The 132,322-nt window shown below is 43.6% G+C and overlaps 2 protein-coding genes and 2 long non-coding RNA genes across 6 annotated transcripts in view; 3 read left to right on the plus strand and 1 right to left on the minus strand.

Moving 5' to 3' along the window:
• The window catches only part of lancl2 (LanC lantibiotic synthetase component C-like 2 (bacterial)), a 35,825-nt gene extending 14,104 nt beyond the window's left edge, over nt 1–21,721 (plus strand). For both annotated transcript variants that reach the window (XM_041967770.1, XM_041967768.1), the window contains 6 exons: nt 707–854; nt 2,397–2,543; nt 3,743–3,925; nt 7,793–7,969; nt 9,516–9,588; nt 20,958–21,721. In XM_041967770.1, coding sequence (XP_041823704.1) covers nt 707–854; nt 2,397–2,543; nt 3,743–3,925; nt 7,793–7,969; nt 9,516–9,588; nt 20,958–21,007 — 778 coding nt within the window. In that variant the 3' untranslated portion in view covers nt 21,008–21,721. The remainder of the gene's footprint in view (nt 1–706; nt 855–2,396; nt 2,544–3,742; nt 3,926–7,792; nt 7,970–9,515; nt 9,589–20,957) is intronic.
• A 19,761-nt stretch (nt 21,722–41,482) lies between these two features.
• Nucleotides 41,483–93,589, minus strand: vopp1 (VOPP1 WW domain binding protein). 2 transcript variants are annotated; one of them, XM_041968483.1, is made up of 5 exons: nt 93,530–93,589; nt 79,911–79,969; nt 63,014–63,091; nt 44,423–44,556; nt 41,483–43,922 (listed from the first exon to the last, which is right to left on the minus strand). In XM_041968483.1, exons 1-5 carry the CDS (start codon nt 93,578–93,580, stop codon nt 43,717–43,719), a joined length of 528 nt encoding a protein of 175 aa, XP_041824417.1. In that variant the 5' UTR covers nt 93,581–93,589; the 3' UTR covers nt 41,483–43,716. The 2 variants fall into 2 exon arrangements, with proteins under 2 accessions (XP_041824417.1, XP_041824418.1); XM_041968484.1 differs by lacking the exons at nt 79,911–79,969; nt 93,530–93,589 and adding an exon at nt 67,402–67,523.
• Nucleotides 51,239–52,475, plus strand: LOC121629017. The gene is made up of 2 exons (XR_006008315.1): nt 51,239–52,256; nt 52,340–52,475. It is a non-coding gene; the product is annotated as an uncharacterized LOC121629017 (long non-coding RNA).
• Nucleotides 79,955–93,614, plus strand: LOC121629018. The gene is made up of 3 exons (XR_006008316.1): nt 79,955–79,971; nt 82,709–82,712; nt 93,536–93,614. It is a non-coding gene; the product is annotated as an uncharacterized LOC121629018 (long non-coding RNA).
• The last annotated feature ends 38,708 nt before the right edge of the window (nt 93,615–132,322 follow it).

The raw sequence follows: 132,322 nt of genomic DNA on the forward strand, positions 1-132,322 counted from the left end.
TTGAACGAGACTTCATCCATTAGGTATCTCCACCATATAAGATCTCTGACTCACGGTGACGAGTGCGTTAGAGAGTATTCTGTAGCCAGATTCCCTTCCAACAAGTAAAATACCTATGTGGCACACTGGCACATTTTGGGTATCAGTGGCCAAATATAGAATCCGCCTGTTTCTATCCACACTAAAACCTTCATAGTCTATGAGCTTTGTTCTGTTCTCAGGTAATTTGGTACAGTTGTAGTCAAGGCGCTGTAATAAAGCCAAGAAGACGTTTCTGATGCACGGTGGCGCCACAAAGCAGCTGAGCTGGAGTTGGTTTAGTGAGGATAGCAGGTAAATAGTAGCAGGAATAACTGGAAATGAGGAAAAAGTGGAAACATGGAAATAGTTTCTGTTGTGTGTTTGTTTCAATAACATATTTTTTCTCCTGAAAGCCAAGACTTGAGAGAACGATGAGATGAGAAAAGGTTTGGTCACTGTTGGTCTGTGTGTTATTTCTACAAAGTTCTGTTAGTAATAAATTCTGCTTTCGTCTTCTGGTCGACCTTTATGCTGCTACATCTATTCATACATTCATTTTACATCATTTTACCTCCCAATCTGACCGCTGAGAAACATCATGTCTGATGCTCATGTTTTTTAGTGTGCATCTTCTTATGTTAATTGTGAATAAAGAAAAATGATGCATGTGTGTTTTCTGCTTCAGGCTTCTCCAGCTGCAGCGCTCAGTTCTGAGTCCGGATGCTGAGATGCCAGATGAGTTGCTGTACGGCCGGGCTGGATACCTGTACGCTCTGCTTTACATCAACAAAGAGATCGCAGCTGATATTGTGGATGAGACCACGATTACAAAGGTGTGAAACCCCCCCACCAAGCTGCTGCTTCGAACTCATCCTCCAGCTACATGGTGGTGGTTGAGATCAAACCACCGGTTAAAAACTGGACACAGATCTCTGTGGAAGGTTTGGTTAACTTGGTAAATCTGTTTTTATTGCTGCTAACACTGCTCGTAACCAGCTGATCCGAACATCAGAGTGACTCTAAGATGGCAGTCAATGCAAGACGGCCCCTTAGTCTCAGAAACAGAAAATCTACAGTGATTTACTTCATCATCAACCCAATTTTCTCTTCCCAGTAGAACATAAAGAGCCCGTCAGATGTTGAAACTGAGGCCAGTTCAGCAGCCAGTGTAAGCGCTTTGAGTGCCGTCAGCAATAAAGCTTGATATAAATGTACTACTATTATTATTATTATTATTATTATTATTATTATTATTTTTATGCATCATTGTGCCCAGCATGTGATCCTGAGAGAGACTTTTGGACTGGTTTGGATCTTCAGGCCACCAACTCCTACATTTTATAATGTAGGAGTTGGTGTGCTAAGTTTTTAGAGGTGGTGTTTAATCTGAAAATTGTCATTTCCTAGTCAGGCTCTGCACCCGTGCTCTGGAGGTCTTTCTCTCACACCTTTTGAACTATCAGTGTACTTGCAGATTGACCATGCAGGGAACTATAAATGTGGGTCACCGTCCCTCTAGACCTCTGTCTGCATTTCTCCATGCGGTGCTCCTTCAGAGGTTTTTCCCAGGGAACCGTGGAACTCCATATGCCTTCACTGCAGAATTAAGTCTTACATAAATGAAATATGACATATAATACATGACAGCATCACACAGTTGCTGCAGGTTTGTCGGCTGCATCCATGATGAGAATCTCCCGTTCCACCACATCCCAAAGCTGCTCTACTGGACTGAGATCTGGTGGCTGTGGAGGCCGTTGGAGTCCAGTGAACTCATGGTCATGTTCTAGAAAGCAGGTGGAGATGATCTGAGCTTTGTGACATGGTGCATTATCCTGCTGGAAGTAGCATCAGAAGATGCTCCACTGTGGTCATAAAGGGATGGACATGGTCAGCAACAATACTCAGGTAGGCTGTGCTGGTTCAACCAGGCCACGTTGGTACTAAGGGGCCCAAAGTGGACCAAGAAAATCTCCCCCCACCATTACACCAGCAGCAGCCTGAAGCATTGATCCAAGGCAGGATGGATCCATGTTTTCATGATGTTTCCAGCAGATTCTGAGCCGAGCATCTGAATGTGGAGCTGAAATGGAGACTCATCAGACCAGCAACGTTTCTCCATCTTCTATTGTCTAGCAACCATGCCACAGTCAAAGCCTCATTCTCATGCTCAGGTTGAACTTCAGATCCATGAATCATTAAAAGGTAGTTTAGTGTTCCTAACAAGAGTTGACTGCTGCCGTTTCTTGCTCATGCTAACTAAACTGGAGAAGCTACTACATAAAAAGGCTCTGCAGTCTTATCAAGGCCCCATTTATTATTTTCAGTTTTTCCACTTCCTGCAGATTCCAGCTGTCATTTCTCTTCTAAACCAGGTTGTGACGTCCATTGTGGAATCCGGGAAAAACATGTCGGCTCAGCAGAAGAAGACGGACCGCTGCCCCCTCCTCTATGAGTGGCACAAGAAGCAGTACATCGGAGCTGCCCACGGCCTGGCTGGCATCTACTGCATGCTGATGCAGGTCAGGCAGATGGTTAACCAGATACCGTGGCATGCAGAAGTCTGGGCACCCCTAGTTAAATAGTCCCCCTGTTAACAGATCAGCAAGTAGAAGATTAAATGAGCCAGAAGCCTTGATGTTAGACTTTTTTATATTTGAAGAAAAATCCATTTTTTAAGTTTAGTGCATACATCTAAATGTGATTATAATAATGCTAATAATTAGACACTCCAGCCCAAAGAAAAAGTTTGGGAACCCTGCATGGTTAGTTCCAGGTAGCACCTGTTATGGCAAGTATCATGACTTGTGCACTTCTTACTTTTTTAGCTAGTCTTTCTGTTCTTATCTGAGGGATTTTCCTCGGTTCTTCCCTGCAAAGGCTCCATCTTGGGTCCAATCCTTTTTATTTTATACATGCAGCCACTAGGCTCCATCCTGAGGAGGCACATTTCTTTCCACGGTTTTCTAATGACCTCTAAATGTATCTCCCCCTCAGGCCTGATCCAGGTTGAATGCTGAGCTTAATCAAATGTCTGCATGCCATTAAAACCGGGATGGGTGTAAATATTTTAGGATTAAATGATAATAAATCAGAGACTGTTTTATGTGGCCATCCCTTTAACTTAGCTGCTGTCAGCACTGTGGGCTCCTTGAATTCCTTTTCAGCTTGGGAAGAACCTCGTCTTCAGGTTATAACGTACCATAATGTTATAATGTACCGTAGATGAGATGGAGAAGAGGCTGGATAGCTCATTTAGCAGAGCATCCGTCTCCCATGCGGGAGACCAGAGCTCAATTCCCCAGCCGACGAGTAACAGCTTGGGTATGACCCTAACGCTGCTGTCTAACCACTGAAAGTCAGCTAAATGACTGTAATGTAATGAGAAGTAAATAGATATGATTAATTAAACAAGTTAATTTAAAACAGCTCAAAATGACTAAAGAGATCTAAATTTGTTTTATGTTTTATAGGTTTCCTAATTGGAAAGTATTTTCTAAATTCTTTTTTTCTTGAATTTATTGGCACATCAGTTTGTTTTTATCAGCGTTATATTTCTGTATTTTTAAACTTGGTAGTTTTGGTCAGAGCTGCAAGAGGACATAAATTTGGAAAAGAACTTCATTAAAGACGATATGTATTTCAGACATGAACGCTGCTCCCTGTACGACCTCACACATCTGAGCAGCAGGAGGTAAATGGATCTTTCTCGTCTCTTCAGCCTGGAGCCAGGGTCCATCCAGACCTGCTGTCCGAGCTGCTGCGTCCCAGCATCGACTACGTCCGCCACAAGAGGTTTCGATCCGGGAACTTCCCGTCATCACTGAGCAACGAGAGCGACCGACTGGTGCACTGGTGCCACGGAGCGCCTGGAGTCGTCCACATGCTCATCATGGCCCATAAGGTGAGAATAATGTCTGCATCCTGGACACAAGTGTGCCCCTGTGGCACGACTCTGAACTGCAGCCTCAGCAGATACAGTAGTGATGTGGTAGGTTGAATGTTGCTGTGGCTGGCTGAATGCCAGGCTCATCGGCCTGCCTGCTGTAGGCTGATTTCTATTTTTCCATTAGGAAGCCACTTGGCAGCTAATGTGCTGCTATTCTGGCTGTTCCTCTCTCTAATGCAGAGTCTGGCTCTGCAAGGAGAAGAAAGCACAGTGGGACACTGCTTATCCCCCTCCTACTGTTCCCACAGCTCAGACAAATAAGTAGATGGAAGATTTCAGGCTGCATTTACTGTAAATTATGGTGAAATGATTTATAATCATCATGATCGCCGTCTGGTTGTTTTTCACCGGTCCTGTCCAGCATGGCGGCAGCAGAATGATGGTCTGGCTGCCGTGTTGTACTGAACTAATTTACTCTGCCAAGAGCAGCCTTTGGATCAGGGGCTCCTCCTGAATCTTAAATGTTTTTCTTCATGTTTATTTTAAAATATGTCTTTGCTTTTAACTGCTGGACCGGAGAAACAGAAGGAAAAAGGTGGATAGAGGAGAAAGAGGAAGAGGAAAGATAGAAAAACGGAGAACAAAACAAAAGGGAGAACACAGGGTGGCGTGGCTCAGTGGGTAGAGCGGTCGTCTTGTAGCCTGAGGGTTGCTGGTTCAATCCTTGGCCTGTTGAGTTCATGTCGAGGTGTTCCTGAGCAAGACACCGAACCCTAAATTGCTCCTGATGGGTCGTGGTTAGTGCTTGCATGGCAGCTTCTGTGAATATGATGTATATTGTAAAGCACTTTGGGTAAAAAGCGCTATATAAATACAGACTTTTACCATTTAAAACAGAACAGCTGCAACCCGAGCTAAAACAGAGAAACTAAAGAGCTGCTGCACCTGGAAAGAAGCAGGAACATCCTGACGGCTTCTAGAGACCAGCAGACCATCTATAGTGTCCCTATAGCATAACTCACACACCAGCAGCTAGTATGTGTATGTGTGTAGGTGTATGAACTAAGCATTAGCGGTGAGTTGTGATGAGGCAGGCTGAGAGGACCCCAGTAATCATTGTCTGTTCAGAGGTCAGGGTGATTGTGATGCTTTTCATTCAGCCTTGGTTGTGCAGCAGGTTTGCTGCAGTCCAGGAAGTAGTTTCACATCTTACCAGGTGTTGTCATGTCTCCAGCTCATCTTACTGCTGTCAGGCCTTTACTAACTAGGTACCTGCTGGAAGCCCAATGCTGGGTAGGCTTCACTTACAGTCCATATAAGTGGACTGTAAGTGATGGGGCTGGATGTAGCTGTGGCCGTAGAAATACAAATAACTGTCACTTCTGTTGGAAAAAAAGTGAATTTAAAGTGACTGAAAGAGACGTGTGAGATTATCCTCACATTCCTGACTGTTCTCCAGCAGAAGAACAATAAACGGGCTTTAACCTCTTCTGGATTACATACCCCCGTACCGGGTTCAGCATGAGATCCTACAGTCCAGCAGATGTTAGCAGACACCAGGAAGCAGCAATGCTAACATGTAGTAGGGCTGATTAATTGGCTGATGTGCTGCATCCTTTACATCTTCCACAGTCGGGGGAGGCAGTGAGGACGAGGAGGTCCCGACCCTGACCAGGGACATGTGGTCCCGAGCTCCGGCCGTCCCCAGCACTAGTGTGTCTGGTGGAAGTGGTCAGGTCCAGCAGCATTAGTGTGGTGGCTGATGAGCTTCAAGAGCTGTGATGTGGAACACAGGGACGGTTGTGTGGACACGGTAAAGATCTTTCTTCTCCTCCCAGACGCTGCATCACATCCTCACAGATACTGGCTCCGAGAAGAGAGGAGGGGGGGGGGGACTGGTTGCTTCCCACCTTGACAAAATGGTGGTGTCAGTTGGTGGCTTAGGCCAGGGGTTCCCAAACTTCTCCATGCCAATGCCCCCAAACAGCATTATCTTCTGGCCGGGGACCCTGAGCCACAGACTATGCTGCAAAATCTGTAAATATCAGCTTTTTCTTACTTTTCTTCATTAATCAATAATTATTTGTTTACCGAACGTCTTTACTGGTCCATATGTTCCCACTGAATAATTAACTTTGAGGAGAAGGAAGTAGGAAACATCAGGCACAGGTTAACATGGAGTTTACTGTCCTGCTCTTCCAAACTGGCCTAGACTCACACACATTGACCAGTCATCTGTTCATGGCTGTCCATGAACGTTAGATTATTCAGCGCAGAGGACGGCGACTATGGTGAAGGAGAGAGGTAATTATTCAGTTATGCTATGATGTTTTTAGCCGTCAGCTACTAGACGTAGCCCAGCCTGACTAAACTTACATCGATCTGATGCGGAGGCTGCCTGCTGTCTGGACACATCCATGGTCTAGATGCTGGTGGGATTCCATTGTTCTGGATTTTAAAACACGGCAGTTTGTTTAAAACCTCTGTGTGTCCCCGGAGTCCTCCCTGTACATCTGTGATCGGACCACAGCCTCCGTTTTAAAGAAGACACATTACTGATGGGTATCCTGGTCCAGCATTGGCATCAGGAGCTACCGGTGGTGAACACAGTCGGTGTGGAAGAGACTGAAGTTGGGTCGGCTTTAATGGAGTGTTTTAACCGTGAGGAGCAATAACTGTCTGACACACCATTTCTGGTTTACCATAAATTGTATTTGATCAGTAAAAACTAACCTAAGTTGCAAAGCAGTTTCCTCTGGCTTCTGGTTTTATTGAAGTTTGGGTTAGACTGAAATAAGTAAGTTTGGTTTTAATTGAGCTCCGAATATATAGATATATATATAGATATATATATATATATTCGGAGCTCAATTAAAACCAAACATATATATATATATATGGTTATATAACCAATAACAGGTTTTATTAGAATTTTTTTGTACTCTCCATTACAGACACCATGCCCCCCATCACTGCACTGCTGTTTTCCTCATGTTTTCAGGCTTTGCAGCAAACGAGAGGTAAACTTTCTCCCTGTCCTCCTGCAGGTTCTCCTCTCTTATCCAGGTGTTCCTATCGATGGTCTGCATCAGATTCCTGTTTACCTGTTTCACAGCCCAAAAAGTAGTCAGTATAAACATCACACAAACAAATGCTGGTGGTAACCACAACACGTAATTTTAGTACATACCAGCTTTAATTAACAACTGCTTCCATGATATTCACATTTCTACCTGGTCTGTTATACCAAGACGAGCATATACTGGGACGCCGGGGGAAGGTGAAGTTTACCCAGCAAGCTTTAGTGTTTCCTCAGTTTCCAGCTACTTTAACTATGTTATAAAACAAAAAAGAATCTTAGTGTGTGTTCACCCCACATAATAAACATAGGAGTTGGCATGCATGGCCAAAAGTTCGGAAAAGTTTCTTTATTTCCAGGACAACACAAGTCAGTGACATGCTTGTTTGGCTATTGTCGGCAACTGAAAGTGGCGTACGCCACGGTTATGACTGTACCACAACTGACGTTGGAGCATCTGCCCACTTCCTTCTTTAACATGATAAAAACAGGCCTACCAGATTGGCTGGTGTGTCCATCAAACTAAAGCCCCGCCCCCTGCTACTGAGCAGCTGTAGGAGGCTGGCTGGTTGAATCCCATCTTATCTGACGGGCTGCTTTCCCACCCTGTTCGTCCCTGTGTGACGGGTCATCCCTCAGCTTGGTTATCCAATGAAGTAGCAACATTCTGGATTAATGAGGCTAATGAAGCCTGGGGATATGGTTTGTCTGTCCCCTGTTGGTTCTACAGCTGAACTACCTTACACTTCAAGATGAAAATGACCTCGTCTGTTTCAAGCATGTCTGTCCATCTGTGTCTGCAGGTGTTTAAAGAGGAGAAGTACTTGAAGGAGGCTGTGGAATGTTCGGAGGTGATCTGGCAGCGGGGTCTGCTCAGAAAAGGCTACGGTATCTGCCACGGCACCGCCGGAAACGGCTATGCGTTCCTGGCCCTGTACAAGCTCACCCAGGAGAAGAAATACCTGTATCGTGCCTGCAAGGTGAACCCAACAACCTTCTAATGGGCTGGACACACGGGAGGCGACATCACTCCTTCTCCATCATTTCCTATGGAACCAGCCAAGCAACAGGCGTCATTCGTGCATGTGAAATGTTGCGCTCGTTCATGTAGACGTTAGGCCTGTCGCGATAAGCAATAAGTCAATTAATTGAACGATAAGAAAATAAGAGCACGATAAGTTTGCCGGCCGCGATAATTTTTGTTAGTCCCCCCTTTACCATAAACTGTGTATGACAATAGGTTTCACTATGGAGTATTTCGACTCAACGCTCTGGTTTGTTGCGGAGTGATCTCTCTGGTGTCATACTTGACTGCAGCATGTTGCAGCACGAGCCGGTAAGCCGCATTTGTTTTACAGGGCTGCCAACACGCAATGGCCGTGAGACTTGCGCATTTAAGTGGCTTCTCACGCTCTCGCGCTAAACCTCCGATTCTCATGCTAAAATATGTAAATAAGTCGAATGGAGAAATAATAGATGCAAGCACCTCCTCTTTTATCATTTCGCTGCTCCCCACATGTAAGCAGAACACACACATTCTAGCTTACGACGTCAGTACAAAGCCCCCACTTCCTGGTCTACCGTAATAACCCCTGTAATCCGCAGGCACATTACGCAAATAGAGTCAGCCTATATACTAGCGTATTTGACAAAATACACATTAAGAGCAATGCCGGCTAATCGAGAGGTTTGGGAGGATTCCCAGTGGGTCGCATTACTTTTGGGCCGGTGTCCCGGCGTATGTGAAAAAGGCGCTTTTATTTATTTAGTTTATTGACCTTTACAAAAGGGGTACTTGCATTATTATGGCATATGTCATTATATTAGTTGAGAATGGTCTCAAAATGACACATTAGCGCTTTGCGCAATATTATCGTTTATCGCGATAATTTCTGAGAAAATTTATCGTACAGCTAAATTTGTTATCGTGACAGGCCTAGTAGACGTGCACACAGAGGTTTGCGACGTGACACAAGAAAATAGAAAAATGTCAAATTTTTGTCGCTGTTGCCTGGCACTACAGCCAATGAGAGCAGTCTGGACGGCACTGTCTGCAAACACTCTGAACATGGAAGAATATTTTAGCTAAATAAAAGGCAGCCGCATGGCGCCAGAGTGAATTAGTCCAAACGTAGGTTCTAGATTGATCTGGATCAGCCTTCAGGTCCATCAAATTATGATATTCACGATGTTGTTCCCTATTTTGTAAACTCGGATGAACCCAGAGTTGTCTCTCATTTATACAGTAAACAGCAAGATTTCTGTCAATTTGTGTAAAATCTTCTGATTCTATCTGTCATACTTTGTTACGTCATGGACTGGTTTAAAATGTCAAAATCCCCACCAATATCATAACTAATCAAATTTCTTAGAGAAGCGATCTTAGAGCGCGATGCACGGTACTGCTGCTGTCGCTGTCGTTGGTCAGCTCCTGTGTGCCGAGCCCATAAGAATGTGTGTTCTGAACATACAATTCATTACTGGATGCAGCGTTAACGACATGATGCTGATAATGTCTTCCTCCAGTTTGCTGAGTGGTGTTTGGACTACGGGACTCACGGCTGTCGCATCCCAGACAGGCCGTACTCTCTTTTTGAAGGTACCACATATTTCTGTATTTACCTTAAAATACGTGACTTTCCTCCAAGAGTCTTCATGCATGGTCTTGGCTCAGATGTGAGGGGTAATGCATCTCCATGCTGAGGGATTTATGTGTTTCCCACACATAGCTGCAGATCCTGGCTGTATCTGAACATGTCAGGAGGTCATGATGCTGCTCACAGATCCTTTCTGAAGATTCGGTGGCAACCACAAGCAGCCACAGACTTTAAGTTTCATCTCATCAGTCCTGTTAAAGTTCAACAGTTTATTTCTCTTATCTGAATGTAAGACTGTGTTTGAGCTCCATCTCCTCCTCCACCAGCAGGAGCGCAGGTGTGTAGCTCTGTGGGGTAAACTGTAATGGATAGCTACCCTTTAGCTGATCTACAAAGCTTTCCAGACATTTCTATCCCGTCCAGGACGTTTACAATCCAGCCACTAAATGTAGTTTTATTCTCAGGTTTATACTGGGATCAAAAGCTGTTACAGACTGGTTTATACTGGGATTAAAAGCTGTTACAGAGTGGTTTATACTGGGATTAAAAGCTGCTACAGACTGGTTTATAATGGGATTAAAAGCTGTTACAGACTGGTTTATACTGGGATTAAAAGCTGCTACAGACTGGTTTATACTGGGATTAAAAGCTGTTACAGACTGGTTTATACTGGGATTAAAAGCTGCTACAGACTGGTTTATACTGGGAATTAAAAGCTGCTACAGACTGGTTTATACTGGGAATTAGAAGCTGCTACAGACTGGTTTATACTGGGATTTAAAGCTGCTACAGACTGGTTTATACTGGGAATTAAAAGCTGCTACAGACTGGTTTATACTGGGATTAAAAGCTGCTACACACTGGTTTATACTGGGATTAAAAGCTGCTACAGACTGGTTTATACTGGGATTAAAAGCTGTTACAGACTGGTTTATACTGGGATTAAAAGCTGCAACAGATTGGTTTATACTGGGATTAAAAGCTGTTACAGACTGGTTTATACTGGGATTAAATGCTGCTACAGACTGGTTTATACTGGGATTAAAAGCTGCTACAGACTGGTTTATACTGGGATTAAAAGCTGCTACAGACTGGTTTATACTGGGATTAAAAGCTGCTACAGACTGGTTTATACTGGGATTAAAAGCTGCTACAGACTGGTTTATACTGAGATTAAAAGCTGCTACAGACTGGTTTATACTGGATTAAAAGCTGCTACAGATTGGATTATACTAGGATTAAAAGCTGCTACAGACTGGTTTATACTGGGATTAAAAGCTGCTACAGACTGGTTTATACTGGGATTAAAAGCTGTTACAGACTGGTTTATACTGGGATTAAAAGCTGCTACAGACTGGTTTATACTGGGATTAAAAGCTGCTACAGACTGGTTTATACTGGGATTAAAAGCTGCTACAGACTGGTTTATACTGGGATTAAAAGCTGCTACAGACTGGTTTATACTGAGATTAAAAGCTGCTACAGACTGGTTTATACTGGGATTAAAAGCTGCTACAGATTGGATTATACTAGGATTAAAAGCAGCTGCAGACTGTTTTATACTGGGATTAAATGCTGCTACACACTGGTTTATACTGGGATTAAAAGCTGCTACAGACTGGTTTATACTGGGATTAAAAGCCGCTACAGATTGGTTTATACTGGGAATCTAAAGCTGTTACAGACTGGTTTATACTGGGATTAAAAGCTGCTACAGACTGGTTTATTCTGGGATTAAATGCTGCTACAGACTGGTTTATACTGGGATTAAAAGCTGCTACAGACTGGTTTATACTGGGATTAAAAGCTGTTACAGACTGGTTTATACTGGGATTAACAGCTGCTACAGACTGGTTTATACTGGGATTAAAAACCGCTACAGACTGGTTTATACTGGGATTAAATGCCGCTACAGACTGGTTTATACTGGGATTAAAAGCTGCTACAGACTGGTTTATACTGGATTAAAAGCTGTTACAGACTGGTTTATACTGCGATCAAAAGCTGTTACAGACTGGTTTTATACTGGGATCAAAACCTGTTACAGACTGGTTTATACTGGGATTAAAAGCTGTTACAGACTGGTTTATACTGGGATAAAAAGCTGCTACAGATTGGTTTATACTGGGATAAAAAGCTGTTACAGACTGGTTTATACTTAGATTAAAAGCTGCTACAGACTGGTTTATACTGGGATTAAAGCAGCTACAGACTGGTTTATACTGGGATTAAATGCAGCTACAGACTGGTTTATACTGGGATTAAAAGCTGTTACAGACTGGTTTATACTAGGATTAAAAGCTGTTTCAGACTGGTTTATACTGGGATTAAAAGCTGCTACAGACTGGTTTATACTGGGATTAAAAGCAGCTATAGACTGGTTTATACTGGGATTAAAAGCTGCTACAGACTGGTTTATATTGGGATTAAAAGGCGTTACAGACTGGTTTATACTGGGATTAAAAGCCGGTACAGACTGGTTTATACTGGGAACTAAAAGCTGTTACAGACTGGTTTATACTGGGATTAAAAGCTGTTACAGACTGGCTTATACCGGGATTAAAAGCTGCTACAGACTGGTTTATACTGGGATTAAAAGCTGCTACAGACTGGTTTATACTGGGATTAAAAGCAGCTACAGACTGGTTTATACTGGGATTAAAAGCAGCTACAGACTGGTTTATACTGGGATTAAAAGCTGTTACAGACTGGTTTATACTAGGATAAAAAGCTGTTTCAGACTGGTTTATACTGGGATTAAAAGCAGCTACAGACTGGTTTATACTGGGATTAAAAGCTGCTACAGACTGGTTTATACTGGGATTAAAAGCTGTTACAGACTTCTTTATACTGGGATTAAAAGCTGTTACAGACTGGTTTATACTGGGATTAAAAGCAGCTACAGACTGGTTTATACTGGGATTAAAAGCTGCTACAGACTGGTTTATACTGGGATAAAAAGCTGTTACAGACTGGTTTATACTGAGATTAAAAGCTGCTACAGACTGGTTTATACTGGGATTAAAAGCAGCTACAGACTGGTTTATACTGGGATTAAATGCAGCTACAGACTGGTTTATACTGGGATTAAAAGCTGTTACAGACTTGTCTATACTAGGATTAAAAGCTGTTTCAGACTGGTTTATACTGGGATTAAAAGCTGTTACAGACTGGTTTATACTGGGATTAAAAGCTGCTACAGATTGGTTTATACTGGGATCAAAAGCTGTTACAGACTGGTTTATACTGGGATTAAAAGCTGCTACAGATTGGTTTATACTGGGATTAAAAGCTGTTACAGACTGGTTTATACTGGGATTAAATGCTGCTACAGACTGGTTTATACTGGGATTAACAGCTGCTACAGACTGGTTTATACTGGGATTAAAAACCGCTACAGACTGGTTTATACTGGGATTAAATGCCGCTACAGACTGGTTTATACTGGGATTAAAAGCTGCTACAGACAGGTTTATACTGGGATTAAAAGCCGCTACAGACTGGTTTATGCTGGAATTAAAAGACGTTACAGACTGGTTTTATACTGGATTAAAAGCTGCTACAGACTGGTTATACTGGATTAAAACTGCTACAGACTGGTTTATACTGGGATTAAAAGCTGCTACAGACTGGTTTATACTGGGATTAAACACTGCTACAGACTGGTTTATACTGGGATTAAAAGCTGCTACAGACTGGTTTATACTGGGATTAAAAGCAGCTACAGACTGGTTTATACTGGGATTAAAAGCTGTTACAGACTGGTTTATACTGGGATTAAAAGCCGCTACAGACTGGTTTATACTGGGATTAAAAGCTGCTACAGACTGGTTTATACTGGGATTAAAAGCTGCTACAGACTGGTTTATACTGGGGTAAAAAAGCTGCTACACACTGGTTTATACAGGGATTAAAAGCTGCTACAGACTGGTTTATACTGGGATTAAAAGCTGTTACTGACTGGTTTATACTGGATTAACAGCTGCTACAGACTGGTTTATACTGGGATTAAAAACCGCTACAGACTGGTTTATACTGGGATTAAATGCCGCTACAGACTGGTTTATACTGGGATTAAAAGCTGCTACAGACTGGTTTATACTGGGATTAAAAGCTGCTACAGACTGGTTTATACTGGGGTAAAAAAGCTGCTACACACTGGTTTATACAGGGATTAAAAGCTGCTACAGACTGGTTTATACTGGGATTAAAAGCTGTTACAGACTGGTTTATACTGGGATTAACAGCTGCTACAGACTGGTTTATACTGGGATTAAAAACCGCTACAGACTGGTTTATACTGGGTTAAATGCCGCTACAGACTGGTTTATACTGGGATTAAAAGCTGCTACAGACAGGTTTATACTGGGATTAAAAGCTGTTACAGACTGGTTTATACTGGGATCAAAAGCTGTTACAGACTGGTTTATACTGGGATTAAAAGCTGTTACAGACTGGTTTATACTGGGATTAAAAGCTGCTACAGACTGGTTTATACTGGGGTAAAAAAGCTGCTACACACTGGTTTATACAGGGATTAAAAGCTGCTGCAGACTGGTTTATACTGGGATTAAAAGCTGTTACAGACTGGTTTATACTGGGATTAACAGCTGCTACAGACTGGTTTATACTGGGATTAAAAACCGCTACAGACTGGTTTATACTGGGATTAAATGCCGCTACAGACTGGTTTATACTGGGATTAAAAGCTGCTACAGACTGGTTTATACTACGATTAAAAGCAGCTACAGACTGGTTTATACTGGGATTAAAAGCTGTTACAGACTGGTTTATACTGGGATTAAAAGCCGCTACAGACTGGTTTATACTGGGATTAAAAGCCGCTACAGACTGGTTTATACTGGGATTAAAAGCCGCTACAGACTGGTTTATACTGGGATTAAAAGCTGCTACAGACAGGTTTACACTGGGATTAAATGCCGCTACAGACAGGTTTATGCTGGAATTAAAAGACGTTACAGACTTGTTTATACTGGGATTGAAAGCTGCTACAGACTGGTTTATACTGGGATTAAAAGCAGCTACAGACTGGTTTATACTGGGATTAAAAGCCGCTACAGATTGGTTTATACTGGGATTAAAAGCTATTACAGACTGGTTTATACTGAGATTAAAAGCTGCTACAGACTGGTTTATACTGGGATTAAAAGCTGCTACATACTGGTTTATACTGGGATTAAAAGGTGTTACAGACTGGTTTATACCGGGATTAAAAGCTGCTACAGACTGGTTTATACTGGGATTAAAAGCTGCTACAGACTGGTTTATACTGGGATTAAAAGCTGTTACAGACTGGTTTATACTGGGATTAAAAGCCGCTACAGACTGGTTTATACTGGGATTAAAAGCCGCTACAGACTGGTTTATACTGGGATTAAAAGCCGCTACAGACTGGTTTATACTGGGATTAAAAGCTGCTACAGACAGGTTTACACTGGGATTAAATACCGCTACAGACAGGTTTATGCTGGAATTAAAAGACGTTACAGACTGGTTTATACTGGGATTGAAAGCTGTTACAGACTGGTTTATACTGGGATTAAAAGCAGCTACAGACTGGTTTATACTGGGATTAAAAGCCGCTACAGATTGGTTTATACTGGGATTGAAAGCTGTTACAGACTGGTTTATACTGGGATTAAATGCTGCTACAGACTGGTTTATAGTGGGATTAAAAGCTGCTACAGACTGGTTTATACTGGGATTAAAAGCTGCTACAGACTGGTTAATACTGGGATTAAAAGCTTCTACAGACTGGTTTATACTGAGATTAAAAGCTGCTACAGACTGGTTTATACTGGATTAAAAGCAGCTACAGACTGGTTTATACTGGGATTAAAAGCTGTTACAGACTGGTTTATACTAGGATAACAAGCTGTTTCAGACTGGTTTATACTGGGATTAAAGCTGTTACAGACTGGTTTATACTGGGATTAAATGCTGCTACAGACTGGTTTATACCGGGATTAAAAGCTGCTACATACTGGTTTATACTGGGATTAAAAGGTGTTACAGACTGGTTTATACTAGGATAAAAAGCTGTTTCAGACTGGTTTATACTGGGATTAAAAGCAGCTACAGACTGGTTTATACTGGGATTAAAAGCTGCTACAGACTGGTTTATACTGGGATTAAAAGCTGTTACAGACTGGTTTATACTGGGATTAAAAGCTGCTACAGACTGGTTTATACTGGGATAAAAAGCTGCTACAGATTGGTTTATACTGGGATAAAAAGCTGTTACAGACTGGTTTATACTGAGATTAAAAGCTGCTACAGACTGGTTTATACTGGGATTAAAAGCAGCTACAGACTGGTTTATACTGGGATTAAATGCAGCTACAGACTGGTTTATACTGGGATTAAAAGCTGTTACAGACTGGTTTATACTGGGATTAAATGCTGCTACAGACTGGTTTATACTGGGATTAAAAGCTGCTACAGACTGGTTTATACTGGGATTAAAAGCTGCTACAGACTGGTTTATACTGGGATTAAAAGCTGCTACAGACTGGTTAATACTGGGATTAAAAGCTTCTACAGACTGGTTTATACTGAGATTAAAAGCTGCTACAGACTGGTTTATACTGGGATTAAAAGCAGCTACAGACTGGTTTATACTGGGATTAAAAGCTGTTACACACTGGTTTATACTAGGATAACAAGCTGTTTCAGACTGGTTTATACTGGGATTAAAAGCTGTTACAGACTGGTTTATACTGGGATTAAATGCTGCTACAGACTGGTTTATACCGGGATTAAAAGCTGCTACATACTGGTTTATACTGGGATTAAAAGGTGTTACAGACTGGTTTATACTGGGATTAAAAGCTGCTACAGACTGGTTTATACTGGGGTAAAAAAGCTGCTACAGACTGGTTTATACAGGGATTAAAAGCTGCTACAGACTGGTTTATACTGGGATTAAAAGCTGTTACAGACTGGTTTATACTGGGATTAACAGCTGCTACAGACTGGTTTATACTGGGATTAAAAACCGCTACAGACTGGTTTATACTGGGATTAAATGCCGCTACAGACTGGTTTATACTGGGATTAAAAGCTGCTACAGACTGGTTTATACTGGGATTAAAAGCTGTTACAGACTGGTTTATACTGCGATCAAAAGCTGTTACAGACTGGTTTATACTGGGATCAAAACCTGTTACAGACTGGTTTATACTGGGATTAAAAGCTGTTACAGACTGGTTTATACTGGGATAAAAAGCTGCTACAGATTGGTTTATACTGGGATAAAAAGCTGTTACAGACTGGTTTATACTTAGATTAAAAGCTGCTACAGACTGGTTTATACTGGGATTAAAAGCAGCTACAGACTGGTTTATACTGGGATTAAATGCAGCTACAGACTGGTTTATACTGGGATTAAAAGCTGTTACAGACTGGTTTATACTAGGATTAAAAGCTGTTTCAGACTGGTTTATACTGGGATTAAAAGCTGCTACAGACTGGTTTATACTGGGATTAAAAGCAGCTATAGACTGGTTTATACTGGATTAAAAGCTGCTACAGACTGGTTTATATTGGGATTAAAAGGCGTTACAGACTGGTTTATACTGGGATTAAAAGCCGGTACAGACTGGTTTATACTGGGAACTAAAAGCTGTTACAGACTGGTTTATACTGGAATTAAAAGCTGTTACAGACTGGCTTATACCGGGATTAAAAGCTGCTACAGACTGGTTTATACTGGGATTAAAAGCTGCTACAGACTGGTTTATACTGGGATTAAAAGCAGCTACAGACTGGTTTATACTGGGATTAAAAGCAGCTACAGACTGGTTTATACTGGGATTAAAAGCTGATACAGACTGGTTTTATACTAGGATAAAAAGCTGTTTCAGACTGGTTTATATTGGGATTAAAAGCAGCTACAGACTGGTTTATACTGGGATTAAAAGCTGCTACAGACTGGTTTATACTGGGATTAAAAGCTGTTACAGACTGGTTTATACTGGGATTAAAAGCTGTTACAGACTGGTTTATACTGGGATTAAAAGCTGCTACAGACTGGTTTATACTGGGATAAAAAGCTGCTACAGATTGGTTTATACTGGGATAAAAAGCTGTTACAGACTGGTTTATACTGAGATTAAAAGCTGCTACAGACTGGTTTATACTGGGATTAAAAGCAGCTACAGACTGTTTTATACTGGGATTAAATGCAGCTACAGACTGGTTTATTACTGGGATTAAAAGCTGTTACAGACTTGTCTATACTAGGATTAAAAGCTGTTTCAGACTGGTTTATACTGGGATTAAAAGCTGTTACAGACTGGTTTATACTGGGATTAAAAGCTGCTACAGATTGGTTTATACTGGGATCAAAAGCTGTTACAGACTGGTTTATACTGGGATTAAAAGCTGCTACAGATTGGTTTATACTGGGATTAAAAGCTGTTACAGACTGGTTTATACTGGGATTAAATGCTGCTACAGACTGGTTTATACTGGGATTAACAGCTGCTACAGACTGGTTTATACTGGGATTAAAAACCGCTACAGACTGGTTTATACTGGGATTAAATGCCGCTACAGACTGGTTTATACTGGGATTAAAAGCTGCTACAGACAGGTTTATACTGGGATTAAAAGCCGCTACAGACTGGTTTATGCTGGAATTAAAAGACGTTACAGACTGGTTTATACTGGGATTAAAAGCTGCTACAGACTGGTTTATACTGGGATTTAAAACTGCTACAGACTGGTTTATACTGGGATTAAAAGCTGCTACAGACTGGTTTATACTGGGATTAAACACTGCTACAGACTGGTTTATACTGGGATTAAAAGCTGCTACAGACTGGTTTATACTGGGATTAAAAGCAGCTACAGACTGGTTTATACTGGGATTAAAAGCTGTTACAGACTGGTTTATACTGGGATTAAAAGCTGCTACAGGACTGGTTTATACTGGGGATTAAAAGCTGCTACAGACTGGTTTATACTGGGATTAAAAGCTGCTACAGACTGGTTTATACTGGGGTAAAAAAGCTGCTACACACTGGTTTATACAGGGATTAAAAGCTGCTACAGACTGGTTTATACTGGGATTAAAAGCTGTTACAGGCTGGTTTATACTGGGATTAACAGCTGCTACAGACTGGTTTATACTGGGATTAAAAACCGCTACAGACTGGTTTATACTGGGATTAAATGCCGCTACAGACTGGTTTATACTGGGATTAAAAGCTGCTACAGACAGGTTTATACTGGGATTAAAAGCTGTTACAGACTGGTTTATACTGGGATCAAAAGCTGTTACAGACTGGTTTATACTGGGATTAAAAGCTGTTACAGACTGGTTTATACTGGGATTAAAAGCTGCTACAGACTGGTTTATACTGGGGTAAAAAAGCTGCTACACACTGGTTTATACAGGGATTAAAAGCTGCTGCAGACTGGTTTATACTGGGATTAAAAGCTGTTACAGACTGGTTTATACTGGGATTAACAGCTGCTACAGACTGGTTTATACTGGGATTAAAAACCGCTACAGACTGGTTCTATACTGGGATTAAATGCCGCTACAGACTGGTTTATACTGGGATTAAAAGCTGCTACAGGACAGGTTTATACTGGGATTAAAAGCCGCTACAGACTGGTTTATGCTGGAATTAAAGACTTTACAGACTGGTTTATACTGGGATTAAAAGCTGCTACAGACTGGTTTATACTGGGATTTAAAACTGCTACAGACTGGTTTATACTGGGATTAAAGCTGCTACAGAACTGGTTTATACTGGGATTTAAACACTGCTACAGACTGGTTTATACTGGGATTAAAAGCTGCTACAGACTGGTTTATACTGGGATTAAAAGCAGCTACAGACTGGTTAATACTGGGATTAAAAGCTGTTACAGACTGGTTTATACTGGGATTAAAAAGCCGCTACAGATTGGTTTATACTGGGATTAAAAGCTGCTACAGACTGGTTTATACTGGGATTAAAAGCTGCTACAGACTGGTTTATACTGGGATTAAAAGCTGCTACAGACTGGTTTATACTGGATTAAAAGCTGTTACAGACTGGTTTATACTGGGATTAAAAGCTGCTACAGACTGGTTTATACTTGGATTAAAAGCTGTTACAGACTGGTTCATACTGGGATTAAAGCTGCTACAGACTGGTTTACACTGGTATTTAAAAGCTGCTACAGACTGGTTTATACTGGGAATTAAAAGCTGCTACAGACTGGTTTATACTGAGATTAAAGCTGCTACAGACTGGTTTATACTGGGATTAAAAGCAGCTACAGACTGGTTTATACTGGATTAAAAGCTGTTACAGACTGGTTTATACTAGGATAACAAGCTGTTTCAGACTGGTTTATACTGGGATTAATAGCTGCTACAGATTGGTTTATACTGGGATTAAAAGCTGTTAGAGACTTGGGTTTATACTGGGATTAAAAAGCAGCTACAGACTGGTTTATACTGGGATTAAAAAGCTGCTACAGACTGTTTATACTGGGAATTAAAAGGTTGCTACAGACTGGTTTATACTGGGAATTAAAAGCTGCTACAAGACTGGTTTATACTGGGATTAAAGCTGTTACAGACTGGTTTATACCGGGATTAAAAGCTGTTACAGACTGGTACATACTGGGATTAAAAGCTGCTACAGACTGGTTTATACTGGGTTTAAAAGCTGATACAGACTGGTTTATACTGGGATTAAACAGCTGCTACAGACTGGTTTGTACTGGGATTAAAAGCTGCTACAGACTGGTTTATACTGGGATTAAAAGCTGCTACAGACTGGTTATACTATGATTAAAAGCTGATACAGACTGGCTTATACTGGGATTAAACGCTGCTACAGACTGGTTTATACTGGGATTAAAAAGCTACTACACACTGGTTTATACTGGGATTAAAAGCTGCTACAGACTGGTTTATACTGGGATTAAAAGCTGCTACAGACTGGTTTATACTGGGATTAAAAGCTGCTACAGACTGATTTATACTGGCATTAAAAGCTGTTACAGACTGGTTTATACTGGGATTAAAAGCTGTTACAGACTGGTTTATACTGGGATTAAAAGCCGTTACAGACTGGTACATACTGGGATTAAAAGCTGCTACAGACTTATTTATACTAGGATTAAAAGCTTCTACAGACTGGTATTTACTGGGATCAGCTTTCAGCTTTAAGTTTGAAGCGACATGTAACAATAGAAAGTTGATTCTTCTTCGGCCATAAACGTCTCGGAGTGTTTGCTCAGTGTTTTCCTTCGCAGCTCCTGATTGTCTGAACTCAGACCAGACCTGGTATCTGCAGACTAGGACCAGCTGTCCCTGGTTAATGAATGTTTCTCTCCACAGGTATGGGCTGGAGCCATCCAATTACCATGTCCAGAGATGGAGACCCCTGATGCCTCCTGCTTCCCTGCCTTTTGAACTTTGAGCTGCCAGGTGTTGTATGTGAGGATGATGACGGAGGAGAGGTGCAGGGAGCAGATGTTTTACTGGGTCACTGGCCTCGGGTGGTCAGGCTGAGGCAGATGACCAGACTGGAGACGAACTGGATGAAAGATCGGGAAGGACGGTGTGATTGGATTCTGACCCACCAGGAGTCTCTGTCCTGCAGGGCAGATATATGGACCCTGCGGTGGTGTCAGCAGGCAGCAAGCAGCCTGAACACTCAGACATTAACATCGTAGCGCTGGGCCAGAAACAGGGTGTGTAAAGGGACGGTGTTTAGGTATCGCTACGCCTCTGCATGCTCCGTCTTATTGACTCTCGGTGCCTGCTTTCCTGTGTTTGTCGTGTTTTTGAGGGTTTCAGTTGTGCAGGTGTTTGTGCTCTCATCTCTAATTTAATGATCTGGTCCTCTTCTTGTCTGATGCATGACGTGAATGATCCAGGTTTTTCCATGGTTTCCACCTGGGAGCCGGGGCTTCCAGGAGACTCGCGTGTTAGGTTTCTGGTTGTGTCTTTAACTTCCCTGCCAGTGGTCTTCGGTTGAATCTAGACTCACGTCACACGGGGACGGCTAATTTCACCTGCAGTGTCACAAGTGTAATGACTCATAATAAAATTCCTCATTTTGCTTTCGCTGTTCTATTAAAATCTAGTTCTGTCTTTCAGCTGAAGGTTAACTTTTGTTTTTTGGAGAGTCAGTGTTTTGGTATAGAAGAGAGACGGGGATCCGAGAACATGTGGACGTGGACGGTGTTGCTACAGGGACGGTGTGTTGCTGAAAAATGTAAACCCTGGCACAACCCATTCTCCAATGCGTGAGCGTGGAATACGATCACATCTCCTGACAGGTCGTTGTAACAAGTTTGAGTCTGTGTGGATCAGCAGAACCTGAAAATAAAATATTAAGCCTCAAAGTGTCTCAGCATCAGTAGCCACATATTCAGGACAGATTTCCAAAAAAAAAACAACAAAATATCTTCTTGATATGCTGTGCACACCAACGCACTCACACAATGATCTGGGATAATTAAATCTGATGACCAGCCAAAGCCCAGACATGACTGAACAGCTCAAATTTAACAGGGCCCAGAATTCATTACACTCAAATTTAGACATCGATGATGGATGCAAGCAGAGATCTGTGTTTGCTCTGGGAGCATCTCATTACACCCTCTGGCTAACCTTGCTATAGAGCAGGTTCAACATACATGCACACGTGCACGGTGGAAGCTGCTTTGGGTGGCTAAAGAACAGGTGGATGTCTCGGACCAGCAGGGGGGCGGTGCCTGGACTCTCCGGCTACATAACTCCTTCCATGCTCTGGCTAATGCACAAGGCCTCCGCTAGATCTGCTGTTTAAACCGTCTGTTCACCTTGGCACCGAATGACGTGTTGATGTGCCTGCAGGTAGGTGACGCCGGTGGCAGGTAAGTGACGCTAATGCTGTAGGGTGACGTAGTTCCGGGGAGACGGCAGATATCAACTAGGCGCTCACAAACATTTATACTTCCATTCTATTGTATTTTGTGCCAGCCTAATCAAAATATTCTCTAAAGTAGGAAAAATAGGTGTCTTTAAAAGGTACACTCTGGAGCACAGCGGGGAGGATTTGGCCAGCCTGACAGATTTTATGGACGTTGTTACGACAGAATCGTCATGGGGAAACCAAAACAACACGTCCACCCCCTCCACCGCATCTAAGTCCAGAGACAGCGAAATGAGGATTCACCTGGAGCTATTTTCACCACCGTGGGGAACGACTCAACAGATGTTCTGATCTCTATAGATAAGAAACTCAGTAGTTTTGATGTGCGTTTGAGCCTTTGGTAGACAATCTCCACAAGATTTCCAGGCGCTACGTGACTCACTAGAATTCAGCCAGAAGCAGGTGGAAACGCTGGCTGTAGAAAATGCTGGTCTCAGAGAGTCCCGGTTAAAATCCCCTCACCGAGGGCTTGACCCCGTCTCTCGGAGGAAAATAGAAGATGAAGGAAACGGTGATCGATCTGCAGGCGCGGAGCATGAGAGAGAACCTGGTATTTGCAGGGATTCCAGAGCAGACGGAGGAGAGACCCGAGACACGGTGAAAAACTTCATCAAAACCCACCTGAAGCTCCTGGAGGAAACGGTGAAAAACATCTCCTTTCACAGAGTCCATCGGCTCGGCGGGAGGAAACCCGGGTCCAGCAGACCAGGACCCATTGTAACGAAGTTCATCAGCTTCAAACAGAAGGAAGCAGGTGAAGAAACCAGGGCCCGCAAACTGAAGAGAACCAACTTCGGAGTAAACGACCAATATCCGAGAGAGATTCTGGACACGACGGAGAGGTCCTGTTTCCCATCAGGAGGAAATCCATCACTGAAGGGCGCTCTGCGCTGTCATCGCGGTGGATAAATTATTTATTAATGGACAGCTGTACCACGACCCGGACATCACTCGTGGCTCTTACTTGACTTGGAATGTGCTTTAATTTTCCTGTTTTCTCACTAGATCATGTTATATCCATTAAACTGCCATAAAAGATAATTTAGTTACCAGTAAATCCACTGCCAGTCTCCACTACACTGCTCTCAGCACAGATGCGTTTTTTAAATTACTTTTTTCATTTGGCACTGTCGCTCTTTTTACTCTTTACACTTCTTCTCTCCGACCCTTTAACGGTTAACAGTAACACTTGTCATTATATTATATACACATCAGCACTTTTCATGATTCACAGGAACACACACAGAACAGCACAAGCGCACACACATCCCTGTCACAACCAGCTGGCAGATACACATGCACGTGGAGAAGCAGTGGGATGCACGCACACACACTTCAGTAATATGCATATAGCCCTCATTTCTGTGGTTGGTTCATGAACGAACTCACATTTGTCACTTGGAATGTGCATGGAGCTGGCACAAGGGAAAAGAGGTTAAAAATCAATCTTCCACAATTAAAACATGAAAATAAAATGGTCTTGGATTCCCCCCCTTTTCAGTCGGCGAACTCCATGAAGCTCTCCAGCATATGCCAACAGTAAAGCTCCAGTTCCAGATGGTTACCCAGCAGAATTCTACAAAGAATTCTGGGACATGCTGGCACCCACATTTCTACAATATGATATTAGAAATAAGGGAAAAACAAAAAATACCTTCAAATATGAACCTAGCCAATATTACTCTACTATTAAAACCAGGTAAAGACCCAACACTTCCATCCAGTTACCGTCCAATTTCATTAATAAATGTAGAATCTCAAATAATTAGCAAAGCTTTGGCCAGAAGAATAGAAAAAATAACTCCTCTAATAATACATCCTGACCAAACAGGCTTTATTAAAGGTAGACATTCCTCTACTAACATGCGTGGATTAATTAACATCATAGATTATTCTACTCTACATAATCTGGAATCCACAGTCATTTCTTTAGATGCAGAAAAAAGCATTTGACCGAGTAAACTGGAAATTTTATTTGCAACGTTAAACAAATTTAGGTTTGGGTCATCTTTCATAGATTGGATTAAAAAATTATTATATAACAACCCAAATGCATGTGTGAAGACCAATGATCAAACTTCTTCAAGCTTTCTTTTTGCAGAGAGGAAACCAGACAGGGCTGCCCGCTTTCTCCATCACTCTTTGCTATTTTTATTGAACCCCTAGCTGCTGCCATAAGACAAAATAAAGAGATTAAAGGAATCCATGCCAAAAATATAGAACACAAGATAAGTCTTTATGCTGATTGATGTATTACTTTTCCTCCAGAGCTCACCGACATCTCTCCCCCAGACAATCACACTTCTTGAACACATTCTCATCAATATCTGACTACTCTATAACTGGTCTAAGAACTATTATTATGCCCATCAACTGTGACCTACAAAACACACCCATATACTACAATACAGTCAGGAAACATTAGATATCTAGGCATAAACATATTTCCCCAGGTTATCAGAACTAACAAAGCTTAAATTATGTCCAGCTACTTAAAGCAATAGAGGATGATCTCTCACGGTGGAGGTGCTTACCCATATCACTCATGGGGAGGGTTGCCCACAGTTAGTAAAATTATGGTTCTATCTACTAAAGTCAACTACCTGTTTTCAATGATATCCCACTAGACCATCCTCCAGCTGGTTTAAGTCACTGGACTCACATATATCTAAATTTTTATGGAAAAACAAGCCACACTTATCAGTCTAAAAATTTTACAACAGACTAAAGATAGAGGTGGATTGGAGGTACCCAACTTTAATCATGTTTTCTTAGCTAACAAGCTGCAGTATATCTCCAAATGGCTTAAACTAGCAGTCTGGATGAATCATGGTTAGATGATAGAGCAAGCATTGTGTGAGGATCTGTTTATCTCTGACCTGCCATTCATCAGCTCAACCATCAAAACACATAAGTGTTTTAGATAGCATCAATATCAGTTCCTCCTTAGTGGCTTGGTGGGAATTTTAAAAATAACCAATCCTCACTTTTCATGTAAGTTTTACATCCCTCTGGAACAACCCTGACAATCCTGCCACAACAAAAAGCTTAACAATTTCACTCAATGGAAAAATAAAGGAATAAAACAGTTAGAACATATAATAGAAAATGGAAACTTCTTCTCATTTAATATTCTCACTTCACAATATGGAAATCAGTAGCAAAAAATGTTTAGAATATCACCAGCTTAACTCTATTATATGTAAAAAATATACCATTAATCAATTAAACTTACAGCTACCTATTAGGGTGGCAGAATTCATGAATCTCAATGCCCCAAAGCTATTATCAAAAACACATAGACTATTATCTAAACTAGAAGACTCAGTCTGTCTTCCAACTTCAAGATGGGAGGGTGACTTATCCAGTAACTTTAATAAAGATAAATGGTCACAAATATGTTTAAACACCTTTAAAATGACTAAGAATTCAAAATATGCAACTAATACAATTCAAAATTCTGCATAGAACTCATTATACAGGACAAAGGATGTTCAGGATGGGTTCTGTCCACAATCAAACATCTGACAAACTGCAATGAAAACACACCAGACAACTATCTCCATGCCTTGTGGTCCTGCACACCTGTCCACAGGTTCTGGCTTCAGGTATGTGGTGGACATGTCAACATGGTTTAAATGTAATATTCCTACAATCCCCGCACTATGTCTACTAGGTGACTTGGGTGACATTAATATGGCAATTAACTCTGCACACATGATACGCACAGCCATTATGCATCACAAAGAAAACTATCCTTGTGAACTGGAAAAACAAAAATAATCTGTGTATTCAGCAGTTTAGGAATCTCTTAGTTGACCACATCAGTAGTGAGACAATGTCTGCCTCCTCAAGGACTATTTAGCTGAATCTCATTCCCTCTGGTCCCCTGTGCTTAGCTCCATCACTTAGTGTAGGTGGAGGACTGTGACCTTGTTGCTTGGGGGGTTGGAAAATGGCCGGGAGTGACTGGTGGTTGCGGGTTCTTTGTGGTCTCCTGTGGTGCGGGGGGCCGGGCTGCTCTGCAATGGGGGTGGCCCTGTGGGGGCCTGCGGTTCGGGTGTCGCCTCGTGGCGGGGGGTGAGGCCACTGGTGACGCCTGGGTCGGTGAGCGTCGGGTCCTGGGCCGGCGGCCGGGGCTATTCCGGGGAATGCTGGGCTGGGGTGCTGGGCTCTGGTGCCTGGGGGTGGTCCTCCCTCCGGGGGTGGTGGGGTCCATATGTGCCGGGGGTCTGGGCCTGCCCGGATGTGCTGCCGTGGTGTGGGTTGGTGCATGCCCTGGTGTCTGGTTGCCACCCTGGGTCCCCAGGGGTTATGGCCTGGGGGCAGGAGGGGTGTACGGTTTGAACTGCTTTGAATGATGTTTGTGTGGGTGTGGGGGTATGTTTGTGTGCGTGCATATGCATGTGTTAGGATGAGTGGGGTGTGTCTGGGGAGTGAGAGTGGAGGGTTGTATGCTGTGTGAGTGTTTATATTGTGTGGGTGGGGCCTGAGGAGGCATGTATGTATTAGGATAAGCGGGAGTGTGCAAGGAAATAGGTGCGTGCCATGTGTTTCTGTGTGTGGTTTGGGCAGGGTTAAGTGCACGTTGTGGAGGGGGGACCTGGGTGGGCCTGGGGGTGGTGTGCCGTGGGTCTGCCGCTGTCCCCATCCTCTCTTCATTCCCCGTTAGGCATGTGGGGGGGTGGGTTTCCTTGTGGGGTCGGTGACTGCTGCACTGGCTGTGGTCCTGAATGGCCCAGTCATGGGGGTGGCGGCCTCTCCTGGCCTGTCTTGCCCTCCTCCTGGGCAGTGGGGGTGCCTAATATGCCACTAGAGGCTCAACATCCAGAGAAGTTTGCTTCCCTCTGGACTTACATCCCCGGAGACCCTCTGATTTCCCCTCTCTCTCTCTGTCTCCACACACACCACACACACGTAGGGAGTTGGGAGGCGTGGAGCCATGCGGGGTGGATGGGGAGGAGACCATTCAGTGGTCTCCTTGGATGCACCCCGTGGCGACTCGCCTCTCAGTTTTAATTGCACCGAGACACCAAAACACAAGAAACACAACACACAAACAACACCTGGGGGCATGTCATGCGGTGCATGTCGGGCCCCCGGCCTCATTGCGGTCCACTGCCCCTCAATTTTAATTGCACACAACACACACTACATAAACAGTCAGGAGCGGGGAGGGAGAGGGTATTGGGGACCTCTCCACACCCCTGTTCCCCCTGGGTGTGGCTGGGGGCGAGCGGGGGGAGGTGGTTGCCCCCGGGCCGGGTCCGATGGCGCCCTGGTTCACGGGGTGTGCGGCTGGAACATCGGGGTGTGTGCTGGCCTACGCCGGGTGGCTGTCTGGGGGGGGGCCTGGTCTTCCTAGGCATGTTGCGGGCCCCTCTGCCTTTGGGGGGTGGGGCAGCTGCCTCTGGGCTCCTGGGGCCCTGGGCCCTTCGCTTGGGCTGCCCTGTGGTGGCCGGTCCCTGGCGGGGCAGGCAGCTGCTGATCTTGGCCCACTGGGACCTGTGCCCCAAGACCGTGGGGGGCTCTTGCTGGGGCCTCTCCTCTGCTGCCCTTCGGGTGGGGCTGGAGTCGTCTTCATGGTGGGGTGGCTTGGGGTTGGTGCTCCGGGGCTGCTGCTGGGGGCCCGGGTCTCTGGGCTGCCCTGGTCTGCCTCTGACCTCCGTAGCAGGCGTGGTCGCATTTGCACGATCTCACTCACCACTCTTCATCACCTGATCACTCCTCTTCCTCATCCTCTGCATGCTGACACAGTCACTGAGTTGTCCAGTGGGTTTTTGTACTAAGAGATAATTCTTTTTTTTTTTTTTTTCCTGTGAGTTAGTATCTGGTCGCTGTTATGTCTTTTTGATTTGGTTATTATTTAAAAAACTCTTAATGACTAGCAGCTCTGTTTTTTCTGTGTGGTTTCTGTTTTTGTTTTGTGTAAAAGTTGTAGGAAACTTTCTGGTGTGTTCATGTACAGGTGTAATTGTTTGTTGTCTGGTGATGGTGTGGATTGAAGGGTCGTTTCCTTCTGTCTGTGATCTTTTTGTCTCCTTTCTTCTTTCCCTTTTGCTGTTTTTGCTATTTTCCATCTTTTTCTGTCCCCTCCGGTCAGGTCCAGCAAGATTACATAGATTCTGTGATTGAAAGTAAATAAATAAATAAATGAATCAGATTATCAAAAGGGGCCTTACCCATAGGCCTCCCCTTGGCAGAGCAAATTTGTTCAGCACGATACAGCAACCAGATTATCATTTTGCTTGCTATGATGCTGGACAGGACAAGTTAAAAAATAAATAAATAAACCCGTCTGTTTACCTTGGCACCGAATGACGTGTTGACTTTTGGATCTGATTTTACTTTATTTTCATTACTGTATTTAAATGTATACACTTTTTAATGCCTTTCATATGCTTTTTAGTTTAATAGTTTGAATGTTATGTTGCACATTGTAGCACTTTGTTCAACTTTGTTGTTTTTAAAGTGTGTTATAAAGTTGCAGTTTTGATGCCCCGGTGCAGCCAGAGGAGGACGTCCAGGGAACCAAGCCCAGCACCGCCTCCACTGGAGCCATACGGAGGAGACGGGAGCTGTTTGCTTATGTTATGTTTAGTAGTCTAGACTTCAAAGTTGTAGAACTGCTCTATTTAATCAGGCTAATGATGTGCACTAAAACGTGCAGTTCTCTTCTGAACATGTGGAAATGCTAGAGGCTACAGTTTCTCAGCTGGAGGCTGGTAAAAAGTGGCTTCATATAACAGAACTTTGAACACAACAATGCTACAGTAGTAGCGGTTTAAAAGTTCCCATCCAAGCTGAAAGCCAGCCGAATACCTGCTGGCTTCCAGCCCAGTTCCATTCCAGTTCCAGCCAGCTGCCTTCCAACTTCCAGCCGCCAGAGAGGCCCCCTCCTTCTCCTGGGAGTGTCGATGTTTTAATCAAACTCCACCCATTCCTTGTAATATAGGGTAGACCCAGAAGATGGCGCTTCTCTCACAGACTTCTCATCGCCCGTAGTCTGTCAGATTTTATCTGAATTTACACTGACCGGCAGAGGCGCCACTCAAAGCACCTCTGATGGCCAGTCACAATTCATAAAAATGCATAAAACTTAATACATAATCATTGTTTGACGTGGAATGTGAAATTGTAACATGCTTGTGCGCTGCCAATTGTTTTATTCAGAAATGAATGCTAGTAGGTTAATAAAACCTTTCAAATACTGGATCACAGCCCTAGCTCTATTCTCAATAGGATGTATTTATCATACTGATTAATCTTTTAATATTAGCATTTTTAACATAGACAAATCAGATTTGGATCAAGCAACACAGAATCTGTTTGAGGTAGCTAGGAAGGGTTATTTTATTCTCATATTATTTATTTCACCTCCATAAGAAGACAGGGCGACAGATAAAAGCCCACGCAGGATCGAGAGAAAATTTCTTCCACTTCAATGTGTCTAATCGCGGGGGGACATCCAACACTCGCTGTGCTGCGACTTCCTGCTCGCCGGGAATCCCGATTACGTCACCCCTCCAGGTGGGCTATTCCCCGACACGCTCTGATTACCATTCCAAAAGGTACTGTATGCAGCCCCCAACTTGAACATGCGCCTTCTTCAACATTCGCACTTGCTCCAGAAAATTACCATCTCTTAGGCTCCTCCACCACCACTTTGACTGTGGATTGATACGTAAATGAGCCGCAATGAGGCAGCTGAACAAGTGACCCAGTTTTGTGATTGTTGCACATTGGGTAAAGAGTGGTCAAACAAGTCCAGTTTGTGTTGTCATGCTACCAGAAATTCAGTAGGCTAGTCGGTCCTAATGCAGTGAATTTCCATGTTAATGTTGCCAAATTCAATAGCATAGCAAGAGATGAAAAAAGAAACAACTATATTTCTTCAACATGTTAACCAAAATATTTACCTCTTAAAGCATAAACCAAGTATTTACAACAAGCAGTGTGCTTTTTAACGTTAACGTGTGCCATAGCCTACTGCACCGCTGTTCCTCCTTCCAAGTCTTCTTTTTTATTATGTTGTTGTTTTATCATCTGAATATACTACAACAACACAAAGAAAATATATGAAAGTTTATTTTACGCTGGTATTTGCGCAGCAGAGTTTTCTGCCGCCGGATTTGTAGTCCAGGAACGGAGAACACAGCTGCTGCCAGGAAAGGTGGATTACATTTTGTTAAAGCACAGCAATCTCCGAGTAGCCTATTATAAATACCCTCTCAGTGGCAAAATAAAACACACTGGTCTGGTTTAGTCTTCACTCTGAAATGGTTCAGTCAGAGGAATATAAAGCTGTTTTAAAAATGTTGAGCAAGCTTAAAATAAACATTCATAGGCTATCTATGTGTTTTAGATTAACACAATGATAAAACAACAATAGGCTATAATAATGGAAAAGAAGCGGTGCAGCATGGCAATGATGCGTTAATGGCTCGGGGTCGCGGGTTAAACATCAGTCTGGTTCGGATTTAAATGGAATAAATACATTGGGTGACGAGTCGGGTTCGGGAGTCATTCTAACGGGTTAGAGCAGGTATGCGTAGCAAAACGGAACCGTGCAGGACTCTGCTCTAAGCAGTTCGAACTTGGTTGACCTGGAACCATTTGACAATAAAATCTGGAGCCATCCTGCAACGCGCTCGCTTAGGCGTCCAGTTAAACCGTGTTTATTCAACCAGTCCCTACTTCATTGCATTCATTCTTTCCTCATAGCCTACGTGCACATTTTTTTCAAGATTGTTTATGTCAGTTTTGTTTTGGAAAATGAAAAAGGAGTCTTTGCGCAGAACTTATAACATTATTCTAATCTTGCCACTTGCCTATTTTATTATTGTGTATTTTTGTAATAACATGTAAATTCACTGCATAGGAACCAACTAGTCTACTGAATTTTGTGTGACAACACTAACAGAACTGTTTTGACAATGCAACAATTACAAAACTGCGGCTCATTTACTTATCAATCCATAGTCAAAGTGGTGGTGGAGGAGCCTTGGAGATGGTAATTTTATGGAGCAAGTGCGAATGTTGAGGAATTTAGCCTTTGTTCAAGTTGTGGGCTGCATATATGCAGCCCACAACTTGGTATACCTTTCAGAATGATAATAAACAGAACAAGACACACCAAACCAGGAGCTAAGACCACGAAGTTCAGCATCATGCTTATCTATCTTTGGCGTTTTTACACCAACATTTTTATACACTGGATAATGATAATAATTATCGATTAAAGTCACGGATAAAACTGCTGTTGTTAAAACACACCCATCTCTTACAAAATCTAAAATGTAAAACAAAAAAACAACAAAAAAAAAATCTGGATCACTGTAGAAATATCTTTATTCATTGCTGATCATCTGGCCATTGAAGCGTTTTTTTTTGGAATTGGGAACAAATATTTTCCACCCTGTTATATTCTGTTCCACTCTGTTATGTTCCATTCCACCCTGTTAGTAAGGTGTTTTTTAATTTTTTTTTTTTTTTTTACTAAAAACATTGAGGACTGTGAACCTTGTTGCACCATATTAGGAAGTGAGGAACATTAAATTGATTTTGCTTTTCTGTTCCCAGGTCAAAAGGAATGTAATTATCTCTCATTTGAAATACTTGATTATGCTTTCCTTCTTGCCTTTGTGGAAACAGAAACGTGATAATCTCTCACTTGAAAGCAAGCTGGGCGTACAATAGTGTGATGACGATGAAAACTCACATGACCAATGCTCAATAAAGGGTACATGAAAATGTGAGAAATGGTCAAAAGCACAAATACCGTTTGTGGTGAGTGAAACTATACAGCACAGTCCCTAGCTCTTTTCAAGCACACTCCTCCCCCCAAGGAGTATGCTTGAACAGCTAACGGCAGGTAATGGCTGTGTTTACAAATGTAAAGGTGCCAATTGTTGGCCATTGAATTGTTAATTTCAAACCGGGCAGCCTTTGGTTGTACTCTGGGCATGGTAGAGGGGTAAGAAATCTCTGGGTTTTCTAGTGTTAAACACTGGAAGCGCCGCCAGCGGTCTTTTGATGACCGCCAGTCATGCTATCATGCTTATAGTGTATTAAAAACTAAACGGCTGAACCTGGTATTTTAGGACTTTTATTATATAGTTGTTGTCTATAGTTTTACCTGCTTACTTGTTTGGAAAAGTAAACACATCAATATTTACGAGCAGTTTAGCACGTCTAAACTTCCACAGAGCCGCTCAGGGAGACTCTTTCTCAGCCAAACTGTCGTATATCACGGCTATGGAGTTGTAATAAATGGCCGCCCTACTCTGCTTCTGATTGGCTGTAAGATCACAAACCCTGTGTGATGATAGGCTGCTGGTTCCTGTCATTCCTACCAGCCTTTGCGCATGTGCCTGCTTCAGACAGCGGGCAGGCAGCTGTCCTACCGCTGAGACACAGTTGTATGACGTTTTATCACGTTTTATCACTAGATCGCTATGAATAAAATCCAGGGACACTTCATTTCACAGTATAAACCATTTATTTACTCATCTACTTAGGATAATAGCACTTTGAGGCCTAATTCAGAATATAGGTTGGGCTGGGTCCGGACTTTTGTGATCCCTGCTTTACACATTATCAGTATTATGTTATTTTTACCTGCCGATATTACGTTATGATTTTGTCAATATTCAGTTATGCAGCAGCTGTATCAACCCCCACTGTGAATAACTTACGTTGCAGTCAAATGACCGCTGGCAGCGCTCCTCGGGATGTTTAGAAAGCTCGCTGCTAGTGACATTCACCACTTAGCCGACTTGAGGAGGTTGTGCTTTGCCTCATAACACCATTAGCTACACATGTTGGCTTTTTTGATACATTTATTTGACGCCATTTTCAAATCAAATCATTTTTTAAATGTTGGCAAAAATGCAACAAATGAGCGACACAGCTCATTATAAACTGTTTAGAGAGCAGCAAGATCAAATCACTGCTCCTCCCCGTGGACAAAAGAGGGATTGCAGCTGTTTTTTTTACTTGGGCTGCTTAGGGGCAGAGCCTCGCTGACGACGTCATTGCGGGGGATTACATTACCCCCACAGACCTGTGAAGGATCGGCCAAGGATCAGTCAAGGACCAGTCAAGGACCAGTCAAGAACCCATCATGGAAACAGGGGAACTTTTAAACCGCTACTACTGTAAGCTAATGCAGGTAAACAGGCGTGGGCAATTATCCAGATTAAAGACCAGTAAAACATTGATCATGGTCATAGGCTACTTATGAGAAATTTATTCATATTTCAGCCAGAGTTATTGACGGCCTCTGATCCTCTTCCATGAAACGTTTTTGTTCCCACCTTTGATTCTGGTTTTTAGGCAGATCAGATAGTTTATTTGCCATTTGTACATGTTTGTACAGGAATTTCTGTGCAGACACACCACTCAGAATTTAAGCTATAAGATAAAAATATACATTAAAACGAGCAGACAATAAAACACTAAAAGGACAGTGAATAATACATAAAATATATACACTTTCTCTGTTGATGTTTCTTCTGGACCTTATTGTACCTCTCATAACGATTACAAGATCCTGGTTGAACAGTCATCTGATAAACTGCTGCTAGCATACTAGTCTCCCGGGATTGTCTGGTTGATTACGGATTGCATTGTAGCATCAACAGCATCTCCCAACAAGATGCTCTGGTAGTTTACAGCACAGCTCCTCGCTCTCAAAAACAGTTTGATGTCACTGGAAACCACTGCCAGTAAACAGCTAGGACTTCTCCAGCGTTCTCGCTATGTCCACAGAGGTTCTCGCCGTGGGTTGGTGAGTAGGAGCTACGTTCCATCATTCTCATTCTCATCATTCTGGTCGGCATCTCGTCCTGTCGCTCAGTGGAGACATCATCAGAGCACTGTAACCACTGTTCTTGATGAAGCTACGCTGGAGCGCCGACGAAAAAGTGGGGAGGAAAACCTGGAGGGTTGGGGGATTTTTAACCCTTGCGTAAAGCACAGAGACAGCTCTGGTCAGTCACAAGTGATCTGCTGATGGCGGCTGACCAGGGGTTCACGTCTGTTCTGGTCTTCCTTGATCTAACGGCAGCTTTTGATACAGTGGACCACCATACACTCCTTCACTCCTGCAGTATACCATCGGTATGACTGGAACTGTCAGACTGGAACTGAGTGGTACCAGTCTTTCCTCACAGGTAAGTCATCCCCGGGTCCTCTATGTGACCCTGGGGGATGCCAGGTTGAGGCCTCACGCTGTCACCTGTGGGGTCCCTCAGGGGTCTGTCCTTGGCCCTACTCTGTTTACCATCTATATGCTTCCCTGGGTCACATCATCAGCAAGCATGGAATTTCTTTCCACTGCTATCCTGATGATACTCCGCTCTACCTGCAGACTGACCCCACCTCACTGACGGCCACATTACCCACTCTCTCTTCCTGCCAGGAGGAGGTAAAGGCACAGATGACAGAAAACTTTTATCAAAAGTATTTCCAAACTCCTATTCCCTTTCTCTCTGATGCTGAAGCTGGTCCACGCCTTCGTCTCCTCCAGGCTGAATAACTGTAATGCCCTCCTTGTTGGGATCCCGGTCAGGAGCTTGCAGAAGCTTCAGTACATCCAGAACTTTTTTTTTCAGAGGCACACTTCAAACGGAGGTGTGTGAAAAATTTCCCATTCTATATAAGAAAGCAAGTGTTTCTACGCATCACACTTTCTTGAAGTGCAGGGCAACACACTCACACAAAAGTCACAGAGAAAAAGAGTATGCCCGCACACAATGAATTTTAATTGCACGCAAAAGTTCTACATTACATCCTACATAGGCCTGTCGATAAGCAATACATCAATCAATTGCATGGTAAGAAAAAATGAGTGTGACAAGTTTGCCGGCAGTGATAGTTTTCATTAGTTGTTTTTTCCATCTTTACCATACACCGTGTATGACAACAGGTTTCACTATGAAGTATCTCGACTGAACGCTCTTGCAGAGTGATCTCTCATGTCATACTTGACAGCAGCATGTTGCAGCATGAGACCGTGGTGAACCACTTAACCTGTGCAAGACAAGCTGGTATGCAGCATTTGTTTTACAGGACTGCCAACTCTCGCCTGTGAGACTCACGCATTTGAGTGGCTTCTTATGGTCTGATTTCTCATGCTGGAATACACATCAAGAGCAATGCCAGCTAATGGAGAGGTTCAGAATGATTCTCAGTGGGCCGCGTTACTTTTGGGCCAGTGTCCCGGTGTACATGTCAAAAAGACGCAGCGTTCACTCACTGCTCGTAGATCAGTCTGACACGCAGTGATGAGGGGAGATATTTCAGCTTCACAAACAGCAACAATGCACAATATGTTATTTCCTAGGTTTTTTTTTTAAATACACAGAACAGAGACTTTATCTTTATTTATTGTTTTTGGTTGTGTTTGGTTTTCATTCATTGTTAATGAGACTGAGTCCATTCTATTTATTGTTTTTGTTTTATTTAAAATTTCTTCCAGTTCCAGAGTAAAATGTTCTTTAGTGACTATTGATGACGTATGTGATTGTTGAAGGGGTGCCCCAATTTGTAGGGGTTCACTGTGTAGACATGGACAAACTGCCTGTCTGCAGAGTGTTTACTGTAAATTGTAAACAAAATGGCTTTAAAACCACAAGAACAACGTCCCTCTCTGTGGGAAGACAGACTCATAATTTTATCTAGTATTTTTCTAAACCTGGGCGATTAAATAGTCGACAGGGGGAGCATGTCTCCTACAATGAACCTGCAACTAGCTTGTTCATTTCTGTCTCACCGGCTGGGGTGCTCCAGGAAATGTTGAAAAAAGCTTAGCTTGTTTAGGCGGGTCAGCTACTTGTTTAGGCGGGTCGGCTGTTTGTTTAGGTGGGTCGGCTGCTTGTTTAGGCGGGTCGGCTGCTTGTTTAGGTGGGTTGGCTGCTTGTTTAGGTGGGTTGGCTGCTTCTTAGGGCCGGTCGGCTGCTTGTTTAGGCGGATCGGCTGCTTGTTAAGGCGGGTCAGTTGCTGAAGGACTACTTCCACTGACCAGCGAGCAGGATCTTTCTCCACAAGTTTGGACTGAAACTGGACTGAACTGAAAATAATGAGAATATCTCCACTGACCAAAAGCCCGTATCTTCGATTCTCCAGCTTAATTTTTTTCTCTTTTGTTGGCACACAATCAGCTACGTCTCTATGGCAACGTGCCCAGGCAAGCACACACAGAGGCAGCAGCATGCGTGTACCACTTTAAACAGATCAGAACTTTACACTTTACACGGCTCGAGTAACGTAGAAAAACACGTAACTGTAGTCCAGTAAAGTCATTTTGTTACCGATATAGTGTTGTGTAATGCACTACTTTACTTTGTTATCCAAAGAAGTAATATCCTTATTGTAACACGTTAATTTATAACGCGTTACTCCCAACACTGGAAATGGCACCACCGTTCACCGCCTCCGGTCCACTGACTCTAACCACCTTTGCCCACCCAGAACCAGACTCAGCACAGTAACGAACAGTTTTTTTTTGGTAGAACGTCTCCTCTCCATGGTTTGCCCTCACTGGGCGGGGCCTCTGGGCCACAAATAATTAAGGGTGTAACATGAACATGAAGATGGATTTCAGCCGCCACATTTATCATTGCCCAATCATTCCTATGCTATCAGATACAAACGTTTCATAAATCTCATGAATCGAAATGTAAGACAATTCCTCCAATCAGATGTGCTCTTATTTTCAAGTTTGTTATATAAATGTGTGCATGGGACAAAGCTGGATGCTGGTGATCTTCTGCATTAAAAGCAGACATGATTCTCTACTGGAAACCACTGCATGGACTCAGGAAGACTTCCAGAAACCACTGTCTGTGAACACAGTTCACCCTGAAATCCACAAATGCAGGTTAAAGCTCCATCATGCAGAAAAGAAGCCAGATGTGAACAGGATCCAGAACCAGCTTCTTCCATCTTCTCTGGACCAAAGCTCATTTAAAATGGTCTGAGGCAAAGTGGAAACCTGGATGAAGATGTGAACTAGTTTGTGGAAAGCATGGACGGCGTGTCCTGCAGACTAAAGAGGAGAGGGAGCATCCAGCTTGTTATCAGTGGACAGGTGAAAAGCTGCATCTCTGATGGGATGGGGCTGCATTAGTGCCTATGACGTGGGCAGCTTCCACATCTGCGAAGCTCCATCAATGCTGAAAAGTACATTGAGGCTTTAGAGCAACATCTGCTCCCATCCAGACAACGTCTCTTTCAGGGAAGGCCAGATTTCAGCAAGACGATGCTGAACCACATCCTGCATCCATCACAGCAGCATGGCTTCACAGGAGAAGAGTCCGGCTGCTGAACCGGCCTGCCTGCAGTCCAGATCTTTCACCAGTACACAACATGTGGAGCATCATGGAAGCAGAAATCCAGCAACCAAGGTCCAGGACTGTAGAGCAGCTAGAATCCTACATCAGACCAGAATGGGACAACATTCCTCTCCTAAAACTCCAGCAACTGGTCTCCTCACTTCCCAGACGTTTCTAGACATGTTAGAAGAAGAGATACTACACCATGCTGAACACCACCCTGGAACTACTTTTTACACCGTGCTGAACACCACCCTGGAACTACTTTTTACACCATGCTGAACACCACCCTGGAACTACTTTTTACACCATGCCGAACATCACCCTGGAACTACTATTTACACCATGCCGAACGTCACCCTGGAACTACTTTTTACACCGTGCCGAACACCACCCTGGAACTACTTTTTACACCATGCCGAACATCACCCTGGAACTACTTTTTACACCGTGCTGAACATCACCCTGGAACTACTTTTTACACCCTGGAACTACTTTTTACACCATGCTGAACACCACCCTGGAGCTACTTTTTACACCGTGCCGAACGTCACCCTGGAACTACTTTTTACACCATGCCGAACGTCACCCTGGACCTACTTTATACACCATGCCAAACGTCACCCTGGAACTACTTTATACACCATGCCGAACATCACCCTGGAACTACTTTTTACACCATGCCGAACGTCACCCTGGAACTACTTTTTACACCGTGCCGAACACCACCCTGGAACTACTTTTTACACCATGCCGAACATCACCCTGGAACTACTTTTTACACCGTGCTGAACGTCACCCTGGAACGACTTTTTACACCCTGGAACTACTTTTTACACCATGCTGAACACCACCCTGGAACTACTTTTTACACCATGCTGAACACCACCCTGGAGCTACTCTTTACACCGTGCCGAACGTCACCCTGGAACTACTTTTTACACCATGCCGAACGTCACCCTGGAACTACTTTATACAACATGCCAAACGTCACCCTGGAACTACTTTATACACCATGCCGAACATCACCCTGGAACTACTTTTTACACCATGCCGAACGTCACCCTGGAACAACTTTTTACACCATGCCGAACATCACCCTGGAACTACTTTTTACACCGTGCCGAACGTCACCCTGGAACTACTTTTTACACCATGCCGAACACCACCCTGGAACTACTTTTTACACCGTGCCGAACACCACCCTGGAACTACTTTTTACACCATGGCGAACATCACCCTGGAACTACTTTTTACACCGTGCTGAACATCACCCTGGAACTACTTTTTACACCCTGGAACTACTTTTTACACCATGCTGAACACCACCCTGGAACTACTTTTTACACCATGCTGAACACCACCCTGGAGCTACTCTTTACACCGTGCCGAACGTCACCCTGGAACTACTTTTTACACCATGCCGAACGTCACCCTGGAACTACTTTTTACAACATGCCAAACGTCACCCTGGAACTACTTTATACACCATGCCGAACATCACCCTGGAACTACTTTTTACACCATGCCAAACGTCACCCTGGAACTACTTTATACACCATGCCGAACATCACCCTCGAACTACTTTTTACACCATGCCGAACGTCACCCTGGAACAACTTTTTACACCATGCCGAACATCACCCTGGAACTACTTTTTACACCATGCCGAACGTCACCCTGGAACTACTTTTTACACCATGCCGAACACCACCCTGGAACTACTTTTTACACCATGCTGAACACCACCCTGGAGCTACTCTTTACACCGTGCCGAACGTCACCCTGGAACTACTTTTTACACCATGCCGAACGTCACCCTGGACCTACTTTATACACCATGCCAAACGTCACCCTGGAACTACTTTATACACCATGCCGAACATCACCCTGGAACTACTTTTTACACCATGCCAAACGTCACCCTGGAACTACTTTATACACCATGCCGAACATCACCCTCGAACTACTTTTTACACCATGCCGAACGTCACCCTGGAACAACTTTTTACACCATGCCGAACATCACCCTGGAACTACTTTTTACACCGTGCCGAACGTCACCCTGGAACTACTTTTTACACCGTGCCGAACGTCACCCTGGAACTACTTTTTACACCATGCCGAACACCACCCTGGAACTACTTTTTACACCGTGCCGAACGTCACCCTGGAACTACTTTATACACCATGCCGAACGTCACCCTGGAACTACTTTTTACACCATGCCGAACATCACCCTGGAACTACTTTTTACACCGTGCTGAACATCACCCTGGAACTACTTTTTACACCGTGTCGAACATCACCCTGGAACTACTTTTTCCAGTCGTGTTGCTGCCATCAGCTCATATTTTCCATCACATGGTGAAATGTCTCAGTTCCATCATCTACTGATCTGCTATTGGGAAGAAAATGAGTTTTTCTTTTGTTTTTAGATAAAAAAAAAACAAAACTAAATATCCTCTAAAACTGAATGTTTACACAGAGTGAATGAGGGCCTGTGATGATGGTGATGATGATTTCTGCTACATGTAGCAGCAGACCGAATGAGTGCAGATGAAACACAAAGGTGTGTGTCTGCATCATTCTCAGATACACCAACAAACTGCATGTTCACATCAACACACGTGTGAACAGAACTCAGAATATGTCTGTAGGAGTCATTTAGGTCCATATTTGGTTCATTTTATGACTTATCTGTGGCTCCAGAACAGCCAGTTATTTTCCAGTCCAGTTTCAGGACAAGAGGAAACCATTCAATGAGTCTGGTTAGACATGATGGTCGGTTAATGCGCTGCACAGCTGCAGAGACTTCGTTTGGCTTAAGAGAAGTTAAATGAGATGTCCAGCTGCATCCTGCAGGTTAAACTAACGGAGCACGTCAATGATCCGAAAACGGAATCTTCAGAGAGCCTGACAGAGGACCGGGTGGACTGACACGGGCCGAAGGGGAAAATCTTCCCAAATACTTAGACATTCCAACAAATGGAAGTCAAACGTGTGAAAAATGAGCTTTCTTTTGCTAAAGAAAAAATCCTGAAGTGGATAAAATGATGTATTTGGATTATTTTTAGTACATTTTTGATGGAATTTAATAAACTCTTAATACGGCCGTTCTTCACTGGTCAAGGTTGAACAAAAGTTAATCAGACAGTGATAAATCCTTCACATCAAAGTGTTTCATCCTAAAATCACAGACAGTAGTATAATGATCTTCATCATCGTCATCACCAGCAGCAGCAGCTTCCAGAGTGGACGAAGATGTCCTCTCCACCAGCCTGAGACTGAACGCTTGATCCTGCAGAAACCAGCCTGCACATGTTTGTCCACCTCAGTGATCCGTTTGCATTGGGTAAGACCAGCGGCGGAGTCAGACTGCTCTTTCAAACCAACAATGAATCATCATGTTTACCTTATTTCTGGAGACGTGATCCTGCTCACCTGCTGTAATGATTTTACCTTCAGCTCTGTGTACTGGTTGAGGAATCTAGATTCCCACCTATAATACGTTCATGTAAGGAAAACCCAGGTCACAGTTTGTAACAAAAGTAAAAAATGTCAGTAAATGAGAGCTTGATGTTAATTTTTGTGGAGTTCTACAGAGTTCTGTTCTTGGTCCTACTTTATTTTTTGTACCTGATGCCTCTTGGTCAGCTGATTCGTGGATTAAAAAATGTGTCCTATCACTTTTATGCTGATGATGTTCAATTGTTCCTGCAATGGCTCAGTTTCACGTTTTATCTTTATGGAATGGATGTCTTGCATCAACAACTGGCTCTTTTCATATTACCTTCAGATATATTCAAGCAACATAAAGTCTGATCACTGCTCCTCATCCATCCATCTTGTTCTCTGGTCTTTCTAAACCAGTTTCTGAAACCTTGGGTTGTGTTTGATCCAGCTGTCTTTGGAGGGTCGTTCCTGAGAGCTGAACAAAGACTATTTTTATCATCTGAGATCTGTCTCTAAAGTTCGCAGAATGTTGTCAGATCGTGAAATGATCATTCATCATCATCATCATCATCTCGTGTTGATAATTGTAATTCTGTTTTCACTAGTGTCAATAAGGCGACTCAGCAGGTTCAGGTCCACCCAAAACATCCACATCACCCCTATTTTATAAGACTTTGTTGGCGTCCAGTCAAATATATAAGTTTTAATTAGTTTTAACTTCCCAGGGGGTGACTCGCTGTGGCCCTGCTCCTCAGGGAGCACCCTTCAGTCTTCAGGCCAGAGCCTCCTGAAGGCCCCAAAGACCAGATTTAAAACCCGGGAGACCTGGCTTTTCAGGCTGTAGTCCCCAGACTCTGGAAGGACTTGCCTCTGTTCCTTTGTGTGGTTGACTGTGGACTCTTTTAAAGCAGCTGAAGACGATTTTATTCAGGAAAGCTTTTGGTTGATGTTGTTATTTTATTTAATTTTTATTCTGTTTTATTGCAGTCGTTTCATGTCCAGCACTGCGTGATTTTTATCTGTGAAAAGCACTTTATAAATAAACTTTACTTTTTTGAAGTTGTGACAAAGCTTCTTGGCCATAAATCTGATATTGTTGTTTATTTCCATTTTAAATGGAGCCACATTTGTAAGGAAAATTTATCTGTGGCATGGGCAGCAGTGCTGAGTATGTGGGTTGTGACCACCAAAACTTACCAAATGTTCCCTGCAAGCAGCTTATTCTGTTGCTGTCTCGTTTAGTTTTGTTTACAGCTCTTGTGGCTGTGCATGTTTCTTCCACATGCTACTGTGTAATTAAGTGAAAACATTAAATTACCAATGTGCCCTGTTTCTTCAGGACAATAATCAGCTGTTTGCAGAGAAAATTAAACTTTTTCGTGAATGTTACCTACATTATCAACCCTGCTGCTCATCCCACAAATACATTTTCCTAATAAATTTTGCTCCATCTGAAATGGAAATAAACTGACTTTTCAACAGCAGGTTTATTGTTACAATAAAGAAAAATTCCACAAAAATTCCAAGTTCACATGAACAAAGAAGGTTCCAGAAAACAAAGTATTCAGGTTTTCCAGTGTGTCACCCCGAACTTTACCAGTGGAGAATGTCACCTGTGCGTGGAGGTGCATGGTCAGCAAACCCAGTTATATTCCTAACAACCGCTCACACTGGGAGAATTTAGAGTGACCAGTTAAGATAGCATGCATGTATCTGGACTGTAGGAGGAAGCCGGAGAGAACCCAAGCATACATGCAAACTCCACACAGAAAGGCCGCTGTTCGAACCCCTCCCTCCCAGCTGAGGCTCGAACCAGGAACCTTCTTGCTGTGGTGTCACAGTGCTGACCACACCACCCACCATGCGACCCTAAAAACCGTTTCCAGGGGGAATGAACCTCGGACTGCTGCTGTGGCCGTTGATACTTTTCGTAATGATGAAAGAAAAGCATCAAGAACTCTTTAATAAAGAGCTGTGTCACACTGAAATGCTGGAACAAATGTGTCTGTCTTTTTATCCTTTTAATTGAAACAGTTTATGAGCAGTTTTCACAGAACGCCAGAGCCAGCATGTTAATATTCCATCAGTGAGTATGGCATCTATTTTCCAGGTTTAACTGTGGCCTCATTAGGAAGGTGGAGAACTCAAAGCCTTCATCCATCCAGGTCCATCCTGACTCGTCCTCTTCTGACCAAATATCCACATACAGTGAGGCCAGTGTGTGTTGGTGGTGGTGTATGAGCGTGAGAAAGTCTGTAACTCTGTTTTCCACTTCTGATATCTATAAGTAGATAGTATTCTGCTGCAAAGACTAGACAAGTGCTCCTCCTCTTCACTTGCTTTGTCACAATGCCCTCCCTCCTCCACTTCCTGGAGGACCTTACTTCTTGTCACTGTTTTGAAATATTTGTTCATATGAAGGTGGTGGGTGGTTGCAGTAGGATGGAGGAGGGGGATAGGAAGCCATCATCATGTGGGTGGAGCCAGGCTGTGCAGGGTAGGCAGGCTGCATCATCGTAACGCCTGGGTTTCCTCCTGTCATCCCGTTGACCCCGAAGCCCTGCATGCCCCCTGGTTGCTGGGAAACTGCAAACACAAAAAGAAAACATGTCAACCGCCTGTCCATCTCAGGTTACAGTGGTCAGGATTGGGAAACTGATTCCTCCTCAAAAAGAGGGGGGAGGAGCTTGGTTCATCCACTATACATATCCTCCATAACCCTGGTCCCGTTGGGATGTCACGCTGGCGGCGCCTGCCACAGCAGACAACCATCTAGCCATCATCCATGTTTTGTTTGTGGCATGAAGCATCTTCAAATTATATTTATTTAATAACGGGTACAAAAAAGTGGAAAAAAAGGTTTTCAGCTAAATTTTACCTGATGTAAAATCAGCCACATGCTAAAAGGTTATTTTTATGAAACTAATGCTTAAAACCTTTCAAATGAGGGGCTGGAAATTAACACAAACTGAGGTGGGAATGAAGAGGATTTAAGGCTTTTCATTTTCAGAAAGTTATGAAAGAATGAAACATTCTGGGGCAGAAAGTGAGGTTAGTAGAGCTGGTCAACCTGAATGGAGCTTTACCCGGACTGGTGGCAGGGTGCCTGGTGAAGGAGACATTAAAGGCCGACTCGTCTCTCAGGGGCGATGGATGCATCCTCCTGCGAATGAAGAAGCCGGCACCACAGCAGAACAACACCCCCATCATTAACAGCACCCTGCGAGAGAAAGAGCATGGATTATGGTGTCTAAAAATGCCTAAAAATAAATTCATACATGCATACAAATAAAAACTGTACAAACATGAATGTTTTCTACACACATTTTTTACCTCTCAAATCTAATGTTTTATGTTAAACAAGCTCCGGTGCAGACATGTTCATAAAGCATCTGCTGCATGGACAAACCTGCAGATCAGGAGTGAACTCTCCAATTCTTCAATAAAAGATTCTTAAATAAATAAATTTAAAAAGATAAATATAAATGCGAGCCGAGTCACTGCAGGTTTCTGAGTCTCTGCAGGTTGCTTAGTCACTGCGGGTTGCCGAGTCGCTGCGGGTTGCCGAGTCTCTGCGGGTTGCTGAGACTCTGCGAGTTGCTGAGACTCTGCAGGTTGTCGAGACTCTGCGGGTTGCCGAGTCGCTTCGGGTTGCCGAGTCTCTTCGGGTTGCTGAGTCTCTGCAGGTTGCCGAGTCTCTTCGGGTTGCTGAGTCTCTGCGGATTGCTGAGTCTCTGCAGGTTGCCGAGTCTCTTTGGGTTGCTGAGTCTCTGGGGGTTGCTGAGACTCTGCAGGTTGCCGAGTCTCTGCAGGTTGCTGAGTCTCTGCAGGTTGCTGAGTCTCTGCAGGTTGCCGACTCTCTTCGGGTTGCTGAGTCTCTGCGGGTTGCTGAGTCTCTGCAGGTTGCCGAGTCTCTTCGGGTTGCTGAGTCTCTGCAGGTTGCTGAGTCTCTGCAGGTTTCCGAGTCTCTGGGGGTTGCTGAGACTCTGCAGGTTGCTGAGTCTCTTTGGGTTGCTGAGTCACTGCAGGTTGCTGAGTCACTGCAGGTTACTGAGTCTCTTCGGGTTGCTGAGTCACTGCAGGTTGCCGAGTCTCTGCAGGTTGCCGAGTCTCTGCAGGTTGCTGAGTCTCTGCAGGTTGCTGAGTCTCTGCAGGTTGCCGACTCTCTTCGGGTTGCTAAATCTCTGTGGGTTGCTGAGTCTCTGCAGGTTGCCGAGTCTCTTCGGGTTGCTGAGTCTCTGCAGGTTGCCGAGTCTCTTCGGGTTGCTGAGTCTCTGCAGGTTGCTGAGTCTCTGCAGGTTTCCGAGTCTCTGGGGGTTGCTGAGACTCTGCAGGTTGCCGAGTCTCTGCAGGTTGCTGAGTCTCTTTGGGTTGCTGAGTCACTGCAGGTTGCTGAGTCACTGCAGGTTGCTGAGTCTCTTCGGGTTGCTGAGTCACTGCAGGTTGCCGAGTCTCTTCGGGTTGCTGAGTCTCTGCAGGTTGCTGAGTCTCTGCAGGTTTCCGAGTCTCTGGGGGTTGCTGAGACTCTGCAGGTTGCCGAGTCTCTTCGGGTTGCTGAGTCTCTGCAGGTTGCTGAGTCTCTGCAGGTTTCCGAGTCTCTGGGGGTTGCTGAGACTCTGCAGGTTGCCGAGTCTCTGCAGGTTGCTGAGTCTCTTTGGGTTGCTGAGTCACTGCAGGTTGCTGAGTCACTGCAGGTTGCTGAGTCTCTTCGGGTTGCTGAGTCACTGCAGGTTGCCGAGTCTCTTCGGGTTGCTGAGTCTCTGCAGGTTGCTGAGTCTCTGCAGGTTTCCGAGTCTCTGGGGGTTGCTGAGACTCTGCAGGTTGCCGAGTCTCTGCAGGTTGCTGAGTCTCTGCAGGTTGCTGAGTCTCTTTGGGTTGCTGAGTCACTGCAGGTTGCTGAGTCACTGCAGGTTGCTGAGTCTCTTCGGGTTGCTGAGTCACTGCAGGTTGCCGAGTCTCTGGGGGTTGCCGAGTCTCTGCAGGTTGCTGAGTCTCTTCGGGTTGCTGAGTCACTGCGGGATGCCGAGTCGCTGCGGGTTGCTGAGTCTCTGCGGGTTGCTGAGTCGCTGCAGGTTGCTGAGTCACTGCGGGTTGCTGAGTCTCTGCAGGTTGCCGAGTCTCTTCAGGTTGCCGAGTCTCTTCAGGTTGCTGCGGGTTGCTGAGTCGCTGCGGGTTGCAGAATCTCTGCAGGTTGCTGAGTCGCTTCGGGTTGTTGAGTCGCTGCGGGGTGCTGAGTCTCTTCGGGTTGTTGAGTCGTTGCGGGGTGCTGAGTTTGCAGTGAAATGGCCTGGTATACTTTCAAGATCTCTTTACTGATAATGGCTTTGTACCATTTAAATTTCTTTCTAAAGATTGTAAGATTGTAAGATTGTAATTGTCACACTACTTCAGATGTCTTCTGGTGCAGAGCTCTTCCTACCAAATATCGCCCAAGATACACGACTTCACCCTCTATATGTCTCCTGTACTCAGTCCTTAACATAAATCAATTTACTAAGGGAGCAATGCCAAAATGTCTGCATTAATTCTGAATAGCTGTCTGTTGTGTACTCAATTACCACTCCACAAAGCCAGAGGGCGCTATGGGCTTGTGTTGTACCTTTGAAGGAGAAGTGCAGAAGAATAAAAGATAACAGTGAAGCTTACGAGGGAGTCTGCTACTTGATCCCACTGCTGCTAACATTCCACTAACTACACAATGATACACAGGGATACAACACTGTCCTCATAAATGGGATGAAGTGGAAGTAGCGTTGGGAGGTGTCACGGCTGGATTCAGCCGTCGGAAGGAGGGAAGCAGGACCCAAATAGCAGACGAGATAATCGTAAATGGCAGAACAGGTTTATTTCACACAAGGGATCTGGATGGTCCGAGCTGGAGAGTGTCCGGGGTTCAGGTTCTCTGGGAGGAGAGGAAAATGGTGAGTGGAGTTCTAAACAACAGAATCCTGTGATGCCAAGCTGGTGAGCGGCTTACGGTATCCAAATGTAAACTGGAATGAAGGAGGAGGTAGGCTGTCACGGCTGGATCCTGAGCTGAAGGGTGGAAGCGCGAGCAGGCAGGTGGCAAGGTTTACAGCTGACGATCGGAGGAGGAGGACTGGAGGTCAGATGACTGGAATGCTGGAGTGTGTCAAGGCTGGAGAAGAGGTGAGAAAGCAACGGTAAGTATACTAGACAGGAACAGTATTATTACTGGTAGCGGCCTGATTTACCACAAGAACAGTGAGATAATCTGGCGAGGTCTGGTTGCTCCTGCAGTCCTCATAAAGGGAGGCTTGATGAGGGTTGATGGAAAGCAGCTGCGGAGGAAAGAGCAGACCGGACTCCGCCCCAGGCTGACTGAAACCTGCACAGCCCCACCTAAAGCTCAGGTAGAGAAGGACATGTTGCAGAACCGTGACAGTACCCCCCCCTCAACGGGAGCCCCCCGGCGCCCCGGAAGAGCCCCCCCCCCCGGGACCGGCGAAAGGCAGTGATGAGAGCAGGGTCCAAGATGAACCGACGGGGCACCCAGGAGCGCTCCACGGGACCATACCCCTCCCAATCGACCAGGTACTGCAGACAGCGCCCGCGGCGCCGGACATCCAGGAGGCGGCGCACAGAAAACACCGGATGCCCATCCACCACCCGGGCGGGCGGAGGGGGACCGGCCGGAGGGCACAAGGGACTAGACAACACAGGCTTGAGCAGGGACACATGAAACGTGGAATGGACACGAAGGGAAGCAGGGAGCCGGAGGCGGACCGAAGAAGGACCAACAACCGCCTCCACCTCATAGGGCCCCAAAAACTTGGGGGCCAGCTTCCTGGAGGTGGCTCTCAGGGGAATATCCTTGGCTGCCAACCAAACCCGCTGTCCAGGAGCGTACCGCGGAGCAGGGACGCGGCGTCGATCAGCCAGACGGCGGTTGCGGTCAGCTGTGCGCAGCAGAGCCATGCGAGTCCGAACCCAAACACGCCGGACCCGTTGGAGATGGTGCTGAACCGAGGGAACCGCGAGCTCCCTCTCCTCCTCGGGAAACAGGGGAGGCTGATAACCCAGGGAGGCCTCGAACGGTGAACAGCCGGTAGCAGAGGAGGTATGGGAGTTGTGAGCGTACTCAATCCATGCCAGATGCTGACTCCAAGCCGAGGGACTGTCGGAGGCCACGCAACGGAGGGCGGCTTCCAGTTCCTGATTAAGCCGCTCCGCCTGACCGTTGGACTGGGGATGATAACCGGAGGACAAGGAGACCTTGGCGCCCAAGCGGAACAGAAAGACTTCCACACCTGCGAGATGAACTGTGGTCCCCGATCCGACACTATGTCCGAGGGTATACCATGCAGGCGAAAGACGTGGTCAGCCAAGAGGTCTGCAGTCTCCGTAGATGATGGGAGCTTAATGAGGGGAATAAAATGAGCTGCTTTAGAAAAGCGATCCACTACAGTGAGAATAACAGTATTACCATGCGATGGAGGCAGACCCGTAACAAAGTCCAGGGCTATGTGGGACCACGGCCGGCCAGGCACTTCCAGAGGCTGTAGGAGACCTGACGGTGGTCGGTTGCCACTCTTATGCCGAGCACAGGTGGCGCAGGCTGACACGTACTCCCTGACGTCAGACCTCAGAGAGGACCACCAAAAGTGGCGCTGCAGCAGGGCGCAGGTCCGATGAACCCCTGGATGACAGGAAAAGCGTGCTGTGTGGGCCCAATGGAGGACTGCCGAACGGGCTGCAGCAGGCACGTATCGGCGGCCCGGGGGTCAGTTGCCAGGATCGGGGTCAGCGACCAACCCCTGAGTGATCTGCTCCTCGATCTGCCAGGAAACCCCGCCCACGTGACAGGCTGAAGGGAGGATCCGATTAGGAGTCTGTGGGTCCTCATCAGACGTGTAGAGACGAGACAAGGCATCAGGCTTGGTGTTGCGGGAACCTGGGCGGTAGGTGACAGAGAAGTTAAACCGTTCAAAAAACAAGGACCAACGAGCCTGACGTGAGTTTAATCTCTTAGCGTGCTGGAGATAGGTGAGGTTTTTATGGTCGGTCCACACAATGAATGGGTGATTGGCTCCCTCTAGCCAGTGTCTCCATTCCTCCAGCGCTAGTTTTATAGCCAGTAGTTCCCGATTACCCACGTCGTAGTTCTGCTCGGCAGCTGACAAACGTCGGGAGAAAAAGGCGCATGGATGCAGCTTACCTTCACCCTCTGATCTCTGAGATAGCACTGCCCCCACCCCGGAGTCGGAGGCATCCACCTCCAGAACGAATTGCCGATCAGGGTCTGGCTGAATGAGGACAGGTGCCGTGGTGAATTTCTCCTTTAGGCACCGAAAGGCTTGGTCAGCAGCAGGGTTCCAGCTAAAGGGAATTTTCACAGAAGTTAGTCTTGTCAGGGGTGAAGCAACTGTGCTGTAGTTGCGAATAAATCTGCGGTAGAAATTGGCAAATCCTAAGAATCTCTGGAGCTGCTTGCGGTTGGTGGGGACCGGCCAATCCTCCACTGCCTTAATCTTGGCTGGATCCGTCTTCACCTGCCCGCCCTGGAAAACATGACCAAGAAAGGTTACAGAAGCAGCGTGGAACTCACACTTCTCTGTCTTAACATACAACCGGTTCTCAAGCAGTCTCTGTAAAACCATCCGAACGTGCAGACTGTGGTCCTCTGGTGTTTTGGAGTAGATCAGGATGTCATCTAGATACACAAAAACGAACTGGTTCAGATAATCTCTCAGTACATCATTGATGAGGGCCTGGAACACCGCCGGAGCATTCGTGAGACCGAATGGCATGACCAGGTATTCAAAATGTCCTAGTGGTGTGTTAAATGCCGTCTTCCATTCGTCGCCCTCACGAATCCGTACTAGGTGATAAGCGTTGCGCAGGTCTAGCTTGGTGAAGATGGTCGCCCCCTGAATGGGCTCGAAGGCAGAGGTGAGGAGCGGCAGCGGATACTTGTTCTTAATCGTGATCTTATTTAGGCCCCGATAGTCGATACACGGTCTGAGACCCTTATCCTTCTTTTCTATAAAAAAGAAACCCGCACCCACCGGTGACGATGAAGACCGAATAAGTCCTGCCGCTTGGGACTCCAGGATGTAGTGCTCCATGGCGGCACGCTCGGGACGGGACATGTTAAACAATTTACTGGTAGGCAGGGGCGCCCCAGGAAGAAGATCTATTGCACAGTCATAAGGGCGGTGAGGAGGAAGGGAAAGGGCCTTGGTTTTACTGAAGACGGAGCTGAGATCGTGGTATTCGGGGGGAACTGAGGACAGATCCACCTCAGGGACGGGGTCCGAGGGAGGCACACAATGAGGCTGAAGGGCGGATCTAAGGCAGTTTAAATGACAAAAGGGACTCCAATTCTCGACTCTACGTTCGGACCACAGGATGTGGGGGTTATGCTGGGCCAACCAGGGAAATCCAAGGATCAGGGGAGCACTGGAAATAGGGAAAAGGAAAAACTCAAGGAGCTCCCTGTGGTTTCCAGACACTATCAGGGAAATAGGTTTGGTCTTATGCGTGATCTTTGTTAAAAGTCCCCCGTCCAGAGCTGTGACTGTAATGGGCGACGGCAGAGACTCCAGAGGAAGAGCGAGTCGGGAGGCGACACCCGGGTCCAGGAGATTTTGTTCAGCCCCAGAGTCGACTAGGGCCGCGAGTTCGTGAGTGGTGTTGCCCGACTGGATCACAACAGGAAGGGTGAGACGTGGAGGAATGAGTTCTTGCGTCCCGCCCACCAGTACTCCCGCCCTTACTGGTGGGCTCTGTCTTTTGGCCGTACTGGGCATGCAGCGATGAAATGGTCCTTGGAGCTGCAATACACACATTCATTTGCCCTTATGCGGCGGAGTCGCTCCTCGGGACTGAGGCGGGCCCATCCGATCTGCATGGGCTCCGGTGGTTCCTCTATTGTGGGTGACTGAACTGTTGATTTAGGTCTGGGAGGAAAAGGAGTTAATTCACCGAGTGAACGCCGGGTGGTTGAGCTGCTGGTGCGGACGTTCCGCTCCCTTCTCCGCTCCGCCATACGGTTGTCTAAGCGGATCACCAGGGTGACAAACTCCTCAAACGAAGATGGTATTTCTCTGGACGCCAGCAGATCCTTCATTTGACTGTTGAGCGCGTTCTGTAGAACGCCGTGAAGAACCGTAGAAGACCAACCCGTCTCAGCTGCTAGAATGCGGAACTCGATCATAAAGTCCGCCGCTGACTGATTCCCCTGTCTGAGGTTTAGAAGCCGCTGTATCGCACTCTCCTCATATTGAGGATGGTCAAAAGCCTTCTTAAAGTCATCCAGAAAGGTGGCAAATGGAAGAGTATCCAGGGAATTAAAACGGAAATAAGCCAGGGCCCATTCTAACGCCCTGTCTCGGAGTAGACCGATTATGTAGGAGATCCTCGAGGCGTCCGAGGAGAAGGAGCGCGGAGAACGAGAAATGGCCAAGTTGCATTGAAGCAGAAAACCACCACACTTCACGGGATCACCTGAAAAATGATCTGGAGTGGGGAATGAGGCGTCCCGAAACACTGGCTCACTAGTGACAGGATGAGGAACTGGAGGATCAGCCGGAGGAGATGTTTCCTGAGGTGGAGCAGAGAGTCGCTTGTGGATGTCCTCCAATAATCCAAAAACCTGACCCAAGCGGAGATTTGTGGTGGCCTGTTGCTCGTCCAGGGAACGTAAAGCCTTCTCGTGCTCACCAAGCATTTGTCCCTGTTTGGACAAAGCCGATTTCCAGGCGTCTGCTGAGTCCATCTTGTTGGCCAGATTATACTGTCACGGCTGGATTCAGCCGTCGGAAGGAGGGAAGCAGGACCCAAATAGCAGACGAGATAATCGTAAATGGCAGAACAGGTTTATTTCACACAAGGGATCTGGATGGTCCGAGCTGGAGAGTGTCCGGGGTTCAGGTTCTCTGGGAGGAGAGGAAAATGGTGAGTGGAGTTCTAAACAACAGAATCCTGTGATGCCAAGCTGGTGAGCGGCTTACGGTATCCAAATGTAAACTGGAATGAAGGAGGAGGTAGGCTGTCACGGCTGGATCCTGAGCTGAAGGGTGGAAGGGCGAGCAGGCAGGTGGCAAGGTTTACAGCTGACGATCGGAGGAGGAGGACTGGAGGTCAGATGACTGGAATGCTGGAGTGTATCAAGGCTGGAGAAGAGGTGAGAAAGCAACGGTAAGTATACTAGACAGGAACAGTATTATTACTGGTAGCGGCCTGATTTACCACAAGAACAGTGAGATAATCTGGCGAGGTCTGGTTGCTCCTGCAGTCCTCATAAAGGGAGGCTTGATGAGGGTTGATGGAAAGCAGCTGCGGAGGAAAGAGCAGACCGGACTCCGCCCCAGGCTGACTGAAACCTGCACAGCCCCACCTAAAGCTCAGGTAGAGAAGGACATGTTGCAGAACCGTGACAGGAGGAAGAAATTGGAGAAATGATACCAGCAGACCCCTAGATGTCATACTGTGATTACATACATTACAGGCGATCCAGTTCCAGGTTTGTACACAGGTTGCATTGTTCTAATGACAGACTGTCTAAATGTTGCTCACATATGGCACCGAACTGTACTGGATGTCAGTATTCTCCTGTCTCTCTGGGACACCTGTTCTGGTCATACTGGAAGGCTGTGATACATGCTGTGTTGCTTTGGTGAAGCAGCAAGTCATCAGCCTGTCCAGGTTTGGTAAAGATTAGCCTGACTGCAACATGAAACACCAAGACTGTCAGAAATAATTTTGAAGCCTACTAATAACATAGAAAAGGTTGAACCAATCAGGATCAAGGTCTGTTATCATCGGAGGTGGGTCCACAAGCTGCAGCCCATAGCTCTGGCTACACTCCGACTGCAGTGGGTGGCTCCCGTCATGTTTATGGTCATCTTGCTATAGTCCAAATCCAACAAGCCCAATGGCTGGGGGAGTGATGGCTCTCAGTTGGGCCACTGGTGAAACATCCGCCTGTGTTGCGCCTTGAACCATCCATCATCCTTCCATCCATCCATCCATCCATCCATCCATCCATCCATCCATCCATCCATCCATCCATCATCCTTCCATCCATCCATCATCCATCCATCCATCCATCCATCCATCCATCTGTCATCCATCCATACATCCATAATTTATCCATCCATCCATCCATCCATCCATCCATCCTTCATCCATCCATACATCCACCCATCCATCCATCCATCAATCCATCCATAATTTATCCATCCATCCATCCATCCATCCATCCATCCATACATCCATAATTTATCCATCCATCCATCCATCCATCCTTCATCCATCCATACATCCACCCATCCATCCATCCATCCATCCATCCATCAATCCATCCATAATTTATCCATCCATCCATTCATCCATCCATTCATCCATCCATCCTTCATCCACAGTCCACATCACTGCAGACACTGCACTGATCTGTCTGTCGATCTCCCGCTCCATCCTTCCCTCACTCGATGCACACTGAAAGTGATGCAAACCTTTTACATTTTTTCCTTTTTATTGTCCCATATGGGGATGTGCTATACTATACTCAGAGTTTAGTTAAACCACTGATCCATTCTCTGCTACTTACACGGGTCCAAGTAATGTCTAAAGAGAATATCTGAATGAATTTGTGTGCTTGGTGAATAATTACAGACAAGAAAACAAGAAGTTTGGTTTGTTTGGTTGCAGGAGAAAGCCTTTTTTCTCTACTTCAGCAAACTTAGGTTTTATGTTTCAGTAGTTTTTACAGATCCTTGTCCAGAAGGAGATGCACTGCTGGATGAGATTCATAGTGACACTGTTTCTAAATTAGCCCAAGCCCCTTCCCCTCCATTGTTTACAGCAGTGTCTGAAGCAGAGGTAGCAGCATCACAGCGTTAGCAGATGGTGCTGCAGAGTCAAGCTGTGTTAGTGAAGACACACTGGCGCCATCTTTTCCCATCTTAAATGCACTGTATCTGTACTGCGTATGTAGGTCATACATACATTATTGAACTTGCTCTGAAAGAAGCCGACTCCGAAAGCATGAATTCCTTTCTGAAATACAAAACAAGCTGGCTGTTTGTTCTCTCTGTACCCTGATGATGGTTAGGGTCAAGTTTGACCTGTTTTGACATTTGACAGCAGTCAACTCACCCTAAATATCATTCTGTCCTGAAATGTGATAAATAAATGTGATCCTAAATTAACATAAAAACATAAAAATAAAAGAAATAAATAACTGTTTATTTTTGTATACATGCTACAAATTTTTTGGACATTGAGGCTGTTTCGTGTCATATTTGACCCGTTTCTGTTTAGATGGACACTCAGAGTAACTGTTTGTGTGCACACAGAGACAAACTTGCTGGTCTTTCATGAGCCACGGTGGTTATCTGATAACACCCAAATATTGAAACAGCAGAGGCGTGATCATATATAGTGCAGGTCATGCAGAGGTCAAACAACGCCATGACAACCAAACACAATATTTGCACTTGCGATGTAATAAAACAATAATAAAACTAACTATTGTGAATCAGTTAAGGTTGGGACCTATAACTACCGGCGTGTCCACTTGGACAATAAACTGGACAATAAACACTGATGAGGTCTACAGGGAGGGTCAGAGTTGCTGGTTCTTCCTTAGGAGGCTCAGATCTTTCAGCGTCTGCAGGAACCTCCTGTAGATGTTTCATCACTCAGTGTTATCCATCCTCATCTTCTGTGGTGTGCTGGGGCAGCAGGCTGAAGGCAGCTGACTCTAACAGACTCAACAAGCTCATCAGGAGAGCTGGATCTGTCCCAGGAGGTGAACAGGAGTATGTGGAGGAGGTGTCTGATAGGAGGATGCTGAGGAAGCCCCTCAGTATCAGAAACATCGTCCCCCCCCATGTCTTGTCAGAGCTCTTTCTTTAGATGGAGGAACCCTTCCAGACCATCTGACTGGCTGAAGAAAGTGCTCTGGAGGGCTGATGCAGTCCAGTGAGATCAGAGAGGGGTTCTGGGGAAGTTCAGAGACTTAAAAACAGAAAAAAGAATCTTTAAATCAATCCTGTACTTTACTGGAAGCCAGCAGAGAAAAGAGAGAACCAGAGCTATGTCCTCACATCTCTTTGTCCCAGTGAGGAGACGGGCAGCTGCATTTTCAACAAGCTGCAGATAGTGAAGCTCCGACTGTTCGATTCCCACATACAGGGAGTTACAGTGCTCCAAGTGAGAGGGAATAAAAGCATGGATTAATTTTCCAAGGTCTCTCTTGCTTAGATAAGGCTTGACTTTGGTAATAAGTCTCAGCTGGAAGAAGCTAGACTTTACCACCGAGCTGATCTGTTGTTCCATCGTCCATAACCACACCAAGATCCTCGCATGGGATCCTCTGTGAGGTCCTAGTGGTCCAAGGGGATTAGCAAGGACCTGAACCAGCTCAGTGCGACCAAACAAGACAACCTCTGTTTTGTTCTCATTAAATTTGAATAAATTAAAGTCCGTCCATGTTTTAATTTCAGTCATGCAATTTAGCAGAGCCTGAAGGGAGTCTTTGGAAGGAGCCTTCAGTGGTCGATACACCTGCTCGTCATCAGCAATGCAAAAGAAAGCAACACAATGCTTCCTATTGGCCCAGGGTAGCATATACAGAGAGAACTAAACTGAGCCTTGCAGGTCAGAGTGCCACTTGGGAAGAAAACTGCTCCATGTGAGGGATCTGTCCGTGAGGCAGGATTCAAACCACTGTCAGACAGTGCCTTTAAAGCCGACAGTGCTCCAGGCGCCATAAAAGTGTTGTATGGTCCGCGGTATTGAACGCTGCTGTCAAGTCCAGGAGAATTTATATGGCACAATTACCAGAATCAAGGTTCAGTAAAAGATCATTAAAACTAAGAGCAGTTTAAGTGCTGTGAAAAGTCTATAACCAGACTGGAACTGTTCAGCTGTTTTTTAGAATTTCTTTGAGTTAAAAAAAACTCTCTAAAACCTTGGAGATAAAAGGGAATTTGGAAAGTGACCTAAATTTAGCTGATGGAACCAACTTTTCTTCTTTAAAAGAGGCTGTACCGGGGTAAGCTTGACAGAGAGTGGGACACATCCAAGACACAGGTTTTTAAACTTGAAAATAACAGAAGACCTCTTTAAACAGACAGGAAGGGACACTATCGGGTGGGCAGGGCGTAGATCTTCAACTATTTCAGTGAGTTGGGAGAAAGAAAGTCGTGGACTGCTGATCTCGCTGAAGTTGACTGAGTTATTGTGAACTCCCTGAAGCATGGTGAGCTGCAGAACAATGATCCATCCATCGTTCTCTGTCTGCTTTAGTCTGCAGGGGTTTTTAACCCATCCCAGGCACTGGGTTCAGATAGAAAGCCCTGATCTAGGATTCTCAGGACAGATATAAACATGCTGCTTCGGGTTAAATCAAATCCATTTTACACATGAAGCGCTTTTCCTGCTAAAGGCGACACAAAGTGCTTTAAATGGTAAAAACAGCTTATCCATATTAAAGTAAAACAAGCCTTTACACATCTTAAACTGCAGCAAAGACTCTGGATTGTCTTTGGATTAAGCGTGTCAGACAGACCCCTGTGCTCTCCTCTCAGTGACTAAGTTTGTAGTCACTATAGCATAAAAACAAGTTTTTTTTATAACTTTACTTCAAATAGTGAGGTGACTGGTTTACAAGATGGACGAGATTAAACTATGAGACGTTAACACCCGGACAGACAGCTGCATCACGGTTTTAACGGAGACCTGGCTTCATGAGAACATCCCGGACTTGGCTGTGGAGCTCGCAGGCCAGACAATATTCCTGGCCGACCACATCAGACTCGGGTACGACGAGAGGAGGAGGTGCGTGCGTCCATATTAATAACAGTTGGTGCAGGTGCTGCTGTAACTAAGAGACACCGCTGTCCAGACCTCGATTTTTTGCTGCTAAAATGCAGACCTTTTTATCTGCCCAGGGACATTACTCTGCTGCTGTGTATATCCACCTTATGTTAGCTAATGCTAACATAGCTATGAGTCAGCTGCATGATAGCATCAGCAAGCTACAGAACAAACACCCAGAGGGCTTCTTCATCGCGGCTGGAGATTTTCACCACACCAAGGAAGGACAGAACACTAGACCAGGTCTACACTAACATTCCTGCAGCCTACACGGCCCCCACCTCTCCTCAGTTCGGACATTCAGATCACCTTTCCCTGTTCCTGACACCAGCCTACAAGCCACTTATCAGCAAGTCTAAGCCACTGTACAAGCCAGAGCACTGCGGGACTGAGGAGGCCCCGTTATCCTTGCAGGACTGTGGACATTGTAACAATCAAAACAGCCTCAGACCTCAACAGAGGGATCAAGGCTGCAAAAACAAAGGACAGAAAGCCGCTCCATGTGGGCAGTGGCACAATACCCTCCACCCTACAGACACTTCTCCCCTAGACCAGCTCAAAGTATTTTCTTCCTGCTTTGACAGGTGGAGGACATGCAGCTGACATCAGAGCATGACCAGCCCCGTACCATCTAACAACATCAGATACTGCAAGTCCTGCATAGCATTGACATCAGCAAAGCACCAGGACCAGATGGAATACCAGGGAAGGTGCTGAAATCATGGGCCCATCAGTACTTACCAACATCATCAATCATTCGCTGCAGCAAGCTAAAGCCCCCACCTGCCTGAAAACTGCTACCATAATCCCTGTGCCCAAATCCTCCGCCATCACAGGACTGACTGATTACCGTCCTGTGGCCCATATTCCACCAAGTATCAACCAACACCAGTTTGCCTAAAGATCCACAGATCTCCCTCACCATCTCCATCGCCCTCCACACTGCTCTCAGCCACATTAAAAGCCCCCAAACTTGCATCAGGATGCTCATTGTTGATTTCAGCTCGGCATTTAACTCCATCAGCCGATCAACAAATTGCAGACACTGTGACTCGGCACCTCCCTCTGTCTGTGTATCAAGGACTTCCTGACTAACTGACACCAGCACGTCAGGATGGGCACCTCCACATCCTCCACCATTGTCCTCAACACTGGTGTCCCTCAGGGCTGTGTTTTGAGTCCAGTCTTGTACACGCTGTACACATGACTGTGTTGCCACCCATGACTCTAAAACACTCAAATTTGCAGATGATACAACCATTGTTGGGCTCATTAGCAACAATGATGAGGCACCACACAGAGAGGAGGTCCAAACACTGGCCGCCTGGTTCAGCGACAACTACCTCAACCTCAACACAAAGAAAACAAAAGAAATCACCATTGACCTCAGGAAGACGAGGACCACATCTCACTCAGGTGTGAGCATTAATGGGGAGGAGGTGGAGTGGGTCACAAACTTCAAGTTTCTTGGACTGTAGATCTCACAGAACCTGGGCTGGACTGTGAACACCACCCACCTTATTAAAAATGCCCAGCAGCGTCTCTTTTCCTGAGAACACTGAGGAGGAACAAACTCCCCCCACTTCTGCTGAAAAACTTTTACCAGTGCACAACAGAGAGTGTCCTGACCAGTGGATGTACAGTGTGGTATGCCAGCTGCACTGCATCCGAGAGAAAACACCTCCAGCAGGTCATCCAGACTGCTCCGTGGATCATTGGGTCCTCACTCCCACGCCTCGCAGAGATCTACTCGAGCCGACTCCTCAGATGGGCCACAAAGATCTGGGGCGACCTCACCCCTCCAGGACACACCCTGGTCAGCATCCTTCCCTCTGGAAAACTCAGAGTCATGAGAGCTTTTTCCCCATGGCTGTGAAGAGACTGCTGCAGGGACCATGACCCCCCATCCCACACCCATATCCACTACTACATCCCAGCCAAACGTGAGCTGCGGCAATATTTTTATCACTAGTTTCAAAATAGACCATTCTTTATGTGTAACATTTTAACTGCACTTAAATATTTATTACTTAGTTTTATTTCTATTTATTAATTTTTACCATTGTAGCTACTATAGAGACAGATGCTGCCAAACAGAATTTCATTGTATTTTTGTACAGTGAAAATAAAGCTTCTTCTAGATCTTACAGGGTGTGCAGAATTATTAGGCAAGTTGTATTTTTGAGCATTAATTTTATTATAGAACAACAACTATGTTCGCAATGAACACAAAAGACTCATAAATATCAAAGCTGAATATTTTTGGAAGTTGGAGTGGGGCTTTTTTAGTTTTAGTATCTTAGGAGGATATCCGTGTGTGCAGGTGACTATTACTGTGCATAATTATTAGGCAACTTAACAAAAACCAAATATATACCCATTTCACTTATTTATTTTCACCAGGGAAACCAATATAACAACTCAAAATTTACAAATATACATTTCTGGCATTCAAAAACAAAACAAAAACAAATCAGTGACCAATATAACCACCTTTCTTTGCGAGGACACTCAAAAGCCTGCCATCCATAGATTCTGTCAGTGTCTTGATCTGTTCACGATCAACATTGCGTGCAGCAGCAACCACAGCCTCCCAGACCCTGTTCAGAGAGGTGTACTGTTTTCCCTCCCTGTAGATCTCACATTTGATGAGGGACCACAGGTTCTCTATGGGGTTAAGATCAGGTGAACAAGGAGGCCATGTCATTATTTTTTCTTCTTTTAGACCTTTTCTGGCCAGCCATGCAGTGGAGTACTTGGATGAGTGTGGTGGAGCATTGTCCTGCATGAAAATCACGTTTTTCTAGAACGATGCTGACTTCTTCCTGTACCACTGCTTGAAGAAGGTGTCTTTCAGAAGCTGGCAGAAGGACTGGGAGTTGAGCTTGACTCCATCCTCAACCCGAAAAGGTCCCACAAGCTCATCTTTGATGATACCAGCCCATTAGTGATGCGCGGGTCGGGTTTTTTTCCGACCCGCGGGTCCCGCTCTTTTAAAAAAATTGGACCGCACCAACCCGCCCCGCACCTCCGCTTCTATTTTTTTAACCCGACCCGACCCGCCCCATTAAAACACATGTTATGATATTGACGAATGCTTTTATTTAGTCTGAGAAAAGTGCATATGGTCTCCTAAATTGGCATTGGAACCTGGCAACACAAAATGTATTTTCATTTGAACGTTAAGCCTATAAACATAAATAGGCAAATAAATAAAGTGTTTTAAAGCGTTTAAGTGTTATAAAGCACATAGCCAATGCTGCTGCTGTTGTCTGCACTGATTACCTCGTTGAACCTGTCCCAAACCTGTGATTTAGCCATTTGATCCTCTTTATTCTTTTTAAGGACGTAAACTCCTGAACGAATGTTATTGAACACTTCATCTTCCATCTTTTGTTGCTTGTCTGCATGGCGCTTTCTGCACGTAGTCTGCGTAGCCTACTACGCGCCTACGTGGACATTACGTTACAAAACGTGACCTGTGTTTAAATAACTGATAAATATTTTGTCTTACATATTATAGTAACAAAATGTAGACACTGATTAAGGTCTTTATTTTCAGTTTGACAAAAAATAAAATGAATAGATAGAACTAGATATTTCAGAATAGTAAACCACACCAACCCGCCCCGCAGTGAAGCGAAAATTCTTTGACCCGCCCAAACCCGACCCGCGGAGGCAGCCCGCGCATCACTACAGCCCATACCAGTATCCCACCTCCACCTTGCTGGCGTCTGAGTCGGAGTGGAGCTCTCTGCCCTGTACTGATCCAGCCACGGGCCCATCCATCTGGCCCATCAAGACTCACTCTCATTTCATCAGTCCATAAAACCTTAGAAAAATCAGTCTTATGATATTTCTTGGCCCAGTCTTGACGTTTTATCTTGTGTGTCTTGTTCAGTGGTGGTCGTTTTTCAGCCTTCCTTACCTTGGCCATGTCCCGGAGTATTGCACACCTTGTGCTTCTTGGCACTCCAGTGATGTTGCAGCTCTGAAATATGGCAAAACTGGTGGCCAATGGCATCTTGGCAGCTTCACGCTTGATTTTCCTCAGTTCATGGGCAGTTATTTCGCGCCTTGTTTTTTCAACACGCTTCTTGCGACTCTGTTGACTATTTTGAATGAAACGCTTGATTGTTCGATGATCACGCCTCAAAAGCTTGGCAATTTTAAGAGTGCTGCATCCCTCTGCAAGACATCTCACTATTTTTGACTTTTCAGAGTCCGTCAAATCTCTCTTCTGACCCATTTTGCCAAAGGAATGGAAGTTGCCTAATAATTATGCACACCTGATATAGGATGTTGATGTCATTAGACCACACCCCTTCTCATTACAGAGATGCACATCACCTGATATGCTTAATTGGTAGTAGGCTTTCAAGCCTGTACCGGTTGGAGTAGGACAACATGCATAAAGAGGATGATGTGATCAAAATACTCATTTGCCTAATAATTCTGCACACACTGTAGTATTGGATATCTTCCTTATACAAATCTAAATGTTGATTTAGATGTTGATCTGGAACTTATTTCACACATATACATGTCACCCGGTGGTCCCAAAGCTCCATAATATATAACACCAGAGAGTGCAAATTTCTACCACAGACTATAAATGCATGTGAGCGGGAAAAGAAACTGGATTTCAAAATTTGTCTAAACAGAAGAATTATTGTGAAATGACACAAGCTTCAGCAAAATGATCAAAGTAAAACACGAAAGTTGAGCCAGAAGGAAAAAAGTGTCCTGAGGAGGGCAGTAGAGCTGAAGATGACCCATCTGACAATATCCTAAAAATTTCATTTTTGGAAAGCTGTAAAGTCAGAGACGAAAACTTTCAACTGCTCTTCAAAACTCACGATCCAATAAAACACAGACATTCACCTCTTAGACAGAAAATGAAACGTGCAAAGCTGACGCTGGCTGATCCCGCCAGATATTAATGCCTAACACCTGCTGATAAAATACATCATTGGCTGCTTGTTTTACTAGCTTTTCTTGTCATTTTTACATCAAATGATCACTTCAGTTGTAATAATCAGTTAAATATTTTATAAATTGTAGACCTAAAAAAAGGTCTAATCTGTGCCCCCCTTTTCCTGGTCAGTGCTCCTGGCCCCCCATTAGAACTTTTCTAGACCCGCCCCTGCATAGCTGAAGTATAAACCCTATCTACCACCAGCAACTACTATGTTAGAGAAGGTCCTGCCAACAACAAGACTGGTGTAAATATGTGACGGTGTGAACATGAACTGCTAGTTTCCTCCTCAGCTGATCCATAAACACACAGCAAGAGAGAAAAGCCGATCAGCTGATCACAGACAGCCATGATTCCCGGAGCAACATGAGAGGAGAGGGAGGAAGCAGCTGCTGCACAGAGAAACCAGAGATCCTCTAGAGCAGCCATGTTGGTGCAGGATGCAGGATGGTTTAAAAAGAAATTGCAGGAATAGTTTGGTGTGGCTCATCTTTTCCATCTCTCCATGTCCCACCGTCATTACGGACAAGTGACGGATGTATGGGGCTCGTAGTGATTGTGTTTAACATATTAACGCAGTTAATTACATAAATTAGCTATGAGTGTATTGAATGCTAAACTGAAGTCTAAGAACATTCTGACGTAGGAGTCTTTGTGTCCAGATGTGTGAGGACGATGTGCAGGGCGGTGGAGACGGCATCGTCGGTTGAGTGAGTTATTACTCTGCTAACTTGAATTATTTTGCTCACTTTTATTCAAACCTTTTATGAATGTCTTTGTTTTTTTCATATTTTGCATCTTCTCTATACTTTGTGCTTTTTTAGCAAATGCTGGTTCAACCGTAACTCACCAGAAGTACCATAGTCTCTGGATGGACAGCGCTTGGACACAGCAGCGAGTCCCACAGCAGTCCTCATAGGAGCGACATCTGCAACAGGCAGAAAGCAGAGCATCTGCAGTCAGAAACAAACCATCACACATGGAGGCAGCGCCTCATGCTGGACTCATTACCTCCACCTAACAGAGCTGAAACCAGCAGATTGGAAAGAGAGTTGAAAGCTGACAACTAACTTCCAATCAGGTCACATGGTACTAATTCTGTTTGATGAAAGAAACAGAAAAATAACTACAGGAAAACATGTTCATAGAGAATGTATTAGTATTGGCTGTAATTAACCAGAAAAGTTTGAGCTGTTGTTTGAAGAAGACTACACAAACTTTATAAAATTTTCTGAAAGTGAATTTGTTACACTTTTAAGAATGCTCCATGGCCGATTCTTGTGTAGCACAATTAAATTTTATTTCTGTTGGAATATAACAAAGAAAGGCACTTAGTGGCTGTGTCTCGTGTGCTGCTGCGTTACATGCGTCTGTCTTACAACTCACTCTACTGGTGATGTTGTGTCGACTTACAGCAACACCAGCCCACAGCTCCCTCTGTTGGCCAAAAGTTATACATGCTCTTCCAACATAAATTAAATCACAGACAATAATGGTAATTAGTAATATGGTCCTCTCCAAGTTTAAATTAGGGGTGTAAGATATTTAACAGAACACTCTGCTCAGTCTCTATAAACACATGGCACCACAAATTCTGGTTTTCAATTAAATTAAGTAGAGGAAGAGCCACCTGGCTGCTGAAACTTCATAACAGATGGAGATCAGTTAGGTAAGCAGCACCCCACAAAAATAAAAATCATTCTGTGCTGAGTTAATAGGTTTTGCACACCTTGTCTTAGACAGGTTTACATTCATCCTGGCAGATCCACTCAGTCTTCACCACTTTGGATAAACCAACTTTCTGCATCTCAGTAACTTCAAACATAAACTCAAGTCAACAGAGAAAAATCAGCCATGACGTCATCAGTCTGAGGCAGCTTCAATGCCCCATCAAGAGATCAGCCAGCAGGCTTTAACCAGTGAAAACACAGCATTCAATCTGACTTCAGGTGGACTGCTGGTTCCAGTGTTGGGGTAGTTACTCTAAAAAAGTAATTAGTTACTAGTTACTCGCTACTTCTGTAAATTGTAATGAAATTACTTAACTCGTTACTGCATTTGAAAAGTAACGCCACTACTTATTACTTTACCATTTTTTAATTCCCCGTCTAGACATGGATAAACATCACTGCCTGTCTGCAGAGTGTTTACTGTATATTGTAAACAAAATGGCTTTAAAACCACAAGAACAACATCCCTGTCTGTGGGAAGAAATGGACACACTTTTTTTTAAACCTGGGCGAATTAATAGTCGACAGGGGGAGCATGTCTCCTACAATGAACCTGCAACTAGCTTGTTCATTTCTGTCTTACCAGCTGCTGCGCTCCAGGAAATGTTGAAAAAAGTTTAGCTTGTTAAGGCGGGTCGGCTGCTTATTAAGGCAGGTTGGCTGCTTGTTAAGGCGGGTCGGCTGCTTGTTAAGGCGGGTTGGCTGCTGAAGGACTCCTTCCACTGACCAGTGAGCAGGATCTTTCTCCACAAGTTTGGACTGAAACTGGACTGAACTGAAAATAATGTGAATATCGCGACTGACCAAAAGCCTGTATCTCCGACTCTCCAGCTTAATTTTTCTTTCTCTTTTGTTGGCACACAATCAGCTACGTCTCTATTGCAACGTGCCCAGGCAAGCACACACAGAGGCAGCAGTATGCGTGTACCACTTTAAACAGATCAGAACTTTACACATAGGTAAACACGGCTCGAGTAACGTAGAAAAACATGCTACTGTAGTCCAGTAAAGTTATTTCGTTACCAATATTTTAAGTGTAACACACTACTTTACCTTGTTACTCCAAAATTATTGTTACCCAACATGCGTCCCAACACTGGCTGGTTCCTGGAGGTTCTAAAAGTAGAATGAGAGGCAGAGCCTTCAGTTATTGGACCCTCTCTGTGGAACCGGCTCCCAGTCCGGCTTCAGACTTCCTAATAAATCTTGTAGCATGTCTGGCTTGGTGACCCTGATCTTGGTGACCTTTAGTTTTGCTGCTACAGGCCGAGGCTGCTGGGGGGACATCCCATGATGCTCTGGGCTCCTCTCTGCTCTCTTTACTTCACTCCTGTGAGCCGGCGTCTGTTTCAGACACCGTTTAGCAGCGGTAATGCGTCGGTATAAAGTTGTTTCCTACCATGCAAACTCTCGCATATAGTCATCCTCAATAGCTTGTGCAATTTATACAGTTGTGCTCATCTTCATTCTTCTTCTCGTTTTTGTTCCCTTCTTGATTCTCTTCTTCTCTAGTTTGTAGGCATCCTACTCAGCACTGCCCCCACAATTTCCAGTGGCATTACTCCGTCTTCTGCGTTAAGCGATAGATAACTAAGCTCCCTGAAAATGGACCAAATTACGCACCAATGCAGAAGACGAACGAAAGTGTCCGTCCGTCTGCATATCTGTCTTCTGTGTTGAGCATAAATGTGCCTTTAGGGCCATGCCTTTGAAATGCGGAGAATGAAATGGTTTCACGTGGACAACATCAAAATTTCCAAACTGAACCTGCATTGCGCCTCCAGATCTGCAGCAGTAGCTAGCCAGTCAGACATCACTCTGCACCATAACCACATTTATTTATATAGCACTTTCAAAATTCAACACATTGTTGACCAAAGGGCTGCACAACAAGTAAAACACAGGACAGAAATAATTAATAAAAAGATTAAAAATAAAAAGGAAACAATACAATCAGAAATCAATAAAAGCTATGTCAAACTCACACTGGATTAAAAGCCAAAGAAAAAAAGTATGTTTTCAAAGAAGATTTAAAAATGTCAACTGAGGGAGCTCGTCCTATATGTAAAGGAAGCTCATTCCAGAGGTTTGGGGTGTCAGGCTGAGCCAGAGAGAAGCCGGAAACAAACGCAGGTAAAAGTTAAGAGGATTTAATAAGGCTGTTACCACAGAAATGACCGGTGTGGGTCAAAAGAGATAGCAGGAGTACAACACAATGATGAGTCTGAGCAGGGAGTATAAGTAGGCAGAGCAGAGGGTTTCTGGGTATCGTAGTGCTGTAACCAGTGGCTAGTACTCAGGAGAGGTGGAACGCACCCGAGCGGAAGAAGCAGGCATGATAGAGAGCAGGGTCCAGCACATCCTTCCTGGGGACCCCACACTGCTCCTCAGGACTATAACCCTCCCAGTTCACCAGATACTCAAGCCGGCCATGACGCCGTCGGGAGTCCAGAAGGGAATGGACAGAATAATCTGCACTGCATCAGCAAGGTGACCCCTAATCACCGGCCTGAGGAGGGAAATGAAGGTGAGATACGGAAGTGCGAAGGCAGCTGAAGAGTGTACGTCACCTCGTTGACCCTCCGCAGGATCTTGAAGGGCCCAATGAAGCGAAGGCTCAATTTCCTGCAGGGAAGATGGAGGCGAAGGTCCCTGGTTGACAGCCATGCTCTATCACCATGCTGAAAGGTGGGGGCCTCCGAGCAACGACAGTCTGCCTGGATCTTCTGATGACGTACGGCCCTGAGTAGTTGGACATGCGTTGCCTCCCAGACCCGTTCGGCCCGGCGAAACCACTCATCCACAGCCTGAACTCCCATCAGGTCTGGATTCCACAGGCTCAAAGGGGGCTGATGCCCCAGCACACACTGGAAGGGGCATCAGGCCCGCCGAGGTGTTTTTGAGGGAGTTCTGGGCGTACTCTGCCCACAGCAGGAACCGGGCCCAGTCGTGCTGGTTCTGGGAACAGTGGGACCGCAGCATCCATCCCAGCTCCTGTTTGGTCCTCTTCGCCTGACTGTTGGACTCAGGGTGGTATCAGGAAGTCAGACTCACCGCAACCCCCAGGCAGCGGAAGAAGGACATCCAAACCCGGGAGACGAACTGCGGCCCCCGGTCATGTCCTTGGGCAGACCGATGTTCCGGAAGACCTGGCCAAGAGGGCTTCAGTAACATGGAGAGCAGTGGGAAGCTTAGCAAAAGGGATGAACTTACAGAACTTTGAGAAGCGGTCCACCACTACCAGCATAACCCGTATATCCCTCAGAGACTGGCAGGTCGGTCAGGAAGTCCATGGCTATGTGGGACCATGGTCTCTGTGGAACTGGCAGAGGTAATAGCTTCCCCGCTGGTAGCTGACGAGGAGATTTAGTGGCAGCACACACAGGAACAGGAACGGACGTATTGAAGGTCCTCCTCAGCCAGGTGGGGCCACTAGTATTTCTAGGCGAGCAGGTCCGCTGTGCATTTCGCTCCGGGATGCCCTGAGGATGTTGCCGTGTGTGCTCACCTGATCACTCTATCCTGGAGGGTCGGAGGGATGAACTTCAGGTGGGACGAGCATTCCGGAGGTGCAGGAGTCCGCATCAATTCCCGGTCTATGTCGGCGTCCAGGTCCCAGATGATGGGATTAATGAACACAGAAGCAGGCAGAATGGGCGTCACCTCTGTGGCTTCCAAACATTGACCGTCTCTGCGTGACAAAGCATCTTCCGGGTCTGTAGGAGATGGAGAAGTTGAAGCGTGAAAAGAACAGTGCCCACCCACTGCTGACAGCTTAGCCCGTTCCAATTGCATTGGCTCCCCGTTGGTGTCATCTCGAGCAGGAGGGCGGCTGGCAAAACCATTTCTCTCTCGGTGGAGGTTGTCAAGTCAGATCACCAGGGAGATCAGTGCATTCAGTGAAAGAACATCGTCTTGACAGGCCAACTCGGTCTTTATCTCTGCCTTGAGCCCCTGCCGGAAGGTGGAGATTAAAGCCGGCACGTTCCACCCGCTTGCAGCCACCACCGTCTGGACGTCCAGTGCATACAGTGGGCTGCCAGCTGTAAACGGAGGAGCTGTTCACCCCCTCTCTGCCCTCTGGAGGATGATCAAAAACAGCACGAAAGAGGGTTACGAAATGTCCATAAGTATTGAGAAAATCACCTTCCCGAGTCCAGACTGCCATAGCCCATTCACGTGCACTTCCTCTGAGGAGAGAGATGACTCTCGCGATCATTTCTCCGTCCTGTAGCTCCGGATGGTAGGAGAAGATGATGTCACACTGCAGAAGGAACCCGGCACACCCTGATGAGTCACTGTCAAAAACTTCAGGGAACCTTACCGGGGAGGAGGCGGAACCAAGCACAGAACCAAGACCCTTCTTCTCCCCTTAAAAAAATGAGAACAGAGGATGTTCCCAGCACAAAACCAGAGTTACCTCCAGCACAGAACTAGGATCAGACTTCTTCCCTGAAAAAAAAAAACAAAACAAAAAAAAAAACAAAACAAAACACGAGTATCAAGCCCTCCTGTTGTTTCCCAGCAAAGAATCAGAAGCGAAATTATGCCCAGGACAGAATCAGAACCAGTGTTATCCTCAGCAATGAACCAGAACATCTGAATCAGTTTATTCACTCTCTTTAGGTCTCCGGCCCTGGTTCTGGTTCACTGAAGACATTGAAGGATCTCAGCTTCCTCCAGGGAAGATTCTGCTTCTGTGTTGCATTTCCAGTCCAGTCTATTGTCCAGCTGAACTCTGAGGTTCTGGTCTTCCTCCACCTCTTCTCCCAGGATGTAAAGTTATTTTCTTTACTGCTGTTTCTCCAGAATTCCACACTCATCTCTTTTGTTTGTGTTCTAGATGAGGTGATTGCTTCTGTCTGACCAGTTCTCTGTACTCAGCTTCTCGTCCATCCCTGATACTCCCCACAGCTGCAGAGTAATCAGAGTGATTCCACAGATGACAAAACTCAGAGTTGTATTGAAGTCTGAGGTGGACAGTGTGAAGAGAAAAGGTGAGAGTACAGTCCCTTGTACTCCTCCTTGTAGCTTGGAGGGTAGTCCCTCCAGTGCTACTGACCTCCATCTCAAACACACAGTCTCACAAACTGAGGTCTGTTTGTTAGCTGTTCGTCAAAGTGCTGCCTGATTGGTCCAGATGAGTGTGGGCTCTCTGAAACAGGTCGATGATGGCGTCTTCAACCCCAAGAACATTATGATATGCAAATTCATTTTATTAAAAGATTAAAAAATGGAGGACTTCTGGCTGTGACATGTAGGGCGAGGACGTACACGTGAAGGCTCCCAGTTCATCTTTTGCCACCCGTTTTTTAAAAAAACAATTTACCTGTAAATACCTCGACAGAACTCGTTACTATATTCACACTAGTTTATCTTGGATAAAATGAGCAATTCTATAAGCGCAAAAGCTGCCAGTAACATGCAAACGCCAGGAAAACGTGCTGCTGGGAAGCTAGCATCTTTCGCTGCTAACAACCCGATGCCTGAACCACCTGAAACACCCGCTGCATCGGCGATGGTGGCTATGGACCAACTTTCTGCCGAACTCACTAAACAGAGAGCCTCGTTTAGGGAAGACGTCTCTTCTCTAATTCAAGATGCCATCAAACCGATACAAGCTTCTCTGGACTCTCTACAGGCCACAATCAACTCGTTCCAGAACCGCCTTACCTCAGTCGAGTCTGTGGCTGGTAATAACTTTGAACGGCTCACGGCAGCAGAGTCCACTATTAAAACGCTCCAGAGCCAAAACCGGTTGCTTCTGGACCGGTGTGATGACCTTGAGAACTGCTCACGGAGATCTAATCTCCGTATACTAAACATCCCGGAAGGCAGTGAAGACGGCAAGGATCCATTAAAGTTCATGTCAGATCTTCTCACTCAAGTTATGGGACCTGACGTTTTCCCCACACCGCTGGAGCGAGCCCACCGGACCCCGACCTCCAAACCTGGCCCAAGATCATCCCCTCGCACGTTCCTGGTCTGTTTCTCCAGATTCCAGCAGAAAGAAGCTGCGTTGCGCTGGGCTCGGAGTCATGGGCTCAGATATCAAGATGCCACATTGAGAATTTACCAGGATGTCAGCACAACGCTCGCTAAAAGGAGAGCTGCTTTCAACAATATAAAGCGAGTCCTGTATCAGAAGAACGTCAGATTCCACCTGCTCTACCCAGCCTGGCTGCGAGTGACGTATGAAAACGACATATTTACTTTCGAGTCACCTGATGAAGCTCAGAAGTCCTTCGGCAGATTCAGCAGAGAGTAGGACTTTTTACAGCACAGTACAGACTGGCTAAGGCTAATCATCGGGGCACGAGCTCATGTAAGTTTATCTCTCCATCTCAAGCCAAGCAGCAGTCACCAAACCATCACGTTTCTGCTAGACTAATGGATATTTTGCTGTTCACGAGTATATATACCTTGAACTCTATCATTAATCTAACCACCATTTAGTTCAAATGTAATATTGACACGTTATGCTTACAGAATGTGTTCTCATATGGAAACTATTACGCTATGAACATGTGTTTACAGATGCACACTCAGGTGTTGAAAGTCACTGTTGCCTGATTGCGACCCCCCCTTTTTTTCTCTCTGTTTCTTTCCTCCTTGAATTGTCTGATTTTATTTTTATTTACACCCCCCCCCCCCCCCCCCCCTTTTTTTTTTTCTCTCCCATACATATTAGATATATGTAATGTTAAGAGGTCTCAGCAGAGCAAATCACAACAACTGGGAGCCTCTCAGGTATAAATGTTAAAGAGGATGTTTTGCAGGAAGTCTTTGGAAATAGTGTTTAGCCTGCAGCTTGCCTCAGCGAGAGGGACAAGTATAGGCTTAGTTCTGGTTTTGAATTCAGATAGGGTTAAGAGTAGGGATAGGGTAAGGGACACCAACACATCTCTGTAGTACGGGCTTTCTTTCTTTCTTTTTATTTTATTTATTTTTTTTTTATGTTTTTTTTTTTTTATTTAAGAGAAGAAATTCCTTTCCTTATTTTGTTTTCACCAAGTACACATGATGTCTGGTAATGATGCAGAAGGTGCCGCAGTACGCTTCATTAGCTGGAATGTGAAAGGTTTAAATGGGCCAGTGAAAAGAACCAGGATATTCAATCATCTTAAACATTTAAAATGTGATGTGGCATTTCTTCAGGAAACCCACCTATTGGTTAAAGATCAAATTAGACTAAAAAAAGGTTGGGTGGGTAACATATTTCATTCCAATCTTAATTCCAAAACCTGTGGAACGGCCATCCTGATACATAAAAAGATTCATTTTAATGTGACCACTATTAATACGGACCCTCATGGCCGATTTGTGATGGTTTCCGGACTACTCTTTCACAAACCAGTGGTTTTGGTAAACATCTATGCTCCAGTCTGGGATGATGACAAGTTTATAGGTAAAATTATCTCACTGATTCCAGATCTGGATTCACACCAATTGAATTTAAACTGTGTGGCCAATCCGTTGCTTGACCGCTCGAATCCTAAGTATGTAAACCTCTCTAAAAAAGCTAAACTTCTGTTAGATTTTATGGACAAGATAGGACATGTTGATCCTTGGCGTTTTCTGTTCCCACAGAGCAAATCCTTTTCTTTCTTCTCCCCTGTACATCACTCACATAGTCGAATAGATTACTTTTTCATTGACCGTAGGCTTCTCCCTTTCGTCAACAAAACTCAGTACCTACCCATAGTTGAATCAGACCATGCCCCTGTATTACTAGATCTTACATTCCCTCTTTATAAATTGGAACGCCCCTCCTAGAAATTAGATAGAAACCTTTTATCTGATGACAACTTCTGTAAAATTATATCCCAAAAAATTGATGACTTTATAGAATCTAACAAAAAAATGACATCTCCCCCTCTCTCCTTTGGGAAACACTAAAGGTTGTAATCAGGAGTGAGATTATATCATATTCAGCCAAAATGAATAAAATTAAAAGAACTAAACAAGACGAGCTCATAAAATCAATATCTGTAGCGGATGATCAGTACTCAGCCTCTCCCTCCCCTGAGCTCTACAAGAAGAAGCTGGACCTCCAAACACAATATAATTTGATATCGACTGAAAAAACAGAACGCCTACTTTTAAAAACACAGGGATACTTCTATGAGCATGGCGACAAAGCTGGACGCTTATTAGCACACCAACTTAAGTGTCGCTCAGCTTCACAACAAATCCGCCAAATACGGAAAGATGATGGTGAATTAACTTTTGACCCCATAGAAATTAATGACACATTTACTTCGTTTTATTCAGATCTGTATACGTCCGAGATGACCGGAGACTGCTCTGACATGGAACATTTCTTTAATGACCTAGAACTTCCATTAAACTGTAAAGAAATCATTAAAGCAATAAAGGCAATGCAAAATGGCAAAGCACCAGGCCCTGATGGGTACCCTATCGAGTTTTTAAAAAAATTCTCAAACTATCAAAAATCCTGCTTGATATGTTTAATGACTCTCTGTCCCGTGGCTCACTCCCACAAACTTTGACTGAAGCATCACTCACCGTTTTATTTAAGCCAGGTAAAGATAGCACAGAATGCGGCTCATACCGTCCTATTTCCCTCTTAAATAGTGACGTGAAGATCTTGGCCAAAGCTCTTGCCCTTCGCCTAGAAGGAACAATGGGTGAAATAATCTTTGCTGACCAGACAGGTTTTATGTCAGGGCGCCATTCATTCATAAACATCCATTGGCTTTTTAATGTAATTTACTCTCTGGTGAGATACCCGAGGTGGTTATCTCGCTTGACGCGGAGAAAGCATTTGACAGGATAGAATGGGAATACTTGTTTGCATGTTTGGATAAATTTGGTTATGGCCCTAACATCATTGCATGGATTAAACTCTTGTATAATGCACCCCAGGCCTCTGTCATTACAAATGGAAAACGCTCAAAATATTTTAAGCTGTCAAGGGGTACTCGTCAGGGTCCAATAAGTCCATTGCTGTTTGCCTTAGCTATAGAGCCCTTATCTATCACACTCAACACACTACCATCAATCAGTGGAATTGACAGGGTGGAGGGGGGGTATCAGACCCTGTTCAAAGTGCTCCCGTTATAATCCATACTTTGAGAAAATTTGGAGCTTTTTCTGGATACAAATTGAATATTAATAAAAGTATTAATATAAAAAAGTAAAAATATTACCCTGTTAATGCCCTGGCTCTTCAAATACAAGATGGTGATCTACCATTTGTAATGTCAAAAAATGGCTTTAAATACTTAGGTATTAACATTACAACAGATATGCAGCAACTTAACCAAAAAAACTTTGGCCCACTATTTGACAAAACTAAATTAGACTTAAAGAAATGGAAATTATGTAATCTATCCTTAGCAGGGAAGGTTAATTGTATCAAAATGACTGTGCTCCCCAAATTCCTCTACCTATTTCAATGTATTCCTTTCTATATCCCTAAATCTTTCTTCAAGTCTCTTGACAGGGCCTTCACCTCTTTTTTGTGGGATGAGAAGAAACCTAGAATACGCTTAGAACTGTTACAGAGGCCTAAAAACAGTGGTGGCCTAGCTCTACCAAATTTTTGTTATTACTACTGGGCCTCAAATATTTACAAAGTCATGCATTGGCTTTATACTCCTGATATGAACTGGTGCCTTTTAGAAGCTGCATCCTGTATCTCCACTTCCCTTAGAGCTTTGGTCACCTCTAGTCTACCCATTTCTGTCTCAAAATTCACTAACAATCCAGTAGTCATAAATACCCTCAAAATATGGTCTCAATTTAGACAGAACTTATCTGAGTCCTATACTTAACAATCATAATTTTCCCCAGGCAAGACAAGATTCCGAATTCATTCTTTGGCAAAGACAAGGTATTTATTATTTTAAAGACATGTACATAAACACTATTTTTTGACGAGCTGTCTCGCAAATTCAGTCTCCCCCGATCTAGTCTATTTTGTTATTTCCAGGTCTGCCGCTTTATACAATATCATGACACCAACTTCCCTCACATGTCATCATCCCCCAGTTTAGATGATCTGCTAGGGGCTCCTTTTAATACTGAGAGACTAATTTCAAGAATAAATAATTGTATATCCTCCTTTAAAGACACAAACCTTACGAAGATCAAAGCGGACTGGTTGGCTGAGTTGGGTGGGGAACTGGAGTCAGAAGACATTTGGGACAATGCTTTGTTAAAAGTAAACGGTAGCACTTCTTGTGCCCGGTTAAGCATAATTCAATTTAACATTTTGCACCGCATTCACTACTCCAAGGCAAAACTGGCTAGAATATACCCTAATGTTGAGGCTAACTGTGACAGATGTTGAAATACCCCTGCCAACTTGTCCCATATGTTTTGGTTGTGTCCATCCCTCGCAGCTTACTGGTCTACGATTTTTAAAACACTATCAGAAGCTTTAACATTGACCTTCAACCCAATGCAGCAATGGCCATATTTGGTACAACGGATAGAAGACATGCTATAATAAGGAAAAGTTACCAAAACAAAATCGCTTTCACAACATTGCTAGCACGCAGACGGATATTATTACACTGGAAGTCAAACAAACCACCTAAAGTGTCCTTGTGGTTTAGTGACCTAATGCATTTCATACAGTTAGAAAAGATAAAGTACTCTCTCAGGGGGTCACGGAACAAATTCTTTTCTGTCTGGGATCCAGTGTTGTCCTATTTAGGTAAACTCAAAACCCTACCTGTCTAGTGCTACTCAAACTCCTCTTGAATCTGCATGTGTGACTTAATTATTCATGTGTAACAAATGATTTGTGGCATAAGCTACACAAGCTGTAAAGAGCCTGTATTTACTGTTTTTTCTGTTGCTGTTTTGTTTTTGTTTTCTCTCTTTTATTTCCTGCTGCATGTATGTTTATCAATGATGGTAGTGACAATGATAATGCTATTTTGTTGTTGCCATTTTTTCTGCCTGTCCTTATTGCTGTCTCCATCGCTCCGGGTGGATGTCCCAAATGTTCCAGGGTGGGCTATTGTTACTAGAAAATGTTGATATGAGCACTACTCTATGTATACTTAACCTCTATATGTTCAACTTTGTACATGTCCTGTACAACTGGTGCTCAATAAAAATAATTATAAAAAAAAAAAGATTAAAAAATTATCTATTGTCAGAATTCAGAAGCCTGATGGCTGAAGGAATGAAAAAACTTGGAGCAACTTTTTGTTCTACTTAACAGAGCATGGTAGCAGCGACTGGAAGACATCACAAAACTCATCATCATCATGATGATATTGAAGGCCTTTTTTACCTGAGACCCCCAGAGTGAACTCAAATCATTCAGTTTGACTCCATTAATTTTAGAGCATCTAGAAAATTTAATAAAGTTCCATTTCCACCAGCAGGTCCGGCTTGGTACAGGATCGCACGGTACAGGGCATCTTGATGTGGTGTATCTCAGTGTGGGAGGCTCTGGACAGGATAGCTCAGTGCGGGGTGACTCGGTACAAGATAGCTCGGTACAAGATAGCTCGGTGCGGGTGGCTCGGTACAAGATAGCTCGGTACAAGATAGCTCGGTACAAGATAGCTCGGTGCGGGGTGGCTCGGTATAAGATAGCTCGGTACAAGATAGCTCGGTGCTGGGTGGCTCGGTAAAAGATAGCTCGGTACAAGATAGCTCGGTGCGGGGTGGCTTGGTAAAAGATAGCTCGGTACAAGATAGCTCGGTGCGGGGTGGCTCGGTATAAGATAGCTCGGTACAAGATAGCTCGGTGCTGGGTGGCTCGGTATAAGATAGCTCGGTACAAGATAGCTCGGTGCTGGGTGGCTTGGTAAAAGATAGCTCGGTACAAGATAGCTCGGTGCGGGGTGGCTTGGTAAAAGATAGCTCGGTACAAGATAGCTCGGTGCGGGGTGGCTCGGTACAAGATGAATCGCTGCAGGATATTTCAGTTCTGGAGATCTCGGTACAGGAGGGCTTGGTACGGGATAGTTCGGTGCAGGGCGGCTCGGTACGTCCACCATTCTCATCTTTTGTTTCAGGGTTTCCTTCTTTGTTATAAACCATGTTGCGTAGCTATGACCGCACACTGTGACGCAGCCTTGACTACTATGTAAGGGTACAGTTGCTGTGGAAATGCTACAGACATCAGGGTTTGCCATAACAAACTGACCTGTTGCGAGTCTGACCTCTTGGTGAAAACAGGGCTGAAGTGATCATATATGGGGATTACATGCACTCAAAAGAACCCAAAACAAGAAGGAAACCTAGAAGAGGGCGTTGACAGGATAGGAATGGATTTTAAAACCCCATTGAATGTTCTTGGACTAAACAAAATCTCAAATTTCAAACTAAAAAAGGGTCATGTGATGCAATGGTTTTTGTAAGGTAGAGAATGAAGATTTATGACTGTGATGAAATATCTATACATCATTAGAATAAAGGATCATTTTATGTTCCTGTTCTCCAACAAGAGTACCAGTTCTTAGAACTCCTTTCCTATTAGCGGCCTTATAACAAGACTAAAGATGAGCTGCGAGGGTCATCCTCTAACAATTCAGTAGTAGAGAGGAAACTTCTTCGATCTCATCCCATTAGTCTGGGCTGCTACCTGAGTTCTGATATGAACCTTGACCCAGGTGTTATTGACCAAGCCAAATTTCTCAGATACATAAATGTTCCAGTGGGTCGCCGCCATGTTACACATGGCGTGTATGTGTATACGTGTGTGCGCGTGACTGTGTGAAAGATTTCATTGAGTGTTTTTATTCTTATGTTTTTAATAGTGCTGGGCACGTTAACGCGTTAATCGCGCATTAACGCAACGTTTAATTAACGCAACACTTAATTAACGCCGTTAATTTTTTTAATCCCGCGATAATTTTTTTTTTTTTTTTTTTTCTGGCCGCTGGCTTTGATGACAGAAACATGGCGTCCATGTCTCTCTTCCCTGCTGCAGCGCTGCGTCTGACGTGATTGGGAGAGAGCGGGTTTATTAAAATAAAGAGATGTTTTCTGTCTGGAACAGGAAGAAGAAAAAAAGAACCAACGTTTCTCTTTGTAAAATACATGCAGATGGACACAACATCGTAATTTTTGGACGGGAAACTTTTTTATTATTATTTTCTTTAATAAATGTGGTTTTAATTTATGCAAGACAGCAAAGGTAAGACATGCTTTCTGACTTTTACAAACGTGCAGCATAAATCGGGTCTTCTTCTGCCTCTGGTTCGGTGAATCTTGGTCATATTAAGATGAAACTTCCAGCTGTGGAATCTGTGAGATGTGAACTTTCAGTAGAGGAGTCGTTTGTTCGTGTTCATGTCGTGGGGTGGACACGGGGAGACATCATTTGTGTTTACATATTTTTGGACTTTGTGTAGCTGCTCTTTAAATAATTTGTTGTCTTAACTGTGTTTGTTGGTGATAGAAATGGTTTTACTGAGCTGGTAGCTGAGATTCTGGACTTTCTGTGGATACCACACATGTTTATATTTACATCTACAGACCTGACGCTACACCCGGAAACGAGATGTTAACCCTTAACTTCCGGTAGCGGAGACTGAAAATCAAAGTTTAGAGAAATTATATCCAGAAACCTGGATAATGAAGCAGTGAAGGTGCATGGATGGAAGTTATTGTGCATATTGTGAATATTTCTCTCTCCTCACCATCTAGAAGCTGTGAGATTCTCATCCTGCTTTCTGTCTGTTCACCTGATGCTGATATTCATCACATATTGTTCCTTCTGTGTTTAGAAGGAAGCAGCTTCACAGCTTTAAATTCATCCTGCTGACTTTTTACCTTTTAGTTAGTAAATCCTGAACATTTCATCCTTCTTTGTCATAAATATGTGATTTTACAAATATATATGAAGAAATATTTTATCTGAAAATTACTGCTAAACCTGTTTATGTGTTTAGTGCAGGGGTCTGCAGCCTTTCCAATCCAAAGAGACATTTTTCCCTCAGCCAGCTAAATAAAACTACTTTAGAGACGCAAATGTTACGAGACTTTTCAAAAAGGCCAGTTAATATATATTTTTAATAAAGAGCCACCATAGGATGTTTGTTATTTTTGAAGAACCACATTTTTATTTCTATTTTTAAGGTTTTAAAATAAAGAAAAACATAAAACCTTTATAAAGAGGATAGACAGACTTTCTGCTAAGGAATGTAGATATTTGTGGAAAATGATGTAAAAGAAAGGAAAAAAAAGTCCATGGTTTCCAACCTAATGACAAGAAAGCTAGATTTAAAAAAATATTTTAGCCACGTATTTAGAGGCATTGTGGAAGGTCCAGAGAGACAGCTCCAGAGTTTCAGGTTGGAGACCCCTGATGTCGTGTTTGTAAACCAAAACTTACTGCATTTTCTTTTATAGCTGTAGGTCTTTTTTTAAAGGAAAGAGACATTTTGCGCATAACGATTAATCGCAGCATGTCATGCGATTAATCGTGATTAAAAATTTTAATCGTTGCCCAGCAATAGTTTTTAATCATGTAAAAAAGTTTGTGTTGCCTATGGCATGAAAAGTGCTTTATAAATAAAGTTTGATTTGATTTGATGAAGGCAGTGTCAAAAATGTGTATATAAAGAGAATGGCTCACAAATGAACGGCTCACAGCTGTGAATCGGCTCCCATCGTTAATTTAAAAGAGTCGTTCAAACAAATCGATTCGTTCCTGAACGTCACATCTCTACAAGGCAGTTGTGTATGATTACAGCACAGCTCGCTGCTTGCTCCTTGTGTCTAGTGACTGCACCGTGTGTGCCTTTGATGACCATTGTTGTTTAGATATTGGTATTTGTTTGACTAGTTACTTGTGAGTTTGAGTGCTTTATGCCTCTAGTAAGACATCTCCCTTTTGTTTATGGTTTTTGTGTATTTGTTCTCCTTTTGTTGTTAAGTTGCCACTTTGGGCTTTACCTGTTTGCAGGACATTTTAAGTTGGTTTTTGCTGTTGTGTATAACGAGTTACACTTTTATGGTGGGAGTTAATGAGAAACGAATGTTGTTGTGGTGCCTTCTTTTTTTGTTGGCGGCTTTAATACCGACACCCTACCTTGTTTTGTATATTTTATTTTATTGTTGTAAATAAATCACTCATATTGTGAGTATCTGTCTCCAGCCTTGTTTTGTTGCTACCCCTCTAGCCCCTAGATCACCGAGGGGTCGTAACACTCAACTTTTAACAAGCAGTCTCATACGGTCACAGAAACAAGCTTAAATACCAGTTTATGTTCTGAAACACATAAGACAGACTGACTTCAGTGATTATGGTTGAACACTGTAGAACTAGTACAGACAATGTTTATGTTCTTATATTGCTTAGTTATTTGGGTTGTCAGTTATATTGCGTAGTACAGAAAGACCGTTTGTGTTTTAGTAGTACAGCTTTACCTGGTAAGCGGAACTTTGTAGGAGTTGTTCAGTTGTTCTGGGGGGAAATGTTTTTGATCGCTCGCTGGCCCTGGTGTGGACATAAAAAGTTTGTCTGCACTGGCGCTAGAGCGTTCAACAGTCTGTGATTGTCCAGCAGATTGTAAAGTGTTGTCATCTCCAGTAAAAGGAAGCTAAACATTATATTCCTGGTCCGGAGTGTCTTTCATGCTGCACACAGCATCCAAAATATATCCTGTTAGCCGAAGCTAACAATACTTTTTTTTAAAAGTGTAATAATAACAACTAGCAATGTGTCTTAAAAAAGAATAACTGAACACTTCATAAAATATGCCCCAGTGTATGTGTTCCTGGAGTCTTCCCTGACAGATTTCACAGTAAATAGGGTACCCGTTTTAGTAGAACAACCAATTACTTGTAGATGTCCTGCTCCTTTTATCTTTGGGAGTTTGAGGTTGAACAAAAAGAAGCAATTATCAGGCTTCTGTCTCATTCAAAGATTAGCAATCCTTTTTTTTAGCACCATATATTTCAGCACATAATGTATTTCAAGCCACTCATACACTCAGATGCTAATGGGATTACCTGAAATAACATGAAATAAAGTAGTCCATTGGGATAAAAAGTGATGTGAAAGATGAAACTTACATAAAATAGATGGGATATCCTCCATCAAAATACCAGCAGTACTTCTTGGCTTCTACACACTGTAAGAGAAAGACAAAATGAAGTCATGGTTAAAAACGTAAAGAATTTACCAATACAGCACCTGTAAGCAGGAACTCCACCCCCCCGCCTTACTTTACGCAACTGTGTTTCATCTAATGGGGGGAAGGGAAGGGGGTGCCCTGCCTCCAGCACTACCCGACAGCACCTGGGTCCACCTGGACTCCCAGCAGTTTGACTACCACTTAATGATGACGTTCCCTTTAGTTTTGTTGTTCTTACTCACAGATGTAAATTGCTTTGGACAAACAAGTCTGCTAGATGACTGTAGAATAGAATAGAATAGAATAGAATAGAATAGAATAGAATAGAATGAAAATTAACAGATTATGATTTTATGAATTGTTACATATTAATGTGACAAAAAAAATCAACAATTTGTAAATTAGACTGGAAGTTAAAAAAAAAAAACTCTGGACAAATCTGCAGTATATGATGCGTGACTGACATCATCACCATCTACATTTAGCACAAAACTCATGGTACCTTCTCCTACTGGTTACCAGTCTGGTACCTCCTCCTCTTATTGATTACCAGTCTGGTACATCCTCCTCCTATTGGTTACCAGTCTGGTACATCCTCCTCCTATTGGTTACCAGTCTGGTACATCCTCCTCCTATTGGTTACCAGTCTGGTACATCCTCCTCCTATTGGTTACCAGTCTGGTACCTCCTCTTACTGGTTACCAGTCTGGTATCTCCTCCTCCTACTGGTTTCAATTTGATACCTACTCCTCCTATTGGTTACCAGTCCGGTACCTCCTCCTCCTATTAGTAAACAGTCTGGTACCTCCTCTTATTGATTAACACTTTGGTACCTCCTCTTACTGGGTACCAGTCAGGTACCTCATCCAATAGGTTACCAATCTGGTACCTCCTCCTATTGGTTACCAGGCTGGTACCTCCTCCTCCTACCGGTTACCAATCTGTTACCTCTTCCTCCTCTTATGGATTACCATTCTGCTACCTCCTCCTCCTCCTCCTACTGATTACCAATCTGGTGCCTCCCCCTGCTATTAGGTAACAGTCTGGTACCTCCTCTTATTGGTTACCACTATGGTACCTCCTGCTCCTACTGGTTACCAGTCTGGTACCTCCTCCTACTACTGATTACCAGTCTGGTACTTCCTCCTCTTATTAGTTACCAATCTGGTACCTCCTCCTCCTACTGGTTACCAATCTGGTACCTCCTCCTTCTCTTATTGGTAACCAGTCTGGTACCTCCTCCTCCTACTGGTAACGAGTCTGGTACTTCTTCCTCCTATTGTTAGGCAGTCGGGTACCTCCTCCTCCTACTGGTTACCAGTCTGGTACCTTCTCCTCCCATTGGTTCCCAGTCTGGTACCTCCTCATCCTACTGATTACCAGTCTGGTACCTCTTCCTCCTCTTATTGGTAGCCAGTCTGGTACCTTCTCCTCTCATTGGTTCCCAGTCTGGTACCTCCTCATCCTACTGATTACCAGTCTGGTACCTCCTCCTCCTACTGGTTACCAGTCTGATACCTCCTCTTACTGCTTACTAGTGTGGTGCCTCTTCGTCCTATTGGCTACCAGTCTGGTACCTCCTCCTCTCATTGGTTACCAGTCTGGTACCTCCTCCTTCTACTGGTTACCAATCTGGTACCTCCTCCTCCTCTTATTGGTAACCAGTCTGGTACCTCCTCCTCCTACTGGTTACCAGTCTGATACCTCCTCCTTCTATCTGTTACCAGTCAAGTACGTTCTCCAATAGATTACCACTCTGGTACCTCCTCCTATTGGTTACCAGTCTGGTACCTCCCCTTCCTATCGGTTACCAGTCAGGTACCTTCTCCAATAGGTTACCAATTTGCTACCTCCTCCAATTGGTTAGCAGTCAGGTACCTCCTCCAATAGGTTACCAATCTGGTACCTCCTCTTACTGGTTAACAGTCTGGTACCTCCTCCTCCTACTGGTTACCAATCTGGTACCTCCTCCTCCTCTTATTGGTAACCAGTCTGGTACCTCTTCCTCTTATCAGTTACAGGTCTGGTACTTCCTCCTCACATTGTTTAGCAGTCTGGTACATCCTCGTACTGGTTACCAGTCTGGTACCTCCTCCTCCTACTGATTACCAGTCTGGTACCTCCCCTTCCTATCGGTTACCAGTCAGGTACCTTCTCCAATAGGTTACCAATTTGCTACCTCCTCCAAATGGTTAGCAGTCAGGTACCTCCTCCAATAGGTTACCAATCTGGTACCTCCTCTTACTGGTTAACAGTCTGGTACCTCCTCCTCCTACTGGTTACCAATCTGGTACTTTCTCCTCCTGTTGTTTAGCAGTCTGGTACCTCCTCCTACTGGTTACCAATCTGGTACCTCCTCCTCCTCTTATCAGTTACAGGTCTGGTAGCTCCTCCTCCTACTGGTTACCAGTCTGGTACCTCCCCCTCCTATTAGTTACCAGTCTGGTACTTCCTCCTCCTATTGTTAGGCAGTCGGGCACCTCCTCCTCCTACTGGTTACCAGTCTGGTACCTTCTCCTCTCATTGGTTCCCAGTCTGGTACCTCCTCATCCTACTGATTACCAGTCTGGTACCTCTTCCTCCTCTTATTGGTAACCAGTCTGGTACCTCCTCCTCCTACTGGTAACCAGTCTGGTACTTCCTATGAATTAGAAAAGTAATCCTAGGAATGAGTTAAGTAATCCTAGGAATGTGTTAAGTAGTCCTAGGAATGAGTAAAATAGGCCTAGGAATGAGTAAAGTAATCCTAGGAATGAGTAAAGTAGTCCTAGGAATGAGTTAAGTCGTCCTAGTAATGAGTAAAGTAATCCCAGGAATGAGGAAAGTAGTTCTAGGAATGAGTAAAATAGACCTAGGAATGAGTAAAGAAATCCTAGGAATGAGTAAAGAAATCCTAGTAATGAGTAAAGTTATCCTAGGATTGAGTAAAGTAGTCCTAGGAATGAGTGAAGTAATCCTAGGAATGTGTTAAGTAGTCCTAGGAATGCGTAAAGTAATCCTAGGAATGAGTAAAGAAATCCTAGTAATGAGTAAAGTAATCCTAGGATGGAGTAAAATAGTCCTAGGAATGAGTAAAATAGGCCTAGGAATGAGTAAAGTAATCCTAGGAATGAGTAAAGTAGTCCTAGGAATGAGTTAAGTCGTCCTAGGAATGAGTAAAATAGTCCCAGGAATGAGGAAAGTAGTTCTAGGAATGAGTAAAATAGACCTAGGAATGAGTCAAGAAATCCTAGGAATGAGTAAAGTAATCCTAGGAATGAGTGAAGTAGTCCTAAGAATGAGTAAAGTAGTCCTAGGAATGAGTAAAATAGTCCTAGGAATGAGTAAAATAGTCCTAGGAATGAGTAAAGTAATCGAGGAATGAGTAAAGTAATCCTAGGAATGTGTAAAGTAATCCTAGGAACGACTAAAGAAAATACTAGGAATGAGTAAAGTAATCCTAGGAATGAGTAAAGAAAATACTAGGAATGAATAAAGTAATCCTAGGAATGTGTAAAGTAATCCTAGGAATGAGTAAAGAAAATACTAGGATCGAGTAAAGTAATCCTAGGAATGTGTAAAGTAATCCTAGGAATGAGTAAAGAAAATACTAGGAATGAGTAAAGTAATCCTAGGAATGTGTAAGGTAATCCTAGGAATGAGTAAAGAAAATACTAGGAATTAGTAAAGCAATCCTAGGAATGAGTAAATTAGTCCTAGGAATGAGTAAAGTAATCCTAGGAATGAGTAAATTAGTCCTAGGAATGAGGAAAGTAATCCTAGGAATGAGTAAAGTAATCCTAGGAATGTGTAAAGTAATCCTAGGAATGAGTAAAGAAAATACTAGGATCGAGTAAAGTAATCCTAGGAATGTGTAAAGTAATCCTAGGAATGAGTAAAGAAAATACTAGGAATGAGTAAAGTAATCCTAGGAATGTGTAAGGTAATCCTAGGAATGAGTAAAGAAAATACTAGGAATTAGTAAAGTAATCCTAAGAATGAGTAAATTAGTCCTAGGAATGAGTAAAGTAATCCTAGGAATGAGTAAATTAGTCCTAGGAATGAGGAAAGTAGTCCTAGGAATGAGTAAAGTAATCCTAGAATTGAGTAAAGTAGTCCCAGGAATGAGTAAAATAGTCCTAGGAATGAGTAAAAGTAATCCTAGGTATGAGTAAAAAAATACTAGGAATGTGTAAAGTAATCCTAGGAATGAGTAAAGTAATCCTAGGAATGAGTAAAGTAGTCCTAGGAAAGAGTGGCGTAATACTAGGAATGAGTAAAATAATATCTGAGGAGGAATTGTGCTACAGTAGAAGGTAAAATTTAACCTGAGCAGGTTTCCAGGTGTTCAACAGAGGTGTTATGCAGGTAAATATCTCAGGAAGCCATTGGCCGATGATGATGATGATGGTGATGATGATGATGGACACCTCTATCAATGGTCAGAGTCAGGAGGATCCAGGGATCGCCCCCACATTCACCTTGGAAACACAATGAGGATCCAGAAAGAAGTGAAGCCCAAGATATTCTAGGATAGGAAGAGAATCCTTCAACATAAACCTCCTTCATCTCCATGGAAACCAGCAGGACTTTCACTGTTCATGTCAAACAAACGCAGAGTCATGCACTCTAATCCGGTTGAGTAGTTGAGTTTACAAGAAATTGTTAGGAAACTTGTTGCCTTAAACCGTTTAAGTTTTTCTAAATGCTGAAACTAAACATGTCAAGTTACATTAACACGGGCGAGCATTAGACTTTACTCACACCCCTTAATTCAATTATCTAATTTTCTTCATACCCCCTGGTTATTTGAGCTAACTCTTAAATGAGAGCTTTGTTTTTTCATAATGATAACTTCTAGAAGATCTTTGCAACAGATTAGGCGCTCAGAACTGCAACCAACAGCACTGAGGAGAAGACAATAATAATCAGAAACCATCACTTCTTTACCCATGATGTAATATGTCAAGGCTGCTGCTGGTTTTTTTGTCCTGTACTGTCCGTTTCACTCATGGTGCCTACTTTAAAATTCAAACAGGGCAGAACTTTTTAACATTGTCTAATTGTTAACATAGCACAGCAATTAAAGCCCAGAACTTAAATTTATAGCTCAGCAATAAAAGAGGTTGAATTTCAGCTGAATCTGCATTTCCCTTGAACCTTTGTGCTCCAGACATGCTGAGTTTTGAAAGTAGCCTCGCCCCCTCTTACAGAAACATAACATGTTCAGTTTTCTTTGCTAATCATTATTATTACACTGCACGATATAGAAAATTATTAGAAATAACTTATTTGTTTTAGTATTTAGACACATTTTATACAAAACATTAGATGATAATTAATCAATACTAAAAAGTTCAAACAAAATCTGGGCTAAGAGTCATAGGAGAACACATTAGCAGAGTTTTTAGAGCTGGAATCAAACCTTTCACCACAAACAGCAACAGTAAGACCTGGTTTCTGGTTCTGGCTGCTAGCTCCAGAGTTTCTGTTATGCAGTGGTGAGACAGACGTCTCTGGGACCAGCAGAGTCTCTGCTGTCATGTGACTCCTGGTTTGTGTGGAGAAATTAGCAGAAGCTCAAAGTGGACAGAGCTGTTCTCATGGTTTCTACATTTCCATATAACTGCTGGGGTCTGAACTGTGTTTGGTTTGGATACCGACGCTTGGTGGAGTCTTTTAGCTGAGTTTCTCCCGTCATGTTGCTATGCTACATGTTAGCATTGCTGCTTCCTGCTAGTCATGTTGCTATGCTACATGCTAGCATTGCTGCTTCCTGCTAGTCATGTTGCTATGCTACATGCTAGCATTGCTGCTTCCTTCTAGTCATGTTGCTATGCTACATGTTAGCATTGCTGCTTCCTGCTAGTCATATTGCTATGCTACATGCTAGCATTGCTGCTTCCGGCTAGTCATGTTATTATGCTACATGTTAGCATTGCCGCTTCCTGCTAGTCATATTGCTATGCTACATGCTAGCACTGCCGCTTCCGGCTAGTCATGTTGCTATGCTACATGCTAGCACTGCCGCTTCCGGCTAGTCATGTTGCTATGCTACATGCTAGCATTGCCGCTTCCGGCTAGTCATGTTACTATGCTACATGCTAGCATTGCCGCTTCCGGCTAGTCATGTTACTATGCTACATGCTAGCATTGCCGCTTCTTGCTAGTCATGTTGCGATGCTACATGTTAGCATTGCTGCTTCCTGCTGTCTGCAGACATCTGTTGGACTCTAGGATCTCATGCTGAGGCATTTAGAGGGGTGTCAAATCAAGAAGAGGTTAACACTGAATTCAAGAACCAAATTTTAGACCCTCTTCCTCAACTCTGCCAAAGCAAAATGCCCTCTTTCTTTCAGACATCAAAAAGTCATCTATTTATTTAAACACATGTGGAATACAGCTGTCATCATTCACCTGCAGTCTTTTTTTTTCTTTTTTTTTTTTTTAACCCTGTCCTGTCCAGCATCCTAACATGCAGAACAGTGGTCTGTGTGCCATATTTTGCTTGACAGATTTGCTCTACCAAGGGAGACATGTTATATACATGGCTGCCCTTGATATTTTTATTATTTTTATTGTAATCTTATTTTCTTTAGTCTTTATATGTCAGTGCCGAACCTGACAGGGAGATAGAGGAAGAGAGAGAAAAAAAAAAAAAAAGGGAGGAAAGGACAGGATTAAAATGTGGAACTAACAGTTTTCTATGCTGCCCAGAACATATCACAAAAAAAAAACAATATAAACTACCACAGTACTACATGATACCAAAAGAAAAATAGGATGATGATGATATGAAAAATTACAATAATCATCAAACGTACCTGCAGATAAACGTACCAACACACAAACATCAGCTACATCTAGTGAGAAGCAGATGGAGAGACGACCACGTTTGTGAGCATGCACGTGTTAACGTGCATGCGTGGCCATGCAACAAGGAGGAAATGTGTACCCGCAAGGGGGCCGCGATCACGCCGCACCCCGAAGCATCAGCGGGGGACGGGGGGAGCCCGAGGCCCCAAAGGCCAAGCAGGTCCACAGAGCACCAAGCCCGGGACAGCCAAAGCAGACAGAGCAGCGGCCCACCCGGACCAGAGCAGAGAGGCCCCCAGACCGGAACCCCCGGCGTGACGGGGCAGGGGCACCGGGCAGCCCAGGGCGATGGCGAGTAGGCCCAGCAGGCGCTGGGCGCTGTGGTGCGGGCCGCACGGAGGGCAGGCGCCCCACAGGCCCAAGGGCCACCTATTCCCCCCAGCAGAGCCCCACCCAGGAACCCGACGGGGCCCGACCGCCCCAGGCAAAACCACCGTGGGTCACGCCAACCCGACACCAAGGCTAGGCACCCCAGGGACAAGAACATGTCCGCAGGTCCTCCCCCCCCCTCCCCAAAAAAAAAAAAAAAAAAAACTTTTTACCCCAACCCTTACCCATTCATTTCCCACCCCAACCCTCCCTACCCCCTCCCACCCCCACCAGAGGCAGCCCAGGGAGTCTAGGGCCTGGTGGGTCCCAGACCCGACCCTCTTTACATACACACATCCACACAACCACATACATTCTCCCTGAGGTCTCACCAGCCCCCCGATGCGGCACCGAGGGCAGCCCCAAGGGCAGACGGCGCCCAGTAGCACCCCGCACAGGACTCCAGGCAGGCACCGAACCTCCACCCCCCGCAGCCCCGAGTGCATCCCGGGACACGAGGGCATAGGAAGACCCCCGCCCCCATGCCCCCCAGCCTGAGTTGTGTGTGCATGAGTATGGGCTATTTATAATGCAATTAAAAACTGGAAGGAGCCATGAGATGGTGGTGGGTCCCACTGCTGCCAGGCAGCAGGACCCCCTCAGTGGCTCCTGTCCGCCCACCCACAGCCCATGTGCCCATCCCCCCCGAGGCCCTAAATGTACATTGATGTCTAGGTTGTGATTAAAATCTAGTGGGGCGGGCAGTCGCAGGGGTCCACTGGGGGATCCCGCAATGGGGACCCCTCAGCCAAACCCATCGCCTCCACCCGCCCCACAGTGCCCTCCCCAAGACCACCCGAGGTAAGAGGGGCAAAGGCCCGGCCCAGCCAAGAGCCCAACGCATCAGTGCCCCGGACGCCCACCCACTCCCGGCAGCCCACACCACATATCCTGGTCGGGTCCAAGGCACAGCGCCCCCATCCACCCCGAAGGAGCCCCCGGCGGGAGGGGAGAGAGCAAGAAGGAGAGCAGACTCCACCCCCATGAGCCCTAATCCCCCCCACTGCCCACCAGGACCCCCGCCGCCCCCCTTCCCCCTACCCCTCCCTTAGACCCAACGGACACATTGTAATCCCAAGGGTACCTGTCTGGCATCGGATCAAGCCCCCCCCCCCCCCCCCCGAGGCCCAGGAAGGGCCCACCAAGCTGGAGGGAGGCAGCCCCCAGACCCCGGGGCACCCCCCCCGGCTCCCACCACAGCAACCCGGCCGCCCAGCCCCAGGCCAGCCCCCCGACCGCCCCCAGTGAGCACCAGCCCCCAGGCCCCCAAGGCCCCGGATCCAGTCAGACACACCGTCCCCTACCTAATAGCCCTCCCGACCACCGACCCAGAGAAACAGCCAGGGCCGATGGACCCCCAAGGCCCCCCAGCCAGCACCACCTCCGACCCCCACAGAACGACTACACCCCAGCACCCCTTCCCACTACGAGATGTGACTAATAAGCGGGGTCCAGGGAGACTGAGAGTTAACTGATTGGTGTTTAATGGATGCCGATACAGTCTCTAGACTGATGTGATCCAACAGGAGATTTCTGTACTGGTTAATATTTAAACTGTTTTTAGACTTCCAGTTCACTAGAATAGTTTTCTTTGCGATACATAAGGCCGTGAGGACCATATGTGCTTTGTTAGTGTCTATATTAATGTCACTTAAGTCACCCAGTAAACAAAGTTTAGGACATGCAGGAATGTTACATCTAACCCATGTTGACAAATCCTCACAAACCTTATTCCAGAACTTCTGGACAGGTGCACAGGGCCATAAAGCGTGTAAGTAATCATCTGCTGTGTTACCTGTGCACTGTGTGCAGATATCTGAGTGATTAAGACCCATCTTGAACATCCTTTGTCCTGTATAATGCGTTCTATGGAGGACTTTGTATTGTATGAGTTGTAGATTTGGGCTGTCTGTCATATTAAAGGCATTAAGACATATTTGTAGCCAAAATGGTTGACTAGGATTGATGGATAAATCTATCTCCCATTTTGAAGTAGGTAGGGAATTTGAGTCATCTATTTTTAACATTAATCTGTATATTTTTGAAAGTAATTTGGGGGTACAGAGGTCCATAAAATCTGCTACTATTGGAGGAAGTTCCAGGTCTGTTCGGTGAAGGGGGAATTTTGTGTGTATTACGGTTCTGAGTTGTTGATATTCTAAGAATCTGTTGCTGTTAATCCCATATTGTGATGAGAGTGTATTAAAAGATAAAATGTTTCTGTTATGGATAATATGTTCAAAGTATTTAATTCCTTTGTTAATCCATTGGTTAAAGTTTAGCATATTTTTGTTTAGTAGAATATCAGGATTGTTCCAGATGGGTGTGAGTTTACATGGTATTACTGAGGAGTTGGTTTTTTTGAGAAATTCCCACCAGGCTGTCAGAGAAGTGCTGATGTTGACACTTCTAAAGCACTTTAGCTTTTTTTATACTTAAGCTGAAAAAACGAAGATCAGAAATTTCCAAATTGTCACAAAATGTTTGTTCTATATCTATCCACAGGTCATCTAGTGGACTAGGTTTGAGCCATTTTAGGACATATTGCAATCTATTAGCTAGGAAGTAATGTTGAAAGTTAGGCAGGTCTAATCCTCCTCTAACTTTCGGCTTCTGTAAAGTTTTTAAACTGATCCGGGGTGGTTTATTTTTCCAGAGAAATCGGGAGATGTGTGATTCTAGCGATTTAAACCAGGTAGAGGGGGGTTTCATAGGAATCATAGAAAACAAATACTTGATTTTGGGTAGAACCATCATTTTTATAGTGGCAACTCTCCCCATGAGTGAAATGGGTAGAGATTTCCAGCAAGCAAGATTATCTTCTATAGTCTTAAGAAGGTGAATGTGATTAAGTTTTGTTAGTTCTGAGAGCCTGGAGGGAATATTTACACCCAGGTATCTAATGTTACCTGAATTTAAGGTGATGCTGGGTAGATTTTGAAAGCTACAGTTGATGGGTAGAACTGTACTCTTAGACCAGTTAACGGAGTAATCCGAGAGTGATGAGAATTTATTAATTAGTGAGATTGTTTCAGATAGAGAGGTTTGTGAGTTCTGGAGGAATAGTAAAACGTCATCAGCATAAAGACTTATTTTATGAAATATATTTTTGGACTGAATGCCTTTAATAGCTTTATTTTGTGTAATTGCAGCAGCTAGCGGTTCAATAAATATAGCAAAAAGTGAGGGGGATAGTGGACAACCTTGTCTGGTGCCCCTTTGTAGATTAAAACTTGGAGAGGTCTGGTCATTTGTTCTAACACTTGCATTAGGAGAACTGTATAAGATTTTAATCCAGTTAATCAAAGATGGTCCAAAGCCGAATCTGTTTAAAGTAGCTAGTAAATATTTCCAGTTAACACGATCAAAAGCTTTCTCTGCATCTAAAGAAACTATTATTGTTTCCAGGTTATTGATGGTAGAATAATCTATTATATTAATTAGTCTCCGCATGTTAACAGTGGAATATCTGCCCTTTATAAAGCCTGTTTGATCAGGGTGTATAATGAGAGGAGTTACTTTCTCTAACCTTCCAGCTAATGCTTTGCAAATTATTTTAAGGTCCGCATTTATCAGTGATATGGGTCTGTAGCTAGATGGTATTGTGGGGTCTTTACCTGGTTTTAATAGTACAGTAATGGTGGCAGAGTTTATGTTTGGGGGTAAGTAACCATTTTCCTTTATTTGTGTCACCATTTTGAAAAATGTTGGGGCCAGTGTTGACCAGAATTCTTTATAGAACTCTGCTGGGAAGCCATCCGGACCTGGGCTTTTTTACAGGGCATATGTTTAAGGGCTTCGTGTAGCTCCTCCACTGTGAGGGGGGAGTCTAAGGCCATGACTTGTTCCTGCTGTAAACCTGGAAGATCTATATTGTTAAGAAAATGATAGATCCATCAGACAATGATATCCAAGTGTGATGTATACAGAGTTTTATAAAAATCTCTAAAGATGTTGTTTATTGCATCTGGGTCATGCGTAATATTACCTACTGAATCTTTAACAGCTGATATGGTAGATTTTTCCTTATTTATTTTTAACTGATTAGCTAAAAATCTTCCGGATTTATTACTGTGTTCAAATGTCTCCAAGCGTAATCTTTGCACCAGAAATTCTGTTCTCTTGTTAATTATTTAATTTAATTCCAGTCTAGCCTTCCTTATTTGGTTCATCGTTGGTTCATCTGGTGAAGCACTGTAGGCGTCTTCTAATGATTTAATTCTTATTTCTAATTCACTTGCAGTCTTTCATTAAATGTGTGGTTGCATGAAAATGCTCTAGAATGAATATTCATTCTTTTTTTCAGTCAGTAATAAGACATGTTGAAGCAATATTTACTTTTACTATAAACCTGGGTCTTCCTGCTGCCCTGGTGGATTTTGCATCAGTTCTTTAGGTCATCGGTGCTGAAAATGAAACAAGAGGACTCAAGACAAGTCAAAGTGAGCATCACATTACCAGTACAAGGTCTTAGCACAGAGTGCTCACATTTAAAATGGATGTGCTCACTAAATCAGCTGAATCAAATTAAATAGTAATGACAGAGTTAATATTACATGAAAAGACACGTCAGTGGAGCAAGGCTGTCAGAAATAAAGGGGCCACCCTGATTGACCTTAAAATCACATCTTAAATGATCTTGGCAAGTTCCCCAGTCCCCCAGTTTGGGAACCAATTCATGATCAAGTTTGTAGAAAACCTGATGGTTTCACCCTTGATGTCAGAGCTGATCAGGTAAAGGAAGATTTTTCTGGAGAACCTTTAGATATTCAGAGTTAAATTGAGTCTAACTGTATGTTCTCATGTCATAACTCTGGACCCTGGCGGGGCCCAGACGGGTGCTGCAAGGCTAAATAATATTTATAGTTTTTACACTGCTAGCAAAACATGGACAAATTTGTAACAGTACCAACGGGCAAACAATGATCAATCAACAACAGAGATTTACCAAAAAAAGAAAAAAAAGAGGCATCTCTTAGGCTTGACCAGGTGCTCAGTAATGGTGATGGTGGGTAATGAAGATATAGCTAAAGAAAGAGACGGTGCATGGTTGTGGGATCTGGGCTGGAGGACTCTACAGAAAAAGTTTGGGAACCACTAAAACATGATTACACAGTGGATTCAGCCTGCAATCTGCATCCAGTAGCAGTGTTTGTCCTGCAGGCCCAGTGACCTGCTGGGGAAGTATGGAGGAGTTATAGTGGAGGTATTGGGGAGTTATGGGGGAGGTATCAGGGTCATGGCGGTCTGAACACAGACAAAGCCTGACTGGTCGCCTCTCTGTGTGAAAATCCAGTGTCTCCTCTGCTCCTGATTATTCTCTCTCCATCAGAACCGGTGTTTTGTTTTCATGCATGAGTAGAAACGGGAGAGTTCAGATCTTCCAGCTTTCAGTCCTGCTGGGTCTCTGGAGTTAACAGATGGTGTCAGAGGGGTCGCCCTCTGAATTTCTCCTTTATGGTGTGGACAACAGAGATGTGACGTTCATGAACGAATCGATTCTTTTGAACGACTCTTTAAAATGGATGGGACCCTATTCACAGCTGTGAGCCATTCTTTTTATATGCAAATTTTTGACACTGCCTTCATCAAATCAAATCAAACTTTATTTATAAAGCACTTTTCATGCCATAGGCAACACAAAGTTCTTTACATGATTATAAACATAAGAATAAAAACACTCAATGAAATCTTTCACACAGTCACACGCACACACTTATACACACACACGCCAAGCCCCCCCCCCCCCCCCCCGCTAAAAATGACTGAATGAATAAATAAATGAATAAATAAGTAAATAAGAAGTAGTACAGTTGAGTAAAAATGAAAATAAAATAAATAACATGTGACATCATAGAAGTCTGATGTGTGATGTCTCCGTTCATGTGAAGCATCTATAGACAGAGATTATTGTTTGCAAACAAATACTTTAAGTTCTATCCAAAACATTTACTAGAATTTGCACTAACTGCTCAGGTTTATCCTTTTTTATCTATATTTTTCCTATAATTCTTTAATCGTGTATAGTAGATTTCATATAGGTACATATTTTGATTGTTTGTCATTCTTATATATTGTGAAGATATTGTGAGAACGAGCCAGTGTTTTGAATGGCTCTTTGAAATCCCATCTCTAGTGGACAATAATTTGGGCTTCAGGACAAATGTTGTTCGGTGGTTGTTTGCTAATAAATTTTGTGCACACAATTATCAGTGCGTCTCACGCGCATCCTGCAGCCTGATGAGACCGGAGCTGAAACACATCTCTCCGCCTGACTTCACACAGACAAAGCCTCAGTAACAGCTGTCACGGTTTCACGGCGGACACGCTCACCTTTAGAAATATCCACAATGTCAACGCGACACCCTCCAGGGTGTTCCTCATCTCCGCCGCGAGGAGAGCGGGTCCGCGCTCCGCTTCTGGGGGAAAAAAAGACGTGGTGCTCCTTTATCACGATGCCCGTTTCATCCTGCGACCGGAGACAATGGCAGGTCCAGCCGTTCGCGACGGAATCCGTGACAGGACGGATGGAAGCAGCCTGAGTAACGGACGGGCCACACGCGGAGATGAATCCTGTGACGTTGGCTTATTCCACGCCCCCTCTTCCTGCTCCTCTCATCCTGTAAATACGCGCGGCCCATCCAGATTTTAGCCCCTCCTCAGCTACCACAACCTGTGCTGACGTCATCTTAACTAGTCCCAATGATATAAATCTAAACTATTAGTAGAAAACCTGGTTTCTTGCAGGAAAACCAGACTCAGAAACTCCTGAACAGCTGGTAGGAGTCTGTAAGAACGACCGTTCCTGCACACTGACTTTATATTTTCACCCACAGTAACTGTTGTTTACTGCGTGTGTGTCTTATTACTAATAGATATTACACATGCATCTCACCATCTACCTCATGACAGTTTGTTGCACAGCTGATCATTCACTGTTGAATGTGGAACAACAGTTTATGTAGCACACTGCACATTTATGTACATAGATTACTTACTCAGTTTTTATCCTGTCTTTATCTTTAATTTTTTTAATTGTTTATTTATTGTATTTTATAATCTTTGTGGCATTTAGTGCAAAAGCAAAGTAAGAATTTTGTTGTTCAGGGAACCTTCTTTCCTTACTAGGCAGATGACAATAACCACTTTGACTCTTGAAGAGCTGATTACGTAAAGGAAGATTTATTGAGTCTAAGTTCCCATCGGGGTTGGCATGGGACACCATATCTATATAAATATAGACATCATCATATAAATAAATTTATATATATATATATATATATATATATATATATATATATATATATATATATATATATATATATTGCTGTACTCCAATGTGAAGGATGCCTACACAGCCACCCCCCTCCCCCCACTTGGAAAGTCTGACCACAACCTGGTTCACCTACAGCCACAGTACACCCCCCTGGTCAAAAGGATGTCTAAAACCACACACTCAATCAGGAAGTGGTCACCTGAGGCAGAGGATGCTCTGAGAGACTGCTTTGACATCACTGACTGGGATGTACTGCTGAGACAACATGGTGAGGACATAAGGCGCATTCCGACAGAGAAGTTCTAAGAACGCAGTTCTAATAACTGTTCTAGTTCTAAGAACGGCCCTTCTCCAGGGGAACTGTTTCATGTTGCATTCGCACATGAGTTGGGGGCGGTTGCGGGACCGATGTGACGCATACGTCTGCGACAGTGACGTGTGACTTTAGCGCCACATAACAACAAAACAAAACCCGCTAAAAACAACACGGCAAGCTAATATGGAGAACGAAGAGATCGTAGTGTTCATGCTCTGCTTGATGGAGATGTTACTGATGGACTATAAAATCAGGCGTCTCACGTCGAGGCTGGAAGGCTCCTGAAAGTCAGAAGATGAAGAATCCAGCGGCAGGAGATCCGCCGCAGACAAAGGAGACGACGTGTAAGTTTAACTTATTAAACATGCGCCGGTTGTATACGTGTCTTATGAGTAAACGTTTCAGACGGTTTTCTACTGTCTGTGTTGAGCAGATTACAATAAGTAAATATTTCAGACGGTTTTCTACTGTCTGTGTTACAATAAGTAAATATTTCAGACGGTTTTCTACTGTCTGTGTTGAGCAGATTACAATAAGTAAATATTTCAGACGGCGGGTTTATTGTAACTCGTGTTCTGTTTCAGACGTTGCTGCAGCTCATTGAACTCCTCACCGTCCGGCTGGTCCGGAGCAAAGCTGATAACTAGTGGGAAAAGGTTGTTCTCAATTTTACCGATGAGCAGTGGACAGAGAATTTCTGTATGTCCAGGGAGACATTTCAATACATCTGTGGCCGCCTGAAGCTGCACTGGAGAGGATGGACACAACCACCTGCTGCAGATACTGAAGGAGATGGAGAACAGCCTGGATGCTTCACCTCCTGCCTTCCAGCTAATCACTACACACCTCTTCATAATAAGCATCATGTTCTGGAAGTTCCACAGACAGAACATACATGTATACATGATGTACACATTTAAAGAGAAAATGTTCCATAGAAAATGTATCATTTCATTTTTTTTTATTTTTTTATTTTTGTGTGTGTGTGTGTGTGTGTGTGTGTTATGTGTAAAATAAAGATCTCATCATCTGCTTTAAGCTTTGTGTGTTTTATGGAATCATCAGTAGAAAGGTGAAGGAGAAATTCGTCACTGAAGGGTTGGTTGTGACTGAGTTATGGTTTAGAATTATGAGGACATAGTCACACAGATTTAGCGTAGATGAAGGTAAAAATATAAAAAGGGTGGTGAAATGTTTACAGGTGTGTAATTTGATGCCAGATCTTGGTTAAACATGATAAACTTCGTTCTGTGATATGGAGCATATTATAAAGTTGATAAACTAATGTAATTTACACCCAGGATAAGACTTAAAATGTAGCGACCAAAGATGGATTATTTAATATTTCATAGCTGTGATAAGTTAAAAAAAAAACTCAATATTTTTATTAGCTAATATTTTATAGATGTGGCCAGAGCACATCTAACAGACACAAACTGAAAACTTCAGACTCTTTACAAAGTCATTTATTTTTTATAATGAATAGGTACAGCAGAGCAAAAATAACTATTTACATGTGTGTATATGCTCTGCATATCACACTGGCTTTTCCTGCCGCACGCAGGAGTCATTTGCTGCGGCGTTGACCGAGTAAACATGTCGGTGGTACAAGCTGTAGAATTTACTGTTTTTTCGGTTCGTCCCGCCCCGGTTGTCGTGGTTCTTAATTTATTTGTAGTCTTGTGTGAATTTTCTACGTGCGCTGCTTCCCGTTATCCCGCGTTCTCTGACTGAGAGCTGATCGCCAGGAATATTTTTATATTTTGCTGCAAACCTTCAAAACCTCTCTGAAAATCCTCTGTGGCGTAGACAGTCAGAAGAGCTTCGACCTCCTTGTCGGTCCATTTATCGCTTGCTCTGTTGTTGTTTTTGTCCGTATGTGCAACCGTGTTTTTTAAATGTGGCGGGGACACAAAATGCGGAAATCTGGCAAGGGGAGTAGCTACCAGTCACCAAACACCTACGTCATGAGGGTTCCTATAGAACCCCGCTCAGACCCTGCCTCGGAGCAGGAGCTAAAATGGTTATAGGAACTGGGGGCCCTGGTCCCTAGTTCCTATATGTCGGAATGCGCGAAAAAACGGCCTGGTTCCTGAAAAGGTTATAGGAACTGCAAAAGGTTCTTACAGTCGGAAAGCGCCTATAGAGGAGCAGACTCACTGTCTGACGGACTACATCAACTTCTCGCTGGACGTAGTCTCCCCCAATAAGACTGTCCGTTGTTATCCAAATAACAAACCTTGGATAACACAAGATGTCAAAGCTGCCCTCAACAGGAAGAAGGTGGCTTTCATGAACCATGACAGGGAGGAAATGCAATTAGCACAGCGGGAGGTGAAACAATGCCTGAAGGTGGCGAGGGACACCTACAGAAGGAAGGTGGAGGATAAACTGAGTGAGAGCCGTATGAAGGAGGTCTGGGATGGTGTCAACACCATCAGAGGCTTCAGATCAAAGGCCATAACAGCGGGGGGGACAGTGGAACAGGCTGAACATCTTCTTTAACCGCTTTGACCAGCCCACTGTCCCCCCTCCCCCACTGCAGTACACAACCTCCCTGACTTCATCCCCTGTGCAGCCCCCCTGTCAACCTTTACCCCTCCCCCCATCTCAACACACTCCACACATAACAGCAGAACAGGTGAGGGGTGAACTGAGGAAGCTCCACCCATGGTAAGGGGAGGGGCACAGTGAGGATCCTCTTCTTGGATTTTTCAAGTGCCTTCAACACAATCCAGCCCCTGATGTTTCTGGACAAACTGAGGGAGATGCAGGTGGACCCCTGCTTGGTGTCCTGGATTGGTAACTACCTCACAGAGAGACCGCAGTACGTCAGGCTAAAGGACATCACATCTGACACTATTATTAGCAGCACAGGAGCACCCCAGGGGACGGTGCTGGCCCCCCTCCTCTTCACACTCTACACCTCAGACTTCTGTTACAACTCAGAGCTGTGTCACATCCAGAAGTTTGCAGACGACACAGCCATCGTGGGGTGTATCAGGGATGATGGAGAGGACAAGTACAGGAATCTGGTCAGTGACTTTGTCTCCTGGAGTCAGATGAACCATCTCCAGCTTAACACCTCAAAGACTAAGGAGCTGGTTATTGACTTCAGGAAGTCCAGCCCACAACCACGTCCAGTGACTATCAGGGACGATAAGGTGGAGATTGTAGACAACTACAGGTACCTCGGGTTGTGGCTGGATAACAAGCTGGACTGGACATGCTGTACAGATCACCTGTACAAGAAGGGCCAAAGCCGTCTGTACTTCCTGCGAAGACTGAGATCTTTTAACATCTGCAGGAAACTCCTGTGTATGTTCTATCAGTCTGTGGTAGCTAGTACGCTTTTTTATGCTGTTGTCTGCTGGGGGGGTAACATGACAAAAAGGTGTGCTAACAGGCTGGAAAAACTCATCAGGCGGGCGGGCTCTGTGGTTGGCATGAAGCTGGACTCCCTGGTGACAGTGGCAGGGAGGAGAACACTAAAAAAACTACTGGCTATTGTGAATGATGCCAGTCACCCTCTGCACACTGTCATCAGTGCACAGAGAAGCCTGACCAGTAACAAGCTGCTCCTCCCCAAGAGTAGGACCAACCGGCTCAGAGACTCCTTTGTTCCCCGAGCCATCAAACTGTACAACTCTGCATTAGGCAGGAGGGGGAGAAGGAGGGGGGAGAGGGAGGTGTGCAGTCCGCCTGATACAACACATGCACAATAACCCATACAAACAGTTGTAATAACTTATACGTGCAATAGTGAACTGGGAATCTGTACCAACTCTACTGTGTGCAATGCTTGTTTATATTGTTTTATTTAACTTATCTTATTGTAATTTATTGCATTCTATTTGTGCTTTTCTTGCACCTTATTGCCTCTATTTTGCTTTATACCTGTATATATTATATCTTGTACTTATCCTGCTTTACTGTTGGTGTTGTATTGCTGCTGGTACCCAAATTTCCCTGAGGACTCTACAAAGGGATTAATAAAGTATTTCTATTCTATTTTATTCTATATATATAAATTTATATATATACATATATATATATATATATACATATATATATATATATATATATATATATATATATATATATATATATATATAGTAGTCCATGTTGTCGTCCTCAGTGATCAGTCCGACAATCAACCATTAACTTCTTCTAGAAAAAAAATCTAGTCAATTTAAATTCCCCAATTAACAATAACTAAAATAAAACATTAACATCAACAACTGTACAAGATAAAACTGGTTGTCTCTTAATGCACCGGATCAACCACAGCATAATTCAACTTCTAGGTGCCCTACGTAACAGGAAAAGTTCATACAACTGACTCACTTCGTTTCAAAAAGGTCAAGCTTGACAGTGTACTTGCACTAAGCCTGGCTCTGTGAGGGTGCATTATAATGCCTCCATGACTGAACACCCTCTCCACTAGTGCACTGGTGGCAGGACCAGCAAGTACCCTCATAGCCACAGCCTAGGGAAGACCTTTGCATACTTTTTTCAGAAGTCCATACATAAGGGCTCAATATTAAGTCATAAAGATTTTGCAGTTGTAAATGAATGCTTACACATAATTTCTGAGTTTGCATCTGTAAATCAAGCTTGTCACCCTGTAAAAACAATCTGCCTGAAAAATTGTGTGCAAGTGTGCAGAAAAGTTGTTTGGGTGGTTGTAAAAAAGATTTGTATTTGTGGAGAAAAAAATAAAGTTCTTTTGCGAAAACCCTGTTCATAGATGCAAAGCACAAAGTTGTGTGCGAGCCTCTGAAGTTGTGGTTGCGAATTATGTCTGTATCTTTACACTTCTATCTGATTGGATGGCGACAAATCAAACTGTCCAATCAGAGCGCAGATGGCTTCCTGTCCTTCTGCACCGCTGCAGACTCTAAAAGGGGAGCAGAGTTTCAACAATGGATGAAGGTGCGAGTACGTCTGTTACGCCAGTGGGTTACAATTTTAAATATAGTTGAAATAAAAGTTCATATTTTATGTCACAAGTTTATTGAAGCATTCAGTTGTTTTAGTATCGCTCCAACAGAGTTGCCCTTGTGTATCTTCTTAGTTAAGAACTGTGGCCTATATATTTTTTTTCTTAAATGAAGATCAGCTGTTCCGGTTTACATTAGCCTCACAATAAGAAAGCTGATTAATCAGCAATTACTAAATCCAGTCGTCTACACTCAAAAAAATTATTCAAGGGCCAAGTAAATTTCACAGAAATATATAGGTGTGTATGCTTGATAAAACTGCTGAACTTCCTCAAACAGGAACCTTTGTTTGAAGTATACACATGCAAATTAAGTTTATTTCTTTGAAATAAATTATGATTTGACTGACAGATTACATGATTTAAATATGGATAATAATCACTGTATGTTTCAACAATATTTTTGAGAATACACTACGAACAGCAATTAGTTTTAATAAGTGCAATTAATATAGAATTTAACTCAATTTTATTTGAGACCTAACTTAACAACTTAAAAAAATCAAGTCAACAGAGCGTAACTGACATAAAGCGTCACCATTTTAACGGTTGTGGAACGTTCTGAACAGGATGGCGGCAGGCTTGGCAGGCACAGCGGCTTGAATTTAAACCTGACTCGGTGGTAAGTAATTTTGAACATATTTATCATTTCTTATAAGCCTCATTAGTTAAAGAATCCAGACATGAGCATGAAATGTCAGTTGACAAGCATTACATTAGCGACGTTATGTCTTGTTAGCATCTTAAAGACTCAAGACTTAGCCTACACTATTTGATATTAGTCCTTCTTTGACACATCGTGTAGCTCGCCTCGAACATTTAATGTGTGTAATTGCAACATGTTGTTGCACATTTTAAGGTGGAGGCAGTTTTGGGAATAAAACCTAAAACCTTTCACCCTGCCAAGTTAGCCATAGCACCCATTAATGACGATGGTTCACAGACTAGCTTCTCACAGGTTTCCGACCGTGTTAAGAGTACTCGAGGCGCCGGGCAGGCCCGACCCAACTCCACTCGACCCGTGGGATAGAGTCGAACCTTTCAAAAGGTGCCGTGTCGACTGGCACCAAAAATAACGAGGGTGCACTGTTGCACCGCGTTGTTTTTGTTTTTTGGCTAGGTGCGGGTTGTGAGTGAGGACTGGAGAGTCAAACCGCGTCAGGTCCGGATATTGGCACCCACGGGTCGAGTGTGGTCGTAATTTGTGGGCCCGTTGAGAACTCTAGACTGCTTTAAAACTTAAACAGGATATAGCAGGAGGACATATGTAATTTAAAGTGATCAACGCCTACTGAGTCCTGTCCACCTGGACCTAGGGCTGGACAATAATTCAATATCAATATATATCGCAAAATACTTTTACTCAATAACGGTGATATGAGTTTTGAACACATTTCTGATATTCTGATATACATACAGTATATGATTACAGCGTTTCACTGACTGGCGTTCAAGCCGGTCAGTAATTCAAGCTGAACAGAAATTCGCTACGTAAGTGATGGCGTACACCACAGACACGGAGCCCGTCCTATGAGTCCGACCAAGCCCAGCAGCAGGTGGCTGTGCTCAGCGCGAGGTAGAAGGCTAGGCTAGGCTAACCTCCAACGCTGCTAGTTTTAGCTACAAAATGAGTGCTCATGACCGTAATGAAAACGTGACTGAACAAGCTTCTACAAGCGAAGAGAAAGCAAACGAATTAGTTGATAAGAGAGTAAAGAATAACTCGATGGTACGGAAGTGGTTTGGCTCAGTGTCGCTGAGAATAACATAATAAGCCTGTATTGTAGTTTAAAGTTAAAGATATTAAGTTAAAAGTTTTATTTGACCTTTTGATGGTGATTTAAAATTTCTTTGTTTGAAGGTTAATTTAGCCTTGCTAAATACAAATAAAAGGTGAACATTAATTTATTGTACAGTTTTTATTTCTAAAATGTTATACTGGAGGAGTTTCATAGACTTGGCTAAATAATTTTTAGTTTTACAGTATCTGTTGTGGGCATTTTTGGCAGTTTTTCGGAGGCTTTTATATTGTTTATATTGATACCTGAATTATATCGTATTGACCGAAATTAAGAAATATATTGTGATAAAAGTTTTGGCCATATCGTCCAGCCCTACCTGGACCAGGTGGTTTCGGTAGAAGAGACACAGGAGTGAAGTGTCTCGGGTCTCTTTTCTTTCTGTTTTTAATGTAATGTGCCTTATCGGCATGTATGGAAGGTAAACAATACTTATAATCTGTAAACAATACGATAAAAATTCAGTTGTAAGTAATTGAGATTCAACACAAACAAGCAAATTAAAAAAATGAGTTGCCATGTGCCTGAATGTATTCAGCTAGATATAAAAGCATGCAATTCATAGTGAATTAGGTTGTTATAGAAAGAAATGTCATAAGCTTGATGGTTTTATAATGCATTCAATATGTTTTCAAAATTTGCTTTTCAGCATGGGAAACAACAGATTAAGAAAAGAGGGGAGGTAAGCTGTTTCTGTTTAATATAACAAAGCATTGCCTACATTTATTCCAAAATTTATTATGGGAATATTGATGTTATATGTTGTCCCTACAGAATGAGTGTCAGAGCCACATGAATGGCAAAGGAGAAAGATACAGAGAGGATGAGCAGCAAAGGGCAGCAGGCCACACTTGAACACAGATCACCAAGGGAAAAGTGAGACTCACGGCATAATCTCCACCCTGTGATCCACTTGTGCATCCAATTTAAACCTCAGTAAGGTAAAAGTGTATGGAATGGCAGTGTAAGCTCTGCAAATTTGTTGCATCATCAAAGGGGGGACTTAAACACTATCGACTTAAACATGGACATTTTGGTCGTGGACATTTTCTGCCTTGTATTCATTTGAACTGTCCGTGTTCCTTTCAAACTTGGGGTGGCTTGCGTACACACTTGTATAGAGCTCACAAATCAGAGGAAACTGAAAATCAAGGAGATGTAATAGCTTTTAAATGTAAAATTTGTGACTCTTGCTTTCCAAATACAAAAGATTATTTTCAACATATTAACTCTCATCTGAAAAGACTAGAAACAATAGTGTGTATGTTTGATGGTTGTGAGTTCAAAACAAACATATATGGCACCTATGCTACCCACAGAAGTCGAAAGCACAAACCTTACTCATGTGATGACCTGAAGACTGATGTCATTGTAAAAATTCCTATTTCTACCAGTGTTCAACAGAATGAAACCCATTTTTCATCAGTGGAATCAGTTGGTAATGTGGAATTGAATACTACTGTAGCTTTGGATTGCGAAGCACATACAAGTGCATTTGTGGAAGTAATTGGTTCTCTCTTGTTGAAGTTAGAAAGCATTTATAATGTCACAGGTAAATGTTTAGATGACTTGGTGGAACAGCTCCAGTTTATTTGTGCATCATCATTGCAGTACATTCCAAATTTAGTGAGAGACATTTTGACACAGAATAACTGCACTGTTGATGAAACTGTTACCAGTGAGTTAGTTGAAAAATTACAACTCTGTGATCCTTTAACTAAAGCTTTTGGTCCTGATGGTCCTTTTCATTCTCAGTATAAGAGGAGGAAATACTTTAAAGAAAACTTCCATTTTATTGAGCCAGTTGAATATATATTTGATCCACTGGACAGTTGTTCTTTTCAATATGTACCCATTCTACAATCCTTACAGCAACTATTAAACAATAAAGATGTAAGTAAAATACTCACAAGATATTCAGGCAGCGCGTCGCAGCTTTCATCCTTTCGAGATGGCAAATATTTTAAGTTAAATGCGTTTCACACGGATGAAGAGCTAAGAATTTCACTTATACTTTATGTGGATGATTTTAAAATATGTAATCCTCTTGGAACCTCACGGAAAAAACATAAAGTGACAGCCGTGTATTGGGTACTTGCAGATCAGAATTGAGATCCCAATTAACATCAATTCATTTGGCACTTCTTTGCAAAGCCAATGATGTCAAGAAATATGGCTATGAAACTATCATGGAGCCTCTCTTGAAGGATCTTATTACATTAGAGGAAGAAGGCATTTTTTTTTTTCCTGCCAGTGGCAAAAATATCAGAGGAACAGTTTTTTGTGTTTGAGCAGATAATCTTGGTGCTCATTCTTTGAGTGGCCTGGTGGAAAGTTTTACTGGCCATTACATATGTAGATTTTGTATTGGGGACCATTCAGACTACCAGCAAAAAGAGGTGCATTCTGTTTTTTTTCCACCAAGAACAAAGGAGAATTATACTTTACATGTTCCGTCTGTAAAGGAAAACCCTGATCTGCAACTTTGTTACGGTGTAAAGAAGGTTTGTCCCTTAACAGAAAAATTGAAGCATTTCAGTTTTGTGACAGGGTACCTACCAGATGTACTCCACGACCTCTTGGAAGGAATAATACCTTTGGAGTTGGCACTTTGTTTTAACTTGTTTGTAAAAAGCAGTATTTCACTCTATTACAATTACAACAATTTAATTACTGAGTTTCCATATAATTGGACTGATAAAACTAACCGCCCCCAACCCATCCCACTAAATCTTTCTTCTCGTAGATCTATTGGTGGAAACGCACACGAGAATTGGACACTACTGAGATTATTATCATTTATAATTGGTACAAAGGTGCCATTCAGTGATCCCGCATGGCAAGTTCTCATGACATTAAAAGTTATATCTGAACTTGTGGTATCCCCTATTCATACTGAGGACAGTATAAGTTATCTCGATACATTGATATCTGAACATGGCCATAGACTGTTGGAAGTCTTTCCTGACTTCAAGTTAACTCCTAAGTTCCATTTCTTGGAACATTATCCAGATATGATAAAATGCTTTGGACCTTTGGTTTGTGTTTGGACTATGCTCTTCGAGGCAAAGCATAATTTTTTTAAGCGTATTGTTAGACACAAACAGTTTCAGAAATATTCTACTCAGTCTCACCACAAAGCACCAAATGATGATGTCATATCATTTACAGGCTGATGCTTTGAAACCTGCATTATGTGTGAGTAAAGTAACTAGTATTCCAATGGCATTGCTGCATGAGGAAATACAGGAGTCCTTTAAAAAAGTTTATCCAACACAAACCACAGTGGAGCTGACAAATGCACTGTCATATCATGGAGCCAAATACTCAGTTGGGATGATTTTACCTCATGGATCTACTGGTGGTCTACCTGATTTTGTGGAAATTTCACAAATTGTGATTGTAGACAGTGATCTTAATTTCATAGTTAAGTTGCTAAACAGTTGGTATTATGAACATTTTAGGGGTTTGTTTTGGAGCACTCTGGGAAGGTGACTCTGCTGCACATACAGCAACTTAGTGATACATACCCTTTGGCAGCATACTGTGTGGGAGGGAAATGCATGGTCAGTTTAAAAAGACACATTATTGTCCAGTAGTAGGTGAAAAAGCTAAAAGCATCAACTGTACAGCAATCCTACTCTGATTTCCAGTTGTGAATTTTTTTAAACAGATGGACCCTGTCGTTGTGAAGGTGATTATAGATCATCACAGTGAGATGCTCACACTGTCATCAGGGATACCAGACACAGTGGAACAACTGCATAAGACTGTGAAGGACACTTTCCAGATCCGTGAGAAATTGACCCTCCATTACTTTGACGAGGACTTTAGGGATTTCTTCACAATTCATTCTACTAAAGAGGTTAAACATAAAGGGACAATCAAGGTGGTCATTATTCCATCCATAGTGCTCTCATTGGCAACACCAGAGACTGAAAATGTGGCAGATAGTGTGAGTGACACCTCTAGTTTGACTTCAAAAACACTGTCTTCACAATCATCCTCTATTCTGCAGACTACCAGTCAGATGGCACATCATCAGTGTCATCACAAGCACGTCATATTAAGTCCTGAAAGGGCATTTTGGCCAAGGGAAATTGAAATTCCGAGTTTTTCAGTTGAAACAGAGGCAGTATTGAGGAATGCGAATGAACAGTTTTTGAAAAATGGAACTGTCCTCAACAACCCCCAGGTCAAGTCTGAAATAATGGAAGGGCTGGCAGATTACATGTACAGTTACACTGCCTATCCCACAGGCCTTCAGGTTGGACAGGTTGCAGAAGCCTTAGTCCAAAAATACCCATGTCTCACTGAACCTGGAAGTCGCAACAGAAGGATTGGATGGATGTACAGCCTAAAATACAAGATGGGGAATTATAGGTCCAAGTTAAGAAATCTTGGATTTCCTGAAGTTACATGCAATTCTCTCAAAAACAAGCGTCCTGGTGAAAGGAAACCAGCCAAAAATGTTAAAAAAGCACGCAAAGGGGAAGTGATGTATCTCCCAAATTATCCTTCAGGAGAAAGCAGTGAACACCAAGAGCAACAGCGGCTTGAAATTCGGTCTGAATTAAAGAAGAAAGAGAGGGCAACCATCAATGAATTGATGTCCAACACGTTTGCTCATCGAAGACAGGATGTTGTTAGTCTTCAACTGAGCATCAAAGAGATTAAGGAAAGGTGGTCTGCCTTGTTCGACGTGTCACAGGTGAGAAAATCACATTTTTCCAACACGGTTTAACACAAATACACCTTAAGCAGAAGAGGCTGAAATTCAGAAATTGTATTGTTTAAATATAAGTTTGTAAATTGGGCCCTGTCTTTTTTTGTCTTTTTCTGTTTTTCAGGTCAACGCTGAGTTCCATTGAATTACTACTGTAAAACTTGAGGCCAAATTCATGTTCATGTTAGACCACTACACCCTAAACTTCTTGCCATCTTCCAAGCCAAGAAATGTGCTGCTGGAGAGAGACATCGCACAGAAATGAATATTCTACTCCAGGTATTTCATATTACTCCTCTGTTGAGATGCTTCTTTCCTTCATCACTCTTTTCCCTTATTAACCGAATTTAATTTTCAGATAACTGACTCTTCTGTACTCTTACATTTAACACAAGATCATATGCCTCATGCAGCTTTTATTCCACCAGTGTTTCTCAATCTTCTCTAACAGTCTGTCTTCTTCATATGCAACATACACTCTCCACAGAAGTTTAATAGAAATTGCAATGTTTTACCAACTGCTTGAATAAATTTTGTTTAATTTTTTCACTGTAGTCAAATCTGTTATATTTCAAGAGGCCAAAATGTGGACTGAGGAGAGTGACTGCTGAATCTTGTCAGCGGTTTAAATACACTTTCTCCTTAACAGATTGGAATTCCCATAGAAAAAACCAGAGAAGTTGTAATCCGATGTCTCATTGATCACCTCGGTGAAGATGTGGATGCCGTGATTAAGGAGTTTGAGGTGAGTGCAATAGATGACTTTCAGTATTCTCCCTACAGCAATCTGTAAATTTGAAAGTGTTTCTGCTGAGTACATAGTCAGCTATAACAACTAATAATTGCCACTTGGACTTTTTGGGTCTATTGGACACACTACAACATTAGTCTTGTTGCATATATCCAAATCAGTTTGGATTTTGCAAACCTAATACACCAAATATTATCTAAATTGAAAGTAATTCCATATTGGCCTGATGTTCAGTTTAAATAATTTTTTATTTATATAGTGCCACTTAACAGATGTTATCTGCAGAGAGGATTTTTCTTCAGAGATAATGTTTGATTTCAATAGTTTCTATTGGTTTACAAAAAACTGCCAGACTGACATAGTCAAAAAACTATTTTTGCCCCTCTCATACACCTGCTGCTAGTCATCACCTATGTCTTACCTGCATGCTGTTTACTATTATAATGCCTCACCTAGTTTATAGCCCCTAACTACATTGTGGCATAAACAGACATACTGCCAAGTCCAGTTATGACCCGGATGAATGAGAATGTGCACGGATAGCTTAATTAGTGGTGATGTCAGTATAAATATTATTGTTGTTATTTGCATGTGTCTGTTCACATCATTCAAATTTGACATATATGCTAGTTAAAATAATAGACAACTTACCACATGTTTGTGTAGCTGATTTATGTAGTTAGGTTTTATTTTTTTTTATGTTGGTGGCGTCCTGCCTGCTATAAACAATTTCCTTTACAATGTCTACAGAATTTTGGTGATTCAGCCATCAATGTGGAAGAAGAGCTGGCAGCAGAGGCGATGGCTCTGTACCTTGTGCGTAATGAAGATGGACAAGTCAGGGATGTAGGAATCGTCATTGAGGGTTCCATCGTACTCAACCACCTTGGGGATCTCAGCAGAGCCTGCTGCTACTTCCTTGGACTAACTTATGCCTTGGACCTCAAATACCCCCAAACTCTGAAATACATTTTTGAAGTATTTCAAAAGATGCTCGTTGAAGTGGATGCTGAAAACCTGTCAACAAAGGTGCAACGACTTAAAAACAATGTAATGATATAGTTGTCTGTGGGGTAGATGAGCAGAGATGAGACTCATACCCAACATACCTGAACAATGCGTGAAAGGCAAAAAACTGACTCTACGCTCAGTAATTAGTGAGGTTGTTCTGGACAGAAACGTGGACATTCCATGGTTTCATTTCATCAAACCACCTCCAGGTTTTGTCTGACTGATTCCATGGTCTGATGTTTTTTTCATTGGACATTTACATTTTGCACAAAATGCTTTTTCTTTTTTTCTTTGATCGTCCCTGTGAGGCATGAGGTGATTTTTGAGTTTTGAGTCAAGAATTTTGAGGCAGTTTCACCAGAAGTTATTTAAATGTTTAGTGTAGTTTCTGTATTTTCAGTTTCTGTAATTGTGAGGAATACAGGTGTTTAAAAAAGCATATCTAAATATGAAGCCAAATATGCTGTGGAAATGCTTTTGTGTCACAGATTGTGATAGGCCCAGCTACTAGTCATCAGTGTTTGGTGTGAAGATTACCCCTTGCATTCATATGCATGTTTGATTTCTTTTTTTTTTTTTTTTCATGGCCATTTGGCAAGAAGCATTTTAGTTCAGAGGCTTTTGATCTGGGTTATCCTGAATTGCTTTTCTTGTTAACAGATTTAAATGTGCTGCTGTAGATTGTGTCTACATAACTTGAGTGGTAAGACAGACAGACATGTTGATGAGTTAAATATTGGTTGGTTCAGAGGAAAAACAGCTCAGCCCCTCTGTTGATACAGCTCCTGTTCTTGTGGAGAAGTTGCTTAGCCAGGTATTTTGAAAATGAGTTATTGAAATGCACTCTTATGTGTTAGGTTTGTGCATATATTGGAAAAATATCATTTTCTGTGGGAAAATGTTTAAAATAAAGTTTAATGTTTTGCAAGATCTTGGTCATGTTTGTATGAATATCCTAAAATACAGCATGGAGTGAAATGAGTTTTAAAAATCAGTCAGTACAGCAAATTTATTTACTAAATAATTAGCAAATTTGCAAGTATCTCCTACAGATGTTTTCAATTATATTTACTCAGTTTCTTTAGTCTTTTCTAATCATTTTTTTTTTTATATGGTTTACATAGTATTTCAGTTATATTTACTCAATTTATATGGTATTTGTACCAAGTCAAATTACTTAGATTTACTCATTACTCATGTTTGTTATAACAGATTGGAGAACTTCGAATTGAACTCAATACTTTTTAGTGTAAAAATGTTACACTAATTGAATTGAGTAATATGCTGTATTATTTTTAGAGTGTACGGTCGTTTTCTGCAGGTTATGGAATTTTATCTTAAATCAAAGGGTCATTACGGGGCTTGTGTAGAATTTGATAACAAGCTATTGGTAAACCATTGAATTAGGATCAGGATTGTGTTCCAGAAGCGGGATTCAGACAGTAGTGAGTAGGGGTGTCATGATGTCGATTTTTCATTGTAATCGATCGAAATTACTTCATGGTCTCGAGCCTCGAAATGGAAGAAAGGATAGACAATCCCCCCGTCCACCCGGGAGGTGTGCAAAGAGGTAAAAACACATTACAAGGCAGCAGGTTAGTCACCAGTTAGCTGCGTAGTACACGCCGCAGTTTATGGCACCATGGCAAGTGCAGATAAGGGAGACGCGGCTCCGGAACTTGAACCCGCTCCTGCTTCTCTTAGATCACCAGTGTGGAAATATTTTGCGTTCCCGGTGAGTTATGCCAACAACGTTTGCGCTGTTGACATGAAGACCACAGTGTGCAAGATATGCTACGTGCACGTACCATACCCAGTCACGGGGAAACACTACAAACATGGCAGGACACATTCGCCGTCATCACAAAGATGTAGATTTGACAGCTGGGAAAACATCATCACTGGTCCAGCCAACTATTCCATCCTCATTTGCAATTAAACTGCCACAGACCTCAGCTAGCACAAAAGCTATAACTAACGCTTTAGTGCTATTTATAGCAGCAGAGACCTGCACCTTATTCGGTGGTGGAAAACGCCGGATTCAAGACATTTAATTAGTGTACTTGAGCCACGCTACAATATCCCCAGCCGGTTGCACCTCACACAAAAGTGTTGCCCACCATGTATGAAGACGTTAAAGGAAAAGTTTTGGGGGGTCTTGCAGCACCCACAGTTAATTGCCTTAACAACAGATAGTTGGACCTCAAGAGCAACTGAGAGTGTACATCACCATTACAGCACACTACGTCACTACGATTGGGAGATTGAAAGTCCAGTCCTTTCAAACTCACCCCATATATGAAACACACACAAAGTGATAATTTGGCAGATGTGCTAAAGGAAGCTGTACTAGAATGGAAACTTACAGGCAAAATACAACCATCCCTGTGACCACAGGTAATGCCAAAAACATTATCAATGCCTCAAATGCAGCTGGATTGTCACCACATATAGGATGTTTTGCACCACAGTGAACTGTATAAAAGTCCTAACTGTTCCATGACTTTGAACAAGGCTGTTACATTGTTGATATTTATTTATTTATTTTGTTTTGTTGCATATTGTTATTTTAGTAAGTATGCACACTGCTGAAATCAAAAAAGAGTCACTACATGGCAGGCACCCTCTCTGACTTCTCATTTTTGTTATTGTTATTTTGTTTTTGTCGTTTTCAACTTGACTGAGAACAAGATTGTTACCTTTGATATTGTAAATAAATTATTTAAATTTGACCATTAGTGCCTAATATGATACATTACACAAGAATATTGGAAATTGCATCACTAATAAGACTAGACTAGTCTAAAAATAGCATAGGCCTCTGTGCTGTAAGGGAAAAAAAAAACGTGACACTCCTAGTAGCGAAGATCTACTCCGTCTGTATGTATCCCAGTACAGAGGCTTCTCCTCATTATCCTCTTCCTGCTCCTCCTGTGAGGAAGTATTACATTGTCAGAATACCTTACACAGGACAGACATGCACTTGTTCATTGTTTGGTTTCATAGGTAACTGTAGACCCAGAGGATTCTGGTGTGTTTCTATCCAATATGGATGCCTCCTCTGACTCCTTGGTAAGTTGATTTAAGTTGTTTGCACATGTTGCACATGTAAATTAAAGCTGGTCTCAGTTTATTATTTTATTTTCAGTAAACTGTTGCATTGCAAATGCATTACCATGAATATACTAATATCTGTGTAATTGCATTTATACAGTTCACGCTGCATGCAACATATTTCCCGTTATATCAGTAGATCAATAACTGCATTTTCTATTTATCAGGTGGATTTAGGAAAACAGGTCCTAGAACAACTACAAAACAGACTGGAACAGGCTTGTCAGCACCAGCCGTTGGACCTTGACAATGTGGAGTTCATCACTACAAGCACAATGACTTATCCTCTCCCTTTCAGCTCATCTAAACTTTCCATCTAAACTATCGGTGGGTTAACTGAACTTAATTAATTCTGGTACCACTTGAAATATACAATATGTGTTTCTTTACTAACATTTTGTTTTTAAAAAATAATATACAGTAAACTTCTGTTACAGCTTTTCCTGTTTTTTAGCTTTGTTATTCTTAATACAGTGACGAAGGGTTGTTAAGGCTATTTTCTAAGCTGCACCATGTAATAGAGTTGTATAAAATTGGTCTCAATTTAAGTGTGTCATATTGTTTGACTTAAACACTGCACTGTCAATTTACATAAATTTCAGATGTATTGTTCTGCCATCTTGTTTAAAATATGTCTTCCTGTAGGTCACAGAATGGTGAAAGGACGTCTGAGGGCAGTGGACCACAGAGTGGACCTGAGGATGGGATTCCATGCATCAGGTAGACAGTGTAGGAATACTTGAGAGGACGGCAAATCTTGGTTGCGTTGTCAGAAGGACATACAGTGTTCCTGGTCCTCTGTCTCTTGTACACATCGACACAAACCACAAATTAATCAGGTGAGCTTAATATACAGTAGACGTCTAAATCTAGAACACCCTGATGCAGTCCTGTATACCTATGTGCATATACCAAATTGATTACAATGTTAGCAGTCCTCCGTCTGTCTGTCTATGTGTGTCTGTCTATAACTGTACAGATACGGGATTGTAATGTTTGGTGGTGTTGATGGCTTTTCAAGAAAGGTTTGTGTCTTCTTTCATTTCTTTAGTGTTGTTATTCTTCAAGTCACTGAAACTTAGCGTAAGCAGGAATGGCAACAATTTTAACCTGGAACCAACTTCAGTGTCTGTAAATTCAAAATGTGTTCTCGTAGATCCTGTACCTGAACACAGCTAACAACAACAAGGCATCTACAGCTCTGGAGCTCTTCCTTGAAGCTGTGAAGAATTACGGCTGTCCATCTCGGTGTGACGCTGACTTTTATGTGTGTGTACTCACTTCATTTACAGTGTGCCATTTTCCATGCCAATTTTATATGAGTACAAAATTTTAGTATACTTACCACCTGGTCACCTTTCAAATATTGGTAAAATGGTGAATTAGGATTTCATACATGCTAGAAAAATATATTTATATAAGATGACGCATTAGCTTGTGTTTATGGCTGCTGACCATTCACTCAGACACAAGCCTTTAGTCTCTCAAACTGTATTCTCTGTCAGTCAGTGAATGATTCCATCAGGTCGTGGAGGTATCCACCTGTATCTCTGGGATGTTCTCACAGCAGTGCAAGCAGATCTGTGTAACCAGGTACAAAATGTTGTCTTGTAGTTGTCGCCGCTGGCGCAAAAGCTCCACACTAGACACAGTTAATGTTTCGTGGGATCTTTATTCTCCGAGTACCCAACAGAAATGTGGAAAAGAAATAAATAAAACCAGACATAATGTGGGCAGCGTTAAAAATATTTGGAATAACAGGCATTACACTCTTGAATATATTTTCCCCTAACAAGGAGGTAATTAACTCCTCCTAAACTGGTGTCGCTGGTGTATTCACAGCGTGAACAACTGAGGCATGTAAGATTGGGGTAAGAACACTTGGAAACATGAATAGGCAGATGAGCCTTAAAGAAATGAGTTACTAAATGAACAACTGTTAACAGTCCCTGTATATAAAACAAACATGACCACAGATTAGTATCCGGTACAACACACACAATGCTGAAACCAGAAATAAAAGACAGCAGTGTAAACAGGATACTCATGACATGAAAATGTCCGTATCAACCCACACTCACAGGTCGCACCAACACACAGGTTCATACAAGTCTGTACAGTAAAAAAGTAAACATTTTATAAATAACCGAACATGGTTTTGCAACAGAAAACACCGAAACATTCTTCCTACGGCATGTACAGAACGCTAGCATGCCGAGGTAGCTTGAACGATTTATCAGGAAACTCGCATCCAACGCTACATCTCCGCATACGATATTTACACGTAAATATCCCGATTATCATGAACCAAAAAAACTAGAATAAGGGACATATTTACCTTTGACCGAACGTCTGCTGCTCATCTCAGGACATGCGTGTCCCACATAATCCCTAGCGTTCTCTTCCGGTTTTTTCCCTACTTCACTTCCTGTCTGGGTAAGCACCCACCGGTTTATATGCCTAAGCATACGCAGCACCCCCTGGTGTCCACTCCGAACCCTCTTTTCATCCGGCTACATAATGTTGAATGGTAATTTAAAAAGTATGTGGGTTAAAAACAGAGAAGAGTCAAAAACATTTACTATAAATTGTTCCTGCTGTCATGTTTACATAATTAAAAAACTGTAAATGTGTTAAATGATTTAAAAGGAGAACTGAAATTCATGATTTTAAGTCATTTGTTTTATTTTGAAAGTTCATGGCTATATATGCTATTTTACTGTGAAAGATTTGGTAATAGGAAGTGCTGAGTGAGTGACACCTTTGTGGTTTGTTGATTGGTGGACAGAAGGAGAGGGAAAGAGAGAGACGAAGAAAGAGTGGAGACAAAGCAGAAGCAAGGGAGAGGATTTTATGACAAAACCTGTCTGAGAGTTTATCTCCATTATCTGTAGCCAGTGTTCTGGACTCTCTTCTCGTCAGTCCTGCAGCGTGTTAGCCAGCACTAGTCCAGTGTGGGACTGTTAGCCGCCAGAAGCTAACTCAGCTTCCATAAGGCATTTTTCAACTCTTTCGAAGTGGACACACAAAAACAGAACCGCTGTCGCACGACCAGATAATGACTAAGTTTGGAGTTTAAAGTCTGCACGGAGCATCATTTCCAGCTTCTTCTCTGGTACTAGAGAGTTTCAACAATTGGAGGTACTCATTTTGCTTCAACCCGCCATAAAGTTTTGGGCTTCAGGCCTGCACCGTTTAGTTTATTTTTCTCTTCTGATATATGTGTAAATCATATGCTGGCTTTAGTTGAGTGTGTTTGGTGAGTGGGCCCACTTGACATTCTTAGTTTTTGTAGTCCATTTCAAACTGAAAATGACAGAGTGGTCAGTTTATTTTGCATTTAATTAATTGTTTGAAATACAAGTTAGAGTTCTCTAAGTTCATTTCTGTGTGTTTATTTCATTTTCCTTTTGAATGATACTGAGGTATAGAGACTAACTGCTCAGGTATTTAATTAATTCAGTGTACGTACATGTAAAAGAACAAAAGACTAAACAGACCTGCCAATGTTAACTGTGTAATGGTAAAAGTGTTTGATTATTGTGGAATAAACTGAGGGGTTAGCCTGAACATATTAAAGAGACTAGAAACAGCATTTTACTACTTTATAGTACACATCCATTTCATATATTTAAAGAGCTCAGGGCCCACACCAGAATAATGTTATTGGTGGGCTACATATGTATTAAAGTGCTAAAGCAGGGATCTCGAACTCCAACACACCTAATTTAAATAAAATGGATCCAGTAGTGTCAGGATCTGCACAATGAACCATTAGTCAGAGTCAGGTGTGATGGAGCAGGGAAACATCTAAACCTTGAAGGACAGTGACTTTTGAGGACCAGGGTTTGAGATCCCTGGGCTAGATAAAGCCAAACTTCACATTATCATACCTGCTTTGTCTAGATGGACGTGGACCTGGTGGGAAAATGGTGGCATTGAGCTGCCGCAGCAAACCCCTCCCATCTGGACACCTGCATTTTAGACCATTTTAGACCTACATCAGACAGTGTTCTCACCTCTACCGGACATGTCATTCAGCTCATTCTGATGAGAGACATTTATAACCTATAAGTTCCTGCTACATAAATAAATGAGTAGTTTAGAAAAAGAAAACATTTTGTAATTTTAGGTTGTGCAGTTTTTTTTTAAGTATATTTGAAAGATTCTTCGTATGTGTGTTTGTATGGCTGTTATCAGTGTGAGAGGAGATCAAGGAGTTGAGAATGTGGACGTTGCTCTATACATGTTTGATGTTCGAGGCTGTGGAAGAGGAAGGTTTATATCTGGAAGAAGTGTCCACAACCAAAGGTAAGTATTTAAAGTTTAAGTGAGCTGTTGCATTTGCTGCCTTTTTTGGTTTGTTTGTCTCAATGGAAAATCCACGAGCTGTATAATTGTTGCAGTTCCTCGTTTGAATGAATGAATCAGTTAACTTATAACTGAATGAAACTACCACTGTTTTTCCATTCCATGAGATTAAGAAATTGTAGTTTAAAATCTATCATTAAAGAAGTACTTCTGACTTTTTTCTTAATTTTAGTACTTCTGATATGCCATTTCTACACATTTTCAATTTTATTTTTCTATTTTCTTTGTTTATTATACACAAGGACGACCAGAGCAACATGGAGGGACCAGGTTCTCGTGAAGAAATTGGAGGTTTATGGGTGTGTTGTGTGTAGAATCGGCTGCCCTGGTGTTATTGATTGGTAAGGTGGAGAATTTGAAGGCCGACTGGATAGGAAAGGAAGGCAGGTGGTAACTGGCACACAGGACAAGTGTCTGGACAGGTATGGTGGAGTTAGCATATCTAAGAGGGACCACCACCACCTTCTAGGTGGACTTGTGTCAAACTGTGAGCTGCGGCAGTGAGCAGCATGGTTGGAGAGGCTATGATGTGTGGAAGGCAGTGATTCTCTTGCCCCAGGTAGATGTATCTACCTATACTCCAGGATAGGGAAAGGTTTTGTGGACCACTCGCCCAGATGAGCGACCCCCGACCTGCCGTGGCGGCAGGGACTGCAAAAGAACATTTCATTAAGTAGGGGAGCATTTACAGGTCAAGGGATAGGATTGAATCCCCTCTTAATTAGTGTTACTGGGGTTGAGAGGAACACCATCTATTGTTGTCCATCCCAATGCGTGGGTATGGAAAAATACGAGCATTTTATCGCATTTTAGGTGTAGATGTAACAGGGACAGATCCCAAGGGGCTGGTAAAGATTTCCATCATGCAGCCCAACCAACTCAGCCCCCTCAATCCTCACCTAACCAGAGGCTCTCGCAGGAGGACCAACAGGGGATCATCCAGACTGATTTCAGGTTAGAGATCTTATTGAAATAGCTACAGGATACAGAGATAGTAATTTATGGTTGGAATGGTTGCAAACCACGGCAAAGGAGCAAAATGTGTCAGGATGTGTGGCATGTACTACCACGAGGCCCCAATTGTTTACTGAACCAGTCCTTTGTTCCCAGAGGATACATGGGGCTATGGTTGTATGTTGAACCTGACTAGGATGGCATGTCAGAAGAAGAGTTAGCACTTAAATGTTGATATCTGGAAGATATCAAAAGGGGGAAATTGTGAGATTGTTTCACCATTATATATATTATATTCGTTTCAGTATAATAATGACTTAATGGTTAAGAGTCAGCATTCAGTAGATTTCTGTTAAAAGATGACGGCTGCAGGCGTGAGTGGGTATCTTTAGAAGAGCTGAGTAGCAGACAAAACAAGAAATACCAGTCATGCTGACACACTCACACCCGTGAGAAGCGACCTTGGGACAGTGGCTTACACTCTACTTGTGGGTGGTACATAGAGTATAAAAAAGCAGCATTAGGGAATAGACAGACTCTTACTGGTTTTCACAGCGCTTGCTTTGTGCTGAGTGGAGTCTCCAGATATATATCTGCAGGGAATTGCTCATGTAATCTCTGTGCTTCTAAATAAATATCCTGAAATTTGAATTGATCTCAAGTGGTTTTTCCTCCATCAACGGACTCGGGGGAATCAGGGGATTCCAACGACATCTTCCCATTCAGGTGCAACTGTTACAAACATCACTAACTCCGCCCACCATCTTTTCCATCAACACCCCTCAGCCTCCACTGTTATAAGACATGCAGGTACAAATGATCTCAAGTTCCAACAGTCAGAGACTCCAGAAATGGATTTTATTAACATAACCATCAAACAGGTAAATAAACACTGCATCATCTCTTGTCCACTTCCTTCACCCCACTACAGAGACGTCAAGTTCAGCTGCATCCGCCAACTTCATGTCTGGTTAAAACGCTACTGTCACTCCATCAACATTCCAAACATCGACAACTTCACCACTTTCTACGATAAACCTCACCCTTTCAAATCAGATGGATTACACCCAAATCACACAGGTTCTCATCTTCTCACTATGAACATTGATCTCACCTTCCAATCCTGCAAAGCTTTCTCAGATTGAAGGTCCTGCACACATTGTGTTGTGACCCTCTTTCTGGCTCGTGATGCCATTGTGTTGTTTATTTTGTGGAAGCTGGTGATGTGGAAAAATAGTTTGTGGTGGCATTTTGTAGTTTATTGTCCTTGATGACATTCTGTAGTTTTGTGAAGCCATCGTATGACAACTTCTCCTCTCTTCTCTGTGCCATAAGGTTGTTTCTTCTTTGGTGTCTTGATAGTCATTTCTGTGATATGATGACTTCAGTAATCCTCATCGAGGCATCTCCCCCAAATTTAATTTTTTATTTTGTATCAGGGGAGGTAAAAAAGGTGGTGGAACAGCTTCGATTGCTTAACAATCATATCAGCACAAATAATCTCATTGAAAAACTATTCTTCATTTGAGCATCATTCTTTTTTAACAACCCGCCTGTTTTATCCAGCACAATTTACAGACCACCAAACCCTCCTTCCTGTTTTATTAAAGAGTTTTCAGAGTATTTATCAACCACACATACTAGATACAATACATTTTTAATACATGGTGATTTTAACCTTCACACTGATAACAGTAGCAATTCCTACGCCAGCGAGATTTTAAACATTTTAAATAGTATGGGTTTTAAACAGCATGTTACACAGCCTACTCACAACAGAGGACACACCTTGGACCTGGTCCTAACCTATGGCCTGTCCACTTGTGTCCTCTCTTGCTGATCTGGCTGTATCAGACCACTACTGTGTGTTTTTTAACATCACCAGTTTTAGCCAACAGGACGCCTCGGTAAGAACTGTGAGGAAACAATATATTACTTCTGAAGTGGCTGCAAATTTTAGTGATATTTTAAACAAAACTCCTGCTCAGATTTTACCTGCATCATGTGATTTCATTGTTGACCATTTCAACAACAAACTAAAATCAGCCATTGACTCAGCAGCCCCACTTAAAACAAAAACATTAGAAGTTAAATCCAAAACACCGTGGAGAAGCCAGAAAATGAATGAGTTAAAAAGAGGCTGCAGGAGAGCAGAGAGGAAATTAAGGAAAACTACACTAACAGTCCATCATGAAATTTTAAAAGAACAATTCAAAATCTACAATAAATCCATAAAACATGCAGGAAAATTCTACTTCTCAAACCTCATCTCAAATAATAAAAACAATCCAAAATTCCATTTTAAAATCATTAATCTTTTAATAAACAGATTTTAACAAGCCTGCATTAGACACTGCATTTGAGGACTTTGCAGACCACTTCAGAAGTAAGATAAATGTTATCAGATCCAGTCTTTTATTTCAACATGTTGTTAACAGACCTGAAGCTTTGCTTTTACCTGAGAAAACACTGGAGGAGTTTTGTCCTGGTTGATGCAAAGATGCTTGGTCAAGTTTCCTCCCAACTAAACCCAAGAACCTGCCTTTTAGACCCAATTCCCACATCACTTTTTAAAACATTTCCTGGTTTCTTTGAGCCTAAGATTTTACACATAGTAAATTACTCTCTTCAGACGGGTGTCTTCCCTGCTGCCTTTAAAACAGCGGTGGTGGGCCTACTGAAGAAGAGTAATTGAGATCCAAACATTCTTGATAACTACTGACCTGTATCCAACTTACCAAGCTGTTTTTATTCAATTGCATGAGTTCTTGAATGAACACAAGATTTTAGAAAAATATCAGTCTGGTTTTAGGACAAACCACAGTACCGAGACGGCCCTTTAAAAAATTGCTAATGACCTCATACTTAATTTAGACTCACAGAAACTTTCTGTCCTGGTTTTACTGGATCTTAGCGCTGCCTTCGATAGAGTAGATCACCAGCCCACAGGTAGTTCCCACAGGTAGGTGTCGCTGGTGGCAGGTAAGTGACGCTAATGCTGTAGGTGACGTAGTTCCGGGGGAGACGGCAGATTCAAACTAGGCGCGCCCAAACATTTCTACTTTCATTCGATTGTATTTTGTGCCAACTTAATCAAAATATTCTTTAAAGTAGGAAAACAGTGTCTTTAAAAGGTACACTCTGGAGCACAGCGGGGAGGATTTGGCCAGCCTGACAGATTTTATAGATCGTTGTTACGACAGAATCGTCATGGGGAAACCAAGCTACACTTCCACCCCCTCCACCTCATCCAAGTCCAAGAGACAGCGAAATGAGGATTCACCTGGAGCTATTTCACCAACGGGGAACGACTCAACAGATGTTCTGATCTCCATAGATAAGAAACTCAGTAGTTTTGATGCCCGTTTGAGTCTGGTAGAAATTCTCCACAAGGAGTTCCAGGCGCTACGTGAATCACTAGAATTCAGCCAGAAGCAGGTGGAAACTCTGGCTGTAGAAAATGCTGGTCTCAGAGAGTCGGTAAAATCCCTTACCGAGGGCTTGACCTGTCTCTCAGATGAAAATATGAAGATTAAGGAAACGGTGATCGATTTGCAGGCGCGGAGCATGAGAGAGAACCTGGTATTTGCAGGGATTCCAGAGCAGACGGAGGAGGACCCCGAGACCACGGTGAAAAACTTCATCAAAACCCACCTGAAGCTCCCGGAAGAAACGGTGAAAAACATCTCCTTTCACAGAGTCCATCGGCTCGGCGGGAGGAAACCCGGGTCCAGCAGACCAAGACCCATCGTAGCGAAGTTCGTCAGCTTCAAACAGAAGGAGCAGGTGAAGAACCAGGGCTGCGAACTGAAGGGGACCAACTTCGGAGTAAACGACCAATATCCGAGAGAGATTCTAGACCGACGTAGAGTCCTGTTTCCCATCAGGAGGAAATCGATCGCCGATGGCGCTCGCGCTGTCATCGCGGTGGATAAACTGTTTATTAATGGACAACTGTACCGCGACCCGGACATCACTCTGTGGCTCTTCTGATCCCAGGTGCTGTAAGTCAATCTCTCCAAATAATCACTCTTAACTCGCCATTATAGATCACTGACAGTAGAACACACTGCTCGTCTCACCACAGCCTCTACACCTAGAACGATGTATTCTTTTCTGTTTTACCACTCTTCTCACTTTTCACTATCTTTCTATTTCACGTCTTCACTGTTAATTGTAATCCAGCTCGTAATATCAGCAGCGCACGCAACACCGTCAGGACGCACAGCCGCACCATACATGATACATATAAACACTCGCGTTTTATGTATGAGAGAACACGCATTAAGGTAGACTACATATACGGACATTTAACATACGGACAAACGCGCGCAATCAGGCTGCATGTAAACACGCGCGAACACGCAGAGGGGTGCACAAAGACACACGCGTCAGTAACATGCATGAAGCATTAAACCGTTCACAATAACCATGTTAAAAATTGTCTGTTGGAATGTACATGGAGCCGGTTCCAGGGAGAAGAGGTTGAAGATCTTTAATAAATTACAGGAGCTGCAGGCTGACATTGTCTTACTACAAGAGACTCATCTAACAAACTCAACCATAGATCTTCTTAAAACAGCTCAGTTTCCTCATGTTTACTCAGCTTGTTACAATTCTAGGCAGAGAGGAGTAGCTACTCTTATTAATAAGAGACTAAATTTTGACATAGATAGCACAGTAGTGGATCCGGAAGGCAGATTTCTGATAACTTTATTATCTATTTGTAATATCAAATTATGTATTACCAATGTGTACGGCCCCAATGCAGATGATCCCTCCTTCTTCCACTCCCTGTTTGCTACACTCCAGAATTATTCAGATAACAGAATAGTGCTAGCTGGTGATTTTAATGTAGTCTTGACTGAACAAGATCGCTGCAGCACATCAGGCAGTCATCGAGTCTGGCAGTTGTCAGAAACTATCAAACAGTACATGAAGGATTTTGGTCTTTGCGATGCTTGGCGCTCTCACCATCCTAAACTAAGAGAATACACCTTCTTCTCTTCAGTTCACCACTCCTTCTCTAGAATAGATTATATTTTAAATAGTAACTCACTAATGGGCGACATTTCAGAGACTCAGATACATCCAATCAGCATCAGCGATCACGCACCAGTTTCATTCAGTCTGAGAAACAAAAATAATAAACCGATTGGTAAAAGCTGGAGATTTAACACCTCTTTATTGAAAGATCCTGAGTTTATTGATTATTTTAAAAAAGAATGGTCAATTTATATAGAAAAAAATGACATGCCTGAAACTTCAGCGTGTCTCCTTTGGGAAGCAGGAAAAGCAGTAATGCGAGGGAAAATAATTTCCTTCTCCTCACATAAGAAGAAGAAGGAAACAGCAAGAGTTTTAGAATTAGAACTCAGGATTAAATCATTGGAGGAGGCTTACCGCATTTCCCCCGAAGAGCACACAATGAATAATATAAGGAAAACTAAATTGCAGCTTAAAGAAATTATAGATAAAACAAACACAGTTTTTAGTGCAAAGACTTCGCTTGGAGAACTTTGAACATAGTAACAAATCTGGAAAGTTTTTAGCAAATCAACTAAAAACAAACAAGGAGAAAACAACAATCTCCTCTGTTAAAGATCAAGACGGAAACATCAGCCATGACCCAGACAAGATAAATGACACGTTTAGAAGCTTCTATAAAACATTATATGAATCACAGATTAATCCAACAGATGAACATATTGAACAATTTTTAAACAACATTAATCTACCAAAACTAAAAAATGAAAATAAAATAAATTTAGATGCACCTATTACTGTAGATGAACTCCACGAAGCTCTCCAACATATGCCCAACAATAAAGCCCCGGGTCCAGATGGTTACTCAGCAGAATTTTACAAGGAATTCTGGACAACGCTAGCTCCTACATTTTATAATATGTTGTTAGAAATACAGGAAAAACAAAAAATACCGCAAAATATGAACTTAGCTAATATAACACTATTGCTAAAACCAGGCAAAGACCCCACACTTCCATCCAGTTACCGTCCCATATCTTTAATAATGTAGACCTGAAAATAATTAGTAAAGCTCTTGCCAGAAGGATAGAAAAAATAACCCCTCTTATAATACATCCGGACCAGACAGGTTTTATAAAAGGTCGACATTCATCTACTAACACGCGTAGACTAATTAACCTCATAGATTACTCTACTTTACATAATCTAGAATCCACAATCATTTCTCTAGATGCAGAAAAAGCCTTCGACAGGGTAAACTGGAAGTTTCTATTTGCAACACTAGACAAATTTGGGTTTGGACCTGCTTTCATAGAGTGGATTAAAATATTATATAATAACCCAAATGCATGTGTGAAAACCAACGATCAAACTTCTCCAAGCTTCCGCTTACAGAGAGGCACCAGACAGGGCTGCCCACTCTCCCCCTCACTTTTTGCCATTTTCATAGAGCCGTTAGCAGCTGCTATTAGACAAAATATAGAAATTAAAGGAATCCAGGGCAAAAATATAGAACATAAAAAGGGTCTTTATGCAGATGATGTATTACTCTTCCTTCAGAACTCACAAACATCACTTTCTGAGACAATCACAGTTATTAATAAGTTCTCATCAATATCTGATTATTCTATTAACTGGTCTAAGACTACAGCCATGTCCATCAACTGTGACCTACAAAACATCCCTAATATCAAAATACAGACAGGAAACATTAGATATTTAGGTATAAATATTTCCCCCAGATTATCAGATTTAACAAAATTAAACTATGTTCAGCTACTAAAAACAATAGAAGATGATCTCTTACGGTGGAGGCGCTTACCCATCTCACTAATGGGGAGAGTTGCCACCATTAAGATGATGATTCTACCTAAAGTTAATTATTTATTTTCAATGATACCCACTAAACCCTCCACCAGTTGGTTTAAATCTCTGGACTCTTTCATATCTAAGTATCTTTGGAAAAACAAGCCGTCACGTATCAGTCTTAAAACCTTACAGCAGACTAAAGATAGAGGAGGACTGGACCTACCAAACTTTAATCACTACTTTATAGCTAACAGGCTGCAGTACATCTCAAAGTGGCTCAAACCCAGTAATCTGGATGAGCCGTGGCTAGATGGGGAGCAGGCTTTGTGTGAGGACTTAGTCATCTCTGACCTGCCGTTCATCAGCTCAACCATTAAACCATATAAGTGCTTTGAAAGCCTTAACATCCGTTTTTCCTTAATGGCTTGGTGGGAATTCTGTAAGATAACCAGATCTTCCCTCTTTCCATGTAGACTTACACCCATCTGGAACAACCCTGACATCCTGCAGAACAAAAAGATGATAAACTTCACTCAATGGAAGACTAAAGCAATACAACAGTTAGGACAGATAATAGAAAATGGAAACTTTGTATCTTTCAACACAATTGTCTCACAGTATGGAATCAACAGCAATAAATTCTTAGAGTACCACCAACTAAAATCAATTATATGTAAGAAGTATACCCCTGTACAGTTAGACTTGCAGCTTCCTGTCAGAATAGCAGAATTCTTGAATCTTAATACTCCAAAATTATTATCAAAAATATATAGATTACTTGCAAAGCTAGAAGACAGGATATCTCTCCCAACTTCAAAATGGGAAGATGATTTATCTAATAACTTTGATCAGAAAAGATGGTCACAAATATGTTTAAACACGTTTAAAATGACTCAGAATTCAAATATACAACTAATACAATTCAAAATTCTCCATAGAACTCATTATACAGGACACAGGATGTTCAGGATGGGCCTTTCACCATCAGATATCTGCCCACACTGCTCTGAGAACACTTCTGATAGCTACATCCATGCGCTGTGGTCCTGCACACCTGTCCAAAGGTTCTGGATTAAGGTGTGTGAAGATCTCTCAAAATGGTTTAAAACCAGTTTTTCTGCAAACCCCACACTTTGCCTACTGGGCGACCTGGGTGACACTAACATAGGAATACACTCCATAAACTTGGTCCTCGCAGTCTTATGCATCGCAAAGAAAACTATTCTTGTGAACTGGAAAGATAAGAATAATTTGTCTATCCAGCAGTTTAGAAATCTCCTGTTAGATCACATCAGCATTGAGACAATGTCTGCCTCCTCCAGGAACCAATCAGATGACTTTCATTCCCTCTGGTCCCCTGTGACTGGCTACATCACCTAATGTAGGTGGAGGATTGCGGCTTCGCTGGGATGGGGGTGGATATGGGTGGGGGGTCCCTGGTGGCTTCGGGTCTCCGGTTGTCTCCTGGGTGGGGATCTCGGCTGCTCCGCTGCTGGGTCGGCTGGGGGTTCCGGTCTGGGCGGGCGGCATTGGGTGGGCCCCGGGGTGGGGCTGCCTCGTGGCGGTGGGGGGTGGCTGCCGGGGTGCCTGGGTCGGTGTCCGTCGGCCCCTGGCCGGGTGGCCGGTCGGGCCCGGGGTGGGCCGGGGTGGGGGGGGGCCCCGGGCTCTGGGGTGTCGGGTCTCCCCCCTCTCCTGGGGGTGGGGGGTCTGCCGCTGCTGGTGGGGGCTGGGCCCGTCCGGATGTGCCGTGCCGGGGGTTGGTCCGTGCCCTGGTGCTTGGTCGCAGCCCCGGAACCTGGGTGGGGGTGTGTTTGTATATAGGTGGGTGTGTATGTGTGTGTGTCTGTAGGTATGCTGGTGTGTGGGTGGGTGTAGAGGGATGTGTGTGCTGTATGTGTGTGTGGGTGTGTATGAAGGTCTAGGTGTGTGCGTGTATGTGTGTGTGAGTGGTGTGCGGGTGTGTGTGTGGAGGTCTATGTGGGATGTGTGTGTGGGTGTGTGTGAAGGTGTGTATATATGAGTGTGTGCACGTGGAGGTCGAGGTGTGTGTGGAGGAGTGAAGGAGTGGGTGGAGGCGTGAGTATGTATGGAGGTGCTTGTGTGTATATGCAGGTATGTATGTGAGTGCGTGTGTAATGGTGTATGTGTATGGAGGGGTATGAGAGTGTGTGTGTGTATGTGGGCACCGGTGTGTGTGTTTATAGGTATGTGCGTGAAGTGTGTGTGTGGAGGTATGTGCACATATTGAGGTGTTGGTGTATAGAGGTGTGTGAGAGGGTGTGTAAGTGGCTGGGGGGGAAAAAAAAAAAAAAAAAAGTGTGTGTGCGTTTGCAGGGGGTTAGGACGTGTCCTCTGGGGGGCGCCCTGGCCGGGTGTTGGGGGCGTGGGCCTGGGGTTCCCTTCCTTTGCCTCGCCCCCCTCCCACTCAGAAAGAGGAAAGTGGCCCCTTGGGCTGGTGGCTGGCCCCTGGGGGGGTTCGTGGCGTGCCTGGGTTGGGGTGCCTGCTCCGGGCCTGTGACGCCCTTCGGGGCCGGCGGGGGACGGGGGCGCCCTAAGCCACTGGCGGGTCGTCTTCCAGGGGGGAGGCTTACTCCCCTCTGGACCTACATCTCCTGACCCCTCTCCTCCCCCACTCTTCACTACATACACAGGTAGGGCTGTGGGAGGTGTGCTTGTTGCGCTGGGCGGGGCAGGGGGGTCATCATAGTGGCCCCGTTGCTTTGCCGAGCGGCAGCATGCCTCCCAGCTTTTAATTCCACTTAGTCACTGAGCACAAATAACATTTGCAACATACAGACACGTTTTGGGGGGTGGAACATGCGAGGTCAGGTGGGTGGGACTGCTCAGGTGGCCCCGCCCCCTCCTCAATGCAGTTACTGCCCCCCAATTTTAACCCTCTTTTTTTAATTGCAAACAGCACATAATATATTCCATCACTAGTGGGGGAGGGAGGGGGGATGGGGTCTTCAAGCGCCCCTGTCTCCATTGATGGCCCGGGGGCGGGGCGGGCCGGGTGGCCTGTCGCGTTGGCCCGGGGCGTAGGCGTGCTGTCCCGGGGGGTTTTGGCTGCTGGCCCTGGGGGGAAGGTGCTGTTTTGGGGGGGGGGAAGGTGCTGTTTTGGGGGTGGGGAGTGGGGGGCGGGGGCGGGGTGGGGGCCTGGCTCGTGTCTCCTCGCCTCCTGGCTGGGGCTGTCCCCCCGCGGCGTGGGGTGGTGGGAGGATGGTGGTGGGGGGATGGTGTTTGTGTGTGTGTGTGTGTTGGGGGGGGGTGGTGGTGTGTGGGTGAGAGAGGGGTGTGGGTGTGGGGGGATGGGTGGTGGAGGGATGGTGTGTGGGAGGGTGGGGTGTGTGGAGGTGGATGCGTGGTGTGTGGGAGGGGGGTGCTGTGGGTGTGGGAGGATGAATGGTGGAGGGATGATGTATGTGTGGGAGGATGGGGTATGTATGGGAGAATGTATGGTGCAGGGATGGGGGAGTGTGTGGGAGGATGGATGGTGGAAGGATGGTGTGTGTGCGGGAGGATGGATGGTGTATGGGAGGGAGGATGGTGTGTGTGTGGGGGAGTGGTGTATGTTTGGGAGAGTGGGTGATGGAGGGGTGGTGTGTGTGTGTGGGAGGATGGGGTACGTGAAGGTGGATGTTTGGTGTAGGAGAGAGAGGACGGTGTATGTGTAGGAGAATGATGTATGTGTGGGAGGATGGGTAGTGGAAGGATGGTGTGTGTGTGTGTGTGTGGGAGGTGTGAAGGTGGATGAATGGTGTATGAGAGGGAGGATGGTGTATGTGTGGGAGGATGAGTGGTGGAGGGATGATGTGTGTGTGGGAGGATGGGGTAGGTGTGGGAGAGTGTATGGTGGAAGGATGGTGAGTGTGTGGGAGGAAGGATGGTGTGTGTGTGGAAGGATGGATGGTGGAAGGATGGTGTGTGTGTGTGGGAGGACAGAGTATGTGAGGGTTGAATGGTGTATGCGTGGGAGGATGAATGGAGGAGTGGAAGGAGAGTGTGTGTGTTTGTGTGTGCGTGTGTTGGTCTGGGGGGGGGCAGGACCGGTTCTCGGGGTGTGCGGCTGGGCGCTGGGGTGTGGGGCTGGCCTCTGGTGGTGGCCGTCTGGGCGGGCCGGGTCCCCCCCGGGTGGCGTGCTGGCCCTCGGCCTGTGGGGGAGGGGGGTGTCCCTGCGCTCCTGGGCCCGGGCCCTCTGCCCCGTCTGTCCCGGGCGGCCGGTGCCCGGGGGGGGTCGGGGACTGCTGGCCTCGGCCCGCCGGGGCCGGTGCCCTGTGTCCTCGGGGCGGCTCCTGCTGGGGTCTCCTGCTGCTGCCTTCCTGGGCGGGCGAGTGGTCGTCTCTGTGGACCGGTCGGGATCTGTTGCCTGCGGGGGGGCTGGTGGCCTGGGTCTCGGGACCGCTGGCCTGACTCTGGCCTCTGTTCAAGTGAGGTGGCATCTGCATGATCACTCTGCATGGTCACTCCTTCCTGAACGTCTCCACACAGTCTTTGCGTCGCCGTGTGGCCGAGTTCTCCAACACATCCACACAGGTTTCTCTGCGCGTGTTCTTGAATACAGCAGTTTCACTTATATCTATTATCATATTTTTTTGTCTTTTTTTTATTATTTCTGTTCTTATTATTAGGCCCGAGCACCGAAGGCGGTGCGAAGGCCTATTGTAATGCAAGCGTTTTTTCTTTTTCTTATTCTTATTTTTCTTCCGCCGAATGGATTGCATTTTTGGGGGCCTGAACATGCTCCAAAACTCAGCAAATTTTGCCTACCCCCTATTGGAATGTGAAAATTTACATATGGGAGAGTGCTCGGGACTGTTCGGGGAAAATTGCACGAGAGCGCCACCTATTTATGGTGCCCCGCCACTGCATGTCGTCAATCTTCATGAAATTTGCTACAATTGTTCAAAATGCTCAGGCGAACAAAAAATTCTCTTGGAGAACTGCTCTAAAAAAAACAGGAAGTCGGCCATTTTGGGTCAAAGTCGCCATTTTGGCGTTTTACTGACCTCGCATTTGAACAAACTCCTCCTAGAGATATTATCGTATTGACACCAAAATGGCTCAGGATGTTCAAAAGGCATGTGTGATCAAAAGTTATGCAAAACTTTCTCAAAGGAGTAACGGCGTACAGGGGGCGTGGCCTCAAAGTTTGATGTCTCGCCATGAAAGACGAAATTGATATAACTCCCACATAAAACAACATTTCTGAACCAAAATGGTCACGTCTGATACTAGTCCGATCCTCAAGACATCTACGTGCTCATTATTGGATTATGAATAGGCCACGCCCCCTGGCGACAGGAAGTCATGTTTTTTACTCGAAGACCCACTGCCTCTGGCCTTTTGGACCACAACCGGTGTTCAACTGGTCAGACACCTGAAAACAAGTGGGATGATTATCCGGTGAAGACTGTTGCTCTACCCTGCTAAGGCCAGACCCGTGCGCCATGGCGAACTTTGATTAGACGCCATGACCCTCATAAATCACTATAACCTCCCTCAATTTTCACCCAATCACCCTTCAACTCACAGGTAATACTCATGGTCCGGTCCCGAGCAGACCCATATGACCACTTCCGGTCTAGCCCTAAGCCCCGCCCACTTTCAACAGGAAGTGCTTTTTTGCAGTGGCCAGGGTCCAGCTCCTCAGGCATGAACTCCAGACACTTGAAAGTGCTTCACAACAGGTCAAACCCTTTCATGATACCACAATAAAAATCTCAAGTCCCTTCGCCAAATGTAACCATGTCGAATACTGATCCGACGCCACCAAACAGGAAGTACTTGTAACTCACCCGGTGTACCATCGATCTCCACCAAACTCAGCAGGAAGGATCGTAGACAGATGAGGAACTGAGCCAAATTAACATATGCTGGAAAAGTGACATAGTGGCTCTATAGCGCCCCCTAAAATATTTCTATCAACCAGCCCCGCCCACTACATGGACCGACATGCATGAAATTAACAACACTGATTTACCATGCCAGGATGTACAAAACTGTCTATTAGACCTCTAGGCTAATTTCAACAGGAAGTCAGCCATTTTGGAAAAAGTCTCATTTTTAGGGTCATGTTTGCCTGTTTCTTGCCATTGCATTTGAACGAACTCCTCCTACAGACTTTATCGTATTTACCTCTAAATCACTGTAAAGCTTCCAGAGGCATGTGTGATCAAAAGTTATGCAAAACTTTCTCAAAGGAGAAGGGGCATAGAAGGGGCGTGGCCTCAAACTTTGATATCTCGCCATGAACGACAAAACTGATATAACTGACATATAAAACAACCTATCTTCACCAAAATGGCCATGTATGATGTCATTTCCATGCTGACCACACCTACATGTCCTGATGTTGTCAACGCCATAGCCCGCCCCCTGGAAACAGGAAAGTACCACATTTTTTCCCACTGAAAACCTTACACACCTACTCAAACTCATCAATATCATCCTTGATGAACACATGACTCACAATATTACAAACTGCTTACACCATCATGATTAAAATGGCTGCCTGTGAGGTTTCTGTCCCTCGCCATCAAACAGGAAGTGGCTATAACTTCTGGTACTCGGTTGACCCAAAGACGTGATACTTGGCAGTTGTCATTTAAGTCCTAACCTCAACATGTTAGTACATGATCAAACACTATAGCAGCCACCTACTGGCCATGTGATATCTGCAGATGTTAAAAACCATGCTTTTCTTTGGATTTACTTCACACTATTGGTCAGAACTTGGTCATGAAACACTTCTGATGCCATTCTTGGGCCCACTGATGTACCAGCTGATCCTCAGAGGGAGACGATCACAATCCAAGGCAGAAAACCTGGGGACGACTGAGCGTATGGCTGCAAGCGCGAGAAAGCGTGCTGGGGGAGGGAGGTTGCCGGCTGATGGGGCGGTGTAATAGGCCGGAGCGGCGCCAGAGGTGCGAGGGCCTTCATCGCTGCTTGCAGCTTTAATTATTATTACTCTTACTCTTATTATTATTATTGTTACTATTATCAACTAGTTGTGTAATGACCTACTGGCTAGGATGATCTTAGCTATATATGTTGTAAGTAGTATGGATTACATGGTCTTCTGTATGATGTTTCAAGTCCCCACCCGCACTCCCCACACCCTTTCTGTCCCTCTCTCTCCCCTCCCTCTTCTCTCTACTTTCTTTTCTCTCTCTCTCTCTCTGTCCCCTCCGGTCGAGTCCAGCATTAAGAGTCTGATTTAATAAAGTTTCTCATGTCATCAAGAGGGACTTTATACATGTAGTATAAATCCCTGCTTGATAGAGTAAAATTGCCCAGCACCAGACGGCAGCCAGACAATCATTCTGTTTGCAACGATGCTGGACAAGACAGGTTAAAAAAAAAAAAAAAAAAAAAAAAAAAAAAAAAAAAAAAAAAAGTAGATCACCAGAATTTACTAGACAGACTCAGAGGTCTGGTGGGTCTCTCAGAAACTGTTCTTAAATTACTTTTCTCCTATCTCACAGATCACCAATTTTTTGTAAGTATGGATACATGCTTTTCAAGAGCCATAAAATCCAATGTGGTGTTTCCCAAGGATCAATTTGAGGCCCAATACTTTCTAATTTGTATATGTTACCTCTTGGGGATGTCATCAGGAGACACAGCATTGATATCCACAGCTATGCTGATGACACACAGCTTTACATCGCCGTGTCTCCTGATGACCTGGAGCCAGTTAACGTCCTTATAAACTGTATTTTAGATTTAAAGTCATGAATGGCAGAGAACTTCTTACAGTTTAACCAGGACAAAACTGTAGTTTATATTATCTGTCCAGAAGACAAAAGAGACATTATTTTAACAAAATTACAACATTTTAATCCCTCTCAGTGTGGGAGAAATCTGGGTGTTCTTTTTGACTGAGCTGGATTTTCACAAATCAGAAATATAACCCCATTAAGACCATTAAGACATTTATAAACTGCTAAAATCACTTTAAAATCAGTCCTGAATTGCACAGGGAGCTAATACAGCGATTTTAAACCTGGTGTGATGTGTTCCTGCCCTCTGGTCCTTGTCAGAACTCTGACGCCAAGTTCTGAAGTAGCTGTAGGTTTGAGATGGACTTTTTGGGAAGACCAGAGAGCACGGCATTACAGTAATCTAATCTACCAGAAATAAAAGCATCAGCACCTCCATGCTGGCAGGAGAGAGAAAGGCAGACTCTGGCGATGTCTTTAAGATGATAAAATCCCGTTTTTGTTATATTTTAAAGAAAGCATTTAAAGAATGCTAAGTTGCGCCTCGGCCCTCTTATCACACACCTTCTTACAACTTTTCATACGGTGATGAAATACATGCATGTAGCTCTCAAATGGCACAATCATTCACCGATATTTAACAACTTCTTACTCCTAACTGGCAACCTACCTTTCTCATTCCCAAGTTGGAAGAGTAAAGGAATTAACATTCTGGAAGACTTGTATGATCGTGATGGCCTGCGATCCTTTAATGATTTAAAAATTAATTATGGCTTACCTGGTTCTTCATATTTTTTCTATTTACAATTAAGATCAGCCATGAAGGCCTATGGTGTGCCATGGGGATCTGCACCTCCTATGCATCCGCTTCACAAAGAGCTGGCCCCACCTGGATCCTTACAAGGGATTGTGTCTAAGTTATATAAGATTATTTCCATACCTCAAAATACTTTACCGTTAGAAGCCATATGGCAAAAGGACCTAACGGATGCGAATGCTGAAGTGATTTGCTGGGACACGGTGTGGACAAATCTATTCAATACTTCTAAGAATCCCAACCATCACCTAATACATTATAAATTTGTTCATAGAATGTACCTCACCCCTAGAAAGCGTCACTTGATGAAGATCATTGACTCTCCTAATTGCGATCTTTGCTCTCTCAATGTCCAAGGAACATTTAAACATGTATTTTGGGACTGCCCTGAGGTGGGTAGATTTTGGAAAAAGATATCTTTAACCTTGAATGAAATGCTTGGAACAACAATTCCATTATTAGCCCATGTG

Source organism: Melanotaenia boesemani, chromosome 18 (assembly GCF_017639745.1).
Source record: "Melanotaenia boesemani isolate fMelBoe1 chromosome 18, fMelBoe1.pri, whole genome shotgun sequence".
Taxonomy (NCBI): domain Eukaryota; kingdom Metazoa; phylum Chordata; class Actinopteri; order Atheriniformes; family Melanotaeniidae; genus Melanotaenia; species Melanotaenia boesemani.

Bases quoted from the DNA above. Each gene is read 5' to 3' on its own strand.
- vopp1 (XM_041968483.1), bottom strand. From the start codon at position 93,580: ATGAGGAACACCCTGGAGGGTGTCGCGTTGACATTGTGGATATTTCTA. The intron at 44,557-63,013 runs GTGAGTTACGGT...TTTCTCTCGCAG, and splicing joins CAGAGACTATGGTACTTCTG to GGTGCTGTTAATGATGGGGG. The intron at 43,923-44,422 runs GTAAAGCTCCAT...TTGTGTTTGCAG, and splicing joins GCACCCTGCCACCAGTCCGG to TTTCCCAGCAACCAGGGGGC.